The 127360-nt window shown below is 38.5% G+C and overlaps 2 protein-coding genes across 4 annotated transcripts; one reads left to right on the forward strand and one right to left on the reverse strand.

Moving 5' to 3' along the window:
* Positions 1–5020: 5020 nt before the first annotated feature.
* On the forward strand, positions 5021–39422 carry ISM1 (isthmin 1). The gene is given in 8 exon segments (XM_032212565.1): positions 5021–6186; positions 25075–25223; positions 25225–25312; positions 30184–30457; positions 31457–31497; positions 31499–31601; positions 36063–36152; positions 37829–39422. Coding segments are annotated over 8 exon segments (1386 nt in total). The 5' UTR covers positions 5021–6063; the 3' UTR covers positions 38347–39422.
* A 33406-nt stretch (positions 39423–72828) lies between these two features.
* On the reverse strand, positions 72829–119116 carry TASP1 (taspase 1). 3 transcript variants are annotated; one of them, XM_032213569.1, is made up of 14 exons: positions 118834–119116; positions 117294–117500; positions 112988–113055; positions 110724–110792; positions 110404–110524; positions 109313–109397; positions 107355–107434; positions 102563–102669; positions 94867–94986; positions 91744–91822; positions 88569–88679; positions 80744–80854; positions 79949–80022; positions 72829–73755 (listed from the first exon to the last, which is right to left on the reverse strand). In XM_032213569.1, exons 2-14 carry the CDS (start codon positions 117469–117471, stop codon positions 73663–73665), a joined length of 1296 nt encoding a protein of 431 aa, XP_032069460.1. In that variant the 5' UTR covers positions 117472–117500; positions 118834–119116; the 3' UTR covers positions 72829–73662. The 3 variants fall into 3 exon arrangements, with proteins under 3 accessions (XP_032069460.1, XP_032069461.1, XP_032069459.1); XM_032213570.1 differs by lacking the exon at positions 118834–119116 and adding an exon at positions 118535–118709 and having other exon boundaries at positions 79949–80019; XM_032213568.1 differs by lacking the exon at positions 118834–119116 and adding an exon at positions 118535–118709.
* Between the last annotated feature and the right edge of the window lie 8244 nt (positions 119117–127360).

Below are 127360 nucleotides of genomic sequence, written 5' to 3' on the forward strand. Positions count from 1 at the left end.
TCAACACCTTTAAAGGGCTAATGAAGAAAAGCTGTTTTGCCTCCCCAAAAAAACAGGCCTGGCAGACGGTTGTGCACTGACTCGGTCTGGTTTTTATTTATCTCTTCTTTCATGAAGAAGAGGCAATAAATATAACCCGAGTCTAACAGGGTTCATTTCGGAATCCATTACCCATGGATATTAATCACACGGGGAAAGATCCTCCTACAGGTATTTTCCGTATTATACACAGTAAAGAATTCTGGACTGTACTACTTCAGACTGCAGACAGGAAAGGTGCCAAACTTTCAATGCCGCCATGTAAGAAATTCCATGTATATAGTAAACTAGCAGGCAGAGGGGAAAGGACACCATGTAAACATGTCTATTCACACATCATAAAGTAGTAGAATCTGGATGAAACAACTACACCATTTAGGACTTTCTACCACGAAAGCTCCCTTGTTCAGGATACTGCGTGTACAACTCAGTCAAAGGCATGTTTACTTAGAAGACTAAAATCCTGGCCACTCCCTTCTAATGATGCTGCAGCTGCACCCACTGCAGATTTCTGAGATTTAAAAATCCATTGGGTTGGCTGTGGGCTGGGAAAGGATCACTCAACCTCTGTCACAGAGGGCCACTGGGAACATCTGGTGAAATGAAAATTGGACTCGGTAGTAAGGCTTTCCACACCCCACTCCTTAAACTGGGTATTCACAACAAATCCATTTTAATCTATTCCCCCATTTTAAACTGGAGTGCGGACAGGTTGCAGCCACAAAGAATCAGCTAAGTTGAAGCTGAGACTTTAACCAGTTCTCTTTGCTTTGCCTGTTTGTTTTTGCAAAGAAAGGGGCACAGCTCTCTGAAACAATGCTCTCTGATCCACTGCTTTGTGTCAATGAACTCATCTTGTGTGCTGCTTTTGATTCCAAGTCAAAAGTCACCCTGTGTGGGCTTCCCCGTAGACAACAGAGCAAGACTGTACAGTTTATTCTGTCTCCTGTCCTTTTCCATTTCTACTCAATCACCCTTGCAATGCCACTGGCACTGAATCTAGACAAGAGAAGGGGTTTTTTTGTAAAGCAATGTCAGCTCAGGCATTTTTCCTATAATAAAAGAATGTTGTTTCTAACTGCCAATATTAGTGTTTTACAGCCCTTTACTATAATTGCACAACATCTTGACACATAAAAGTTAATAGTGTATCCGGAAATGCATGCCAAATAAAAGCTTGATTTAGATGGATTAAATATGTTTTTTGATTCATAGGATCTAGTGAATTTACATTACCCAGAAACCAGCTGCAGATCTTATGTGCAAGAAATTCTTTTCACCACACTGTCCCTTAATCTGGTATATATTATGATATTTCCATCATCCTAGCCATCAATTTGTAGCCTTTAAATAAATCGTAACATACCCAAAATTTCTCCAAAACTTCACATGTACTTCCATCCAGAGATCATAGATCAGACTTGAATGTTCCAGAAAAGGGATTCACCAAAATTTTCTTCTTGGGGATCATCTGCACATCCCACCACACACACTGGGGCCTCATTTTATTTTAAGGACGTACCACTATTGCACATGTTTGGTCTCATCCATAAATCATAGCTGAGGCCACCTATGCATATTTAATAGACTGATTAAAATGGTGTTTCCCATCTTTTCTCAACACAAGTCTTGCTCTAAACACAGTATGTCCTATTTTGTTATGGAGATGGCAGAACAGGGATTGGGGTCTACCCAGCTCCTTTTAGCTTCAGAGCACACCCCTTCTTCTCCAATCCCTGGTGAATTCCTTCCATGGCCATTTCAGCTTAGCAACAGGAACACCAGCAACTGGATACAAAATGCTGGTAAGATATTTCATGGCCTCTCATTAACCCAGGTAGATCAAACTGCCTGATAAAGGAACTTGCCAAGTAGAGTAGGAGAATTTGCCCATCAGGGACTCCCAACATCCCTGACAAAAAGCAAGAGATCAAAAAGTGATGCAGTCAGCAAAAGAGAAAAAGAAAAACAAGACAGAAAGAGCACTGAGTGTATGAAACAGATGAACAGGAGAGGTGAGAGCCTTGGAGAGATGAAGCAGGCAACAGAGTAAAAAGGCAATTGAGTAGGTAATGGAGCCATGGGGGCTGATGGAGAAAGGGATGATGTGAGAGACATTTTTTCTGGCTTAATGGAGAGGAAGAAAGCATATTAAATCTAATGTCTATGATATGAGCATTTTAAGGATAAAGGATACTGTTTGATTGGTACCTGAGTGGGACATGATGAGGGCCACCTAGAGCTACAGCTTTGACCAGGTAAGCAAGCAAAACTCCGATGGCAATAGCAAATTTTCCATGCTGTTGTTAGTTGTTTTGATAGATGTACTGTCAACAACCCTGTAAGGTATGTTGGGCTAAGAAAGGGAGTGATTGGTCCAAAGTCATCCTAGAAACTCTGAGGGTAAGGAAGGTCTTGACCCTCTGTCTTCTTAGGATCCGCCCAAACCCTTAGCCAAGAAAACTTGATCTCACCAGGAGATCAGCTGAATTCAAGAGAGATTGAATTAGTTACTGTGCTCCTTCACAAAATTGGTTGGTGCTTTATGACAAGGATAATCACAGCTCAATTTATTACATAATTGTTTTTATCTGTAAGGCACATACAGCATCCAGTACCTTACATATATTTTGGATTACAACTCCCATGAACCTCAGCCAGAATTGCCAATAGATTTTCTTTAAGGAATTGTGCATTAATGAAATGCTTGTCCATCATTTCTGGAATGAGCAGATTGCTTCTCCTTAAGACTTATAACCAATAGGGATGATTCTACTAGGAGAAGAAATGTTGCTGACAAATTGGGAATTCTCCGGAGTATAAGTATTTGCATATATTGGAATTCACCTCTTACGTCTGGACCATTGCTCCCTTAATGGAAAATGACTTTTAATTGCAATGCCATTTTTTTCAGTTTGTCCCTGACATTTTAATTATTGCTTGCTGTCCTTAAAAGTGGCTTTAAAATATTTTATGTTAAAAATTAAGTAAAATTTGACAACCATAAATTTGGATAGCTCATAAATGCACTCAGAATATAAGTCTGACTTCTTACACAAATATTTCTTGGAGAAGCTGAGGGTTGACTGATTTCCCAGAAACAAAAACAGAAGGAATATCTTGTAACTTTCCAGGGAGCATGGAAATATTTCATCTGATTCAGTTATAAAATGTACCCAGTTCTGCTTGACTGTAGTTCACTGTCAACAAGGTTCACTATTGCTAGTTCACAAATGCACATCTGTGGTGTCACATTACATATTAGCCATGAAATAGATTTTTAAAAATTATCAAAGCTCTCAAAAGTATTTGTATACGCTGTGATCAGCATGATTTATAGTTTTTAAGCAGAATGGCACATTGTGTTTTACTGCTGGGTTAGGAATCTTGTTCATATTTGCTCAGAATTAAAATCTGCTGATTTAAACGGTGTTTGTTTTCAGATAGGTAGGCTGCCCCCATATCTCAGTGGTACAGCAGAGAAAAAAGGCATGGGACATTCTGCAGGAAGATAAACCAGGCAATACTGTAAAAAAATATTGGACTCCTTTTTTGTTTTTATATAAAGGAAAACAACAGGCAGGCAATTAGCACACCCTGCCTATTGCACCTAAGGCTGCTGTTTGGAAATGCAAATAATAGGAGGGCTCTAGTTCATGCATACTTCAGGTTCCAAAAATGATATTCATTATCTAGTTTAGGAGTGGCCAACTATGGCCCATTTACAACGGGTGGATTTCAACTTCCAGAATTCCTGAACCAGCATAGTGGGCTTGGGAATTCTGGGAGTTGACTTCCACTGGTCAAAAGGGGGCTGTAGTTGCCAACCCCTGATCTACTGTCTTTAGCTAAAGGTATGGGAGAAGATCTAGGGAATCAATCCAAGTACCAGTTTTACTTAGTAAAGTAACTTTACCATCTTTGTAATCTGCCCATTCCCCCAAATCTTGTACTATGAAATGAACAGGAACTATAAAGAGCTAAATCAGATGAAAGGCCTATTTAGTTCAATCCTTCTGTTTTCACCACAACCATTCAGGTGGTAATTAGAAATCTACAGGCAGATTATGGACCCCTGGTTCTTTCACAGAACCTATATACATTGTGTACCTCCTGATCCATATTTTAAACAAATCTGAAATGGACTTTCTGCTGATATATATATAAAATGGAAACAATATGGGATTAGGAGCCTGTCTTAAGAGCAAAGTGGAAAACACAACTAAAGAATTAACCTGGGGAAGAAATTGTCTTCCTTTGTAGTGCGAAGAATGTCCTTCCCTTGAGGAGGAAAAAAAAATATGTTGAGTGTCTAATGGCCAGAGTTGGCTCCATTGAAGAGGGACTTCAGGGGCCACAAGTGACTATATTAAAAATGCAAGGGAACTAGCAACAGGGTTCCTGATGATCTCCTGGCTTGTAACACTCCAGGTTGGCAGAGAGGGGCAAGCAAGAAGTTAGCCACAGGGAATAAAACGCGAGGGGAGGGGAGAAAAGAGCTGCTGTGATGAGATCAGAAGAAAGAAAACTTTAAAAGGAGGGGAGGGAGAAGGGGGGACAACAGCTCAGCGGAGAAGGGGAAAGAGCCCCGTATAAAAGCATGAGACACACGCAAGGAGAAAGCCAGGCTGGACGGAGAAGCCCGCCTTTCAGCGCTGGCACCAGCTCTGCTCCCTCTCTTCGTCCTCCCAGCACCAGCGGGCCAGGCAACTGGCAGGGTTCGAGTTCCCGTCCACCACCACCACCTCCACCACCAGGCTCTCAGCCAAAGACTTCGACCGTCCCTTCAGACTGGATTTCCCTCTCGGCGGCGGATCAGACCCGCGGGGACTAAGAGGCTGAGAGAAGGCGCGGCAGTTCTGCCTGGGAAATAGCCTCGGACCGGCCGCGGCCGTAAGAAGAAGCAGAGAAGGGAAGACCGGGGAGACCCGAGGGGGGGTGAAAGTTGGTCTAGGAGGGGGGGGAAAAGGAGGATCAGGACTAGCCCTCGAACGGAGCCGAGGCAAGGCGGGAAAACTTCGCGCGGGGGCTCCCAACTGACACACCAGCCGAGCCTGAAACTGACAGCCAGCCTCTCTCAGGGTTTAAATGGGCTGAGCCTGAGGAGAAAAGCGCCCCGAGTTCACTGAAAGCGCACCCGCGGCGCAAAGGCTTCCGAAGGCTGCTGTGGGGAGGGGGGTTGCTCCCTGAAGGACCCGAGTGGCGGGTCTGGTTCGCCTGAGGGGGGATTCATCCCGCAGGCGAAGAAGGGAAGAGCAGAAATTTGCCCTTCTGGGGCGGACAGCGCGCGCCAGGCGACAGACTTCGCGGGAGGGGGACCGACTCTTCCAAGTGGGGCTCTCCCGCTCGCCGCCAGCAGGGGCGGACGCCGCCCACCCCCTTTCCCGGTGCCTCTGCAGACAGGCCGGGCATCTACACCACCAGCGCCTGATTTCTCCCCAGGCGCCAGCCTAGCGGTTCTCTCTCTCTCTCCTGTGTATCTCTTCTCCCCCCCCCTCCCCAACAACAACCCGAGGGCTGCCCGGCCACATCTCTTGGGGCGCGTCCGGCGCGCTCGGAGGTGGGAGGGGGTCGAGAAGTCCGCGGCAGCCCCCGCGGGCGTGCGGCCGCTTTTCGCAAGGCGGGCGAAGACCCCATGCGAGCGCCGGGCTGCGAGCGCAGCAGCAGCGACCCCTGCAGCCCGCCCCGTCGCCGTCGGACGAGCGTCCTCCTCAGTCGTCCTTCTCCGCCGCCTCGGAAACCTCCTCCCATCCCGAAGTGGCTCCGCCGTGGTGGTGGCGGTGGCGCGGCGGCGGCGGCGGCGCTGCCTGCGACGACGCTTCCTCTCCTGCTGGCCCGGACGATCCCGAGAGCGGCGCTGCTGGCGCGGGAACTCCTGCTCTCGGCTCCTTAGCGGCCGGGCAGGCGGCGGTGGCTGCTGCTGCTGCTACTATTCCTTCTTCTCCTCCTCCTGCTGCTGCTGCTCAGTTGCCGCCGCCGCCACCGCCGGAGCCGCGGAGCCCTAAAGCCGTCCTCTGCAGGAGGATGGTGCGTCTAGCGGCCGAGCTGCTGCTGCTGCTGGGGCTCCTCCTGCTTACCTTGCACATCACGGTGCTGCGAAGCAGCGATCCCGAAGCGCCGCCGGGCAACCACAGCCAGCGTCAGCAGGTGAGAGCGCGGAACGAGGCTGGGCTGCACGTAAAAGCCAAAAGGTTCTTGAGCGCCCCCCCCCCCCGCCCTTCCACCGGCCACCCCACCATAGGCAGAAAACTCTGGGAATCCAGCTGGCGAAAAAGCATTCGTAAAGCGCGCCTTCTGAGGGAAGCCGCCTTCGACCCACTTCGCTGCAGTTCCTCCTGCGAGCACGCCCTGGAGCGACTGACTCGCTTCGGGAATAGCCTTTCCCAGCTTGGGCACTCCAGAATTCCCAGCCATCCAGGGCTGTGAAGGGTTGGGAAATTTGGAAGCTTAGACCCAACTCTCTCTTAAGACCCCCCTCCCCATTCCCTCTTATGACTCTGTTGAATTGGGATTGTTAAGAATTGAAGGCAAGTCCTACCCCCCCCCCCCCTTCCAATGTTCGTGCAGGTTAGAAAGAATTGAGGTTGAAGTCTAGCTGGCAAGATTCCTCTAGAACAGTGGTTCCTAACCTTTCTTTGGCCATGCTCCAACTAAGCATCTTTAAATTTCTCTTTTCTTACATTAGTTTGTCATGTATATTTCAATTGGTTCACCCTGGCATTGAATGCTCATTGTTTCTTGGTCCTGTATCTGACCTCCCACATGCTCATTCCAAAGTCAGGATATGGACCTTTCTTGGGGTAGAGAATTGGCACTTCTGACATGCTGTTGGCCCATATAGAATGGGCAAAAGAGAGGCGCTGGGACTTTTGGTCTGGCAACAAAACCATCATTTTCCAGTCACTGTTCTCGTTACTGCTGCATGTTTAGGCTGTCTATGTATGTATGTTCTTGCCTCCTTCAAATTTTCATGATTTTAAAACCTATTTGCCTGAGATTTGTTTCACCCACTGAAGGTTCCGTTCACAACTTTCCTAGTCTTCTTGAAGTAAATTCTTTCCCTGTCCTGCTGCCTCATAACCACCATCCTTTCTACCATCAGAGGAGGAAACCAGCCAGGCAAAACTTTGCTTGATGCACAAATATGATTTATTATGGATAGCTATGCTACTATTAATGTATCAAGAATATTCCCTGGTTTGAAGCTGTAATTGGGGGTTGTTTGGGCACATAAGAAACTATAAATTTAGATGTCCTATCATGCCATGTCATTCTTGTCTGCTTACTTGCTTCCTTGTTTATATTAGTGTCCTCAAAGCTTCCAGGTTGTTGGGGGTCAAAGGTCACAGAATTCCCATGGAGACCTGTTTTGACCCTTCGAGTTGGGAATTCTGGCAATTGTAGTTCCAGTCAACTATTCTTTTTAATTTTATTTTGTTATGATTGTAAACCACCCAGAGTTATCTTGAGGTGAGACTGGTGGCCAACACAATCAATCAATCAATCAATAAACAAACAAACCATGCATGCATGCATACATACATACTTAAACAAACAAACAAACAAATCTTGGGGGCATCTGACTGGGCAAAAGTGGGTCTGCAATTTGATTTAATAACAGAGAAGGCATGTCATGTGTGACTGATGCTAATAAATACACAAGGCTAAAAACCCCAAGGTTTTTTTTATTCTATGCCTTTACTCCCCAACCCAAATATCCTCTGCTGTCTTCTGCACTTAGAAACATTTGAAGAAATGTTAGCTAAGAAGAATACATTTTTCCTGCAAAAATATTTATTCTGAAAGGAATTAACTTCAGATTAGGACTCTGAAGGGAATTAGCTTCAGATAATGATCTGGGTTAGGAATCACTTCATCTCAAAGATACATTCCCTGGACAAATGACTTTCTATATTTTTTCATATACTTTTACCTTGTTATCTCTGGTAAGCACAGAGCAGGTGGATAGTTGGTATCAGTCTTTGTTCTAGTTATAGCACATTCAAAAATCACACATTTAATCTGGTGACATTATAAATATATTTGAGAGGAGAAAAAGTTCTTTTCCAGATTTTAGATTGCAGTAGTTCTATGTTTTTGACTTATGGCCAAGAAATAAACCCAGGAGACAGTGCCCAAGTTCAGCTATAATATAAAATTAAGAAAAGGAAAAGTGCTAGAAATGCTCCATTGTGCAGTGAACATGAGATCCTTCTTAGCTGTTCGGTGTCTCTTAGAGCTGTGCAGCACTTTGGATTTAAAGTCCAATAGCTACTTCAGAGCATGCAGGAATTCAGAGGGCAGCTACACAATCAAGGGAAAAAATATACCTCTTGAAAGAGTTGCAAATATGTCAGAATGTCAGGCACTCTGGAACATCTTTGTGCCTCTGACGGTAAAGGGCAGCATTGCTAGAACATCCGTGGATGATGGATAGGCAACAAGCAGTGGCATCTGTGGGTGGGACAAAGTCGAGGGTGTCAAAAAGTCATGGCCATTAAATGCTTGATCTAGAGCCCTGTAGATGTATGTGGTGGTGGTGGTGGTGGTGGTGGTGGTGGTGGTGGTGGTGGTGATGATGATGATGATGATGATGCATGTACAAAATGGATGAGGGATTGGTCATATGTAGGTGGGACCACTACATTGATATTTTAAAACCTGTTCCCCGATGGATGCATAGGGCACTGATCACCTATGGAGATGACATCTCCTCAACCTTTCTACATTCATTAGGACATCCATTGAATGCTCTTATGAACATGTTACCAAATCACTTCTTCCCTTGACATGCATTACTTTTTCATTAAGTACTGAATAATTCAACAAGTATCGTCTTTTGTAAATGCAAATAACTCTTATACCAATCCAGTTTAAGTTGCATTCTGCATCAAGTTCTCTGGATAGCTGATATTATTAGTGGATAAAATGTATGAGAGGCCCATGAGAGTGACTGAAATATTGGGGAGCTGAGCTTCCCAACCAATCCTTAGCAAATCCCTACGTTATTATTGCCCACCATAATTCAAGCCATGAAAGAAAGCTTGCTGACCTCCAAGGAGGTTTCAATTTTTATGATGTAAATGGAATATATGGATGCCTTTTCTGTGCATCAGTACAGCAAACCTTCTCTCCTCCTGAGTAAACTATGTAGCCAGAAAATGTTATATGCACATTTAAGACAGATCTTTGGCCATTGACATACAGAGACAAATTTAGCTTCCATAATTTTAAACCACTGACCGTGGTTTGACACAAAAAACCAAGTTTGAAGAACACTTTTTCAAAACTCTTGGTATAGAAGATGATGAGCAGAGGAAAGGGAATCTACCAATCAGGAGCCTTCATAGAAGGCAAAGAAACCTGTAAAAACCCCAACAAATTGTTTAGGTAGAATGAAAATATGTCTCTGGTGATTCTCAATCATCCAGTTCAATCATTCAAATCCTAAAGATGCTTTTTCAAGAGGCAACTGGACTTTTTTGTTTTTCTTTGGAGATGTTTCGCTTCTCATCCAAGCAGCTTCTTCAGCTCTGGATAAGAAGTGAAACGTCTTTAAAGAAAAACCAGAAAGTCCAGTTGCCTCTTGAAAAAGCACCTTTAGGACAGACTGAAGAAAGCAGCTAGAAGGTTTTTAATTATTAAACATATTTATATGCACCCCAATCAAAAACATCTCTCAGTGACTCACTTTGAAAAATACATTATAAAACAAACCCCATACAAAATAAAAAATATTCTTATTTTTGATTGATTTAAGGGAAATTCTTAATACATACATTCACACACACACACACACACACACACACAAATAAATAAATAAATAAATAAATAAATAAATAAATAAATAAATTTCTGCAATTTTCTTTATGGAGACTAGGCTATTGAACAAAGTTTGACATATTTTTAACAGACCAAGCATTTGATTCCTATATTATATAAAGAAAGGGCATTTATGGAGAAAATCTGAGAAACACCTGCTTTATTTGGAGTGACTTTATCAGATTTACTTCTTGCAAAATCTGGAACTGCTCCATTATGCATGATCTTCTAATTCAGAAATAGAGTTTTCTGTCCTCTTAATAGACTAGAACATTTACGTTACCCCATGATTGAATTTTAAGATGTGTTTACTTCAGGGATAGGAGTATTGAGCAACTACCATTTGAAGGACTTCTTGCCATTGTGTAGCACTTTGATAATTTTCTATCCTGTGATGCTTAGCATTTATTTATTATATTTATGAATGTCTATAAAAGAGTGACTTAAAGATAATTGTGCGTTTCTGTTTTAATAAGGCATTTGGGATATTTCTGAAAGAATATTTCTTTCTTAATGGAGAGAAACAGCTGCTAATTAAAAGTCCAAATGAAGTTACTTCTTGAAAGAATTGCTTATCAGTATCAACAAGAGAAGTTTAGAAAAACTGATTATCTAGTTCTAAAGCAGATTCTGTTTAACACAAGGATGTATTCACAGATTTCTGACTTCATGAAATCACTCCACTTTCTCATAACAGTTTTCTATTAAATTGACCTCCTGCCCTTAAACAGCTTTGAACATCTGATCCAACGTATATATTTCATATATTCTGCCATGTGTAGCAATTCAGAGTTACAGGCTTCCTAACTTAATTGATTTTACAGCTCTGAATTTTGGAAAAGCTGAAACATTTAGGGCAAAAAATAAACTGGATGTCACAATAAGTTGTTAAACAGCAGTTAAACAGGTGAAAGTTTAAAATATTCAATCTATATTTTATAACACAAAACAAATTAATGAAATTTTGGAAACTTTTGTTAGTTTAGTTGTTCAGATATTGCCCTAATGGGTTTTACACTTTCTTAAATCTTTCCTTTTACCTTGTTATTCCATGCCACAACAGTATGCTCATCTGGAATGTTTCTTTAAAAATGTCTGTAGAAAGAAACATTTTTGATCTTGCAGACAGTAAATCAAATGAGTAATGGTTTTAGCTGGCTGGCAAATGTTCTCCACCTGAGATGGTACTCAATTTGATTTACATAGTATTGGGAAATGCGTGTCTCTTGCAGCCCTTTTGAAGGGTTACTCAACATGGAACAAGTGCTTGGAAAAACGGCAGACTTTTCTCTCCCTTCCTTTTTTGGGTAGATGCATCTGAATGAAGCAGTTTGGGCTTTAATAAACCTTAAAATAAAATTAAAAGATTGTCTAATTCTTATTATGTATAATTAAAAGAGAAGTTCCATGGATAAATTCTAATATCTTCCTGCAGGAATGAGCAAACTTCAAAGTTTGTACAGTGACCATTGGCAGTTCAATTGGTAATTAATCAATTACAGTTGAGACTATAAATTTCAACTATATGCTCGCCATTCTAGGTGATTATTTCATTATTGTGTTCAAGTAATAATAGGTTTTAAATTCGGAGTTCTAGAATGGCTAAATGCTAAAAAGACAGCACTCATTTAATTCAGGAGACAGTAATTATGTTAATATCTATTATTTCCTTCAGACCTTCCTATAATGGATATCATGGTGTATGTTGCTTTATGTCTAATAAAATATGAATGCAGTGTGTGTGTGTGTGTTTGTGTGTGTGTGTGTGTGGATAGATAGATAGATAGATAGATAGATAGATAGATAGATAGATAGATAGATAGATTTTGGTGTGTGATTAAGGTACCATACAAACACAAAAGGCCATGAGTTCCAGTCTAGCCTGAATCACAAAGCCAGTTGTCTAACCTTGGACCAGTCACTCTCCCTTAGCCCTCAGAGGGAGGTAATGGCAAGCCACTTCTGAAAAAGCTTGCCAAGAAAAATGCAGATACTTGTCTAGGCGGTTGCCAGGATTCAATACTGATTGAAAAGTACAGAAAAAAATGGAAACACAAAACTAGCATTCTTCAAGTATTCAAGATACTGTGAAGTTTCTGCCTCTAAGATACTTCATGTTTTATTACAGAAGAGGAATTCATTTACTAAATTGCCATCACTTTTTCATCACCCTAGTTATCTGAGAATACCTATGCCAACATTCCTATTATTAACCATCTTTGCTAAACACTTGGGAGTTATAATCTGGAAGACACAAGTTCCTGCAAGTGCTGTATATTCCTTCTAATTTTTGCACAATCACTATTCAACTGCTTTTATTAACAGGTTCACAATAGTCTGAGATTTCTGCTTCCCTAAGTCAGTTACATACATCTTTTCCTCAGACGGTACTGAGGTTTAAGTGTTAGATTTCTCCAGTTCTTATGCATTATGAGGAACGTGGTGCTAGAATTACCCATGGGAAATATACTGTATTTAAATGGTATTTTTGAACAAGTTGCATTTCTTGGTTCTAAAACTAGATTCTGACCCTTAGTAATAAACTAGGGTAGTGAATATCAATTTTGACCTAGTTCAGGTATCATCTGAAATTTTCACAGTTGCACCAATAGCCAACAATTTTGAGTATCTCATCCCATTAGCAATAATTAAGGAAGAGTCACTGAGAGTGAGTGAGTGGCCATAAAAAAATTCTTAAATAAATAAATAAATAATTTTTTTAAAAAAAGGAACACTTGGTAGACTTAATTTGCATTGGCATAAATTTTAGTGAATTGAGTGTACAGTATGCATGCATACACAAACATCCTTATTTTGGAATTCTGAAAAAAATGCATTCTGCTATAAATAGCAGGTAAATATTCTCTTTAGAATTTCTTTTTTAAAAACCCTAAAGCCTATATTTTAATCATAGAGGAATTAGGTAGTATGGAACCTTTCTATTTTTCTTCTTTTTAAAAAAATCATTTCACAAGTATAGAGATACAGTAGAAAAATACCAAGTCAAGAATGAACTTTTTCATCTCAATAGAATTCTGTTGACATCAATATTTATTTAGATATCTAACTGCTTTAGCTTTCCTGACAGTAAATATATTATAATAACAGGTCTCTGAGCTTGGTTGTTTTTGTGTATGTGTGTGTATGCCTATATACATATACATATACATATACATATACATATACATATACATATACATATACATATACATATACATATACATATACATATACATATACATATTCATACATATGTAGATTTTCATGGGGGTAGGTATGCTGGTCTTGTTGTATTCAGGTATTTTCCCATGTAAGATTGAGATTGCCTTGGCAACGTTTCGGCGAGGTCTCACTCACCATCTTCAGGCTGGGTTTTGGGCTCCAACCACGCTTTAAGCCCCAAACCCAGCCTGAAGATGGTGAGTGAGACCTCGCCGAAACGTTGCCAAGGCAATCTCAATCTTACATGGGAAAAGACCCGAATACAACAAGACCAGCATATATAAGACCAACACACACACACACACACACACACACACACACAAAACTAACTCACATCAATAAAGGGGATAATGATAAGAATTATATCTGTAATCTGTTTGTACAGACCTGACCATATTAACAAGTAATTAATATAAACCAAACTATAGTCGGGCTATGTGGTTCTTGGCACTCTCTACATTTGGTTTGTGTTCCGCATGTACATGCGTGCATGCACGCGCACACACACACTAATATATCACTGAAACAAAGTAATTCCCAGCAGTTTACAATGTGATACAATTGAGGCCAGAATATACATTGTTAAGTGATATAATTATTAAGTGAGTCACACCTGATTTTATGCCACAGTTGTTAAGCGAATAGTGCAGTAAAAGTTATGAAGCGAATCCAGCTTCCCCCATTGACTTGGCTTGTATAAAGCCCACTGGGGAGGTCACAAATGAATATTCCAAACATTGTATATGCTCACCGACTGCAAAGCATCAGATTTTTATCATGTGGCCATGAGAATGTTGTAAATGCCAAGGCCAGTCATAATTTATTTTTTTCAGTACAGTACTGTTGCAACTTTGAACAGTTGCTAAATAAACGATTGTACACTGAGGACTACCTGTAGTCTTAAAACAGTCACAATTATAAAGCCAAAACCAAACTCGCAATAGAAACATTAAACCAGAAAATAAATAAAGCAAGCTTTAACACCTACCCATTTAAACAAGTTTGAAGAAGAGAATAATGTTATAGAGATTTATATATAAAGATGCTAAAAATGAAGCAGACCTCATTCATATAAAACAGTCTTTTGAATGATGGTTGGGAATCCTTGAAATTGTAATCCCAACACACCTGAAGGATACCAGACCTGAGAAGGTTTTTACATACAAGTAACTTCTTGCTCACTTTTTTTTACTTATGAAGCCCAGATTCAAATAAGTCAACATTCCCAATTCTGTTGTTGTTCTCCATCATTAATTTGGACTTCTGTCTTTGGATTATAAATGGAATTTGAGTATATCTAATTCCCTTCCCTTACTTTGCTTGCTGCTCTTATGTTGAAAAAATAAGCATATTTATGCATGCATTACCTTGTTTTCCCCCAAATAAGACCTCCTCGAATAATAAGCCCAATCAGGCTTTTGAACGCATGCGCTAAAATAAGCCCTCCCCTGAAAATAAGCCCTCCCCCAAAATATTACGAAACAGCAGCAGTCATGAGGTGACCACGCTTGTTGCACCTCAAAAATAATAAGACCTCCCCGAAAATGAGGCCAAGCACTTATTTCAGGGGTCAAAAGAAAATAAGACCTTGTCTTATTTTTGGGGAAACACGGTATATAAATGTATAAATGACACTCTTGTCACATGATCATACGGTATTACCATGACATATGGCTTAGGGATATGTTCATACTGTTGCAGAATTCATGCCACAGTACCACACCTAATTGCTGCTTCTTCCAAAGCTGCTGTTTGTATCACCTAACCTAAGAAAGAGTACTGGAAAGCATGCACACTTTTTGGTAACATTTTTGTTGGTTCAGGTGAAGATAATTCCCAACAATGAATTTGGATTTTGTTTTCAGACCAGTAATGCTACCTATGTTATGTTTCTTGTGTGTGTTTGGGAAAGGAAAGGGTCACAAGATTTTCCTGCCTCTGCGAAGAATATCATTTTTCCTATGTGGTAATATGTATATAAAATGTTTTAGGACCACAAGGGAAGCCTAAAGCCTTATTAAAAATATGGTGTTAAATATAGAATAAATACAAATGTAGAAGTTGTTATAATGCATTATGGTTGGTACTGAGAAGTCCATAATGTGGGAAAGTTGAAGGAAAGAGAAAAAGAATATCCAGCAACAAGACGACAAGAGGCTCCAGTGCTTGATTCTACAGGCACCTGAGATATCTAAGCAATGTTCTCTTACTCCTCCAGCCTCTTCCCTTTTCTTGCTCTGTCAATGACATATTGGACCAAAATTATCAGTTAATTTTTTAAAACAGAACTCAGCTCTTTTCTGATCCAACCCAGTGGGCAGTACTTTACCAAAAGGCACTGACCTTTAATTAGAGCTGAAACATTGAAATCATGTCAGTTTTCATGACAACATTGAACTTCCTTAAAATAAGGTACTACACACATTTAGAGAGGGTACATTGCAGTGGTGGGTTCCTACTGGTTCGGCTGAACTGGTAGTGGTTTGGCAGCCTGGGTCACTGGAACCGGCAGCGACCAAGGCCTGCCATACCCCCAAACTGGTTCTCCAGAGGGCGCCATAGGTGCCACCATCTTGTTTTTGAGTTCTGCCGGTAAATTGATATGACATAATGACCAATTATATGTGCTCCGGTTTACTTTCTTTCAGGTATTTAGAGTAGGAGTTAACATTAGGGTCTAGATATTAAATATGTATGAGATATTCCAAGCACCCAGGTATTATGCAAGAATTAAAAAAAGAAAAAGTCATCATCGCCACAGATATATTGTCTAATTCCATTTTACAGTTATCATACATGGATAATTTCAGAAGGTGGTGCTTCTGAAGTATGGCACAATAACCATTGGCACACTATGGTGCCCTTTTGAATTTTACAAAGCTCCTGGTAGCATTCATCATGCTTATGAAATTGCTGCAGGCACTGCTGGGTTCAGTGGCACCAATATTTTGAGAGGAAAGCTCTTCCTTTCACCTCAGTCCCATGGGAGCTAATCAAGCCATAAACAGGTGTAGTTAGGGACTGGAGTAAAGCATGGAAAGCTGAATTTATGCAAGGAAGACAACAGAAAATTGAATTCATATCATTGGAAACCACAGATCAGATAATAGGAACGCTCCCTTTGTTGAAATGCGCATAAACTTTTAGAATAGGCAGTTTTGCAGGATCAGCATCAGCCTGAATTTGAAATTGAGAATAGTTGCACAGAGAAGTATAATGGCCAAAATAATCCACATATGCCTAGGAAAGGGTGATATCTCTGTAGCAACCTTTGCCTTAACTACCGTATTTTTCAGAACATAAGACACTCCAAAGCATAAAACACACCCAGCTTTTGGGGAGGAAAACAAGAAAAAAAATCTGTCTCCCAGCAGTTTGCCTCCTTGCAGCAAACAGCAAACAGCCCATTTCAGTTTCAGCACAGCCTGATTAGAACAAGCAGCTGATTGTCCAGACTCTTAATGATCAGCTGTTTCAGGCTGCTATAGCCTGTTGCCTCCGCATGCCCCATTTTTGGCCTCCGTGCACCCCATTTTCTGGCATTCTGGGCAGCAGGGATAGAAATGGGTGGAAAATGGGGCATGCCGAGGCCAAAAACCGGGTGCACAGAGGCAAAAAATGGGTTGTGGAGGCCAGAAATGGGGTGCACAGAGGTGGTAATAGACAATGGCAATCCCTGCAGCCTGAGACAGCTGGTTGTCGGGAGACCGATCCTTCTGATGATTAGCTGCTTGTGCTAATCAGGCTGTGCTGAAGCTGAAACTGAAACAGGATGTTCGCTGTTTGCTGCAAGGAGGCAAATTGCTGGGAGGCAGAGGCCAAAGGGTGGGAGTTGGTGGGTGGGCAGGGCTACATTTGGTGTATAAGATGCACCCAAATTTTCGCCCTCTTTTAGGGGGGGAAGTGAGTCTTATACTCTGAAAAATATGGTATATCCCATTTTGACTGCTATAACAGTCTTGTATGCAGGTCTCTTTCAAAACTGTTTGGAATCTTCAATTAGTTCAAAATGGTATGGCCAGACTATTTACCAGGTTGGTAATTATGAACTATGTGACTCACTTGTATAACAACTGCACTGCTTCCAATGTTTTTGGTTCTAATGCAAATTGTTCATTATAAAATCCAAGATCCCATGGGAATGGTGGAAGAGAGTGTGTGTGTGTGCTTGCACGTGCATAAGCACATGCAGTTTCCATCTTGGGGTCCAATGGTATATAAGGCAGCTGAGCATCTTCGGTTTCTTAACTTCTGCCCTTGAACTTTCTTACTATATTTTATTATAATATTGTGCTGGGGAAATATAAACAGAATGTGCCCATCAGGTTGAAAAAAAACAAAGGATAGTGAAATAGTGTGCCACATATAACATTATGGGATAAGTGTTTTAAGATCAGTGTACAACATCAGGAAATGTTTGAAGCCGAGTATTTGAGACAATAGAGATAAGCCACCTGGAAGTTCACATAAAGAATCCTGGTATAGGGAGTAAAAAGGCTTCTTGTATCGTTTCAAGAATTAAGCCATCTAGGTCAGAAAATTCATGCTACGATTTGTTCCTATTAGGACTTCTTAAGATTGCAACATCTGATTTTTTTTTAAAAAAAATAAATTTTTGTTGCTACAATATTATCTTTATTCAGCATCTTCCTAGAAATACTAATTATTTTGGAACAACTGTCCCAAAAATCTACTCTTGTGTTGCAGTAGCAGCTCTCTTGAAAGCTGGCACATCTGAAGCACACTTAGTTGGGGAGGCTTGTTCTAAGGATACATTCAGCAGCTGCTGAAACACTCTGCTTCGTTTTGCATCATATGTATCTTTTCCTTGCTCTATCCATTCTACAATGGAACTAATCAGCACTCTAGCAGGGCACAAAAAATGTTAATACTTCCATTTTCCCTGTCCCACATTTGTTCTGTCCTTCAAATTAAGGGGAATAGAAAAATAAAATAACAATCATTTCCTATTTTGTGTTGGGAGAGGCAAAGCTGTCTTCTGATAAATAATGTTGCACTGTAACACAACTTTTGGGTTACAGGAAAAAAACAAGAAATTGCAGGACACTATGGGAATTCCTGCCAATGAGAAGCCTACTTACAAATCCAGAGGAAAGGTTGCAAAAAAAAAAAGCATTTTCTCTGGGGAACAGAAACTGAGTCAGGTGCTCTGGTTGAAGTACCAGGCAAGATTCATATTATTAATGGGGACATAGGGACAAGGTATGGAAAAGATTCCAGGTGTTTTCTAGCTCCTTGCAAAGTTAATTAAAGTCATGCCATAGGGAAAAGAGAGAGAGACCGCCTGCTGCCAATTACCTCCCAAAGACCCGTTAGATCTCACAGGGTCGGCCTCCTCCGGGTTCCGTCCACCAGCCAATGCCACCTGGCTACCACCCGGGGGAGGGCCTTCTCTGTAGCAGCTCCGGCCCTTTGGAATGAACTCCCCGTGGAGATCCAGACCCTCACCTCTCTCCAGGCCTTCCGGAAAGCCGTCAAAACCTGGCTGTGCCGGCAGGCCTGGGGTTGATGAGTTCCCCTCCCTTCTCGACTGGTATGGCTGTGTGATTTTCGTGTATTTTAATTATGTGTACTGCGTTTATGTCCCCTTTCCCCCCTGAGTTGTTCGCCGCCCTGAGTCCCTCCTGGAGAAGGGCGGCATACAAATAAACCAAATACAAATACAATACAATACAAAATTTAATTCAGGTTCATCTAAAGAGATATTTGGAAATCTTTTAGTTTTTCTTCACTTTTTCTCTTACTGCAGTCCTCAAATAGTCAGAATACCAGTGCTGTGTGAGACAACTTTTCCTCTGCAAAAAGTTCCTAACTTGAGACCAGCTTATTTCAAAACATATTTATAAGCTTCTAAATATTGCATGGTGAGAAAGTAGTGATGATAAAAGAAACGTCAGCATCATTTTTTGCATTTAAAGCTGTTTATTTCCAAAGCAAGCCGTCTATAACCAAACTATTTCAGATGTATTTTATATGTATTTTAACTCTTTGAATTTTACACTTGTCTTCCCACTTGCATCATATCCATCCAGTGTTCCACAGGTTTTGCTTGACATCCTGAATAAATACCTTCTGGAAAGCCTGAAGATGTTTTCACTATTGATTGATATTTTAATTGATCTTGGACTTAATCAATTGCTTTATTGTGATTTTTAAAAAAGACTGCTTTTGATCAAGAAGATCAAGGCTACTCTGCCCTTTCTGACTCTGGGGGTGTGGTTTTCATTTGTTGTGGCCAGCCAGCAGCCAGCAGAGCTGGCAGCAGATTCGGACAGTGAGGAGGTTGGGGAAGAACATGGGCCAGTCCTGATGAGGGCTCAGTGTTGGAGGCAGAGAGGTGGCCAGAGCCATATGCCAGTTACCAGTTGCCTTCAGAGGCAGACATCAGTGAGGCAGACAAACAGCTGGAGCCTGTTCCCAGTGTGCGCATGCGCAGAGTTGCCAGATGAAAGGAACAGCTAAACAGGGGTCGACTTGGGGGTAAGCCACAGGTGGATGATGAATGGCACCTCCCAGAGGAAATAAAAGAGAAGCAAAAAGGGAGTGCAGTTTGTAGGAGACAATTAGTTCATTTAACTGGTTCATGACTCTCCGAGACTCCTTGCCAAGTTTTGAAAATATCGGCCTGGCAGCTTTCGAAGCCAGATAAGGTCTGTGACTGTAAATCCTCCCTTGAAAGACTTTGCTGGATGTGAATGAGGAGAATTCACAGTAAATTAATAAAATGGGTTTTTGTCAGGGCAAGGAGTTTGCTTCATGCTCTTGGGAAGCCTCGGTCAGAACATTCATCCCTCTGTATTGTGCCTCCTATCTGGAGCTACAGTCCCATTTTTAACATAGCTGTAGCATCTGCAAACATTAAAATAGCTCAGTAACAAGGATGGATTAAGTTTCTTGTAGTGAATGAAAAAGTAGACTCTGGAGGCATTATGTGTAACCGATCTTAAGTTTATTTGGACCAAGTAGTTTTTAAAACATGCACTGCTCAGGTTGGAAACAAAACAGTTTAATAGGGGTACATTTTTTTCCCCACAGCAAAGCTCTTCCTACTTGATAAGTCAGAGATATATGTCATGATTAAAATTATTTAAAGGTAAAACAATGTTGACGAAGGGTTTTTGATTTTTTTTTTTTTTGTGAGTAAATTTATGGAAACGCCTTTGTAAATGATTCTAAGATTTAATTATTCCAAAGTTGTCTGGTGTTTTTAAAAAAAACAACAACCCAAACCCAGTTCAGAATATCAAACATGAGAATGCAACTCAGCTAAATTGTAATTCAGTGGTTTTTTTTTTTTAAAAAAACCAAATAAAATGTTTAAATAACATCATTGATAAGCTTTGAACCATGGATGGAATACACCAAAGATTTTGCAAACTAGTAGCCACAGTGATTTTTTAAAAAAAATTGGAATGTTCACCTCATGGGGAATCTTTAAAGGTGCTTCACGTTGTTTGTGGTTGGGTCGGGTTGTTGGTTTTTCTGGGTTTTGTAAAGTTACAGCTTTGTTTTATTGTACGTGATGTCCTATAAAGATGATCTATGTCTGGGATACCTCCTTTGAAAGAGGACCAGGGTGCTATCCATTTAAAGAGAATGCAGTCAAGCAGTAAATTTAGGGGGCCTTCTTCTCTTTTCATATTGACTGTATCTGAGCCAGCAGTTGGTCTTTGATGTTGTAACAATAGAGCATCGGCAGAGAGGAGGGTTAGGGCTTGAACAATGTTGAAATGAGGCTGCATTCATTAATTTTCATGCCAGGGGCTTCTATGCTTTGTTGCTTGCAGGAAGGAACCGTGTACTGTGGGTATTACAGTTCTTACAGACTTTCATCTGAAGCCTCTGTGTTAAATATTTTTAATTATAAACCAGGTGTTCTGGAAACCCGGACTATCACTTAGAGTCCATTATTAGCTTCAAAAAAAGGCTTCAGGTCTACTGTTTCTCTTCTCAATGGTCCAATAATCTGCTATACATGGCATAGGAGTAATCCAGGTGCGCTTGTAACAAAATTTCAAAGCTACATATATTTGTTTCACTAGCCAGCTACTTTGGGAATTTAAACTAATTGATATCTTATTAAAGATTATACAACCTCAGAAATTAAGCTAAGAGGTCATAAGCATTCATGATGGTTCTTATATTTTACATATTCCAGAAAGCAGGGTAGTTATTATTCTTATGACATTTATTGAATGTAGAGAATTACCCATCTTAATGTATTATGAATTTGTAGCATGAACTCTAGCATTTAGTTTGATGCAGAAAGCTGAAAAGTTAAAAAGAGGTTTAAAAAGTTAAGAGTTAAAAAGAGTTGAAAAGCTTTGACCAGCAAGAGGAGAGACAACTTTATGAAAATCCTGCAACCATATTAAATATTTTACTTGTTTCTTTCATTAGATTTAGACCAACCAAACCAATAAATGAATAAAATACAAAGAAAATTAATTTTAAACAAAGCCAGGATGACATTGTACAATAACAAGCATAACATCTAAACAGTAGAAGGCTACTAGTTCTGTCCCTGTAATTGCCTTCGAGTGTCATCTGGAGTTATGCCTAACTAAGTTATGCCTAGGCAAATCAATAAAAAGAATTGTCCTCTTGTGTTTTTATAGAAGCTTTGGAAGGGAGGGGTCTCTGCCTATCTCTCTATCGTCTGTCTGTCTGTCTGTCTGTCTGTCTGTCTATCTAGCTACCTACCAACCTACCTATCTATCTATCATTTCTGCCTCTACCTTTCTAAATAACTATTTCACTCAACACTGTGATGGGTTGTTATTTTCTCTCTAACGTGGCATTTGGGTCCTAAATATGAAAAGTGGAACATTTTCTCTGGCTTAGATCTTAAGTAGAGGCCTTGGAAACAAACTTATTTCACTTCAACTTGCTTCCAGGCTCAACTATGTCAAACTTTAATGAAGAATACCACCGATGAGACTTCCTTGTCAGGCAAAGTATCTTTTGCTTAAACAGGTTGCTTGTCTCGGGATCCTTCTGTTCCTTTTCTTTCCTCTTTGTAAATGTAGTATTTTTCCATACTGCATACTTAATGTTATTTTTAGCTTCTAAATGCATAGTGAACTCTTCTTGTTTTTTTCTACACCATATAAACAAAATGTTTTTTTTTTACAAAATATTATTTGGCAGATGATAATTCCAGAAATAAATTGGAACAAGATGTTGAATATTTTAAGAGATAGGCAGGAAAACTGATTATAGAACATCTGTCTGCTGGAAACCTGAAACAGCTGTGCGAATCTTTGAAATAGACCACATAGATTAAAGCAACTTGTTAACTTTCATGGCCATCATTAAAAGACCTAACTGAAATCAATATGAGGAAGGACCTTCTAGATCAGGGCTGTCAAACTCCCAGCCCGTGGGCTGGATGTGTCACGTGCTGGCCATGCCCATGCCCAATTTGGTGAAGGGGAAAAAACGTCCCAATATGTCACATGACACCACTGTGATGACGTGAGTTTGACACCCCTGTTTTAGAACTTCCAAAAACTGCCGTTCTCATTAATTAATTATAACTCTCATCCTCCTAGTCAGAGTAGCCAACAAGGGTTGTAATGCTACCTATCTGGAGCAGCAACAGATTGGGAAAGACAGTTCTAGACAGTGACGGTATACTTGAGCAGCAAAAGTAATAGAGGACAAAGAGCCACATTGCTACATGACCAATAACTGCAGGACACAAAGGAATAGCTGGCCTGCCCAATCAGCTGTGGGTGGCTAGCATACTGGCAGCCAATAGAGCTGGCAATGTCGATGAGGCCTGGAGATGTGACAAGCATTCAGTAGCATGTCTTTCAGGGAGGAGGTGGCAGTGAAAAATGAAGTAGCGCAGATCCTCCTGGCAGTAGCAACATTTAGTCTCAGTTTAAAAAAAAACACCCGTAGGCTGCATAAGGCTGCTTGGTGGGTCACAAAGTGAGGACAGGAAACTTTGTGACCTGTAGTTTCTATAGACAAAGGCCGGGAGCTTTAGACCAAAATATATAAGAGATTTAGAGACACTGTATGGCTGAGATTAAATTATACTAGTACATGTGAGATCCAAGTTCAACTCTATTCAATCAAAAAGACCTTTGCAGATCTTGAGCCAGCCAGCCTTTCATTAGACAACTCATTTTATGAGTATCAAGGGGAAATAACTTGTTATTCTGAAACCTCTAGAACAGGGGTTTCCAACCTTGGCAACTTTAAACCTGGGACTTCAACTCCCAGAATTCCCCAGTAGCTTGGCTGGCTGGGGAATTCTGGGAATTGAAGTCCACTAGGCTTAAAGTTGCCAAGGTTGGAGACCCTGTTCTAGAAGTAAGCTAAGATGTAAACATATGAATACACATTTTTATAATGAGCCAAAATGTATCACTAAGACCATGTCCATCATACAACAGATTATATGGATTTTTGTTCATTCCTGTTCATCTGTTGCTCTTTGGAGTCATTAGAAATATCTTTAAAACACAGCACAAACTTGTTATATATAACTTTCCTCCTTCTAGATGTAGGGCCATCTCTGTAATTGTACCGGTCTCCTGAGATTTCTGATTTATGTTTAAAGTCCCAGCTTTTACCCAAACACAGATTTTAGAAGAGGGCAATTGTTCCCAAAGTTGAGCTACTCCTTCAAGGCGCTTTATAGGGCATGGGGAATGTTCCTTTGCCTGCTTTTCAGCTCCAAATTGTGGAGAAAGGGAACAGTGCAACATGTTTATTAGGAATAATGGCACACTCCCCATTGTGATTGTTATATTTGTGCCCATCAACTAAGTTTCACTATTTTCAAAAATGGATATTGACATAGAGTTTGAACTTTTGGATCTTCTTGTTTCCTCTTCTGCACCCCAGTTTAGTTGTGTTCATCACAAATGAGCAACCCATAGCTTCTTATACAAGCACTAACGTTTTTTAATAATGCCTGGCACTCTGTTCTCTTTTCTGCATCTGTCTCAATTTAATTTTCATATTTTCAAGAATGTAGCTCTCATATTAGATAGCAACTGAAAACATCTGGGTCCGGCTGTTAAAATTCCAACTTTTGCACCAGCAACTAGCAAGGGTAAAACTTCCACTGCCACATTCTATTAATTCCTTGCCCTGTCAATGCAAAAGTCATATAGCTGTACTGCCAATTTCTTTCTTGTATTGCTAAACATCAAGTGAAGGGACAGGATTGGGATATACTGAGGGAGTAGCACAGTCTATGTAGTATGGTACACAGGTATCAAATAATATGTTGTGTTGTGATGCCACAACAAGGCAGCAAGCTTGGCACCGTATATATCTGTGAGCACATAATGAATCAACTATAATAGGAGGCTGTTCCATCAACAACATCACAATGCACATTTTATTTCTCCTCTCTTGCCTTTGAATATATGCTGTAAATGTTATGACTTGTTTCTTGATTGTAGACATGCCATTCCAAAGGCCATGAGCTGATTCTTTTCTGCTTGTGTCTTTCATTTCACCGGCACAAAGCTTTGATAGCTTTAATGTAAGCCACTCTGGAAGATGGATCCACTGGTGTCCTTCTTCTTTGATTGAAGGATTCTTTTCATTCAGAAATCTTTGTCCAAATTAACACCAGAATTTTGTATCCTAAAGGTTCAAGGCCCACAAGCATTCCATAGGGCATGAGATACAACATCTCACCATTTTTTGCAGAAATGTACACAATAAAGCACCTCTGCCAGAATCAGTAGGGTGTATAGGAAGCAAGTGATTTCCATATAATGACTTAGATGTCATGATGTCATACAAACGGTACATATTGTGTCATTTGTTTTATAAAGCATCACGCACAAGTTGTCATTTTCCCTTTTGCCTTCCTCTACCCACAGAATTCTGTCCACAACAGAACTACATCTGTTAAACCTAGCTGTATCTAGCCTAATATCTTTCTTGGATCTACAAAAATTGAATTTCTTGCCTTTTTTTTCTTTGTCCTCCTAGGAAATCCTCCACACAGAGAGCCTTTCATCTCTTGAAAGCAGCTTCACATTAGACCCAGAAGATCAACAGAATTACCCTGGTCACCAGGCAGCACACAGGTCATTGGCCAAGCAGCGATTCAGGCAGCAGAATGGGCATACATCCTTGCAAAGATGGACCCAGATCTTTCCTTTTCGATCTTCCAAATTTTCCTGACTTCTCAAAGGCAGATATCAATGGGCAAAACCCTAACATCCAGGTAAAGCTCTTCTGTTTTATTCTTTGAATCTGATTTTAAAGCAATCATGGACTAAACATGTATCTTTTTAAAAAAGCACTTTCACATATCAGGAACAAATGAGATATAATAATTGGGCATTTCATACTATAAAGGAAATAAATAATGTTGCATGAACTCTAGTAAATATTTGTGCACTATGTGAAAAAATATGAAAATGGTAGGTGCAGGAAAAGAATGTTTTGTTACATTCCTGTATTTTTGCTCTTTGGTATAGCTGACATCACTATTGAATTAAATGTTCACCTTATTGATTGATCGATTAATTGACTTGAAATCCCATTAGTCTTGGTGTAATATCAAACAGACTACAGACTTATTTCCTAATGTGAACAGCAGAAAAGGAAAGTGGAAATTAATGTGAGAATGATTGACTTTTCCTTGGATGATTTTTTTTAAATTACTAGCAGGGTCTCACCACAGCATCTGTAGTGATAAAATGTATACAGTTAAAGGCATAGTTTCTTTCAATTTTAATTTAAATTGGCTGACTTCTCCTGAGGATTTTGGACCACAACTAAATCAGAACGAATCTGGAATCTTTTAGACCAATGTTATTTTGGAAACCAGCTTTTGTATCTTTATTCAAGATTATCATAACTGGATTGAAAAAAAATGGGATAACCATTAATTGGCAGCAAACAGATTTCTTTTTCCTTTGCTGCTGTCTCATGGTCATCTGAATTTTTGTAGGCCAGATCAGGGACCTTACATTTAGCATCACCATTAGATCTCAAGCAAATTCTTCTGCAATCATCTTTTAGAATATTTCCAGTATTCTAAAATAGAATGTTTGCCTATGAATAGAACTGAATACTGTTTATCTGTGCAATGTTCTCTTTCATGGTCCAGCACAGGCATTCAAGTAGATACCTGTAAAGTAGTCAATTTCTTCTTCTTTTGTCTTCTCTCTACCCATTTTAGGCTTAATATGAATGAGTATTTATTTATGCCTGCCTTGCCCATTGGCCATTCCAGCTGGGAATTCTGGAAGCTGTCACTCTAAATGCATCTGGAGGCTGGGTGAAGGGCAGCTTCAATATTTCCACTTCAAAGTAGCAATCATCCACTGCTTGGAAAGATTTTCTAGGATTGTATTAACCTAGTGCCAGTGGAAATGAGCACAGTGCCTATCTGTTTACTGATTGTTTGCCTGCATCTGTTTCAGTAACAAAATATTTTATTCAGCTCCTCACAATCATTTGAAAGGGTAACCCGAGCAGCTGTTACTTTTGTGCTACAGCTGCTTTTTAAAATTTGATTGCCAAATCAGCAGCCAAATGCACCACTGCACTCAAGTAAGTGAATTCTCAGGAAGTTCTTGAAAATGAGGTACTTTTAAAGATATTTCCTTGGGGAGCATAGATTTTTTTTCTCTCTCTAAGAACTCTTTTGTTAATGGGCACCGATTTGACACATGCCAACTCATGCAGTCAGGCTGGCATAGCAAAGCTATTCACCAGGCAACAGGTTCACTTTCTTCTCCCTGGAAAGAAAGGGAAGTCATGTGTAAGCAAAAGGACTTGGCTGCCAAGTCATTTTATGTGTGATGTACATTTTTGCTTCTCAAGCCTATTTAAATAGTGCCTTAGTTCTAGGAGGTCCTGAAATTAGGTCCGATATTTCATTTCTTGACCTGAATGTTCCCTTTCTTCCAATAACTATTTCCCATACTTTCATAGAGGGAGCCCTAATAACCATTTGCCACAAAATCAAATATGACCTGTTGCACGTTGAAGGCCAACCAAATCACAGTATGAGGTAGGATTTCATGAATTAAAGTTCCCTTCTTCAATTATGTTTGAGATGTTTCCTCTTTAGGCAGGGATGCATCTCACTGTATGGCATAATTTCTCCATCAAATGTCTGTGTATGTTTAAAAATACTGTACATTTCTTTATTCCATATAAAAACATGCATAGACATACACAGTGTTGCACTGAAATACAGTTGATCTGAAAAAATGGATATGGTATTACTGGAAATTAGGAACGCACTGTTAATACAAACAATGGTACATTGGTGTGCTTGAGGAATTTTACCCAATCTGATGCCTTCTGGATTGGTGAGCCTGCAATTCCCAAACGTTGACCGGACTGGGGAAGAGTCACTTCTAGTACTGATAATGTTGGAGTAAATGGATCAGTAGTTTGACTGTACAGATAAAATTCTGTGTATAATATAGTTTTGTATATTATTTATTTATTTATTAAACTTGTACGCTGTCCATTTTGCCAGAGGCAACTCTAAGTGGCATACAGACATTCAATTAAAATTCACTATAAAACATTAAATCAATAAATAAGGATAAAGTTTAAAATTTAATTTAAGTTTAAATTTCAATTAAAATAAAACTCATGAATGAAGGCTAATATACATGTCCCAGGACAATGTAGCAGGATCCAATCTGGAGCTAGAGAATAGTATCCTGAAGATGGACTCCAGCTGACTTCTGGTGCAGACGGCCAATTAAATGACATGCCCAGGGAAAGATCCCTGGAGATTTTATCTTGGTTGTCACTTTTTCAACTTATCAACAGAAGGAACTGGAATTCTGTTAGTTTATAAGACTCTCCTGGGTTAGGGAGAGTTCTAGAATCATTCCGCAAAATCCACCATACAGCAACCATCTGCAAATACCGTAGTTTTAGGAGTTGTGTTTCAAAGCACCCTGCATGTTGACAGCTGGAGGACAGGGCTGCAATCAGTTCATTATTGAAGAAGCAGCCATTTTGGAATGTATTTTTCAAACAGACAATAGTTGTGCCTTTCATTTCTTAATCATTTTTAAGGACTATTAATCTTTATCAAACTAAGAGAAGCTCTCTTTAGCCACAGCCTGATATTCCTTTTTGAAGATCTGCAGCATTTGGGAGATTTCTTCATTGTTAAACAACAAGAAGGCTGCGAAGGCTGCGAAGGCAAGCTAAAATAAGGAAGTGTGGAGTATTTTTTTTTAATTAATGGAGAAATACAAGGGTAGTAAGTTGTGGTTCTAGTTTATTATTTTTGGTTATTTGTAGCTTGGTCTACTTTGCTATGGGTGGCTAAAACTTTCCGATTTTTATGATTCCTGATTGGCCGGCAATTTTTCTGTGACTTACAAAAAGCTACTCTTTCACTAAAGAGGAAGATAAGATGTTAAAAAAAATACTCCAGAGATGCAAATATATGTAGAAAGTTACAAAGCTACTTCTACATTATCAATGTAGAGGAGTCAATTGCAATTTTGGAATATAAATCTGACATCAATATTATATGATGGTTTAAATATAACCTCCCAACGCAGTTGAAAGAAGAGTTCCAAGAAAACCTGCAACTTTCAAAAGAACAAGTATGGAGCTTTTTCTTCATGGGCACTAACAAAGTTGAGAAATTATTGAGAAAAAGATACGTTTATAACTACTTGATCAACATTCCAGAGAAGAAAAAGATTTTATGAAGATAAGCTGGAAGGAGTGACTTAAACTTAAGGAGTCAATTGGCATTAGGATGGATTTTTATCAGACTGACATTTGTAATTGAAATAAAGTTTTAATGTAAAGTGGGGTCTGAAAATGCATTTTTCCCATTATATATAATGCTTAAGTAATTCTTGAAGTTTGTAAAATATTACAAGATGTATTTGAAAATATTTTAAGAAAAAAGTTAAAGAAAAATATATATTGGCTTAAAGAATAGTTTAGAGTTTTAAAAATGATGTATACAGGAATAAAAAATTTATTTTATGAGGATAATTTGGAGGGAGTGATTTAAATTTAATGAGTTAATTGGAGTTAGTTGGAACTTTATTGGTCTAATTGAAAGTGAACTTTAAAGTATGTAAGTTAAGAGGAAGTTAAAAAAAAAGGTAAGAACTCTTTGATCTTAAAAATGTTTTTAAACAAAAAATAGTGTTTTAAAATAGATGGGGGGGGAGTATTTTTTCCATTAATATTAAGAATTGAATGAATTCAAAGAATTGAATGAATTTTATTAATATAAAAGGTGTTAGTTTTTAAAAAATTAATTGCAAATAGAAATATATATTATTTCCACAATAAGGAAGAAAAAGCAGGAATGATTGAATTGATTGCTTTATTCAAAGTGTGTATGTGTGTACATATATATTATATGTCATCACTGAGGCTGAAATCAGATTCAGAATGTTTTAGGGAGCTTGTATAATACAGTATTTCAAAATAATTTGTCAAAAATTCCAAGGCAGCATTTTAATTCATAATAATATGCACAAATATACACCAATACTAAATAGTCCATTAATACCTTACAGCAGAAATTTTAAAAAAGGAAGTTAAATAATTGTAAAAACAATATATGTTACCTTGTGGTCCAATAATATCTAAATTTTAATAAGATTATAAACGAGTGGCCTATGGAAAAAGAATGTTAATCATGTATTTCCTATTTTCTTTGACATTGGATCCAGCCTTCATTTGTTCATCTCTCCTCTTATTGACCTTGTATGTCCTTGTTCTGTGCCTTCCTCTCCCTAATCCATGCTTCCACTGTGTAAAATGTGGGAATCTCTGAACATACCTACCTGTTATGGTTTTAAGAAAGTTTAAATGACTAACAAATTACAGAGGGGTATTGATAGAAAATATACAACTCTTTCTTCTTATGTAATCACAAACATAAATGTTAATGTGTCCCACTTCACAGCAGCTGTAACTTTTCACCCAATTTGCATTGTCTTTTTTCTCTCCAATGTATTCCTTAGTAGATTGCAGCTGTCTTTTAGGCTTTATATTTATCAATATATAAGAGTTTTTGTTCTGAAGGAAGAGAGCCTTTGAGACCGCAATGCCATTTCCTCTTGAATTCTCCAGGTGACTATAGAGGTTGTTGATGGAACAGAGTCTGAATCGGAGAAAGGTCTTCAAAGAGAAAGTAGCAAAACCAGCTGGCCTGTCCTGTCCCCAAACTGGAGAAACTGGTGGCAAAGATCCGCACCTTCTATCACTCGCATGAGTAGTGGTGACCAGGATTACAAATACGATAGCACGACTGAAGACAGCAACTTCCTAAATCCTTTGAATGGCGGGTGGGAGAGGCATCCATCAAGTCATCGAATGTTTGAATCAAAGGAGCAGCCCGAATATGGTGAGTGAGCAAGAACCTCACTGGCAAATGCGTGGACAAAACAGGAGTCCATAACAAGGGCGGAATGTTTGTGCATGCAGATAGTGAATAGAAGGGGCAGGAACAATCAGGTAGAAATCAGACTCAAAAGGAAGGCAAGGGGATGTGGTCCTATTCACAAACATCAAGGCTTCTGTACTGACAATGAACCTGTTTAGAAGCAGTGGAACTTTACAGAGTCAAAATGGTACCACCCAGGCAGAAAGATATGTTAAGCAGGGTTGTTGGAATTTCTCCAGAAAGGGAAAAAAACAAAACAAATTAAACTCACAAATTTTTAAAAAGGCTTGAAAAACAATACAAAGTGGGCAGGGGTGGGGCTGCTACAGGTTTGCCCGGATTCAGGAGAACCTGTAGCTAACGTTATGGCATGTTCGGAGAACCTCCAAATCCCACCCCTGGCTGTCCTCTCCCACTCCTCCCACCCCAACCATCCCCTCCCAGGAGTCTATATGTGACCCCTTTTGGATATGAGGTAAGTGCAGGGCCTGCACAGTTTTTTTTTTGGGGGGGGGAACAGGCCTCCTGGAAGGCCTCCAGAGCCCAGGGAGGCAGTTTTCACCCTCTCATTGGGTCAAGGAAAGTCTCCAGAGCCTTGTCAAGGTGAACCCCCTCCCCCCGCTTTTGTGTCGTCCCTTCCCCCACGCTTTCATGCAGGAGGACAGCTAGGCCATGCCCACCCAGCAACCGGGCAGAGAACCCATTGCTGAAACTTTGAAGCCCATCCCTGAAAATGGGTAGGAAAGGGCATGACTGACTGGAATACATTTAGTAGAAATCGGCATTGCAATGTTTTGCTGCAGGGCTGACTACTACATGCATAAATCTCCAACCAGCATGCAGATTGGGTCTATTTTCAACAGCCAGGCTTTTCTGGTGTCCACTTCTGTTTTCCTATTTTTGTTTTGTCTCTTCTCTCTTTCCTTCTTTCTTCTCTTCTTTTTCTCGTTTCCCTTTCAGATTACATAGAGGGAGAAGGAGACTGGAGCCTGTGGTCAGTTTTGTAGTACAACCTGTGGAAGTGGCAATCAGAAACGCACCAGGACCTGTGGATATGCCTGCACAGCCACTGAATCAAGGACATGTGACCGACCAAACTGCCCAGGTAGGAAATAGAGAACAGAATTGTTCATAGCCATGAGCCATATACAGGTATCCATCCCCCCCCATGTGTGTGTGTAGATCTAGACCAAATCATTTCTAGTACAAGAAGGAGCTGCTCAGGTATCTGGAACTATTACCTGCTTGCATCTTTATAAAGCACAGAATGACATAAAGGCTTCTCAATCACACTTTTTATTTAAGTACCTTCCATTTTTTGGGTATGGTCTACAGACGGTTGGCAGGAAAAAAAAGTTGCATTTTTTGCAAAATGCACTAGATGTAGTACTGGAATTAAGAATCTCGTGCATCTTCTAATTGTTCCTCCCATTATGTAACATTAAGATAATATGAAATCTTGAAGGTTGTGTAGTTAAATCAGATTTCAGAGCACTAAGAAAAGTTATACTCTGCAGTGCTGCTCAAGGAAGAGTGGCTGAGATCAAGATAGCACATGCCTCCTTTGTCTCAGGCTCCTAATTTTGAAGTAAGTGATGAGTTCAGCCACTGGAGTGCTCCCTTTCTAATACTTTCTCCTCATGCCTCTATCACACTGTTTGAAATGCAATTAGAGAACATCTTCTGTGACTCAGATTGTAACATTTGCTGTACTGAACAATAGCTTCCCAGAAAGTAGCACACACTCATTTAACAAGGGTAATCTTTCAGCAGTTCACAAAGGAGAATGCTGCTTACTTATTATTAATAAGTAAGTAATAAGTCAACTTTTGAAGGTAGGGTGGGGACTCCGGCTCTGGTAGATTTGCTGATCGGCTTCTCTTTCCACCAAGAGAGCAGGACTTTCCCCACTGCATACTTATCTGCAAACCAAATGCACATTTTCAGATGGCCCTTTTAATCATCATTCAGAATTTTGAAATGTCCTAGGTCCATGATGGCGAATCTATGTGCCCCAGGTTGCATGTGGAGCCATATCTGAGGGCATGTGAGGCGTTGCCCTATGTTAGCTCCAGCATGTGCATCAGCTGACTTTTGGCCTTCCGGAGGGCGGGGGAGGCCGTTTCTGCCCTTCCCAGGCTTTCAGGAAAGCCTCCGGAGCCTGTGGATGGTGAAAAACGGACCCAACAGGCCTATCGGAAGTTTGTTTTCTGAACTTCCGGAAACAAACTTCCGGTTTGCCCATTGGGCCATTTTTTGCCCTTCCCAGGCTTTCCTGAAGGGTTGTGCGCACATATGCGCGGGGGGGGGGAGGACATTGCATTATGGATGTGGGCACGCGGGCACACACTATTATGCACGTGCACGCCCTTTTGGCACCCGAGCAGAAAAATGTTTGCTGTCACTGTCCTAGGTAAACACGGTTATGGCTATTTTATGATTTAATGCAAGCAGGAGTTACATTCTAATCTTTTGTTGGGCAGAAAGTACAATATTCACACCTGTAAAAATGCAGGTTGCATATATTATTTATAATTTGGCTGCTCTAAAAAGCTTCAAATAATAGACTTGCATCAGGCAAACTCAAGAAGAATATAGAAAATGTATTTCTGTAAATGATAAATCATTTTGCTTTTTCTTCAAATTTCTCAATGCAGTGTGAAGGATCTAAACTGCAGAAAGCTGAGTAGGGGCAGGGTTTAACTGCCTTAAAAGTTACATATTTCTTATTGGGAGTACTGGGACTTTAATCCCTGTTCCTTGGGGATGGGATTTGAGCGAACTCAGGGATTCATGGCTTTCATGTTATCCATGGGCCTGTCCCAGAAGTCTCAAGCCTGATAAATGCATTGGACTTGGTCTTTACTTCAGAGCAGATTCAAAATAATCTGAAAATGCAAGACATCGTCATCTGTACTTGTAATTTGTAGTCAGATCCTGTTCTGATGTATGCACCCATTGTTAGCATACTGGGACCATTGCAAAGGTGAGGGACCAATCAAGATGGTCTGCTCCATGCAACTGATAGACCCACCGCGTTTCCTGAGGCACTTGGAGAATTACCCAACTATCTTGTAGGCAGTTCTGACATGCATCTTGCTCACTTTTGAAATTGAAAGGAGCAAAGGCCTTGTCACTGGAGAAGATTGCTTCCCTTCATGAATCCTGAGGGTTTTCAGGGAGATCCTATGGGAGATGAAGGAGGTGAAAAGACACCTAGAGCAATGGTGGAAAAAAGCAAAGAGTGAATGTATAACCAAACAAGGTAGCATTCCCATGTTTGAGAAAATATCATAAGAATTGTGAAGTGTGCACATTTCTCCATTGTTACTGTCTTTTGCAGCTATATATCCAGCACCTCTGTTTAAGATTATATTCCTTTCTGGAGAGGGACAAGTGTGAAAATATTCCTGCAGGCCAGTGGTGGGATTCCAATTTTTTTACTACTTGGCTCTTGGGCATGGCTTTGTGGGCGTGACAGGGGAGGGATACTGCAAAATCCCCACTCCCTCCCCATCCCACTAACCTGCTTTCCAGCTCCGTTCTCCTGTTCAGGGCAACAAAAGAAGATCGGCTGGGAGGCAGTGTGGGTGGGGCCAGCCTGTCAGAACTGGCTGAATACCACCTTTGCTGCAGGCCCACGTGATATGTTAACAAAGTTGTTTGCAAATAAAATGATTCTCATTTAATTAGAGATGGGTACAATAGCGCACTGACAAAGGATAGTGAGGTGAACTTTGATAGTGATTTTTGAGCTTTGAAAGCAGATACGGATATGTACTCTGTTACTTGTAAGGATTCATGTTCCACCTGTCTTACTCATGTAGTTAGGTGGGACATGTGATTGGATTTGAGAGGTCGTTAACACCTTTTTGAAGAAGAGGGATGCCATCTATCTTTAAGGAAGCAATGCTGAGCCTCCTTCTGAAGGGATCATCTCTCTCAATCCAGCCACTTTAGCCAATGATTAGCCAATCTCCAACCTTCCTTTTTAAGAAAGGTTTTGGAGAAGATATTGGGGCTTTAATTACAGACTAATTATAGACTAAGACCTAACAGAATCCTCTCTGATGCCCATCATGATGAAAAAGTTGAGACACAACAGGAGAAAGATTCCTACTGCTGTGTCTTCCCTAGCATTGCCACAAAGTAGGCCTGAGTCTTATATGGGGTTTGTCTCACTTCCTTGTACCCCTGGAACAAGGAGAAGATAGAGGGGGCATGGGCTGCTGCTATGGTTGCTGACGAGTTGAATAATGACAGCAAAAGTGGAGATAAGATTGCTCCATCTTGACATGCCCTTTGCTTCCTTATATGCTATTTCTCTGCTATATGTGTACTTATTGAGTCTTCCGAGAGTGGGCGGCATACAAGTTAATTAAATAAATAAATAAATAAATTATTTTATTTATTTAATATGCTGGCCCTCTCACTGTCCAAAGTAACTCTAGGTGGCTTGCAACGGGATAAAAACATTTTTTTAAAAAAGTTAAAATAGGAACTAAGCTTCTGCTAGACTTCAACCCAATGGTGGGATTCAAATAATTTAACAACCAGTTCTCTGCCTAATGACCAGCTGGATAGGCGGGGTTCAGTGGTCATGTGACTGGGTGGACCTGGCCAAGTCAACTCTACTCATGCCGATGGGCTTTTGCCTTAGCTGTTACAATGTAATAAGGGTTAACTGAAGAGGCAGCTTCTGTAAGCAGGGCAATAAAGATTAGGCTAGAAGCAACACCAGAATGTTTCCTTCCTGCCTTCCTTACAGGATTAGCCCTGTAAAGTGGAAAAAACCAAAAGGAAATTTCTTTCAACAACCAGTTCTCAGAACTGCTTAGTAAGTTAACAATCAGTTCTCCTGAATAGGTGCGAACTGGCTGAATCCCATCACTGCTTCAACCCTATATGACTAGGATTGTTGTGAAGTCTGGCAGCGAGAGTAGTCTGGATCCTCCATGTGTGTGGATCCCAAAGTGGCCTCCTTCACCGCCTTCTCTATTTGTACATCCTTGGAGGAGAAAATCCCCAATATTTTCCCTGCCAAACATCTCAGTCACATTGTTTTAATAAGCCGTAACATCAAGAGCACATCCTGTTTCTAAATAATGATTTGCTAATAATGCAGTTGGAATGTACAGCGTTCACTTCAAGCATGCAATAATGAAAAGCTTTACTGCTTTGTAGTTTTTGCCTTTATCCAAATTGTTGTAATCTTCAATGATGCCTGAAAATACGAACTTCAAAATACCAAAAATAAGTGTTTCAAAACCCTCTATTCATTTCAAGACAACTCTGAATATCAGAGTATACAAACATTGAGTTTATAACTGATTTATAGTACTCTGGCAAGAAATCATTGTTCATGGGTTTATTACATATGTCTGATTTTTAATATGCTGGCTTTCTTTTGAATTTTTGCGCCCTTCCCAGAGGCTGTAAATAATGTTAAATAAATAATTCTTTTGCAAAATAAAGACATGTTGTGCATCTGCTTTTGTTCTCTCTAAGTGCAATGGGACTATTTGAAACAACCCTGTGTTTTCCTTTTCCCAAATAATTTGTATAGGTCTCGAGGACACATTCAGAACAGCAGCCACAGAAATGAGCTTACTCGCAGGAAGCGAAGAATTCAATGCCACAAAGCTCTTTGAAGTTGGTAAGCAGATAATAGCAAAAAGGGTGGGGTTTCTCTCCTCTTAAATTTAGCCCAGGTGATGTAGGTAGGCCCAAATTCACTCCCTCAGGAATCTTTTGACAGTCATAATCTATACTACCACATATTGGCTGAAGGGGACATCCAGGCAGTGCTACATTTAAGACAGCTGCCTCAGATTGTATGTTAGAGACTCAGTTGTATAGGCCAACAAGAAGTGGCTCTGCATAAAAAGGATCCCTAGTGTGAAGTGCGCTCTCAAATCTCATCGTGCCAACATTTTCTGGTTTTTGAATGGAGCCTCCATCAACCTTTTCCAGGAGATCTGTGATTTCCAATATGGAAATTCTAACAAAAGTGACTGTTTCCAGCTGTATCATGGGCATTCCAAATTAAATAACACAATGAAGACAAAAGGCAAGAGCTGAATAATACAGCTGAATATAATAAGTTCAGGAAGTCTTCTTGAACAATAAATAGCTTTGTAAGATCTATCCATAGTGGTTAGGACATTGTTAAGTCAAAGAATTACATAGGAATGCAAATGAAAGCCAAGGATTTCCCTGAAACTTGCAAAATATTTGGACTTTAGATACATATTCACCACCTCATCACTCATGACCATTCCACTAATGGCACATCCTGACTTGGACAGATTTCTTGCTATCTTACCAAATATTATAAGAGGAATGCAAGTCATTTCTGGCTTCAGTTATAAGAGGCTATTTTAACATCACCAATTAAAAGAGAATAATTAGGATTTAATGCAGCTACTTTTAAAAAAAGAGATAGTATATAGTAGACGAAGACAAATTCAACTTTTATTTTGCACTAATAAGAAAGCACATGAAACTGTATGTTCTGGTATTTGTGCCTTATAATATCCCTGCTTGAATTCCAATACAGCTCAAGAATGTTTTTTTTAAACCAACAACTTCTCTTCTAGTGGTACTGCAGCAGCAACAAAAACTTGAGAATATAAGCATTCAAGGAGAAAGGATAGCAAACATACAAATTGTCACTGACATTGATTCTAAGAAATTTGCTTTCAGGCTCAAGAATGTGTTCTTTGAAAATAATATTGAAAGCATCTGGATTTATATATTACTTTATTGGATTGCTTTTAAATATCTTAAATAGCCTTTGGGGGCCAGGCCTTTACAAGGCAGCTTATCAATCAATCAATAGAATTATTTCTGCAGTGTACTTGTATAAAATAATTTAATTCAGCTTATGACTTTTTAAAAAGCGAAACAGTTAAAGATCAATCAATTAATAAAAAAAATCCTGCCATAACTCTTGACTAAAAGCATTGTTTTATGCTGATTTAAAGCTTGTGGTAAAGGGATAAACATCCAGCCCTTGTAAAGAAATTGGGGGAAATATTACTTTACTAAAAAGTGAAGCAACTTTTTGTTAAAATGTGACAGTGCTAGTCATAATCAAAACCTGCCTTTTGACACTTGAGAGATACAATAAGACAAAGAAGGAGAACCTGTAGTATTCCAGATGTTGTCACATAACCTTAGCACCTCCAGTCACATCCAGTGGGTGCTGGGAGTTGTAGTTTAGTAACATCTAGAGGGTCAGTTTCTAAACCAATCAGTAAATCATGCACTTACGATTTTAATACGGTGTTTGATGTTTTCCTCCCTTCTGTCCTCCTTTCTTTTCTTCAGCTACAGATAGCTGTGAGAGGTGGATGAGTTGCAAGAGTGAATTCTTAAAGAAGTACATGCACAAAGTAGTCAATGATCTTCCTGCTTGTCCTTGCACGTACCCCACTGAAGTAGCTTATAGCACTGCAGAGATCTACGACCGTCTGAAAAGGAAGAACTTTCGCTGGAAAGATGCAAGTGGGCCAAAAGAAAAACTGGATATCTATAAGCCCAGTGCCCGCTACTGCATCCGCTCCATGCTGTCCTTGCAGAGTACCACCTTGGCAGCACAGCACTGCTGCTATGATGACAGCATGCAGCTGATTACCCGAGGGAAAGGGGCTGGCACCCCCAACCTCATCAGCATTGAATTCTCTGCAGAACTTCATTACAAGGTGGATGTTTTGCCTTGGATCATTTGCAAAGGGGACTGGAGTAGGTACAATGAAGCCCGGCCACCTAACAATGGTCAGAAATGTACAGAAAATCCTTCGGAGGAGGACTATTACAAACAATTTCAGGAAGCAAGAGAGTACTGAAGACGAGTGTGGGAGGAGCTGATTTATTTGAAAATTTCAAAAAGATGGGTGGTGGCGAGAAGGACACTCCAGTGAACGAACCTTTGAAAATGGGATTTATCTCCCCACTCACTGTACATAGTTGTACAAAATATACAATTTTTCTAAAATATTTTATTTATGTTTGCATGTAGATACAGCATATAGTCCCCTTTGCCTTTGCACACATGAAAGTGTCTCAACTTTTTCATAGTGATACGCATTCTGCTTCCTTTAAGATGAGCTTACACTCATATATTACCTGTAGTTAAAAGTGAGTATCATTGGATTTCACATGAAAAGAAAATTGCTTCTCAATGTCTCAGCCGTTCAGAATAAATGTTTGCTATTAGAAAGATCTACACATATTAAAATTTCCTTTTAGTATTGAAATGTGGTTTCTAAGAATGCATCTGTGGATAACATTTTGGCTCGCTAAGAAAATAGTGACCAGATTCATTGCAGATGTGATGAAAGTTAACTTCAAATCAAATTGTTCCTTTGCTTTGCATCAAAAGGCTGAACCTTGTGGCTGACTTTCAGAGAAATCCTGGGCTGGAGCATCTTGACATTGGAGGCTTTGACTATTGCAAAATCCTCCCAGCATCAGCATGAGATTAGCAGGACCAAAATATGAAAGGAGTAGCTATTATTGCTACTGGTATTATTATTGTTGTTCCTATCTATTGGAAGCACTAGGAGGAAGACTTCTTTATAGAGCTGTGTAATTTTTCTCACAATTGTATGAGGACCGAAAGCATTGTGGACCCTTTGTATTCTCAGCCCCTACTAGCCTGCTGCCACACACACCCTTATGAGCCTTTTCCCATGTGGTTTTCTGACATCAGAAACAACAGAAAGGTTGGTGGAGTGATGGAAACAAGGTTCCAGTGTCAAACTCTGACATTACAATTCTGTCTCTAAGCCTGGAGGCAAAGAAAAAAGACAAACCCTCCCCACTCTGCTCAGTCCAGTCCAAACAATTGCAGTTTCCCATTACTAGACTAGACTAGAATAGCAGAGTTGGAAGGACCTTGGAGGTCTTCTAGTCCAACCCCCTGCTTAGGTAGGAAAGCCTACACCACTTTAGACAGATGGTTATCCAACATCATCTTAAAAACTTCCAGTGTTGGAGCATTCACTACTTCTGGAGGCAAATTGTTCCACTGATTAATTGTTCTAACTGTTTGTAAATTTCTCCTTAGTTTTAGGTTGCTTCTCTCCTTGATTCGTTTCCACTCACTGCTTCTTGTTCTACCCTCAGGTGCTTTGGAGAATAGCTTCTCTCCCTCTTCTTTGTGGCAACCCCTGAGATATTGGAACACTGCTATCATGTCTCCCCTAGTCCTTCTTTTCATTAAACTAGACATACCCAGTTCCTGCAACCTTTCTTCATGTTTTAGCCTCCAGTCCCCTAATCATCTTTGTTGCTCTTCTCTGTACTCTTTCTAGTAAACCCCTACAGTCTACCTCTGACACATCTTTTATTCTGCCAAAAGCATATGTGTGCCTTCCAGATAGGATTGCTAAATCAAAGCTAAGGAGCAGCAGAAATAAAAAACAAATTATTTAATACAAATGTGTTCATTAAATGATCTCTTTAGAGATAAATATGGATAAATAAATAGAAACACAGGGATATATTTAGACATATTTAAGGAAAGAAGAAAAGGGCAGAAGGTATGGACAATTATTTGAGGAGCAGGGAGATACATTCATGAGCAAAGATTTTAAGGAAGCCCCAGAGCATGAAACAAAATTGTGGTTCACATCCAAAGGATCTGAAATAGCAATACACAGTAAACCTGACTAGCCAATTGGGAAAGCATCAAATGTGTTTCGGCCTCCAAAAGTGAGTTTGCATATTTGATGAAAAGATGATGTGTCATTTTATGACTAATAGGGTTTATTTCCTCTATCCTAACTGCTCATAAATAAGCCATTTCTGTGTTCATCTTCTGGTTTGGGATCTGTGTACATGATACTCATCCTCTCCATTAAAGGTGCTTCGAATTTCTCTTTGCTAGCAGTGCAGAGACGTTTCTCTATGCCACTGCAATGTAATCCAGCAAAGCTGAGTTCAATAGTTACAAATGTACCACTGGCAGTGGAATTTAAATAGCATTCTGATTCATTCATAGATATACAGTGTTAAGAAAAATAAGGCCCCTTCCACTGCAGAACCCCCTTACATATACTGCTTGGGGTTTAGAGAGATTTATTGCAGGGAACAATTTAAAGCAGAATCCTTGTGAGGGTTTAATTGTATTTATAAGCACATCTGAAAGGACATCTTTCTGGAAGAGAATTGATTTTAAGCATCTTGCCCTCCCTCACTTTTCTATTATATTGCAAATACATGCAGTGTTATTTAAAAAAAGAAACCCTCTTATCTTTTTAAAAGATTAATCAGTTCTAGGTGGGGATTTATAGCATATATATTTATTCATCTTTCGTTTTTCAAGAATTTGTAAAGCTAAATTTGAAAGGTTAGAAACTTGTTGGTAACCCAAGATCATTCCATTAGGAAATTACATAACAATCCAAAGCAAACTTACAAATGAAGCAATTCTAAAACATACACTAGTTTGTGTTCTCACTGAGTGCTAAAATGTCTCTTTTAAAATGCTCCACTGAAGAAAGCCAGCAGAACTGGTGAGAATCAGCCCATTGACTATGTCTTAATAGAATAACTTAATGCCCAAAATTTATCTATGCAAGAATAGCTTCATTCTTAATGTTACCCTGGTGTGTGTGTGTGCTTGTGTTTTTAAGCAAACAGCTAAAGAAGGGGAAAATATATTCTGTAACATACTATTAATACTACCTATTGTAACAAGACTCATTAAGGACAAACGGAGGACATTATTTTAATGTATATCTTTCACCTCATTTATTTGAACTCCAAGGGCATTTAACATGCCAAGACAGAAATCCTTTGGCAGTTGTGTTTTCAAAATCATTGCAGCTTTTTCCACACCAGTTCTGGAACATTTTAAAAAGAAAACTATTTCTCCATCTGTGGTCCTTGGTGATTATATTTCAAAATAATATCATAGTTACTGATTTTGCTTGGAAAAAATATTTTAGCTTGCTAGATTTTTATTTTTTTAAGTATCTCATTGACTAATGTAACAGAATATAGTCTGCTTAACTCCAACTTGCAGGGTAAAATTCTTATCCAAAACTCCGGGGGTTTTAGGTAATGAAGTGTGAGCCTGTGTATAAATGTAATGTGATCTTTTGCTACATAAGTGCATCAAAAAACCCATAATATCAAGTAGTATCCAATTCATGGAGATTTACCTGAGTTAATATCCTTCACTCCTCTCTCTGGAAACTGCAGTTATAGTGATGTGCCATCGAGTCAGGTCCAGGCTCTGCCTGGCAAATGTTTGACAATTGCCTTTCAACTTGCTCTGTTCCGATTAATATGGCAATATAGCAATAGAAATAGCAGTTGGACTTATATACCGCTTCATAGGGCTTTCAGCCCTCTCTAAGCGGTTTACAGAGTCACCATATCGTCTGGGTTCTCATTTCACCCACCTCGGAAGGATGGAAGGCTGAGTCAACCTTGAGCCGGTGAGATTAGAACCGCTGAACTGCAGATAACAGTCAGCTGAAGTGGCCTGCAGTACTGCACCCTAACCACTGCGCCACCTCGGCTCTTTTTAGAATATAGAGTTCTTCCAATGGTATTCTTGCAATCTCGCCGAGTCTATCCACTTTCCCTTATGCATCGTCTTCCCCTTTGACTTCGCTCCAACTTTCTATTTTTTTTTCTAGTCCCTCAAGCAAAATACGTGAACCCCTGCTTGCTGTTCACCTGAAAAGCCAACTGTCAGTGTTAACTTCATCTTGGATTCAGAGAGAGCTTGAGGACTTACCTTCAAATCCACAATTCAAAAGCATCTTTCTTCTCAAAATCCATCCTCCATAACTATATATTAACACTAAAAAAAATATCATTCTTTATTTTGGTTGTTTTAAAAGTTATCCTGGTCTTTCATGATTTTGTTTATGACTGTCACTGTATTCCTCCCTTGGATTATCTCCTTTATTTCTCCAGTACATTGTCTAACTTTATTCTTGAGCGCCAAAAAGAAAGAAAAAAAATAGATATATCCACACACACCCTTCTGCTCTACTGTCAAATTGTAAGTTTCCATATTTGTCATTAACTCAAAATTTTCATGTGCCATTTTTATGCTCAGAATAAATTCTTCTGTCTGTTTAATTGCCTATGCCATGATTGAGTTTATATACAACTATTTTAAACCAACTGTGGATTTCCTTTATAAACATTCTGCAACGAAAGGCATACATCTGCTATGTGCATTTTCCCACTTGTCATAAATATCTGCCTTTCAGTGTATCAATCTTCCAGTCACCGTCATGGCAAGCAGAAAGGTCAAGATGCGCGCAGGAATTTGAACGGTCCATTACCAAAACAGGCAATGATACAGCAAGAGGAAAAGGGAGGAAGAGTTGAAGTTTGGAGAAAAACAAGGAGAGTTCCAGCATTACTTAGCATGTAAACTATATACTAGATTGGGCAGCTGACAGTCCTAAAGCTATATACAACCCTTGGACTGATTCCAACAGTTCTCCACAAGCAATCTGCTTCAAACACTGGCAAGCCCAAGCTCAGAGAAGAGGAGGCCTAAAAAGGAATGTCAGAAAGAGGGAAGCAGGAAAGGAAAGAGAGATAAATTACCTGCTTTCATGCCTGCCAACCTCCCACCCCAGCCCATCCCCACAGGTCAGACCAGTGGATTAGGCTGTTATAAGTTTCTTAGATCAATTGGTTAGATCCAGATGTAGGTATATGTAAAAGTTATAGCAAAATGTCTCCCCTCTTACTCCTTTTTCTGAAACAACAACTCAGAACGTTCTAGATTAAAGAGATCCTGCTATATATAGAATGAGCCACGTGCCAGGGAAATCTGACTGAAATCTGACAGGGCCTTCAGATTATTAGTGTGGGGCAGGGGTTAGGGCGATTCCCTTAACCCAGTTGGGGAAATTAGGCTGCAGCCTAATGAGATTATTTGTTTGAGGGATGGCCAAAAACAAAACAAAACAACCAATACTGAGAAAACCAAATTGGAGACATAAATCACTGCAGAGCAAATAACCTTAGACAAGCTCTGCTGCCTTAATACCGAAGATAAAAGTAGGATAAGGAAGGCCTGATTAAATGACCCTCTAACTGGCCAAAGACATAAGCAGAAGATATTTTTCAACACGGAGGAAAAATGGTATACTCACTCCCCATCTCCAAAAGAGGAGCAGGAGGAGAAATAAGGTGGTTTATTTAAGTGAATTTGTATCTGGTTATAATTCTTGTTTTTTTTCCCCCCAGTGGAAAGTTGCTGAGGCAGTTTCCATTCTACTATTCCCACACAGTACAAGGAAAATTAAGGGGCTGACATAGTAATTACTTGTCCATGTCTGTGCCTACACATTTGTAAATAAAGACAGGAACTCTTTCAGTCATTCACTCTTCAGTTCTTTCACAGACATCAGTACTGTTAGCAGCACTTGGAGAATCCACAAGGTAGCCACAACTACAACTTTTTAAAAAATTCTTCATCGCTTCTTGGCCTTTCAGCTAAGATCAAGCGTAGTACCTTATTCTCCAAGGAATAACAGTGCCACACTTTTGACAAAACTGCTTGAATGTTAGGCTAACATGGAAATGAGAAGACTGCATGAAGAAATCTCCCTTTGAATCTGAAGGTTGATTTAAAAATTCATATATTTTAGAAGTCAGACCAGCTTTTTAGCCCATCACAGGAGGATGGAAAGAAGGTATTGTTGATTGCTGTGAATGGGGTAACTTGAGCAAACATACCAAACAATGCTACTGACATTGGTTTCGCATCTTCAAAAGAGAACTAATGGCTTGCTTTTGAAATCCCCAAGATTTCAAGGGAAGGGTCTTTAAAGTCTGTCCATCCTTCTCGGCACATATTTATGATTAAGCTGAATGGGACTTAACCAAATAAAGATCTGTATTCCTAGTCAAATGATCCTCTATATTCCAAACAGTCTCGGTTTGATGTGTCATCTTGAAAGTCTTTACTAGAATAAAACAAATACACTGCGCTGTAGCTCGACTGTAATTTAGGTCAAAGCAAAGCTCTTGGTGATGCCAAAAAATCTTCCTTAAGGGGATTAAATTTTAAAATTTTCTTTGATCATGCTTGAAATTAATATGCTTGAGCTGGAAAATGCTGTAAAAATGTCTAGGAGGCTAAACAGATCACAGCTCTCTATAGTAGACAGCCTTTTAGCAAAAAAGTACAGAGACACCATTCCCACCACTTTGTATAGTTCACAACTATTTTCATGAGGCAAGACACTTGTTTTTGTTCCTTTGTTTCCCTGAACTGAACTTCTTGTCCCTGAAAATAATTTACAAGCACTAGGACAAGAAAGGGGAAACAATGGAAAATGGTTACTCCTTTCTTTCTTTTTTTAACCCGCCAGTTCTTTTGCAAATGATTTGGACTTAGGCTTCCATTTCCTAAGCATGGGAGGCATTGATTGAGGAGGAGGACTGTTCTCTTACCATCCTGATCAAAGCCATGTTTCCTGGATCAAAGTATTAATAGATGCCATCTGCTGCTATATATAAATTGTATTGGTCCTATGCCTTATTTCCATTTACGAGTAATGTTGTTGCCAAATATATGAAAACACAATAACAATCGCTCCCAAAGGCTGTATAGACAAGGGTTGTGTCCTACACTTCAGGGTGTTTTTATAATAACTATAAAAGGAAGGAGAGAAAGGGGATGGAAAGGATGAATGGATGAGTGAACAGAATTGATGAAATTTGAATTGCACTGGACAAGTTTAACCGAACTCATGGGAACCCTAGCCAGACTAGAAAACTGAAATCCATTCTCTTGCATTTACTTTCTTGGTAAAAATCTTCTTAACAGCTCAGGGTTTCCACAGCCCAACACTGGTGCACTCTCCTGCTATGGTCCACGAGGTCTAATCTTGATAGAGGGTTTGAACCCCATAAAAGAAGTTCTAGCTATGTACTATCTATGACAAATCCCAATAAGGATAAAACCAATCCCTTTCTGATCAATATTCTTCCTTGAAGATACTGTATGTGGGTTTTACTGATAAGAATTTTTGCAGGAGACCCCCTCTGACGACTCCTCTCATTTGGCTACCTTTCTATCTGGTACATTCCCCCCCCCCCAAAAAAAAAAAACCTCCTACAATTTTGTTTCTTCCTGTTGCTTGGGCTGCAAGTGAAAACTGGAAAACCTTTGGCCAATTTCATGCAATTAAAAATAAATCCACCATTTTGCTGGCCCAAATGGTGGATTGGGCCAGCAAAGTGTGGGAGGGAAGTCTAATGATTCACCAGTTTCTCTGATCAGCTACTGGTTGGCTGATGAACCTGAAGCTTTAGATCAAGGGTGTCAAACTGGATTTCATTGCAGGGCTGTATCAGGGTTGTGTTTGACCTTGGGGGGGGACCAGGGTGGGCATGACCAGCTTGATGTCACTCATGTTGGGGGTGCCTGTGGTGGCCTGAGGGCTCGGCCAGTGAAAATGGGCTCCCAAGCTCTGTTTTGGCTGCAATGGCCTCTTGCAACCCTATGACAGTGAAAATGAAGCTCGGGAGGACTGCACGCAGCCCTCCTCAGCTCCATTTTCACTGGCAGAGGCACTGTAGACTAGTCCTTCACTGTTTCCAGGGTGGCCCTACAGGCCAGATCTAAGCATCCCGTGGGCCAGATCTGACTCCCGGGCCTTGAGTTTGACATCCCTGCTTTAGATCATCACTTCTCAGAGTTATAGAAGGAGTCCGTAATGCCTGAGAGTTGCCTTACAATGCCCGGGTGGGATTCATGTTGACTTGTTTTCCTGAAATTCTTATAATGGCCATGGAGAGCTGCAATCAGAGAGAAGGGGACATGCCAGCAGCCCTGATTGATGATTCCTGGGAGTGCAGATGTCCTCCAGACTGAATTAAGGCACAGACAAAAAAAAGTGCAGAGCCAGGTTTGTGCCAATGCAAGTCAGAAAACCTTTGAAGCAGAGCAGGAAAGCAGGATTGTAAACTGTTGACGATGTTATCTATAGAAGTCCACCTGCGTTTATGGGGTTAAATGGAAGAGCGCTGCATTGTTTAGCCTTGTGGCTATATTCAGTGCTCCTTTCTTGCCCTAGTGGTTGTGTTTCATTTTGTTGTATTTGTAGCAAATGCTTGGTGTATATGAAGTTTAGTTCCAATCAAGCAGGTTGTCCTGGCTAGGATTGATGGGAGTACGGTTCTGAGACATCTGGAAGGCCACAGGTACATCATCCTTTTTCTAAGCAAACAAGCCCAAGAATTTATTACCCAACATTTTCTGGATCTCCTGAAATTTCATCCGATTCCCTTCATTAGCAAGTAAGAAGATTCTCATTTATCCATGAACTTAATTATTCCTTTCAAAGGTTTGTACATGCTACACCTACAATTTTCCTAACCCCACACTCCCAAAATCTGAAAAAGAAAGTTCACTAAACTGAACTTCTTGTTTGAAAAAAAAAATATTCTCAGGATTAAGCAAAACAGTTTGGGTTAAGTTTTTCTTTCAATTGTAACTTTGAAAGTGTTAAGATCGTTGTTGTTGTTGTTAGAGAATAAACAGCATGACAACCATTCTAGTATTTATTCCCAGTAAGTGTTATAAAATTCACGTGGTTTTCTTTGATAACATTTGAGGCCCATTAAGTTGCAGAAATATCTGAGTATTTATGACAACGATCTGGCCCTGTATTTATTTGCTTGAAGAAAGCCTATTTCACAAGAGACATGAAAGGCTTTAGAGTGGCTGGAAAGTCACTTCTGATGAAATCATTCCTGGAACCCAGGGCTACATTCTTTAAAATTTGGCATTCTGAGGATCAGTATCTTCTGATGACTTTTTGGCAAGCTTACACTAATGTGCAGAAACCCATCTGGAACAAAAGAGTGGAATATATACACAAGAACGTGAGGAGAACAAAGCTGGCACAGCTACTGGATGGAACCTCTTTTAAAGGAAAGAAAATAACTACTCCATTCATAGTCCTGGCTGAAATGCTAGTAATAACATTGAAGCTGCGCTTCCAAACGAAAAGTTGCACACTTGCGAAACTTTCCAGACAACATAACATCAGAAGCAAAAGCCCTATGTGCTAATGCCCTGCATAGTTCTTTCCCAAAAGGCACTGCTTGGGGCTACTTTTCAACGCACAGATTCCAGCGATGTCCATACAAAATAGCCATATATGAAGCTAATACTGAACTGCTGAAAAGAATCAGGGAGGGATTGGGTATTAAGTGTTCAGTGATGATACAAGAGGGAAAAAAAAACTGTCCCCATATCTAATGCAATGCCCTATAGCAGCAACCCAAAGAGAGGAGGTGAAACAGTTTGTGTCCAGGATGTGAGATATTTGGGTCTGTAGCAGGGGTGGTATACACTTACCTTCCCTACTGGTTTGCAAATATAAGTGCACGCAAGTGCACACGCTTTGCTCGCAATGCACTTTTGGCAAAAAAGGGGACTAAATGGGATGCCATGGAGCCGGGAACAGGTGGGCGGAGCGACCTGTGATTTCCGCTACCGGTTCGGGCAATCTGATCTGAACCAGTAGAATACCGCCTCTGATCTGATGTTTTCTCAGCCCTTCCTTCTGACCTGCACAATATACAGGTCTTCTATGCAAGGAAGGCTGGTTGCAATTGTTTTTTCTGCAGGAAAAATATGATACAGGAAGCAGAAGAGTGTAGAGAAAATTTGCCAATGACCCCACTCCCTACTATTTTCCCAATCTTCTTTCTAACTTGGAATCTTTGGAATAATCATAGCATGTTTAGTAATAATGTTCCTGAAAGACATAAATCCTATATCAGAAATGGTCCCTTCCAACTCTGTTGATCTGTATCTTAATCCTATTTTATACATGAGATTTATACATGAGATTTATTTCAATGCATTCTGTGCGAACAAAAGAATGGAGGCTTGAAAAAACACCTTTATAATGGTATATGATCAGAGTGCTGACACTTCCTCTTCTGCTACATACTCATAATTTACTTACTTGCTTCATGCAGTCTCTGATTCTATTCAATTCCATTGTCATGATTATACATGACTTTACTTGTAATTATCTGCTCTGCCCTTCTTTCTATCGCTCCCAGTGGAGTGTACCAGCCATCATTGCCAATTTAGAGGCATTAAAGTATTTTTTCTTCAACACATTAAGTTGAAAGGGCATCTCCTAACGCTATACAGGTTTCTATCTATGCAGGAAAGAGACATTCCTGTACTTGCACTGTGAGTAGGGTTTTCTGATAGAAGCATATAAAAAACATGGCAGGGAGAGAGATTAATAATCTAGTCATTAAAATCCTCTGGGGGAAAATCATCTTGATTTCCTTTCTGAAGTCAAAGGAGGCTTGGGGAAAATGTTACAAAACAGGTTCTACAGCTTGAAAATTACTTGTGTTAGTAACAATTCTAATACCATTATATTGGAATATCCATAACACAGAAATGTACAGGAACTAAAATTACAAGGGGGAAGATTAAACTGGCAGCACTGACTGACTAGCTAACTAAATAACACCAGGAGAAAAATTGGTGATGTGTCATAGATGGATTCAGATGTCTCAGTTACTGGACTAAAACTCTACTACAGATTGATCCTAGGTGCTTACAATGTTTCTCTTCTTTGTTTCTAGGCATGTGCCAATATTGCTGTGACCCTTCAAGCAGAGCTGTCCTTCTAGGCTACTCATCAATTAATCATTAAAGAGCACAGCACCATTTCAATGCCAGAGCCTATTGTGTTTCTCTCATTCTAAGTTCTGACAACCCCAAAAGGTACATCATGCATCAGAAAGGGCTTGGGGAGCAGAATCATCAGTAGAGCTCAAGACACTGGAAAACTCAGTTGAAACCACCACAACACAAGGGGCACTTGTCTGATCAGATGAAGTACATCAGCCCCACTGTTCTAAACCTTTGGAGCTCTGTGTTCACATCTGCACATTCCTCCTCCTTCCCCACCCCATGTAGCAGTGAACACTGCATTCAACACAGATCTAAATAGTAAAACCTGAGGTGTTCCAGTCTTTCCCATGTAAAAACATTCATGGCCCCACAGCCATTACATGAATGAACAAGCAAAGACCATTCGCAGAAACATCAGCCAAAAGAAACTTCAAGGGCCGCACAGAGGCTACTGCTTCATATAGTGTAGGTCATGTTTCCCAAGTGCAAATATTACTCTTGGCACAGACAAGCCTTTACTTCATGAGTTATATGGCATTTCTTGTTTCTCTATTTGAGTGCATGCAAGTAGAGGGGGCGTAAATAGCTTTGGATTTTTTCCTGAGCCAACAGAAAAACCTAGGACACATCCTACGCTAGAAAATTTTCATCTTCTTAGAAACTTCTGAAAATTACCGTTACAGATGTTGAGTCTATAGAAAGAAAGAAAAATCACGCTAGCCGAAGATCAGTCAAGAAATAAACATCCAATTGAAAGTTATAAACCTTAATCCAGACTAAACTGTTTTTTTCTTCTAAATCTGTATCAGAGTTCTGTATAATTATCTCCTCCCAATTTAATTTCATCTCGGCATTCCCTAATCCATTTCTTTCAGATATATTGGGATTATAGATCCCAGATTTATAGGGTGAATTACAGTCCCAACACATTTGGAATAACCCCAGATTGTGGAAGACTGCCCTAATTTGAAATCGACATCAAGTTACGATAAATCATACTACGAGATATACTGATCTTGATCTTTGAGCTACACTGTATTAGTATAGAATCTGAAAGGAAAGAACTCGTGAAGCCACCCTTAGATCATTTTGTAATCTGAGAGGAAATAATGGTAGCGGTGGCGATGTATTTACCCAATAGTGATGTATTCAATGGTGGTGATGTATTCGCCCTTGTCAGATACTAAAGCTGACTGGACCAATTATTGAAATTTAACTGAAATCCACAATGGGATAATATCCTTTCCAGGACATTATACAAGTTTAGAGGAGAATCAGATGTTGTGATGTAATCCTTTTGACACAGCTCCTCAGTAGCTTGCTACTAGGGGGTGTGCATTGATCTAGATTCCAAGAGGAAGACGTGATTCACAGCATGTGTGGGCACACATATTGGCACTTCCTTAAATCAAAGGCATGCCAGGAAAAGACACAACTACTTTAAGGAGTTGCCAAAGGTGTGACACACATGACCACCTACACAGTGATTCACCACTAAACCTTGAAATTTGGATCATTGCATATTTCTTGCGCATTTCCCATCCTCAGACTCTGCCAGCTATTCCACTTTACCTCACAACAGAGTCAGCCATGCAGCTAGTTTACTGGTCACATTCTTACTCTTGATTGCCAAAAGGATTAGCATTATGAACTAAGTAAAGTAATTTGCTTAAATAAACTGACATTTAACCAACAGATCTAATTGAATTTGCTTACCACAGGCAAATACTTGTACTTGATATTAGCCTGCGGGTCAGATATGGTATGTCCCTAAGACTATCATTTGGCTACTTCTTACAAGATAATAGTAGGCTTCTGTGGAAACAAAATTCCATAAATATGGAGTCTCCACTGAATGAATTTAGTTTCCCCAGAATCACACACCTATCATCACACCACATTTCAAGCAAGGGACTGTCAGATGATTGGGGGGGGCAGAGTAATGTAACAATAAAGTGTCTAGTAAGATTAGAACCACCTGAATTAAATTCAGCATGAAACTCACTGGGAGGTATTTGGAGAATAAGATGGGGAAGAAGTATGGAACATGAAATACAATTGTGCTCGGGAGTCTTATTCTTAATGTACCCTGAAAATATTGGCTTTAATATAAAAAGTGTCCAAATTAGATTTGTTTCTACAAGCAGCTGATGTCTGACAGCTTAAATAGCTTTTGAAGTCTTGGCCATTGCACTTTCAGTATGACTTTGGCACAAGCATATATTGTTTCCCCCCAAGAGTCTTACCAATGTTTTTTTTAAAAAAATGAACACTATACTTACGCATTTTCAAGGCAGCACAGTGAATACAAGCAAACGGGGGCCTGAAACAGTAGAATGAGAATGAGACTGTAGAAGTGGGGCAGATTTAAAATTTATTCCCATTAAGAGGTAAAGGCAGGGGAAGTTATTACATATTATGTCATTTAATCATGTACTGAACTCTCCTTCCAAATATATTTCAAGAGAACTAGAACTTTGGATGAGTGCCACTTCATGGGGCTTGCTAGAGATTAACATCTCAATGAACAAAACAAATACAGTCTCTAACTCCATTTACTACAGATGAAATGGACCCAAGATATCCAGTGTTTCCATGCCATGCTTTTGAAAATATGGGGCTCGTGAAATAATTCTGACCAATATACTTTTTAGGACAAGTCTCCACACATTTAAAAGGCGATGTCTGCTATTCCAATGAAATCTTTATGATGAAGTCACCGCTCCAAGCATACAACTGATTTAATCACTGAGCAACCCTACACTCCCTTCTGCCCACAGGAGGAGGATAAGCAATATTTTGCAGAGGTGGAAATGGGTTTCTTAAATACTGGAAGTAGGCAGGTCCAGCTTGGAACACGAAAGAAGGGCCTGAAACTTCTGTTGGAGCCCAAGTGTTTGTTGGGGCTGAGAGGTTTGGGAGGGACACAGATTTGTTACTCTGTAGTGATGTGAAATAGCCAGTTCCTAACAAGGGAGATCACATGAAAGGAATATTAGATTAGGCTCAATGCCAACCACAATTCACAGTACAAATGGAGGAGGAGCACGGTGGCTCACATGGTTAGAATGCTGAGTTGGATGTCAATAAGCCTGCTTTTGAGACCTGAATGTTGCTATGTGGTGAGGTGAGCTCCCATCTTCATCCAGACTTTTGATGGAGACATGAAAAGAGCCCCCACAGCACCCCTTGGACAACAGTAATGTCACTGGGTAATCCTTTCAGTTCGGAAGCGCTTTTACCAGTGCCTCAAACACAAACAGGAATTACATGTGAATAGAAGGAAAGGAAGGACATTGACAAATTTGATCCCTATAGAAGAGAGGTGGGCCATCAAACTGAGCATTAATAGTCAAGTTTCCTAAGTGATACGTATTATATTATTAATAGCTTAGTATAATATCAAGTTGAACTATGGTGCTGGAGAAACTCCCGCGAGTCCCTTGGACTGCAAGGCGATCAAACGGGTCCTAGAGGAGATCAACCCTGACTGCTCTTTAGAAGGCCAGATCCTGAAAATGAAACTCAAATACTTTGGCCACGTAATGAGAAGGAAGGACTCCCTGGAGAAGAGCCTAATGCTGGGAAAGATTGAGGACAAAAGAATAAGGGGACAATAGAGAATGAGAATGCTGGATGGAGTGACCGAAAGAGTAGGCATGAGCTTAAATGGACTCCAGAAAATGGTAGAGGACAGGAAGGCCTGGAGGAAAGTTGTCCATGGGGTCGCGATGGGCCGGACACGACTTTGCAACTAACAACATAATATCAAGAGTTTTAGTTTTTCAGAAATCATATACTTACTATTGACAAGCATCTAGTTACTATTTCTTCAGTTGATAAAGAAAACAAATCTTCGGTAAATAGGGCACCTTGAGTTCATTTAAAACCAAAATGGGAAGGCTGTTTTGTTAGTCTAATTGTTAGCTCCCACAGACCTGTCCTTTTGTACAGCAACATGACAACTGTTTGAAACTGCCCTATGAGAAATAAATCCATCCTGCAGTATTGTTCTCCCATACGATACCCACCACATCTTACCCATTTCCTTGAGTTAAGAGAGAGAGCTGCTACTTATGTCTTAGAGCTTCCAGCTGTTAATCATTTGGGAATGTTTACATTTCCAATAAGAGTGATTTTGTACTAAGAGGCTGGCTTAAAGCCACCATGAACCATTGCCAAATGATCTAAACTGTTCTTTAAAGTCAGTAAACAGAGGTATTAGCATGGGGATTAGCATACAGTATAAAAACAGGCACAGATTGAGATGGGTCAGACTCCAGAAAGATGTTGGTCAATGGAGTGAAGATGAATGGATTCATTCAATGGTATTTTGTCCCACCGGCTGACTTTTGCAGGGAAAGGAGGGGCATCACTTTGTAGTGAAGAAATCCAACATCCTGATCTCAGCATGTGCTGAAAGACTTGGTAAGCATGGCTGCCTGCAAAAGGAGTTTCCGAAGACTGAAAAGGGGACAGGAAGGCTGCCTGCATTTAGGCATCTTGCTTTTGTATAAACACATGAAGCCATAGAGCAGGATTTTTTAAAATCTAGCCTGAAGGATCTGTCAAGCATGACCCTGTTTCCAGCCGGAGATGATTAAGATCATGAGGTGATGGCAGTCATCTGTCCTCCACACATGACTTGCCATGGCTTCAACAAAGATCTTTCCTTGACTGTTCTCTGATCCTGCAAGCTCCAGCCCATGTGGCACAATGAAGGGAGACACCTGGTGTTTAAATCCAAGCTTGCTACAATTCCCCTGCATATCTGAACACAAGTTGTATATAATCAGCCAGACTCTGGTCCTCTCCCACCTAGTCGACTGTGATGCATCATATACAGAAAATGCCTCTGAAAACCATCCCAGAACCTTATTAAGAACATCTTTTAATAGGCTTTCACTGGCTGTCCATTCATTCCCAGGCTCAGCTGAAAATACTGGCTATTACTTTTGAAGCCTTAAACAGGAATGGGGAAAACCTGCAGACTCTAGATACAATAGGACTACAATCTCCGTATCAGATGAACAGCATATATGTGTAATAAATAAAATAAAAATAAATGTGATAAATTAGCAGGGTTAGAAGCCCCCCTAGGATGATGGGTTCTCTTCCTATTTGCTTCTAGTTGGATTTTTCCTTCATTTTAGTTCACTTTTCTGCCTAAATCAGATTTTTTTTAATGGTCCTTTCTTTTGCCCAATTGAAACAAATGCATTGGTAAAACTGTTATTCCATTCATAAATAGGAAATAGCAGCAGATAATTTCCTAAATAAATTTAGGATCAGCTAAACAGCTGTAGTAATTCAGCTAAGTAGCATTTAAACTGAGTATAAAATATTATGTAAAGGAGAAAAAAACCCCTCAAAGCCAAATTTGACACAAATCACTAATGATGGGAAGAATGCATCCTTCCAAGAAGGAATCTAGCCACTTTTTCCCATTAGTTAGGTTAAGATCAGAACATATCAAGAAAACTGGTAGGTTTGTATTGTTTTGCCATCAAATATAATATTGTATAATTCAGACTTTTACATTTTCTTTTACATTTATAGGGTGTGAATATTTCCTCCCTTGAGGTTTACAAGTGGGGGGGGGGCATGGAGCATCCACACACACATTAGAAAAATAAACAATCCCTGCATTTTCAAATTATTTCACCTTTTGTGAAGAATCTATTGCATAACATACAGAAATCCATCCTCATTTTTCCTAAAAAAAAAACCAAATAAATCCCAGTAGGCAAAGATGATTTGAAAAATCATCTACAAAGGCAAACACATTCTTAATGCAGAATTTAAAAGCTCTCTTCCTTTGCCTGCAATTTGCTTGCCTATGGATAGCTGCCACATCTTTCCGATATTTGTTTTTTTCCCCTGCCAAGCATCATCCCGCTTCATTTAAAACAAAGGGGTGTCTTCTAGCAAGAAGTGGCTCCAACCTCAATGCAGAACTTACATTCTAGAACGGCTCCTGAATTCCAGAGGCAAGAAGTTTAGCTTTATTAGCAGAAACTACCTTCACCACCACTCATCCAGATGTTCCTTTGCAGAAGGATAAGCAAAACAAGCCATTGGGCATCACCTTTAGCCCTTGTGCCTTTAGCAATGGTTCAAATGAGCCAAAGTAAGCAAATGAGCCAAAAGCACTCAGCTCAGTGTAATTTGGAAAACACACACGCACACACCACTATCAAAACTGTATAGAACTACTTTCTATCTCCGTCTCTTAACTTCACCTGCTTCCACTTTTGGTCTCTCAGCTAAATGCTGATCCACAATAAGACTTTATTTCAAGACCATGGAATTTCAGGGCAGAGAATGTATGAGAAAATGTTTCAATGGCCAAAAATACAATGTTTACCAGATTCCTGCTAATTACATATTGGCTGATAATGTCAAAAGTATTTAAGTGACTGATGAAAACTTACTAGAGGCTATGGCTGATTTTGCTTGGCCAATTATTATTTAAAGTAAATCAAATCAATTATTGTTAATGTATCCCTGTAACTAATTGCCTTAAAAGACAAAAGGGCCTTCCCCAAAGGAAAAAAAACAAAAAAAATATGTTGTTTTTTTTCTTTGGGGCCCTCCCCGAAGGGGAAAAAAAAACAAAATATGAAGATAAGAATCCAGGTCAACAGCTGGCTTCACCACCCAGCCCACCTAGGATTGTTGATTCCAGTTGAAATCAGTCCAGGAGATCTCCCCTCCACTAAACTATATCATGACCCTGACAACACGCCTACTGGGACTGCCAGCAGCTGTGTTTTCATTCCTATGCAGATTGCAGGGGGCAGCCTTTGAACCAGCCACATGGGACATTTTAAAGGTTGATTTTAATATTTTGAGGGAAAGGACTTTGTTTGCACCAACGAGCTTTGGACAGGGCCAGTATATGTATTTGTTAAAGCTATACTCCAAACAAAAAGTGGGGAAAGCCATGGCCATCTGCCCTTATAGGTTTTTTGTTTTTTTTAAACCAGTAATAATCCACTTTGCCTGTGAAATAAGGTGTGCCTTTTATAAAAATAATTCATCCACCTGTTTCTCAAGTTTGCCAGAATACTGCATGGATATTCTAATTGAGAGGATATAGGAAATAGCATGCTGGCTTGCAAAATAGTTTAACTATATTAGTATACTGACTTTTTTATTTTTAGAAAGATGGTGAGCATATTTAATACCAGTGGTGGATTCCTACCAGTTCGAACTGGTTCGGCTGAACCGGTAGTGGTTTGGTGGCCTGGGTTGCTGGAACTGGCAGCGACCCAGGCATGCCATGCCCCCGAACTGGTTCTCTGGGCGCCATCTTGTTTTTTGCTTCTGCGCAGAACAATTTTTATTGTACTGTGCATGGGAGCGCAGCACGTATCAAGCGTGCATGCGTGTGGCACTGCCATGAGCGAACCGACAATAGTGACTGCCGCAACCCACCCCTACTCTGTCCGCCTCCTGTTTTGCTCACAACAACAACCAGATGAGATGGGCTCAAAGTGACTGGCCCATGGTCATCTATCTGGCTTTCATGGCTAAGGCTAGAACTCACAGTCTCCCAGTTTCTAGCCTTAACCATTAGAACAAAGTAGTACTAGATTCAAGATTCTACTTGTCTAGAATGGCAAAAGTATATTAGGGGTAAAACTGGGCATTGAGCTCGTGGAACTTGTGTCATACTGACTAGTAATGTCTCCTTAACATAGCAAGGATGGTGACCTAGCTCCTGTTCTACTATTGAGTGTTACATTGAGCAAAGCTACAATGGCTAGTGAAATTCAATATTAATGATTGTTGATAACCAATGGCATATTGAAGACTCTGAATATAAGAAATTCATAATAAAAATAAGAATGAATGAATGAAAGGAAAATAAATACACTGTGTGTTTGTGAAATTAAAATAAACAGAGAGAGCATTAGAGAGTGTTAATGCTTTTGAAGTTTGACATTGGAGAAAACTGCTGAGACTTCTATGGAAAAAAAACCAAATCGAATAATTAATTTAACCCAGTTTTCACTCAAGGCACAAATGATCCTGTTTTAGACATAGTATACAAATACCTAGTTTTCCGGAAAAGGCTGTAATGTTCAGAAAGGTGGAAAGAAGTGAAGAGGATGATCAGCAACAAGGTGGATTAACTCAAATACAGGGGTGATGGGTACAATGTTAGAAGAGCTGAAGGACCTGATCATCATGCAGAAAATCTACAGTATATGGTCATTAAGAATTTTTTTCCCACTCTACTTCCCCCCTTCAAATCAACCAAGTGTTGATTCATTAGTTGCAATAGGAATTGACTGGCTTATCGCCCAAGCCTAACGTCATGTGGCTACCCGAAGTCATTAAGCTAGCTTTCATGCCTAATGCAGGACTAGAAAACAGTCTCATTTCTAGCTTAGGGCCTTAACCACTAGACAAAACTGGCCGCCCATGTTGACATCAGCTTAATGGCATATAATTAAATCAGAAAGAAAATTAGTTAAAAGACTAAGGGAAGGCTTTCAAGGCCCTAGCCAGCCTCACAACTCTGTGATCCTCTGGGCTCCCCATACGCAGCCATGCAGTCATGTTTTCACTTCTTTTCAGGAGGCCAGAGGAGTCGGAGTCAGCCTCACCCCTGGGGTAAGAATATTTCACAGGGCAGGGGCAATGGCAGAAAAGGCTCTCTTCCTAAATTCCACCAGTTGAAGTTATTTAACTGTCAGGGTCTGCAACATATCTTCCTTGCCTGACCCAGTGAGATGGGGCAATGTAATGTTATGATGAAAGCTTGAAAGTCATGGATATAATGGTGATGGGAGATTCTCAATGTGGTTCAAAACGGCTTCTACCGTACTGCCTTAAAATGGCTTATACTGTACAGAGCTGTGGAGTTGCCATGCTAACAACTTCATAGTACTCCACAAGGGGGCTCCCTCTGGTAAGGGGAAAAAATCCAACATTAGAAATTGCGGCAATGTTCATGGAAAGAGGGTTGGATTAATAAATACCCGGACAGCGCCTGGTTATCAGCTAGTAGGGAATAAGAACAAATCAGCTTAAGAACTGCATGAAGAGGTAGTACAAATCCTATATGTAAAAGTGGAAAACTACTGAAACAGATTCTCTCACAGAATAAGTAGAAAGTGCACATAAGGAAAGATGACGTGGAAGTAACTTAGAACCCAGCAGAATAAGAGTTGGAAGGGACCTTGGAGGTCTTCTAGTCCAACCCCATACTTAAGCAGTAGATCCTATATACCATTTCAAACAAATGGTTGTCCAATCTCCTTAAAAGCCTCCACTGATGAAGCCACCCACAACCTCTGAAGCAATATCATGATATAAAGGGACATATAAATTTGTGGTTACTAATGAAAAAGGATGTTTGGTGGTGAAATGATTAAGTGAAGAGGATATAAAAACATAAGTGCTGAAAAAAATAGGACAAGAGAAAGCAGTAGTGTAGGTTACATAAAAAAAGGAGTAGTTGCAAATGAAGGCGGTGTGGGGAAAAGAACAGCAAAGATTAAAAGCAAAGAAAATGCAGAATGTCAATGAATGCAGAACGGCTTTAACCAAAATAAAAATATTGTTTTGGAAGTGGATCTATAAAAGTAGCTACCTGCAGAGTTAATGAAAGAATAAAAATGATGAGTAGTATTTTATTAACTTATACATTGCTGGTCAGAAATTTCACAGTGAAAGGTGCCAAGAAAAGCATTAAGTAAAAACAGTGTACTTAAATCCTAGTAAATTAAAAGTAACCAGCCATAAAAATATTAACAATATTCTATAGATAGTCCTTGACAACAACCAAAATAGAGCCTGCAATTTATGACCATAAATTATTGTGGTCACTAAGTTGGTCACCATGTGACCTAACTCAATTTTACAAATGTTTTTACAATGGCCTTTAAACAAGTCACTATGGTTGTTAGCAAACAATATAATCACTAAGCAAACCACATTCTCATTAGTCCAATTCAGCATATCCAATGGGCATTGTTTTGTTGTCTTCTTGTGACCATGGGACAATCAATCTGTCAAGCCCCACTCCATTACATAATTAGGAAAGAAGGCTAAGAGACTCCATGGGTTGGAAATCAAAAGTACTTTTACTAATTATAAATGGTAAGTGAGCAGTAGCAAAGCAAAGTCTGATTAATATGGCGCGAAAGCAATTGATATATAGAATAACCCGTTCCCCCCCCCTTAGGATCAAAGCTCCAGTCCAATCATAAGTCCTTCAAATGTCAGGTGTGAGATAACTTCAAAAAGACAGGCCGGACGATGGAATGTCGAGGCCGTTGATGCAGGCGGGAAACACATACGCATGCGCAATCCCAACGACTGGTACATCCTAGAACATTCCTCCAGCACATCAATTAACCCCTCCCAAATACAAGCCCCCCCCCTTCCCGTTTCGTGGCAGCTGAAGCAACAGCAAGGCAGAAGCTGACATCCGGCCGTCCCCCGGAAAAAAGGCAGTCAGGCCTGGAAGAAAAACAAACAAAACAGACAAACGACAAAACACAAAAAGAAGAGGGAGGGGAGAAAAGTCAAGGCTTGTCGGGATACGAAGCATAAAATTTCTGTAGCAGGCGGGGAGCACGAACGTGGGATTTATCAACCCATTCCGTGTGGGATGGGGGGAAGTGTTTCCAAGCCACCAGATATTGGATGCGATTACGGTGCCTGCGGGAATCAAGAATTTCACGAACTTCAAAATGACGTTCCCCATCAATCAGCAACGGAGCAGGCGGAGGGTCATCCGGGGGCCGTAAGTTGGACACCCGAACCGGCTTGATGAAGTTGATGTGGAACACTGGGTGGATTCGGTTGAGATGTTTGGGCAATTGTAAACGAACAGAAACAGGATTGATGACTTTCACAATAGGGAAAGGGCCAACATACTTGGGTCCCAATTTCTTTGATTTCTGAGTAGTGTGCAAGAATTTTGTGGACAAATACACCAAATCCCCAATGTGGTATTCATAGGGCTGAGAGCGTTTCCTATCGGCTTGCTTCTTATGGGATTTATGGGCAGCGTCCAAAGTGGAAAGAGTCAGAGGCCAAATGCGACTGAGACGCTCACTCCAGTCCGCAACTGAAGGAACCTGAGGCTGGGACGTGGGCAATTCGGGAATAGGAACAAAATCCTGGCCGTAAACGACCCGAAAAGGGGTAAACCCCGTGCTGGAGTGAACCGAGTTGTTATAGGCCACCTCAGCATGTGGTAACAAGTCAACCCAATCGTCCTGTTGATAATTGATGAAACAACGTAAATATTGTTCAAGGACGGAATTAGTACGTTCACAGCCGCCATTAGTCTGAGGATGGTAGGCGGAGCTAAGGCCCTGGGCGGAGCCAATGCGTTTGAGAAACTCCTTCCAAAAAGTAGATGTGAATTGGACCCCACGATCGGAGATAATACGGTCGGGAACCCCATGTAAACGGTAGATGTGGGAAAGGAACAGTTTAGCCAATGCCTTGGCGGAAGGAATTTTGTGACAAGGCACGAAATGAACTTGCTTGGAAAACAAATCAGTGACCACCCAGATGACGGTATGTCCCTGGCTCTCGGGAAGCTCAACAATAAAGTCCATAGAAATCTCCTTCCAAGGGGCAACCGGGCGAGCGACGGACTGGAGAAGCCCCTGCGGTTTCCCCGGCGGTTTTTTGGCGGTAGCGCAAACAGGGCAACTGGCCACATAAAGTTCAATGTCCTTTTTTAAAGAGGGCCACCAGAACTGTCTCTTCACGAGGTGCAAAGTTTTTACGAAACCAAAATGACCCGCCAATCTGGAGTCATGAGCGCGACGAAGGACGACAAGTCGTAGGGAAGCGGGGACGTATAATTTAGCACCAATCCACGGTAGATCGTCCCTCATGGTGCACTCGTCCCGATGGTCCAGAAACCAGTCGTCTTGAGGAAGAGCTTTTTTAAGGTCAGAAAGTAGATCTTGAGGCACTTCCTTCTGAGCGTGGGTCTGTTGACGTGTGAGTACCGGAGCTGCCAGGAGCGGTTGGACGATACTCAGTTTAGAGCAATTATATTGAGGTAATCGGGACAAAGCATCTGCCATGAAGTTCTTTCCACCCGGGATATACTTTAGAGTGAAATTGAAACGGTTGAAATATTGGGCCCATCGCATCTGTTTGGGGGAGAGACGACGAGGCGTTCGCAACGCTTCCAAGTTCTTGTGGTCAGTCCAAACCTCAAATGGGTGTTTAGCGCCTTCCAGGAAATGGCGCCAAGTCGCGAGGGCCCAACGGACCGCAAAAGCCTCCTTCTCCCAAACTGCCCAACGCCGCTCCGTGTCAGTGAGTTTACGGGAAGTGTATGCGCAAGGCTGCAAGTTACCTTGGTCGTTAGCTTGCAACAGAACGGCCCCTACGGCGACATCACTGGCATCAGCCTGGACGACGAAAGGCTGGTCGAGATCAGGGTGCTTAAGAACTGGTTCAGCGGCAAAAAGGCGTTTAAGCTTCTCGAATGCCGCCTGGCATTCCATGTTCCAGTCCAAAGGCTTATTGGGTTTAGGCTTCGGGTCGCCTTTCGTCTTGAGCAAATTAGTAATAGGGAGAGCAATGTTAGCAAAAGAGGGAATGAATTGACGGTAGAAATTGGCGAACCCCAAAAATTTTTGCAATTGCTTACGAGTTCTGGGCGCGTCCCATTCAGTGACCGCCTTCACCTTTTCAGGGTCCATTTCAATGCCATCAGGGGAGATGCGGTAGCCCAGATAGTCAATTTTAGTTTGGTGAAACTCACACTTAGACAATTTGGCATAAAGGTCAGCGGCACGGAGTTTTTTCAAAACAGTGCGTACCAGATTGACGTGGTGGTCGTAACTGCGGGTATAAATGAGGATATTGTCCAGGTATACGATAACGCCCTTGTACAGATGATCGTGCAAGACCTCATTAATAAATTGCATGAACACAGCAGGAGCCCCCTGGAGGCCAAAAGGCATAACCCGAAACTGGAAACAACCAAGAGGGCAGTTGAAAGCAGTCTTCCATTCGTCCCCTTCCTTAATGCGTATCCTATAGTAAGCTTCTCGCAGGTCCAATTTTGTGACGATGCGGCCCTTCCCTAGTTGCGCCAACAAGTCTTTCATCAATGGGAGTGGGTAGAGGTTCTGAGAAGAGACCGCGTTAAGGTTTCTAAAGTCACAGCATAAGCGAAGAGAACCATCTTTCTTTTCACGAAACAGTACAGGGGCAGCCACTTTGGGTCGGGCTGGTTCAATGAAACCACGTTTCAAATTTTTGTCAATGAAAGAACGCATCTCCTCCATTTCCCTGGGCGACATGGAGTAAATCCGGGGTTTAGGGAGCTTAACCCCGGGTAAAATGTCTATGGAGCAATCAGTAGGCCTGTGGGGGGGCAGAATGTCCGAAGATTGTTCGCTGAAGACTTCCTTAAGATCCAGATATTCTTTCGGAATTTTCTCCTCTCCTGCAATCCTCTCCTGCCCTCTAGCGGCTACTTCAGGAACGTCAGTGACGGCAGGTTGGTCCGGAGAGCCCTCCCCCACTGGAGGCACCTTCGAGCGAACGCGTAAGCGGCCTGTCCGCCAATTTATGTGAGGGTTCCACTTTCGAAGCCATGGGATGCCCAAAATGAGTGGCCTGTCCATGCCCGGAGCGACCACAAAAGAGATTAATTCAGTATGGGTACCCATCCTCATTTCCAAAGGCTCCGTAAAAAAATGGGCGCCCCCCCCCGCAATGGAGCCGTCTATTTGGCAAAATACAATTGGGGTTTTCAAAGTGCGCAATTTGAGGCCTAATTTCTCCACCATGGCTGGATTGATCATGGACCGGGAACAGCCTGAATCAAGTAAAGCCAAGAGGGTGGCAGGTATCCCCTCAGGAGGAACTTTTAATTCAATAGGGATTAGCAGGGGTCCCTTGTTTGAACTCACCCAGTGAGGCGATGTGTCGTCATCGGAGTCCTCCGAAGAAGAGGAGTTAGCGTCCGCGTCTCCCTCTAATGGCTGGGCAAACGGAGGGGGGTTGGATTCCCCAGCGAAAGCTGTCTCCTTCTTTTTCTTTTCAGGGCCTCTGGCAGACTTTTCCTCACGTTTGGGAGGGGGTTGGGCAGAGAGGGGTAATTTAGCACGACATTCGGGGGCGATGTGCCCGAGTTTGCCACAGCGAAAGCATGTTACAGGCCTGGAGAAGCCAGAAGGGGTCCCCCTTGCTTCACCTCGTCGTTTGAAGAGCGATTGAGTGGTTGGAGGGGGGAGGGATTTGGCAGCCCTCTCTTTCCGCTTCCTTCTTTCCTCTTTAGCATAACGGAGACGGGTTAAGTCGAGTTCAGCGTCCACTGCATGCTCAAACCAAGTGATTAAACGTCTCGGCAGGTTACGATTGACACATTGCTGATAAATGTCTTCATTCAGTCCTTCAGCAAATCTGTCCAGAAGGGCGTCCTCCCCCCAACCTCTCATGTATTGGGAAAGACACTGAAATTCCTGGATGTATTGGGCGACAGGTTTATCGTCTTGTTCAAAGGTTAAAAACTTCAATTTGTTCCGCTTCTCAGTTAACGGGTCATCAAAACGTTGGCGGAAAGCCTCCATAAAGCGGTTAAAATTCCCCAAGAGGGGAGAGGCAGACATATGCAACGCAGTTGACCATGTAGCCGCCTCACCATCTAAGGACAAAAGAATCATCCTGACTCTCATGGTGTCAGTTTCAAAGTCCCGGCCATAAATCTCCATGTAGTTAAACACCTGCATAAGAAACGAGGGCAGGCTAGCAGAACCACCATTATAACGTACAGGCAAGGGAGGGATTTTAGCCATCCGATGTCTTCGGGGGGGAGGGCCTCCTTGATCAGCAACACCTCTAGCCGCAGGGGGCGAAGCAGGCCGAGGGGGAGGGGGAGATGTCGGGCGTGGGTAACGTTGCCAATTTCTCCAGTCTCTTTCCTCCTCCCCCCTTCTCTCCCCCAAATATGTTTGACCCCAATAATCAGGTAATTCACTCCGCTGGGGTTTTCTCATGGGCCCCTGGTGCTGGTAGCTTCTCCATTCTCCTTCATCGCCCCCCCTTCTTTCCTCAAAGTACCTTTGGCTCCAATAGTCAGGGAACTCACTCGTCTGGGGTTTTCTCACGGCACCCGGCTCCAGCGAAGTTTGTCGGGGTGGTCTTTGGGTGAGTCCAGCATTCCAGCTTGTCTCTGTCTCTCTTTGTCCCACCGAAGTTGACCATCGGGGTGGGGGGGAAGGTTCAGGCTGGCTGGAAATTTGCAGTTGAAATAAATCTTCGTGCAAGGATCGGTCAGGCGGGCTGGGCTCGTGTAAAGAAAGGTCGGGAGGTCCTAGTTCACTGGAATCCGCCCCTCCAACGGCCCCCTCCTCCTCTCTGCTCGGAGAAGACATTATTTCCCTTCTCGGTAGATGTAAATCTCCTGGAAAGGGGTTTTATTTTCAGACTTTGCTTCTTGTCAAGCCCCACTCCATTACATAATTAGGAAAGAAGGCTAAGAGACTCCATGGGTTGGAAATCAAAAGTACTTTTACTAATTATAAATGGTAAGTGAGCAGTAGCAAAGCAAAGTCTGATTAATATGGCGCGAAAGCAATTGATATATAGAATAACCCGTTCCCCCCCCCCCTTAGGATCAAAGCTCCAGTCCAATCATAAGTCCTTCAAATGTCAGGTGTGAGATAACTTCAAAAAGACAGGCCGGACGATGGAATGTCGAGGCCGTTGATGCAGGCGGGAAACACATACGCATGCGCAATCCCAACGACTGGTACATCCTAGAACATTCCTCCAGCACATCAATTAACCCCTCCCAAATACAAGCCCCCCCCTTCCCGTTTCATGGCAGCTGAAGCAACAGCAAGGCAGAAGCTGACACAATCACAATTGTGACTGTTGCCAAGCGCCCCCAAATGTGGTTACATGATCATGGTGGAGTGTAGTAATTGCAATTCTGAGGACAGGTCATAACTGAGTCTTAAAACTTTGGTGATTGAGCAACTGGTCATTAAGCAAAGACTGGCTCTATCTATAGATTTATAGATCTATATAAGTATAATCCTTATTGTCATTGTACTTAATTACTACAAAATTGGTTTTAACCTCACTGGTGCAAAATTATAACAGAAATGAAAAAAGAAAGAAAAAGAAAAAAAATACCTAGTGTGTGCATTGAGTGATTGTGGTTGTGGTTGTATTTAAAAGTCTGACAGCGCAAGGATAGAAACTACCTTTAAACCTCTTTGTTCGGCTGGCTATACTTTGTTGTCTTTTGCCTGATGGTAGAAGTGCAAAGAGACACTGACCAGAGTGTGAGTCATCTCTGAGTATCTTCCTTACTGTGCTAAAGCAGCGAGATCTGGGGATGTCATCCAGTGGTGTCAGAGGGCAACCAATGGTTTCTTGTGCCGAATTGATCACTCGCTGTAGTGCTTTCCTGTCCGCAGCTGTTAAACCAGCATACCATACTGTAATACAATATGTGAAGACACTTTCTATGGTGGACCGATAGAAAGAGGTCATCAGCTGTTGTTCCACCTGATTTTTTCGCAGGACTTTAAGGAAATGAAGTCTCTGTTGGGCCTTTCCAATCACCAGGTGTTGTTTTTCCAGGTGAGATCTTGACTAATAAGCACTCCCAAGAATTTAAAAGAGAAAACCCTCTCCACACAGCCTCCCTCAATATACAATGGGGCAGGTTGCTCTCTGTGCTTCCAGAAATCTAGCACCATCTCCTTTGCCTTACTAGTATTTAGATGTTGTTTCTTGAGCACCAAGCGGATACCTTCTGGACTTCTTCCCTGTATGCTGATTCGTCCCCTCCAGTTATGAGACCCAGCACTCTTGTGTCGTCTGCAAACTTTATTATGATGTTGGATGGATCAGAGGATATGCAGTCATATGTATACAGCAAGTACAGGTATGGACTGAGCACACAGTCCTGAGGGGAGCCTGTGCTGAGCTTCAGCGTGGAAGATGTAAAAGATCCAACCCTTACTGTTTGTGGACGATCCGTCAAGAAGTCTTTGATCCATTCACAAGTGAGGGGAGGGAAATTCAGGTCAATCAACTTTTCAATGAGAATTCCTGGTAAGATGGTGTTAAAAGGCCGAGCTATAGTCTACAAAAAGCATTGACATAATTCCCAGATTTCTCAAGGTGCTAATATGTAGAGCAGTGGTGATGGCTTCCCCCGTCGACCTGCCGCTTCTATAAGCATATAAGGTATACCATATACCGTATACTTCTACACCATATAAGGTAGTTCTGAAATGGTTTGCCATTGTCTCATTCCTAAGATTGAGTGGGTGGGCACCAGGAAGTGCAGGCCAGCTGGTGAGAAGTATGGGTAGATGTGGGGCTGCTTTCTGTGGACATAGTGCTATGGAATACAGATGGGTGGGGATGTTTTGGACAGGTGAACACTATAGAGGGTAGGCGGGGGTGCTATGGGACAGGCACATACTAGAGTACTAGTGAACAAGGGGTATTGCAGAGTAGGAGACCCCCGGGGATCTCATACTCTATAATAGGATTCAATAGAAAAAATGGTAGCAATTTAATGGATCAATTTACTTCCCTGCTCTCTTCCTGCTGATTTTGCTTGTGGAAAACCAACAAGGGAGGTTGTGAACTTTGAACAACAGTGGACTGAGTGGATGTACCTTGAGGATTACCTGTAATAATTTGGGGTGAAAGTAAGAGAGGGAATGCTGGAAGAACTATTCTAGTGACACGTATGGAATCATATTAATATGTCCAAGAGCAGGGCTGAAATAAATATAAATATGATGAAATATATTTCATCAAGATATTGATGAAAAAGACAATACTGTGATTGTATATATAGAGGGAAAAATAAGAGTGAGCACACAAACTTCAGAGAGGATTAATTTATTACATTTGCCCAAGAAAGTGTTTGCAGAAGTCTGGTGGAAAGAATATGAAAAATGAAAATGAATAAAACGTAGGGCGTGCCTTACTGCTTTCTGCAGGCATGAAGTGTGAACCTGGGCTCCCTGAGAAATGTATTAATATGAGAACATTTACTGCATGTCAGTTGATTTAGAAAGAGCATATGATAAAATCAGATGCATTGATTCTATAATGCTTTGTGCAAATTTGCAGCTAAAGACTAGTTGTTGAACCTGGTGATTTGTATACAATGAGATAAAATACATTTGAAGATTAATGACAAGGGTGTCACTCACGTGGCCGCTTCATGACATCTCCCCCTTTGTGGAGCTTGACACCCCTGATTAATGGAATGCTTAGAAAATGTTAACATTAATATAGAACGATGTGTGATATCTCCTTGGCTTTTTTAGGTACTTATGTACACATATGTAAGAAATGGGGATCTTAGAGAGCTGTGTTGATGAAAGACATAAATGTGGATGTACCTTAATATGCAATCAAAGTTATTTCATTGGTGAAGAACCTGTATGATTTGCAGTGGACTGTATCACAAAATGAGGACACTGAAAATAAAGCTACTTGTATCGGAAGTACCCAAGTTGATATAGAAAATAGAGTGAACAATTTGTATGTTATATGTAGATAAAAGAAAAATTAGAACATGTAGATGAATTTATGTATCTCAGTCGATTGCTTGGTAAACATTTGAATAAATTAAACACTCTCCCAGAAACTATTATTTAATTTATTGGAAACCAGCACAGTACAATGGTTAAAGTGCTGCATCAAGGCCAGAGGAAATTCAATGTAAGGATTAATCTAAATTATCATTCCGGATAATTGACACTCCTCTTAAAAAAGGTTAGGAAATAAATCTTCCAATTGTTCATATAATGCTATACCAAGACTTATTTCTAGAAAAATGCCTGAAATGGTGCAATCTGGAGGAAGAATGGAAATGGAATTCTTTGCAGTGTCTGGAGAGGGAATGTTTTTCACATGCTTAGTAGGCTGGTTTGCCAACCCACAAGCGGCAAGTACGTGCTATCTTTAAATAATATTCAATAATGGGTGAAAAATATGCAGGGATCATACTCAACAATGTCCTAGAAAGGGGCAAAGAGGGACTGCTACTAAGTTTAACTTGTTGCAGCTAGCCAAGTCTGATGATAGAGCAAAAAAGAGGCCACATAACAAAGTTTAACTTAAAGAGAGCAATTTACATCCTAAACATGGCTATTTCTAGATGGCATCAACACCAAAACTATATTTAGGATCTATGTGTTTTATGTTGTGCAGACTCAGGAGAATTAGATAGCTTTTATTTAACTTCATTAGAAGTTACGTGTTTGCCTTAAAATTTAGTGACTGCCTGAATCCGCCCACAGAATCAGGATGATTCAGATCTACAATCCTACACAGATTGTTGTAGTTAAATGCAGTTTGAGACTAAATTAATTTTGTCAAACCTAATGCTTTCCAGAATATAAAAGGTAAAGCCAGTATTTCAATTTGGCTAAACTTTGTAAACCACTTTTAATATCTGCACACAGAAGATGCTGTGTAGGAGTTGAAAATGTGTAATTGGCTTATTTTATTATATTAAAGCTGGTGCCTCTGCTTTTATAAAGAAATAATGAGGAAAATGCCTTTCAAATACATCTGACTCCAGATGTGACTTTGAGCATTATGTAAGCATCCCCATTAAGGGAACATGATGTTCCCAAGGGGAAAGTTCAATTGAGGACAGGCAAATGTGTTTTAACAGATTTGTTTCCCCCATTCAATGGAGGAAACTCAATTCCATTAATCTTTATTTTTTAGGATTTAGCCAGACTAGAATCATCTGGTATGTAGTTTCTGTCTCTCTCTCCCCCACCCTCCTTTATTTCTTTTACTTCTAAGCAAAACTGCTTCTAAATGAAAATATGGCTCTCGTTAATACAAAATGAATACTGGAAGGGACCCAAGTTTGAAGAATTTTTCCCCTTAACTAAGAAGTTTTTGCCAAACTGCCCATCCTCGTAGATTTAATGGATTAACATTTGGCCACACTGGCTGGTAATTTTGGAAGTTACAAACCAAGCAGGTCTAGAGATAGCAATTTATCATTGGTGCTAATCAACACAATTGATTACTAATGCATCCACACTCTCATCAATACCTACTCCAGAGATTATAAACCTCCTTGGAATATTACTCTTTTTGACACTTCTAAATTCATGGGCCAACCGCAGAGTCACTCATCAGCCTCTATGCTTTAATTCTTACTTATCATGCACTGAATGCCACAAACTGTACATCAAGACAAGGTGTTATTTTAAAGTGACAAGTATACAACTACTCTCTCTTAGGAGTGCGGCACACAATTTCAAAACATCTTAACATTGAAATATCAAAAACATTTCAGAGGTAATTGTATACTGTCAGAGCTCTTAGGAGCTGTGGATGTCAGGAAGATTATACACTTTTGCTGTCTCTCCAAGGCCTTGTCAAATATTCCAGTTAATTATAATTCTGAGAGAATACCTTTTCTTGAAGAGATACAGTAGTAAATGGTTAGCCTTCATTCAACTGGCTTTCTTCCCTCTGTTTTCAGCAATTGCAGTTGTGGTCATCTTCTTTTCATAGTCATTACACTCTGGTCATAGTGAGCCACCCTCAGGTTGGCTATTGGTTTTCTCAACGGCCATAAAAACTGACATTTTAATCCTTCTGTGTGTTCCTTTGCCAGTTTTATATATATTCCTTCCTCCTCTAGCAGACATTAGAGCCAGTATGGTTTTCTTGATTTCTTCTCTGGCTGGGTATAAGTAAGCAAGCAGATTCTGCCCCCCCCCCTCTTACAATTAGTTTCCTCAGCAAAAATGCAAACTGTTTTTGTCCAGTCAAAAAGTGAGAATGATGTATCTTTTGAACTGGGACAGACTGAGGCCAACTTTTTAGATGAAACATTTGAAAAGATGGTGTGAAAATTAAAATGTAATTTCTCCAACCTCCAGATGTGCTTTCAGCTTCCAGAACTCCCTATGGAAGTTCACCTTCCAGCTCGACAGAATTCACAACAAATGCTAATTCAGCAAATTGCAGCTAACCAAACTGCATTCTAATGGCATACATCAAATCAATAAACGTTATGATCTAATGAAATTTTAAAATTGCATTGATTTACTATGATAATATGTGCTGGATTGGTAATTCTATTGCAGAAGATAGTTGTGATATTAATGGAATTCCAGGCTACAAATTATATGCAGAGGCGAATATAGTATTTTAGAGTAACATGAGATAACTATTTTGCTTTAAAAGTTTACCAGAACAATATAATGATAGTACAGAATAGGTAATATTCAGAACTGGTTTGCTTTGTTATTAACATTCTCTGAGCTAAATTTATGGGTTGCAAATATTTCATTACCATATTAGGTATTTTCATCAGAGTAGGACATTTGGCGTGTGAGATTCATTGGTTGGGAAGATTTATATAATATAATCTCAAAAACATGCAGAAAATAAAACATCTTCTTTCTGTGCATCAACATCTCCAAATTTATACTCACTGTTACAAATATCAAACATATTTTAAAACACTATCATCCATCATTTACATTTTAAAAGCTTTAATATACATTCCATGAGATTTTCCTTAGAATTCCATATTATTTTCTTTCAATGTTCACATACATTTTATAGATGAAATATCATAGATTATATTCTTGTTTTAAAAAAAGCAATAGAACATGACAGCACCAACCTGTCCACTGGTTCTACCAATGTAATTGTTTGATTAACCCAGTTCAACAGTTTACAATGTGTATTTACATGCAACTTCACATATTGTCATTCTTTAGCATTTCAATTTTCATGTATAATCTTTCATTGAATTACATATTTATTTAGAGTAAAAAAATGACATGCTATTAGAGATTATCTAGCTCCCTTCTATTGGAATTCATTCATCTCTGATATTTCTATCTTGTTCTTAAAATTAAAAAACAATCCCTGGGTGTCTATGACAATTCGCCCTGGCTAATTGCCCACAGGACAACTCGCTACAGGACAAGAGTTACTCTAATATCAAAGAAATGGTGCAATAGAATAGAATAGAGAAAGGATGCAAAAGGAGGGGCAGAATGAAATGTGAATAGCATAAACTAAATTTTTTATTTATTTTAAATAATTAAATGGTATTGTTACATTGTCCTGTGGTGAGTTGGCCATGGCAAATTGGCTGTGGCAAGTTGCCCCATTTCCCAATCCCTGCACCCTTTTAACTTAAGAAAACAAAGCTAGCATTTACTAATTTTCTGGTTGAAGCTCTGTGTATCATAGACCAGGCCTATTCTTTAGGCTTACCTTACCTAAATTCACTCTGAAGGAGGGTCTAAAATTACTAGTTGCATTTCTTCATTAACAGAAATTGAACTTTTACAACCTTTATAACGATTTAGCTTTCTTCCCCCCCCCCCAAATGTTTCGAGACCAAATATTTTAGTTCAATGCTGAATAATCTGTTTACTAATGAGCAAAGGGGGATAGGATTCTACCACATAGAGTTGGTAACTTTGTCTGGTATGCATCCATTCATTTTTCATGGATATTTACATACTATAAACACATCAGATTATCTACCTTGAAGTTAATTTAATGACATACATACCAAAGTGCTCAAAACAGATGAATATACCATCCTAGTAGCAACATGTACATTTTCAATATTTTTACAATACTGAATAAACTTTTTTATTTGCTATTATCAGAGCAGAAATATTATCACCAAAGTAAGAGTCTCTGTTTGGATCAGGTTTCCTATGGTGAGTTGTCTTCATATAATGTTATTGGACAAGGGATAAAGTCATGATGCAAGAATTGAGCAAATACAGTATGCATCATAGTTTTTGGTCTGGAGGTAAGGGCTACTATTAGGAAAGTATGTGCATAGTACTTTTAGTAGCATAGCATATAATTCTCTCCCTGTCTGTGATCTACATATTTCTAAGGGTGTGTTAAAGTAGCTACTTTATTTTTGATCAATATTAAAATAAACCCAATAGAAGATCAATCTCCCCCCCTCCCCCCCCAAAAAAACCATGCCTTTTCTCAAACGATAAACTACTTCCTCTGAGGCATGAATGATTGAAAAAATGAGTGGCACAGCTGCAATGTACACTTTCAAATGAGTCTAGTGATAAAATGTTGAATTTATGGACATAGTGTATCTCAGGACAGCTATTTGCAGCCATCTGTGCCTCTGCGGAAATGATTAGAAATCATAGTGAATTGAAACCAGAAATCAACAAATACGATAACTTGACATGAGTTCATCTTTTTCATGAAATTATAAAGTTGTAAACAGTATTTTCTTCTAATTACAATATTAAACTGATCAATGACACGTCAGTTAGAGAAGACAAGTACAGTGTAGATGTTTAAGAATAATTTGCAGGTTGTTGAGCAAGGACTTTAAAGAATGCCTATATCATCTCCTGGTACTATTCAAATAGCTCATTTGCTAGACTTTTTTTTTAAAGGGATTGTCTTACAGCCATTACACCCAAGTACCTATCGAAAGAAACCTGAACAATTGTCAAAAAAAAGTCTAACCATATTTACAACAGTATAAGAAAATATGTACCATTCATAGATTCTGGCTGCATAAAATCATTTAAAAGGCCACTTGTAACACCACTTACATTACATGTAAATTTAATTGCACACATGCAGACCCATTTACTTTAACTTTGGGATTTAAAGAACAGAAGAAAGCTAGAATTGGGTTCCTCTACATCACCACTTTAATACATTTTGCATTGTCCAGTAATAGTTTATTTCTATATTATTCTCTCAAAATATATTTAAACCAAAGAATAGTACTAACTCTTTCAATAAATGTTGTTCTTTTATACATCCCAATATGCAGTTATACACAAAGTAAAGACTTCATGACTGTACGTTATCTTTACAGAGCCTTTCATAATACATAAACGCTTTAAGCTATGTAACATTTAAGCCAAAATAAGTACCACAACTGAATAACTGAACATAAAAAGTCTGGCTGTAACTCTGTCCTAGACTGTTTCACTGTAATCAATTCCTCTTTGCTAGAAAGAAATTATTATATCCCATTAGAAAAATCAGGGTATGCTTAAGCAATCATAGGACCATCCTGAGACTATCAAATAGTATTGAGTACATTCTGACATTTGTTTATTTCAACTCTCTGTATATTCTCAATATAACTTTTGTGATCAGCATACCTTCTATTTTTAAAAACCATTTCTTTCTGGCAATTTCAGGATGTTGTTGTTGTCTTACAGACTGATCAAGTAACTCATAAAATCTTTTCTAAACGTTAAAATATTCCACGCCAAGTGAGAACCGAATTTCTTTTCTCCAGGGAGATGTGTTCCCGTATACATTCAAACAAAATTTTAGAATCTAAAGCTACAGCAGCACTTGTTTCAAGTTAGGGTGCATGTGGTTGCAATAAAAGTATATAAAATAATAGAAATCTCACTCTCTCTTAAAACACAAAGGATCTTATTATACAAATAGCATTTGTGCTGACCCATTACATAGTGGTTCAGTTCACTGGGCTTTCCAGTCGACAAACTCCTCCTTCAATTGCTACCGACTGTCCTGCCACAGCTCCATGTGGAAGCCTTGAAATGTGAGTCTGTAAAGAAATATGTGAGAGTTTGAGAGCTTAAGAAGTAAAGGTGGACCCCAAAAAACCACTGATTAACAAGAATCAAAGAATAAGCCTACATTCTTAAATATGCTACAAATAATTTCCACTATTCAACTCAAAGTGGCTGAGATGAGGCTACCTTACAATTCTAGATGCACCTGAAGGGCAATTGATTATTTGGAGGAATAGGGGACTGGTTCATCTTATGAGTAACTTCTAAATGAATGAATTGGCAAGACCATCGCCGCCTGTTGTAGTAAACGCAAACCAGCTTCTGATATCATGGTGATGGAATGCCTAAAAGGAGATACATAAGAGGCACCCTGATAGTTAAAGGAGAACAGGGTCATTATGGAAGTGCCTCTTGAGTCTGGGGGACGGTGGAAGCATAAGATAAAGAGTCAGCATAACCCTACCTTAATTACACTAGATATAAGTTGTGGAGAATTATTCTGCTATATCTCCCTACTAGCAAAAAAAAGACCTGTCCAGAAAGCCAAATGGTAGTATTTTCTGAGTTTGCCAATCTTTCAGGACTTGACAATTCTTTTGAATTGTGTTCCTTTAAGAATTTTCCAATGGTTTCAGTCTTGATATCAGAAATAGTGTCAAGAAATTGACGTTGGGTGACTATTCTTTAGCAACTAGGTCACTGGCTTACAAAGTTTTATAAAATTCCAAATTGACTCTCCAAATTTTGATGTCGGTGCCATCCAATTCCAGAGAACTATTGAATACCTTTTAACATTGCCTAAATTCATTATATGAGGGAAAATAAGATGAAATTTAATGCAAACAGAATGAAGATTCCTTTGGTCAATAAGAAACTAGGTTAAGATATTGGAATTCAGCTTGTTCTGGATAGGTTGGCATTTTCCCCTGCAAAAAGAGGACCATAGCCAAGGATGCAATTTGATCCCCAGCCCTAACTTGATAGATAGCAAAGGAATTATGACAAGGAGCATAATTGCATCTGGCATAGAAACTATAACTATTCCTGAGCTGGTATGATTGCATAGCAGTTACCCATGGCCAAGCTTCTTTCTGTCTTGAGTGCTGCAATGCATTCTCTATGGGCTATTCCTGAAAAGTATTCAGAACTTGGAATTGGTGAATTTTTTTGTAAATTTGTGTGCAATTATAAATTGCAATCCTTTTAAGGGTTCATTTTAAACATAAAATTAGCAAATAAGTAAGAAATATACATGAAATTACAACTGTAATATTATAGCTGATTGAAAAAAAGCTGAACACAGACACAATACTTTGTTGCAAGCAATATTAAAAAGCAGTATTTGTATAGAATTAAAAATGCAGGTATGAGTTGGATGGAATTTTATACAAAATTTTACTTTAAATGTCTATTTTTCTACATTAAAACAATATGGTTAAAAGAATGCAAACATTATCAAAGTAATCACTGGACAAAAAAGTTACACAATACAGTGCAACATGACAGTTCTGGCGCCATATGGTAGAAATGTAAACCATGTATTCTGCACATTTAAAAAATATGTTTACTACATCATGACAGACAAGTGTTTTGAGTGACTTTAGCAGAAGTACAAGCCATATCCATGTACACCAGTTCCAATGCGTTGCTGAGAGATGAGGCCCTATGTTACCTGAAAACTGGCAGAAAAACAAAGACTTTTGGTGGTTAGCTTTTTAATTGTAGTGTAGTCACAATGGGACATTACCCATATCAGGAAATGAAAGTACTTTAGAACATCTTGCACTTAAGATATTCAAAGAACACTGAGGAAAATATTTTGGATGATTTGATAACACAAATGACCTTCAGTAATAAACTACCAATAATAAATTGTTAACATTAGAGAGTACTAATAAAGCCAATCTCGAGTATAAAATCTCCAGAATTAATGATCTGTGCAATGATGTCATTGAAACATTTCCTTTTTCACAAAGTTCTAGAGTAAGAAGAGACTTTACAAATCATTTATGCTAGCACCCTGCTCACTATATGATCCACCATAGCACGCTTGATGGATCACCATCCAGACTCCGTCTGAAGCCCTATAGTAAAGGGGAACTTAGCACATCATGTGGAATCCTGCTACAATAGCTGACAGTTTATGTGATCAGGACATTTAAGTACAATGACAATAAAGATTATACTTATACTTATTTCTTCAGCTATCTAATTTGAACCTCCCACTCCTCCGCATATTTAACTTTTTCTGATCCTGCTCTTTGAGGCAAAAGCGAAATCAATCCACTCCTATGTGATAGTTTTTCTGATGTTTGAAGACTGCTATTGTACTTCAGTTACCGTTTCTCTTGGCTAACTATAACCAAATCCTTTAACCTTCCTCATAGAGTTTAGTTTCCAAACTTTTTGTTGATTCTAATCAGCCAAAAGTTGATGAATAAATATTACTGGGACCCTAGGTCATAGGGCCCTTAGTGGAGATGGACATTTTGTCCACCTCTAGCTTTGGCACTTACATTATAGTTCTTCTTTTCATGGACATGCCCATGTTCTCACATATTTGGGTGATATTCAATCTTCAGTTCTTTGTAGGGATACACAGCTCTCCACTGCAAACAGTGGCATACAAACTTGTCCTTCATTTGAATTTTTTCAACAGTCTAATATTAAAATTGTTTTGAAGAATGGAAATATATATATACATTTCATGACATAAAACAAGCAAAAACTAGGGACAGATTCAGGATTTGTGGCATTAACTCAAAGAATAAGGAAGACGTTTAAAATTGGTAATTATATTTAGAAGTCCACCAGTTTTAGTAACTAAGCACTCAAAAAATTGATTAGTTTAGAACTTGAAATTCTAGAGAGTATGAATTTTGAAAAACCAAATATAAAAATCCAAGGGGAATATGATGCTCTTAACATGGATTTTATCTCATCTTTGACTAAACAAGAGGTTTACAGTTGAAGCACAAATTATGTTATAAACAATACACATTTAGAAATAGCCACCATTAGAATTAGTAAAGTCATTACTAAATAAATACAGTTAAGACTGAAATGCAAAGAAAGTATTAAATCAGAGATAAAACTGAGTTAGCTCCATTATAATGAGCGATTCTCCTTCTGGCAACCATGTACAGCATTTGAGAGACAAAGAGTGCGTATCCCATAATAATAAGCACTTCCATTCCTACCACCCATACATAAACCCACAATGAAATTATACCACAAATTCTTCCCTCAAGTGCTCACTTAAGTCTCTCTATAATCTCCAAGAAGATCTGAATACAGATTTTTCTACATTACTTTTTCAATATGGTTTCAAAGAAACACACTACTAATTTTAGGAGGCATCACATCGAAAGACAGAAATGGTACAAATGAGTTAAACTGAACTGTGGCCCAAAATAACATTTCTACAAGCAAATGAATTCTTTCCTTCCAACCAGCCATTTCCCATCTTCCTCCTCAAAAGTGTATTTTAAGACTGCCTAAATATGGTTGATGGAAAAGATACAATAGTTACACTTACAAACTCTGTGAATTATTTTTTTAAGCGAAACCATGATTATGAACCATTTATAAATTAAGCAACTCTTGATGTTGTCTTCTCTTACACTTTCTTGGAAAACAGTTATTGTCAAGGGATAAACTGCCAACTATGGTGGTTAGTAAAAGATAAAGAAAGCTGGTACTTGAAAATAAAGTGACAGTATAGTAAGCATTCAAGAAAAAGAAAAATCAATAAACATGTGACGTGCAGTTTGTTAAATGACACATGCAAAAATTACTAGATTTTTCTCCTAAAATTCCCCAGTCAGATCTAGAATGAAATATAAATTCTTTTAAAATATATAGAAGAAAAACAATTTGGCTAATAACTCCCAAGACATTTTAAATATCACTTTAAAAATGAAAATTCCATTTGTTGAATTTTCAGATGTCCAACAAGTACTTGTCTAATAAACTTGAGAGGTGTTAAAAATATAACAGATGTACCATGTATATGGATGGTAGAATCAAATAGGTACCTATTTAAATAGGAAAGTTTATTCAAACATAAATCACGCAAACTCAATATGAAACAGTGAGAAATACAGGTTTGTCATCTCTTTCTTTTTATGTGTTAGTTGCAATGGGAATTAGTGTTCTAAAAACAATGATTGAGCATTATTAGGGCAATCGGCATAGCGCTTCTGTTTTATCTTCACGTACTCACTTCGTGTTTTTGTTCAGGGTTTTTAAAATAGTACAGTGTAAGTTGAACCTTCCTTGTTATTACTAAGTTTTCACATCTTCCAAGATCACAGAATTCTACCTTTTCCAAGAGCATTTTATTTGTTGATCTTCGTAGGGACCTAGCATAGCATTTGTGGTTCAAGAAAACATTTGCAACCATAGGTTCAAAGAAAGAGAAGAGAGAGAGGGATTAACACTGCTGAGGGAAGGTCACAAACATAATTTAAAAGTGAACCAAGAAGAGCAGCTGCATCTTTCAGCCCAATCAACTTGGCCAGCTGGAGAATTTGCCAGCAGTATGAAAACAATGCACACCAGATGTCCAATGAAAGATCTACAAGTAAGAAAATAAAAGATCTCTGGGCATAACCCTGAGCTATTAGTCTTTTTAGCATCTAGGTCACAGTGGGCATCATCAAAACAGATACAAGTATAACACAAACTTTAGGGGGATTGCATTACTTCTAATATGTAATTTAGTTCTGTGCCAGAAAAATATTAGTGCTTTTCTCTCACAGCATACAAAATCCCTAAGATGCTCTGAAATTAATGGTTTTTTTAAAAAAAATATAGATGTTATACCATTAAATACTAAAAGAAATCATAAAGGGGGAGAATGTGAAATGCAAACTTTGTTTTCTGAAAAACAAAGAGTATGAGAAATTATTTTTAAAAACCCAGCTAAGAATAGAAATGGCATGAGCCTACATGAGAAGCTCTATAGAGGTAGTCCTTGATTTATGACAGTTTGTTTAGTGACCACTTAAATTTACAACAGCACCGAAAAAGTGACACACTTAGCATCCCCATGATCATGTGATCAAAATTCAGACCCTTGACAACTGACTTGATTTATGACATCGGCAGTATCCAGAGTCATGTGATCACCTTTTGCGACCTTCTGACAAGCAAAGTCAATGGGGAAGCCAGATTCACCTTAACAACTGCAGTAATTCACTTAACAACTGTGGCAAGAAAGGTTGTAACATGGGGCAAAACTCACTTAACAATTATCTTGCCTACCAATAGAAATTTTTGACTCAATTGAGGTCATAATTTGAGGACTACCTGTATGGTAGTGTAATAGTACAAACAAACAAGACAATTACAAATGACCAGATTGAACAATTTGAAACTGAAATGATCCTAGTTTGCAGCTTTAGTAATTTAAATAACAGCTTGCAAATATAAAATTGGGTTTTAGGCATGCCCACAATCTGATGATGCTGAACTACATCTTCAGCATCCACAGTATTAGTTATGCTGGGAGTTGTGGTTGGCAACATCTGGAAGCCACATAGTATGCACCCATGCTGTAAGGAACCTGGCCACAATGGCCTAATTAATGGGCCATTCAGTGGACAAGTTTATTTTTCTTAGTCATTCTGAAAGCAAGTCTACTTTTTTTCCTCCACCAATCCACTCTTTCGTCCAGCTCATTAAAACTTCATGACCTCAATTTCACCTCAGTTATGCATCTAACTTTTGATAGCATTTCCTCCCTCTTATGCAAAGCATAGTTTGTGGTCAAAGTTCTGGAGCAGCTTGAACTTGAGCAAGTAATAACGGCAAAAAAAAAGTTTTCTGCAGAATCCTTTAGTGTAACCTTTTTAGCTATTCATTTTCCATTTGTTTATTCTAGCTATTTCAATTATGCTATCAAAAACAGGCCAGTTCAAACATCATGGTTTGGCAACTTGGAGCATTCTGTGGGCACAACCATGAAAGAGAGGAGAAACAGCATGAGCCACTTGGCATCTCAGAGATATAAACCATAGTTTGGCCATGTTACCTGAGTTGCACAAGAGTTTCTGTGGCCATGGGAAGCCACATGACAAATTAAACAATGGAATTAACTTTTCTTCAGCTACTTTATTTTTACTTCGGTATAGGAACAACTTAAAACCAGCCTGCTGAATAAAGTAAGGCATTCATTTTTAAGCAGCAACTAGTTTTCACAAGTTACTCTTTGCAGCTTACCTTAGCTTTGCCATCCTGTGCTGACATATATCCCACACACATGCTTTCTGTTGTATGACTCCACAGGAACTCTACTATGAGGAGAGAAAAAAAGTATTTATTTACTAACTGAAGTATCCTGTCTATTTTCCCAACGAAGTGCTGAAAAATAAGAAGCAAGAGCTTTTAAATAAAACTGGATGGTTGTTTGAAAAGTGTTTGAAAGGCATCAAATTTATTAGAGAGAGAAATATGTAAACTGGCCTATTGGCTAAAGAAAACCTCCCTGGGTTCCATGTTCCAGGGCCTGAATGCTAGAAACACCAAAACTATTTTTGTTTCTCTGTGCCATCCAACGCAATTTTTAGACAGCAAGGAAATGTTTCTGCTGTCTACATTAGCAGCTTTTTGGGGGGGAGGGGGGAGCAAGTATTTATTTGCTGGAAGGAAAAGATCTCATGGCTCTTTTTTTTAAAATGAGAAGTTGCTCAAAATCATCATGTTGCCCCTCCTTCTATTTTTACCCTATAAAGAAAGAGGAATGATTTCTATCCTAGAAAAGTGACTTACAATTACAGTCTGCCCCAGACAATTTCATAATTTTAGGTGTACCTCTTCTTTTATCCTATTTCAGAAATCAGGATGTAATTAAAATGTAGTAAAAAAATTTCAGAAAACAAATTCTGGATTGGTAAGTATTTAAATTCTGCACTGTTTTTTATTTTGGTTTTTCAAGTCATAGAGGTATAATCTGATTATTACATTTAATGATAACTGAATAACTTATTTGAAGCTCATGTCTCATACAGTACTTACCTAATAGAGATTGTTTATCCTGTGAAGTGTTGGGCTCTGCAGAACACCTACAAGAGCGGAGAACTATCACTCCTCCCAAAACACCATCTTCATTGGCTAAAAAAGGTGAACCTGTGGAGAAATGGGAGGCAAGGAGAGAATTATGGAAAATTAATCTTTTTTTTAATGGATGCTGGCTGTCTCCCAATAATGCAGAAATATAAGAAATATAACCACCCGCCTTACTCCACCTGCAATGGATCAGACTGAAAGATTCCCTTCCACTCACTGAATATTTTTTTAATATATCAGATAACTGCAAAAATGAAATTATTGCTAACTAACCATATTATTTTAATACAGTAGTTCTAAGGCAGACAAGATACTTCAATATGGCATAAAATTCATCTTGTCATAACAATGTTATGATAAAAATATCATCACAATATTTTGTCTTTTGCTTTCTTCCATGTGTTTAATTTGCCTATTTTAAAGGTACAAATCAAATACTCTCAGGATACTATCAGTATAATTTGACAGTATCGAAAAAAGCAAGCTTCTCCTGTCAAGATGTACTAAAGGATGATGGATCACACAAACACTTAAAGTGAAGAATTTCAACTATTTTCAAGCATTATGATCTTCGGGGGAAGACAATAGCTACTATACCCACAAAAAGGACAATTCATCTAAAATTAAACAATATGCCATAATATATTGGGCCTACAATGCGAACTTTAAAGAAAGCTGTCCAAAGCCACTGCTATTTGTAATACCCAGCCCATTATGCTGAGAAATTCCTTTGAAACACTGGAAAAATGAGGAAAACACAACTGCTTCGCAAATGTTCCTTTCAAATTCGAAACATACTTTTAAAAGGTGCTACATCAGAAATTGTAATTAATTTTAAATTAGCCAACTAAAACTTATGCATACCATTTTTTTATTTTTGGTTCAGTTTCAAATAAATGTCATATATTTTAAAATGTGGAAAGAATTTTATGGTTACGCCACAAGATTAAATGCAAATGTAACAAGTCAGTTAAGGGCAGAGAATCTTTGATCACACATTTGTTAAATATTCATTGCCTACATATCATGCAACAATAGTGGAAGATCATATATATATTCCTCTGAAGACTATATATATTCCACTGATTCCAATGTATGTATGTATGTATGTATGTATGTATGTGTGTGTGTGTGTATGTATGTATGTATGTATGTATGTCCAAATATGGAGGGAGCATACTGCTTCCCTTTTGCCCTTCAGCTCCACTTAGGAGCCTTCCAGGCCAAAACCATTTTGTACTGAATTATTTTTGCTGATAAATAAATAAAGGGAGACTAGTATAGATCTATTTCGAGCTATTATAAAATAGATCATCTCCCTTCATATATTTATCAGCAAAAAAAATTATATAATATAAATATATAAAATCCCACTTTTAAATCACAACCAACTTCAGCTGCATCAACTAATTTTACCTGCAGTGGTTAGATTGAAAGATGTCCTTTCACTCACAGAATGCTTTCTTTCACATCAGATAACTGCAACAATGAAATGATTGCTAACAAACATACATTTTTGTCAGGTTGTACTCATAGTTTTAAGATAGGCAATATATTTCAATATGGTCTAGAATTCATCTTGTGTTGAAATTATTATTTTTTCTTGTGTTTGTTTTTTTACTTGTGTTTAATTTGCTTTAATCTCTGTAATTTACTTTTTTTTTAATACTGGAGTATCAGTGATGTATTTTGTTCTTTGCTACACAAATAAAATCTGTCTGCTATATGTTATTTACTTAAAGCAATAGTAGAAGGATGTGCTAAACATTTGACTTTCATCTTATGTTGTTGAGCAAGAAAATATTTCATTATTTTACAACCGTAAAATATGCATTAGGAGATAGGGAAAAGAGGCTACCAGAAGGCCATGGTGGAACATGAGAAAATGAGGACTAAAACAACACTGATGTTCTATGGAGCTTAGTGAAACCCAGCAGCTATTCAAAAGTATTCTGTTAACCTAGTTTTTCAAATATACTCAGTTTCTAGTAAAAGAAGCATTTAAACATTTCAAAAGTTATAAGATAATTATTTCATCTACATTCGCAAAACGTTCCATAAGTTTTAGAACAACTAGATTTCTGCAAAGGCTTACTAGGCAATTCTTTCTCTACTATCTGTACTTAACTAGCTTATGAACTGAGTACAGTAAGCTATAACTATTACCCCATGATATTTTATTTCTGCTCCTCTGCAGAAATACATATACAGGTAGTCTTCAATTTACAAAGGTAATTGGGGACTGGAGTTTCTATTGTTAAACTATGGGGTTGGCAATGCCACATGATTGCACTGCTTAGTGACAGAAATCCAGAAATCCCCATTGTCGTCATTAACCAATTCCTGCTAGTCGTTAGGCAAGTCCCATCCCAATCCAAGTCATTCATAGTTTGGTGCCCCCTAGCCCCGAACCTCAAAATGTAACAGGCTACCTCCTTTTGAACTCCCAATTGCCTAACTCCCCCGCTCCATCTGTGCTCTTTTGGCCATCCTGTGATCAGTAGGCCATAGTGGTAACGGCAGCGCCAATGATGCTGGAGCTGAAATGGGGTTTGAGGCCTTTAGCAGTCTCAGCCAGCTGTCGCTGCCATCCCCCAGACCTCTAGTTGATGGACGGGGTGCCAAGAACCTGAATTTTGATCACATGATTCCTGGGGTGCTGCAAATGGTCGTAATTTAGAGGGCATTTGTTCAGTGTTGCCATAACTTCAAACAGTCATCAAACTAACTGTTGTTAAGGAATGATAACCTATCATCAATTTTAAAAATAACCAATGAACTGTTTTTGGAAATAATCTCACTCTCCCCTCCCCGACAAACAATAGATGTAGACTCTGATCTAAAGAGGTTATAAAACACTATTTTGAAAGTTTAGCTATTAAACATTTCTGGATTGCACTATAAACTATCACACCCATGAAAAAAGGCACTCAGATTGCCATAGTAATGTTGTAAGGATATTTAGTATTTACATAAATAAATATAAAATCTTTGACAACCAGTTTGGCATAGTGATTAAGGCATCAAGCTAAAAACCAGAAGATGGCAAAGTTTAGTTTTGCATGGCAATCTGCAAGGACTAGTCTAGTAGCCATCAAGAGTCAACAGTCACCTGAAAGATGAATATATATATATATATATATATATATATATATATATATATATATATATATATATATATATATATATATATATATTCTGAATTCTATAGTACTTCCCCTTTTCAAAGCTTCTAGCATATGGAAATATATTAATAAGGAACCTGAAGCATGAACATTTTTTTCATCATGCAAACATTCCACACTCTAATTTATATGCATGAGATTATAAAAAATGTATTTTTGCAAAACAGTGCATGCATTATTAAAAAAAATAGCTGAGGTTTTTAAGAGTTTGAAAATACTTTACATACAGTTCTAAAGAACTACGCATATTTCAATTGTTAGGCTCCCAAATCAGCCTGCAAATAGAATAAACATTTACTGAGAAGCTTGCATTCCACAAACTTGGCTGAATTTGAAAGGAATAGATGAGGTATAAAATCCTCTGTTCTGTCTGAAAGATACTTATGTTTACAGAACACTATTTTCATTCTACATCAGAGTTGTGTATTCCATCTTTTATCTTTATTAAACCAAAGGTAACCTACACAAAAACAATGTAATTCATGTATTCCGCTTCTAATCCAACCATTGCTTAAGTCAAATGTCCTGTTAGCTATAAAAATAAGATGAAGAAAACACAGCTGCAACTAGGGTGGTCTTTCATGCACTTTTTAATAAAATTCTGAATATTCACCCAGGTACTCCCAAGTAAGAAGGAATATTTATTTATATGCCTCTCTGGGAAGTTTTATTTTGTGATAATAAGTAGATAAGAAATAGATAAAACTCTGATGATAAAGAGAACAAAAGTCATAATGTTACAAGCAGCCTACTAGCCTACTTTATTCATGGTTATTTGTCAGAGATGTAAAATTTACACTATAAGTTGCAATTCAAGCAACTACTCTTATCAGTAAAAATTAGAATATGCCCAACATTTTTGCATTACCAGTTAGGTGTACTTTTGCAAAATGTGGTATTGATTTTGAGATCTGACAGTTCTTAACAAACTCCATGCAGTAGATATAGGCTTTTTTGGATCAGATGGCATGTCTTTAAAAACATTGATACTGAATGATGTTATACATAAAACAATCTTTTTTTAGCATTTCAGCAGCTTTAACTGTTTACCATTTCTATAATCCAGGATACGAAAAAGGCACTGTTGTATCCATATATTTTGAATTATGTCTCTTCAATTACTTTTACAGGTAGTTCTTGACTATCCAAAATCTGATCACATGACCACGGGGTCACTGCAGTGATTCTACGTCCCGAGGAGGATTTTTCAGTGCCATCATAACTGAGTGGTAGTTATACAAATGGTGATAAATTGAAGACTACCTCTATTAAAAACATGTTAATACTTTACAATTAGGATAGAGAACAGTTATTTTATCTATAGACCAATAATTTAATTACTATTGATAGTAGATAAAATAGAGATTACAGATAAGAATCGATATTTCATATATTTTGGATTATTAGAACAAAAAAGGGGAACCAAAACCACATTTAAAAAGCATATTTAGATAAAATAATACACACATTCATATTATACCTTTTGATTTTTTCTTAGTTCTTCTGCCTAGAAAACCGTTACCTCTTTTTACAGAATATTTTCTTTTTGCAAACTTTTTACAGAAAATGGAAGCATTTGACAGTAGTAAATTACTGTTACTGTATAAATCTGTATATGAAAATATGAGAAATGTCAAGGCATTTCGCTGTAAGAAAAGTATTATATGTTGTGTAGGCTATCGTGCATAATAAATGTTGGGTGAAAAGTACGAGTATTATGTAGCCCACTTTGTATGGAAATGAGAACTGGACTGGTGTATTAGGAGAAATGTTAAAGTAAGCTGAATGCAATGGGAGTAGGGGATTTAGAGATACTTCATAACAAGAATGAATAGATGTTGTGAACCGAAAACACTTCACAACAATACCAAAAAAAATACTGATTTTGATTTTGTTTATACCAAGAGAATGTAAAATACTCAAACTGCAAAACATACAAGGGAGAGGAAGACTGAGAAAGTCATGGTTATGGTTATAGAGGTAATGAGATTTTCAAAATGAGACAGATTTTTTTTAAAAAAAAACAATGTATGAATTGATATGTCAACTGTGGTAAGAGCAGGGGTAATTTGCAAGGATAGAAAATTATGGAGCAATATATGAATAGTGTTGATGTAAACAAGATTTAATTCCATTTCCTTTTCTTTTATCTATTGCCTTTTGGTTGTTTACTACTTTTTTCTGCACTTTGCATAACCCCATTTATTCTGAAACTGAATAGGATGTTTATGTAGGAATATCTATTGTATTAAAAACGCATTTGAATGTTTAGATTTTCCATCACTCCTATACTAATTTGAATAATTTTCTAAAACTTTGATATAAATAATGTGATACATATAGTTCAATCTGCCAGTCTTCCATTTTCTTCCAACACTGCCCTTAGAATTTCATCCTTTGGTAACATTTATTTAGATTTTATAGTGAAATTTTCATTCAGTTAAACACATCTGGCTGCTACTTGTGTACCAGCCCTGTGAATCTGAGGATGACTGATTTCTCTTCAACAAATGTAAGTTGAGGAATCTGAAGCTTCAATTCTTTATTTCACTATCTTCCAGATAATCTATAGCTATAAGTGCCTTACTGAGGAAAGAATTTGTAGGCAGAGACCCTCTTAGGAATGATGCCTGCCAGGTTTTCATACAAAAGGGGGAATGAATATTATCTTGGATCATGGGTAAGCAACAGAGAAACAATGTGCTAGCCTCCCATTGTAATGAACAAGGATATGCATTCAATTTCGCAGCTGCTACTATTGTTGGACGAGCAGAGACAAAAATAACCAGAGAAATGATTGAAGCCTGGGAAATGAGTCCCTTGTCAATCAATAGGAGTGCTGATTTACCACCAGCCTATTCGGTTCTTAAGAGCTAAGAGTGTGGTGATACAAGGAAAAAACAACTAACAACTTAACAGCCAGCCATAAATATCCTAATTAACAACAACAACAACAACAACAACAACAAAGCTACACGCAACCAGGAACCATATACGTAGAACAGATAAGTGCCCAAATTCTGGAAGGAAAGAAGTTCCTTGATGATGGGCTCCAGCACAAGGTGAAAGCTTAGAAGAATAAATCACTGAGTGTTTTTAAAAATTGAATGAAAATAATTTACCTCAGGGAGGGCCTACCTCTGCCATGCCCACACTTACATTGCTACAAAAGGTATGACTTAATTTGATATTACCATTTATATTGTCTATCAAGCATATGAACGTGAGTATTATAGTCAATGAGTATAATAATAAAACTGAACTGTTTTGGGTGTATAAAGGGAATTGTAAGAAATTTTCTTCATACAGAGCAAGCCATCTTGTGATGTATAGAAATCAATAGCCTATATTTAATTTTTCATGACACTATCAGAGGCAGCAGCCATAGTCCAAAAATGAAAAAAATATAAGTTGACTTCTAAATGAAGGAATGAGTTGTAAAGCAATGGATTACAGTAGGATTTAGGGAAAGGATTTTGAATGTTAAAATAAGGATCAGAAGAAAGGTTTGTCTGAAGCAGTACCGGAATCAGGAAGGATTAAAACATAGGCTCTCTCTTCAAAGGCTTGAAAACATTCCTGCTCAGTTGAGTCAGAACTAACATAGAACAGACCGGCAAAGACACAACATCCATTCACTTTGTGACTGGAGAGCTCCAGCAAACTGTTTCACTTCATTAAAAAGCAAGTTTATCAATCACCACATTCCTTTCTCTCTTTTTGCATTATCTATATATATAGAAAAGCAAAATTAAAAGCCCTTTAAAATGGTGCACATGGAAGAGAATAGATACATGTAATACCAGCTGCTTTGGAAAAAAATCCTCCTCTGCTTTAAGAATTAAAGAATACTTCCGAAGTGATCTATCTGGAATAAGATTCATTTTAATCTAGTGCATAAAGCTTAAATTTACTTATTAAATTTCTATAACAAAAGAACCAGTTTAGAAAACAAAAGGACAGAAATAACTGAATGAAAAATAATGGGTGCTTCAATTCTACAGGTTTCTCTTTCAACAACCTGCTCTTAAAAAAAATATCATCAGAAACCACATTCTACCAATATTTAAGAAAATGGGGAAAAAACCCTCTTTTCTCAAGTTTTTGTTAAATCAATTTATAATAATTTTGAATTTAAGCCTAATTATATTACTGTTGTTTTATGCTTTATTTTATTTTCTAAGCTATCTCAAGTAAAACAACAACAAAGTATTAATGCAGTAATAGAGTAAAGCTTACATTATCAAAAACAGGAGAAGAAACAGTACATTTATGAAATCTCATACAAGTTTTATCAAGTCATTTGTTTCTTAGTACCAAGCATTTCATATATATGATTATTATTCAGGCTGAAGATGGTGCCACATGGCTCTTAAAATCCACAAAGTATTATTCTGCAACAGAATTATATTTTGTGTTAAAAGAAACTGAGTGCACTCTAAAGACCAGCAAAAATATTAAGGAACAATCCTTTCTAGATTCAAAAAATCATGTCCTATCCTACAAAGTAGCACAGAACATTTGTTTTCACTGCATTAACATGGCTAGAAACAATTAGAAGCCAGCTCTCAATTAAATTTTGCACTTACTAATAAACTTGTTTTGCATAGTTTCTAGCAGAGCTTGATGAGCATCTTCATTCTGCAAAGCACAGGAACATTCTCTGGCCAGCAATGTTCGTACAAGATGCTCTCCACAACCTATATAAAGGACATATACATATGAGGATGGTTAATATACATGTGCAAAACAGAAAACTATCTTTATCTTAATAGTTTGTATAGAACTGCTATAGTACTTTTCTCCAAGTATAAATCTCAAAAGATTCCAATGGATTAGAAAGAACTTGAAAAAAAATCAGAATCCATAATTTCAGAGAGTATTAATTCACCATTTAGTCTCCCAAGATGATTTTCAATATAATAAAGATTATTATTTCAAGCATGATCCATTGGTTTTACATTTTAAAAAAGAGTATGTGTATTTAAGATTCAGTTAGCAGCACGTAGGGGCCTTCACAATGTTTTCTCACTCATGCTTATTTAAATGTCAAGCCACTTATATTATAAATCAATAATAAAGAACAATGTTTTGGCATATAAACACCAAAGCCAAACTCATAAACATAGTATATCTTTTTTTAACCTTGACAACTTTAACATGTTCAGTAATTAACAAAACTAAATAGCGTATTCCTGCACTGCATATCTACATAAAAATAGTATTTAAGTTAATACTTTTTTTTTCATTTCTTCCTCTTACAGAAACTTAACTAAAGAGTCAGGACAGACTATAGGTCTAATACTCTGTCACGTCTCTTCAGTGAAGTTTGTTTTGGTGAATATTCTTGAATTTCCAAAAAGTCCTGTCATTTTTTCCCATCACACTTTGGGAAAACTGTGTGATCAACCATAGCGTACTTCTCTACGTTCTTTGAAAGAAAGCACAAATGTTAACTACTATAGACATCATGTCAAGATACTTTACTGTAGAGATTTACACAAAGAACCTACTTTATTATAAACATATGCTAACCCAATGGTATAGTACTTAATAAAGGATCACACTTGCCCCAGCCATCTTTTCAAAGTGCTAAAAGGTCACTCCAGAATATATCTTGTTGAAAACAGACTAGCACCTTTATAGTGACAGTCCCCAACTCCTACACACCAGTTTAAATTTTTCATTCTGGAATAGTTTACAGCACTACTACTACACGCTGCTGACTAAGACCCATAGATACTTCCACTATTTTTGTTCCAATGCTTTTTTAAAACAGGGCAAGGAGACCTTCCATATGAATAGAAACGTGGAGAGCTATATGGCAGTGACTCCTACTGTTTATTAAAGCCCACCCTCAAAGAAAAATGTTTCTCAAACTATATATACAAACAAGGAAAAATCACAGAAATTTAACCAATTCTAAACTTCAAGGTGTCAGGTGAATGTTCTTTGCCTACAGGTTTGTTGGGATGGTTTAGGAGACAGCTGGTCAAAAAAGCTACACTGATTTCACTGGCAGCTCACTGGCTGATGAAAGCATCTTTATGCTGCTTGTTTTCCCTTTTGTCAACCTGTAAAGGGTAAAGGAGCCCCTGTGAATTTTACTTTGCAGTCATTGCCGACTATAAAGGGTGGTGCTCATCTCCATTTCAAGTGCTGTTGAGCCAGCACTGTCTGAAGATATTACCATGGTCATTTGACCAGCATGACATCAGTGAGTGCTGATATATTCTCACTGAAGTGGTACCTATTTATTTACTCGCATTTGCATGCTTCCAAACATCTAGATTGGCAAGACAGGATAGGGCGAGGACAGGAGCTCACCCCATCTCATGTCTCTGAGGTCTCAAACCTCCTGGGCTGTTGGCTTTGCAGCCAACATTTGTACCGTTTTATGTAGAAGCTCAGATGTCTGAACATTTTCCCTTACAAAAAAACTCCATGCACAAACCTAGTATTTTATCCTCATCCATCTCTACCACCATAGTTTATTACACAAGTAGAACTTTTTCAGTTAAGATAATCAAATGGTTTCCTATTTCCCCCACTGGGTTCACCCTCTATCCATGGGCTCCTGAACAATTTTCCTATCAAACTACCTGCCCTGACTGGGAGGAAAGGAAAGGAGAAGGGAGGGATTGAGAAGGGAGGGAGGGAGGGAGGAAGGAAAGTTTCAGCTGTGGATCATCTATATCACATGTCACTGGGGCCCTCCTATTTTCATTGTACTATTATTTCTAAAGTTAAGAAATATTTTTTTAAAGCACCTATGCACATTACAGTAGTACTCCAAGGTTAGGAAGTCTTTTAGGAGGTGCATGATTTTGTGCTGCCATTCTTCCTGGAATGTTAGAATTAAACATGAAAAGCCTGAAAACTTCAAGGGCTACGAGTGTTAACATTCTTATCAGTTTACATGACCTTTGGTTACTACTACATGCAATGTTTTTCATTTCGGCTTATCACAAAGCCAAGCACCTACCCAAATCCCCTTTAAGCAGATTTCTTAAAAAGTTTAAAATAACCACAAAAAGGTCTTTTTTTCTTAAAAAAAAAAAAAAACCTCCAACCACAGTATTGGGCAAAGTAAAACATGACTTATTATTCAAGCCCAGCATCTTAGAGTCATCTACAATGGAACCAAGATGGCATTGCAAAGAACTTCTGTAAAGCGAGGCATTTCGGAGCAGTGTGTCAAAGAAATTGTTTCTGCTTCTTTTGATGAGCTTTCCTTTCAAGTCAGGAAATTAGAAGCAGGTGTGACAGAGGGCATCTGCATTCATACACCACACTGAAAAACACACGTTTTCAATTTTCAGACATGAAAGCAACTCCTATTGAGTGGAGGAGAAATGAAAAGCCAGGCTTCTTTCTTCAAGCCACATGCAAAAAAGAAGGAAGCTAGGCAGCAAGTTACAGCGCATGAACTATTGTTAAATGATCAGCCACAGCAGCAAAGTTGCTGGAGGATGCAGAGAAATTAATCCCTCCATGTTAGAACCATTCTCTACTATACAGCAGTATTTTGAGCTTTTACTCCAAAGTGGCACCCATCAATATTTGGTAGTATTGGTAGTAACTATTTTGAAAAATCAATTCATTCACATATGAGGAAATGACAATTGAGAGTTGGAAGAACTGGATTCAAACAGACAAATGCAGAGGTTTTTGAACAGAAATATTTAGACATTTCAAGATATGCAGCATCAATATATTTCAAGAATTAGCATTCAAACAAATATTTATAAGAATAGTAAATACCTGAGGTACTCACAGCTGTAGAGTAAGGATTCTGAAATCCCATATTTTCAGCCCAGCAACCACATCCATAAAGGGCTGCCTGATAGAATAGTAAGAGGATTTTACGTAAAAAGAAAGTTTAATCAAAGGTTAGAAAATAGGTTTCAATACAAACTCTAGGCTTGTGCATATTATCCGACAAGGTCCCTTATTTCTAAGCAAACTCGTTGTATTCCCCTAAGCAATGAACCCGTGAACACTAGAGCTTCCCTGCAGAAGACAAGCTGAATCTTTTTTTTAAATAGAAAAATCCACAATAAAATAACTCATAAAAAATACTCAACAAATAAAATAATGATACAAAATATTATGAGGTACAATATTGGATAAGAATACATTATAGTGGTGAGAAATTTAAACTTTAGGATCTCTACTAATCAAATTCATAAAAGGATGCTACATATCATAAAAACCTCTTGGTCCTGCATAACTTTTAATATGCTTCTGCATTAAATTTTCCATTGACACCATACAATTTTATTTTATAATGACACATTTTCAATACAATTTGCATCATTTGTATATTATCAGCAGGTAATTAACATCTAACATTATTAAACTGTACTTAGAAAAGATTGTCCGCAAGCATAATTGAAGTATAAGACGCACCTTTTTTCCTCAAAAAAGAGGCTGAAAATCTGGGTGCTTCTTATACATCGAATATAGCATTTTTTTGCCTCCCGAAGCCCCGCCCCCTTCACCAAAATAGCCGTGCATACCCTTATGGAGACTTTCAGAGAGCTCCTGGGGGCTGGGGAGGGCAGAAATGAGCAAAAAATGGAACGTTTTTTGCCCCCTCAGCCCCAGCAGCACTCTATAAGCCTCCATAAGGCTATGCATGCAATATTTTTGATGAAAAATGGCCCGTTGTTTGATCGTTCCCCCCCCCACAGAGCACTCTGCAAGCTCCCCCCAAGGCTATTCATGCCTTTTTTTTAAAAAAAAAAAAACAGCCCCATTTTTGCAAAAACCGCCCCGGTTTTGGGAGGTTTGCAGAGTGCAAAAACTGTTTTTCCCCCCCTTTTGGAAAGCTCTTAAACTGATTGATGAGAATTACATTGATCAACTGGTATGCCAGCAGAAACAAAGTCTTAGGTGCTGCAGATTGTCAGTGATTTCCTTCTTTAGCATGGATAAATACACTTGGAAACATCTCCCTACCTACTTACTCTCTCTCCCTACCTACCTACTGTATTTCTCTCTCTCTCTCTCCCTCTACCTACCTACCTACCTACCTACCTACTCTCTCTCTCTACCTATCTACTGTATTTTGCTCTCTCTCTATTTCTCTCTATCCATCTACCAACCAACCCACCTACTCTCCCTATCTACTGTATTTCTCTCCCTCTCTCTCTATCCCTCTACCTACCAACCTACTCTCTCTCTCTCCCTACCTATCTACTGTATTTCTCTCCCTCTTTATTTCTCTCTATCCCTCTACCTACCAACCTACCTACTCTCTCTCTCTTCCTACCTATCTACTGTATTTCTTTCTCTCTCGCTATCCCTCTACCTACCTACCTATATACACACTCTCTCTCTCTCTCTCCCTAACTACAAACTGTATTTCTCTCTCTCTCTCTCTCTCTCTCTCTCTCTCTCTCTCTCTCCTTCCCTTTATCTACCTACCTACTTTTTTTTAATCTGCCTCTTCAAAACCTTGGTACCTCTGATACTCTTATACTCTGAAAAATATGGTAATTACCCCCCTCCCTCCCCAAAATATGTTTATCTAAGGCATCTCCACCAAAGATCTAAAAGACCTCTTTTTCATTGCCTTTCCAACCATTTTGGGAATATATTCTGCAAATCTATTATGTATATAGCAGTACAATACCATTTATAAATTAACTTCAAAGAAATCTCTCTAACAAATGTAGAAATGATTCAGAAGGATTATTTCTGCCAAATTCTTTCCCTCATTGGTAGATTCATGTTATTTTTTAAGTCTGCCTCCAAAAGTTATTTAAGAAATTGTTTAGGATGGTTACACAATTATTTTAAGAATGGTATAAATTTTAGAGCAAATTTGTTGAAACACTGGCAAGAAAATGGGAAAGCATCCCATTCATTGATTTTTATAGTTACTCTCAATTCAAGATATATGCAGGAAGAGGGCAAATGGCAAAATAATATCACAATCATATATAAAAGGGGCAGAGATTATGTTGCTGCTCCAGGGCTCGCTTCATCATTTTGCAAAATTATCAGTTTTCCCCAACATTTCTTTTAGTTGTTCAGACTGTATCCCAAAACCTTTTTCATAAATCATAAAAATTCAGAAAATTAACAATATCAGTCTGTAGGTTTATTTATTGTATACTTGTAAGTATAATTGTGCATTGTTTCGTATCTTGCCATATCGTCCAGAGCACAAAGTGGCTTACATGGAGATTTTATCTCATTTTATCTCCACAACATTCACCATGTAATCTATGTTGGACTGAGAGAGTGACCATTCCAACATCACCCAGTGAGTTTTCATGGTTGAGATGGAATTGAACCTGAGGTCCCTGGTCCTGCAACTTAGTTATTATGCAACACTGATAGGGGGAAGCCATGAGGTTTCCCTTGGCAAGAATCTGATAAAAAAATCCCTGCCTTGCATAACCTCAAGAGTATTTCAGAAAGTAATGGATTAGTTGTGGATAAAACATCAGGCTAGAACCCAGGAAACCAGGAACCTTAGGGCATCCAGTCTCTCTCACATCACCTTATGGCAACATAGGATGCCCTAGGCAATGGCAGATCACTTTCATAATCTTAGCTAACAAAACTGAAGAAACCAATCTAGACAATTGCCAAAAGTCAACACTGACTAGAAGGTATTTGAAAAACACAGAATAGTTTCCAAGTCAAATTTTAAGAAGCAAGCAGGACCACACAATAACAGATCTTGACATATCCAAGGTCCAAATCTAAAATGTATTTTATTAAGTGCTTAGTAGCTCCTACTGAGAATGGATTATCGTATAAATGTCTAACCCGAACCAGCATAATTTTCATTAAGTTGAAGAATGTGCTCTCTATTTGACAACAAGTTTGGTTCAAAAAAGTGAAGATGCACCATCAAATTAAACCTACCTGACCAACTCTCCCAGGATGTTTCAAAGCTAAGCCTCCACTGGACACCGCAGCAGCAACATTTCCTTCTTGATCAATAACAACTGCTCCAACAGTGTCCAATGTTTCTGACTCATTTTCCTATACAACAGGAAAACAAAGACATTGAAAAGATATTCTTAAGCAGTTGAGATATTTTTGCAGTTGAAGACATATGGGAGCTTAGAACCAAATAACTATCAGGTCAGGACAGGACTGTTTACTTTTCTTGACCGGATTCTACATGCTCTATATGCAATTATTGAGATCACTCGCTAGTTTTTTTCATCTAAGATATGAAGTTTATTTACAAGACAGAAGCTGCCTCACCAACAATAGCTCTAGTCGGGAATTTTTTTTTACCAACTTGTTTTGAATAAAACTTTAATAATGAAACACCTCTAATGATTTTCTTCCTTTGAATAAGCAAAATAAGACAGTGCTTTATTCAAAATGTATATAAGTCCCCAGGTTAAAAATGTCCCAATTTAAGGATATCTTATAGCACAATTGTATGTAGCAAAATTCCAGATAAATACACAATGATTCAAATTAAATTCACAATAGTACGTCTATGTTAGTTTAATACTCTTCCGGCCTACATACAAATTCAACCTAAGGGTTTGGGAATGGAACTTGTTCTTAAACTGGGGGTTACCTGTAGTGTGAAGATAACTTATTCAATACCTTTTATAACATTAACTACATTACAGTGGCATTTCAAGAGTAATGTTTTAAAAACCACAAAAAATGCACAAAAATATCTGCTAGTAGTGACTAGAATTGAAATAACCAAAATTGTTATTCTTTTTCTAATGCCGCCTTTTTTTCTCTTTTGGATACTGTTTGCTGTCTCTTATTTTTTACATACCAGGGTACCAGGGATGAGATAGATAAGAGTGGTTTGGATTAATCATTACCAAAACGCTTTCAGAATCAGGCTCAAGAGCAAATGAAATTAAATCATGGGCTACAAATTACCCAGTCCTGAAATGTTTTTTTAATGAAATGTAAGCTCTATTGGACTCAAATGGAACTTATGGCTCAATGCAGATGCAGATAGGACAACAATGAAAGAGGTGTTTTTTACAATTCATCCCTAAGTATCCTTACTTAGGATTACGTTTTTCTGAATATACATTCACTGATAACTGAACAAGATACCTAGAACTGAAATAAGATACCTAGGGTTGTATCTTATTTTATCCTTGTTTTAAGACTACTCCGAAATCTGATATAATCAAATACATTTGTTTTTAAAGTAATTATTTTTGGAAGCTACAGCTTTTGGCAAAAACAAACACTAGAGTTCCAACCATCATTTTACTAATTATTTATCAGCTGGACTTTCAAGGGATCTTCTGCCAGAACTTCCCATTACAAGCGAGCACTGCACATGAGTTTCCCATCCAAATTAATATAGTGGAAAGAGTTGTATATATGCTTCCTTGTAATGAAGATTAAAGCCCTTAGAACAAAGGCACGCTAAGAAGCAACTGAAGGCCATCATAAATCCTCTTTCATCTGAATTACTTTGGTTCCAAGAAAGAATAAAAGCTGTAAACCTAGTTCACCCCATTTTGCCACGCAGAAGCTCAAATAAGTTATGGAAAACAAAGTGTTTATTATGAAAGCATATGAGAAGCAATGATAGACCATTTTGGACAACCGAAGCCCCTATTGATCTTGTCGCCTTCAAACTCTTGCTTTGCAAGTCTTCTAGCTTTCTCATTAAAATGCCAAATTTCAAAATGCCAAATTTTCCACTCCTAAACTAGCATTATAACCAATCTACCATAATGTCTTTCATTTCAAAGTTTTTTTTTTCAAAAGCATTTTCATCATTGAATTCTAAAAAAAATAAAATTTTCCTATCCCGATATTAAAAATCACCCCATGGACACCAAGTGGAACACCACTTGTACACAAGTGGAAACTAAAAATAAATAGATCTAATACTAAAGAACTAAGCAAAAATAGAGGAGAGGCTTGTATTTCTAATAATCGAACATATCAAAAGGAACCATAGTCTATATATTCCTAAGATTCCCAAATTTCAGGAGCTGAAGCAAGGAGGGCAATAAGAATACTCTAATCCACACACACGAAAAATGTCCACAGCTGTTAAACTGCAACCCTTCAGTAGAACTTCAGCATCCTGAAGACGAGTATCTAATGGCACTGTTTTTAAACCTCCTGCAGCCATTCAATACTGTGCCAAACCTTGGGCTATTATGATTTTTAAAATCATACTGATTTAATGGCCTAATACAATTATTAAATTTAATTTAGGTCAATTATTACATTTAATACTTAAACTTTCCAATTCGTGAATATAGATGTATCAATCCATCAACAGCTCTTACATTCAAAATTCCTGTAAAATTGTCCCCTAATCCTCCAAAGTGTTCAACATTTATTTCCTATCCATTCCAATGACATCACTAACCATGGTTCTTGCCGTTCTCACACCTTGTTCTAACTCTTTTTTTTTAAATGAACACAAAAAAACAAAAACACAAAACACAAAACCATCTTCCATTACAAACTGTAGAAAGTGTGATGGTTAGTTACAAAAACTTCCATGCGTCCCTTCCACAGACATCACCTATAATTCATATCGAATCACATATTTTTAAATCAAGTATGCAGTATTTATATACATTACTTTCATCATACCTCAGCCTTCATTTGACTGTAATTGTTTTTACATCCTTTTATATGAAATATTCCAATTTAAAGCAAAACCACATAATGGCATTCCATTAACTCCTCCCAACATCCTACAATAAAATTGCATCTTTATAACATGTTCTAAATAAAAAATTGATTATGTTTAATTTCTAAACTTTCTTTCATAGTCTCCATTTGCAATTTATATAGAATTTCCTCTTAACAAACCAATACATATATATGTATTATTATTATCATCAATCATTTATTTAACTATAACCATTATCACTTCATTTTATACATAATACTCTAAATTTAACTAAATTTTACTTAATTTTTATTATCAGCTTTCATTACATCAACCTGTATCTTTCCAGTAATAGTGCAATCTTATGTCTCTTGCCTTTTGTAGCATTAGCATTCTGATTAATTTCTTGGTAAGTCTTATATACACTTCTCTTTGCAAGTTATTGTTCATTTCATTTCTTATGTAAACTCGAAATCGTCCATTTGCTTCTTCAATCAGCTTATCTTTAGTTATCACTCGTGCTTCTGATAAAGTTTCTCTCCTTACTTCCATCAATTTTTCTCTTTTCTTCTTCTGTACTTTGAAGTCTGGGATAGAGTTCCAGTCCATCTATCTCCCCTTACAATATTCCACTCTTTTCACTTCCAGCCAGGCTCAGTTTACTATCAATATCAACATTTTTTTTTGTTTCTTTGCTTATTTTTTCCTTCAATTTTTAGAACTCTTGTCCTCCACTTTTTCCATTTGATAAACATCCTCAATTTTTCCATCAAATTTTACTGTGCTGCGTTCTATATTCGCAAATCTCTTCTCAATTTTTTCTGTTACTGCTAAGATCTTTTGAATTCCAAACATAATCATTTGCAATGTTAACGTTTCTTTTTCTTGTTGCGCCATTTTCCAATTTGTAAATACTGCCACTATAACATTCGAAGCTTTTTGTTAGATTTGAAGCGAGTTCATTTATAATCTTTCAGTCAAGGTCTGTCCTCTCTCCACTCTGGCTATTGAAAGAGTTCTCGAAGAGCACCTGTATAAACAATCTGTCCTCTTCCCACTATCACTCACAGTAAACAAGCTGAGAGACCTTGAAGTGTAAAACAAATGATCAAAGGGAAGAAAAAAACCCCCAATATTTCCAACCTCCAGACTCCAAGTGGCAGTGTTACTTCCTTTCCTTCTATTGTTACAGACCTCTTTGTATTTCTTTTAATATCTTCTTTATAATACAAACTTACAGAGAAAAGAAAAAAAACCTTCTTAAATGGAGGAAAAAAACCATCCAGTCCAGCATTGTAAAAATAAAGGAAAAAATTCTTAATCCATTGGTATATAAAAAGAAATAAAAAGTAGTAGAAGAAAAACTAATCCAGTCAGTTTAAAAAATAGGAAATATTTGCAAAAGTTCCATCCATGAAAAAAGATTTTTAAAAACAAGGATAACACACTGTCTAACGCAGCTTAATTTCACCGCTTACTTTCTTTTTTCAAATTTAATTTAACTTTGATATTTTTGGGTAATCTCTTGTCTAATAATAAAATTTCCTCACCAAACGGTACACTTTCTCTTTCCGCTTTCCTCCTGTTCCGGAGCTGTCCCAACTTCAGCAGCTTCAGTGGCTGCGATTCTATCGCCGGCAAGAAGAGGTTCTCCTGGATCAATCAGGGACTTTGTTATGTCCCTGAGATCAGTAGAACGTACTCTTCCCTGTCACCATCTCTGCGGGACGGTTTATGTCCAAAAGAACTGTCCAGCAACAAAAGTATCAACTGCGATCCTGGAGCTCCAAGATTGCACGTTGTGTCATCGCAACGCTAGCTCCTCCTTTTCACCTTGTTCTAACTCTTTATATAAAAATACAATGGATCTCAAGAATAGAAAGTAAAAACCATTCTAAAATTAGCAGTCAGAAATACATTGTCTGCAAAATAACATTTAAAAGATATGTATATTTATACACATGCCCATCATGTATTTTCCATGTCAACATCTAAATAAGGGAGGCCAACCTGATGATTTAGATTTGGAATCCCCATGATTGGAACTCATGGAGATCCTGGCGGGCAGGACACATTCAATAGCAAAAAGTAAATTTTGTTCATTCCTCTCTCGCAGAGCAGCCCTGCAATGACTAAAAAAATGTTCTGGAGGTATTAAAGATTCTAAAATTGGGGGGGAAGTTAAGGAACAGAGGCAAAAGGCATCTTTGGGAGCCACTGCTTCCACTGCCTGAACTAGTCCCTTTGGTTTTTGGAAGTGGTTTCCCATTGGTTGCTTCCTAGGGCTGAGAGAAGTGATGGGTCCAACGTCACACAGGTATTTTGGTGCACAAGGAAGGACCTAAAGTTATGGTCTCCTGATTTCTAGTCTGGTGTTCCAGCCACTATACCAAACCGTCTCTCTCTGGAATCTCATTTCTTTCAACAGTGCAATGCAATTTCCTCAACAGTAGCGGGAACTAAGCTACATTTCCGCAAAGTGAAGCAATTATTCCTTTTACAGAGGAATAATTCTGTTCCTTCCTCATATAAATTAAAGGGGAGGAAGAGGGAAAAATTTGTTGAGCTAAGAAATCACTTGTATTTCAACAGCCATAAAACTTAACCCACTCACTATAAAACTCACTGTACATTACTTGTTATAAACTGCTCAAGTAAAACAATCCAGATTTTCATTTAGTTATGCAGCATAGAGATATGACTAGAGTGTTGTTCTCTATCAACTTCAACATCTGGCATCAAACCACAAAAGAGGTGAAAATGCTATCAAGAACATTTTCTTGGCACAGTTACAGAAGGGGCTTGCATCACTTTCTGGGATGGCTTCTCAACTCTCCGACTCCAGAAATAATGATATTATTATGAAACAAAAAGGTGACATATACAAAGCATAGTTGGAAGTACTTTATAAAGCAGGTGTCTCAAACATCTGACCCTATGTGGGTCACATCTGGATCACTGAGGTCTTTTGGTCTTTTAAGACCAAAACCCATCCAGAATCCATCCTGCCTCATTGTCTTGTCACATGTTCAGGTGCCATACGAGCCCATGATGACTGTGCTGGTGAACAGAACACTCCCTGTGATATCACCATTGGTCTGTGCTAGCTGTCTATAGCTTTGAAAGTAAAGCAACATATAAATGAGATATGGGAAAACAAACAAGTGGGGGTTTGCAACCAGGGCAATGCAGCATTTTACTGTATTGTAAGCAACATAGTTTTGCTTTTAGCAACAATTACTGTCCTTTAGTTTTTCTACTGTTTGTAAAAATACATTTTAATTATTAATAAAAATAATATTTATTGTATTTTGCATATGTTCAAATACTGCCCACTAATTAGCTCATTTTATGCAATATGGTCCCCAGATTCGTTTGAATTTCAAACTCTTGGTATAAGGTATCAGACCAGAATCTTGAGACATGTCAAATATATTGGCATTGCAGCCCTACATAGAACTCAAATTTTATAGCATTTCTCAATTCAGTTGTGAAGGTGGCATTCTCCCATTCAATGTTATAACACTTGAAATCTCAAATAACAGGTTGATAAGCTCATGTTCTGGCATATTGGAAGCATTGACTTGCCCTTTATAATATGAAATTATACCATTATCAACCTTCCTGTAAATACTTTTAAGGATCTTTGTTTTCTTTAAGATATTTTTTTAAAAAACCCAAAACAAATACCTGAATAATATGTAAACTTTTTCTCTGAATCAACTTCCCCACAAAAGGAGATAACAAAGCAATGTGTTTCGCAGATGTTCTCTGCACATCTTTAATTCTTCCTGGCAAAATACGTTCAATATATATTCAAAAGCTATGTTCAGCAACAAGAAAATCAGGCTGCTGAAATTATTCTTAGGAAACAAATGTCAACCTGCCTTTTGACTAGAGGACTATTCTGGATCAGTCAATGCTAATTAAATGCCCAGACATGTTTACCTACCTGATATTTAAGGTTTCAGCCCTTTCCAGATCCACAGAATATGCTTTAAACTGAGAAATTTTCATCAAAATCTTAAACTGGAGAAAATGTCTCAACAGATATTTATCTTTTCATTTTGCATTTGTCATGCACATTCTGAAAAAGTGAAAATAATAAAATATATCATCAAGCTATAATGGTGCAATAGACTTGCTCTCAGATAAAATAGTGGCTTGGATTCAAATGTGTGTGTAATGATAGCTCAGTAAAATCAATGATACTTAAAATTAATCACAATGGCTTTTAAATCATTTATGGTTAAAGTGCATGTTTTTTTTAATGGATCTAATCACACACACGATTTTTTCACTTCTCCATCTCTTACTCAAATTTAGGTATGTGCACACATGCAGGCAAGCACACACACATATATCACAATATTCACTGTCAAGATTAATAGTATTATGCAGAGTGCAAAGGGTTGATAAGAGAAAATATTGTTAAATTTAAATACTGATATAGATTGTCACAGCTGGTATCTTTTGGGCAGCGTTGGACTTCAGAATTTAGTGACCGTGGACTAGACAATAGATTTCATGATGTTTCCTACTGAGTAAAAAGAGTACTGGTCAGTACTGACCTATTTTGGTTAATACGTTACAAGCATAACTAAAGTTCAGTGTAATCCCAAACTAGATATCTAAGGTAGGAACTATTTTGGAAACCAACATATTGTTATCTGTAATTTACCAGTTGTAAACAGGGAACATACTAACACAGGTATAAGAATATAAGGGAGTTCATTCCACATATTACAGAATGTAGACCTGTGTCCAGGTATGCAAGGACTTTTCATAAATCTGACCAATTGTTCCTCAAATAAAAACTCCAAATAAACATTAATCAGAAGACTCAAGTTTATGAAAAAGCCACATACTTAAGAACAAACATGAACACATCACATTGGTTTCAGTTAATTGAGCTGTTAACGTTTGAACTTTGTAAAGTATTAAGAATGACTAACATCTTTTTCCACAGATACTGACCTTTTCACTTGTTTGTCGTCTTTTCTTCAGCTGAAAAAGATTTGTTTCTACTTTTTCAGCCAGCTCTAGTTTCCTCTTGTTCCTTTTAAAAGCCGCTAAGCTAAGCCCTGTAAAATATTTAATAGCGTTTACATTTCTGAAGAACTAAAGCTATTAACTTTAATAAATTCTTCTGTCTTTTACCCAACAAACTCAAGCATATATCCAGCATCTGCCTATTGATCAAAATGTTACTTAACTAGCAATACAATCTTAGACAATTTTAACCGAAAGAGACATCGCCTTCAGACAATCAGAAAAGAAGAAAATGTGATCCTGATATATGTAATTTCATAAAATTAGAACATGAACAGTGCCATAGTTGATACACTTAAGAAAATAGAAGTTAATTAAGCGATAATAACCACAATCTCAAATGCAATGAAAAGAACTGTTTAGCAAGACTCTGAATTCTTCTTCTCCAGCCTTCATAGTTTGAAATAGTAAATGGATGCTCTCAAAGACAATCTCTAATAACTCTTTCAGAACTAGTTATGGACATTTATCTGCATGTTGCAATTTCAATGGGGCACTTAAGAAATTGTTACTTTCACTAGACATAAGGTTTGCCTGTCAATTTTTAAGGATCTGAATTGCTACCTTGCCCGCTTTAGAGAAACCTTTTCCAGTCTAAAATTATCATGTGTACATGCCATGGCAATCTTTTCTCAAGTATTTCTCTCCTATCAAAAACCAAAGAAATTCAGCTAGGAGCCATAAGCAGTCTACCACTTAGACACTGAAGACATGCATCATTAGGGGGTGCCTTGAGATCAGTGGAGACTTTTCAAAGTCTTCTTTATTATTGAATAAGAGTGTTTGATCTTTTCTCTCAACACTTTGTTTTTTTCGTCACAAATATCTAGGTCAGGGGTGTCAAATTCGATTTCATTGAGGGCCGCGTCAGGGTTGTGTTTAACCTGGGGGTTTGGAGAATGGGTGTGGCCAGCTTGACGTCACTCATTGAGGCTCCATTTTCGGCTGGGGCAGCCTCCTACAACCCTCTGCCAGTGTAAAAGGAATCCAGGGAGCTCCGTTTCACTGGCAGAGGCACCGCAGGCTGATCCTTTGCTGTTTCCAGAGTAACCCCGTGGGCCAGGCCTAAGGATCCCGTGAGCCAGATCCAGCTTGCGGGCCTTGAGTTTGACACCCCTAATCTAGGTGGACAATCCTGTGTAGTCTTTTTGAGTCAGCATCTTGTGGTGTTAATAAAATCCTTAAAATGCAATTTCCATGAATTGTGACAAACTTAATATTTTTAATTTATATGAATAGCTGCTCCCTATAACTTATCTATTTTCCCAAGCAATCAAACCACACTGCAGTTTTATGCAACTTTCAGTAACAGTCATCAATCTGTAATATCTATAAACCATGAAACTTAAATGACTTTAAGAACATTCCCTTCCCCATGTCATTCCATCAAAGAATGATTCTCTGGATAAGAGACTTGCTGTTTAAACTCAGGTATTCACTGACAGTTTCATTGATATAAACAAGTCAAACATTTTATTCTATAATAAATAGAACAATTTGGAAAATTGCTTTTTTCTTTGGTGAAAAATAAACACCATCACATAAAATCTTTGTAGTGAGATAAAAACCTACTATTTCACTACAGAATATAGAACTTTATGTCTTGATTAGTTCAACAGAATCATACTGCAATTTTTTTCCAAGATCCTCAAGTCAAATTAACGTCAGCTTCAGTATGCCCTTAGATGATATGTTTTCTTTTAGTTTTTGAATGCTGCAATTTCTGGTGCCAATTCATCCTAATCTATCCTTTTGCACACTATCTGTACTATATAAAGGAAGAGGTGCATTGCTAGCCAATTCTAGTTCTTATATCAGTACCGTAATTGATGAGAAAGGAAATAAGCTCCTGATGTTCTCAACAGAGTTACTAAGTGGTCCTTTAAGAGTAGTGCCTAGGTACATACAGTATATAGATTTGACATCTGGGCCAATTGCAACTTTGAATCTTATGCCTTTTTCCTTGTCATGGAGCTTGCTATACCTAGTGGGAACACATTTTAGCTTGAGGAGTTGTGTAAACAATTACTTTGCCTCAGGAAATTGATCAAGAAATTCTCTGAACAGATTTCCATCTTGTTTCAGCTGCTTTTCTACCAAGGCTGGCTATCTTGTAATATTGCTCCCAGCCTCAGGTGCCAAATACACAGAGCTTAACTCATTTGAAGAGGAGGTGTCATCTTCTCTGCACTCTACTCAACAAAAAATTGGCTATCTGCTAGGGTGCCACTTCTATTTTTCTAGATGCCACTATATTGGGATTTCTCATTATTTACCCACCCAGCTGCCAGACAGACTTTAATACATTGTAGGAAAAAGGTGAGGTGAACCATATCTTCTGTCTTAGCTTTCCTATATAGATCATCACAGTCTACATGGAGAGGGGAAAAAAATGAAAGGTTGGCACAAGCTTTGAGAGGACTAGAATTCAGCACTTTCCTATTTTGGGTTAAAGCGGGCGTGTCAAACTGGCAGCCCACAGGCCAGATGCATCACATGCAGGCCATGCCCACCCCAGCTCTGTGAAGGGGGAAAACGTCATGATAAGGCACATGACGGCAACGTGACACTGCGAGTTTGACACTCATGGCTTGAAGAAAAACAGTGACCTCTAATTTTGTCCCAGATTGAGTTTAAAGGTTCTGCCAATGCAGCCTGCAACTGCTATTTCTTCTATATACTTGATCTTTCTTTCAGTGCTATTTTCCAAAATTCTACTTGAAATAATATATACGTTTCTGTGTTCCTCTACCTTCAATACACTCAACTGAATAAATGTTAAGAAATGCAATTCAGATTTATTTTATCTGCAGTATACTGAAATCTTTGATAACAGAAGAAATTTAATTATAAATTTAACAACGTTAGAAATCGTGAATGATCACCCTGCCTATTTTATTAACAGCATTCAAACAATTATACTTCTAGAGTTGTGGAATATAACCATTTAAAGTATCTTAGAAAATTAAGTGCAACCACAGAAAAGGGGGCATATCTAATCCTCAGTACAGCAGTCCAATTCTGATCAATCATAGAGCACCCCCTGGCAGTCATTTTTGGTGTATGCTGAAAAGGCTCTGAAGATGAAATAATATGAAATTCTTTAAAAGGAAATGGGGAAAATAGAAAACACTATATATGACAATTACTTTACAATTAATGCAATAAAAATATTTTTATCACAACCATAAACTCATAATGTGTCTGTACCAAGACTTAAATACTTTAAGGTAATGTATAATGGTACATTTCAGTAGGTTGGCTCCAAAATGACAAGATTCCAATCTCAAAACTGTTTTGCTGCAGCAAACCAGAAAATGATTCTTGATTCAAGAAATATCTCATTCCATTTAAAGTGAAAAGACAGGGAAGATGCAATCTAATGCAAGAAACATTTTCAAACACACCCTTATTTTTCTCTTCTCTTATACAATTACCATGATGTAAGGAGATAAAGTGAAAAGATCACATAATGACATAAAGTTATGAATAAAGTTATAAGAGAAAATTAAGCTAATATCCATTTATGCCGAAAGCTGTGGGTATAGTTAAATACTTTTGAGATGGGACATTCTACAATTAAAATATTTTTAAATATTTAGAAAATATGCAGTTATAAATTAGAAATACATTCTATATCAATTTAAAAATAGTTATATATATGGTTTAAATAAATTATACAAATTATATACAAATAAATCATCATTATTATTGTTGTTGAAAGTTAGAATTTCCCAAACATAAATAGCAATTGCACTTTTAATAATATCAAACAAAATATTTATTTTGCAGTAGTTGTAACCTGTCTCATCCCAAAGGGCTCTAAATTGTATATAAGATCAAACAAATTTAATGAAGACAAGTTATTTAATCTTCATACCTGCAGCGTTTTAAAGATCTATAACATACAACTGTAAAGTTTACATGGTTTTTTTTCTTTCTATTCTTGCAAGCCCATTATTTTCAAACACTTTGAAAAGTATGTTCTATATTATCCATAATTTAACTTCAAGCTGAATAAATCACCACTTCTACTCAAATGCCATCAGTGATCATTGTAATAATTGATTACTCATTAAATATATATACCGCCAAAACTCTCAAAGACTCTGGGCAAGTAACCATCATTAAAAACACTAAAAGTAATAAAATAAAAAACAACAAAATGGCGAGATAACAAATCCAAATGGAAACAAAGAGAAAGAAGAAAAGGAGGTTTTGCTCACGCTCACCAAAGCCCGGTGTGAAAAGCCAGAGCTTCAGAACTCTTCAAATTACCAGTTCTGTGGGGCTTTTTGGATCTCAGAGGAATTTCACTCCAGGACACAGGTGCTACTACAAAAGTGGCTTCCAGAGTGCAGAAAAATGGCATTGTTTAATTGAAAGAACCTGGAGCACAAATCAACTCTGCCAGATCAAATTGGCCATACTATCAGGTAGATACTATGGCAGACAAGCAGTCCATCAAATAACCAGTTTCTATGTTATGTAGGCCTTTATAGGTAGCAATCAGCATCTCGAATTTTAATATTCAAAAACTTCCTTATGAATATCACTATAATGGCTTTGAAATAATAGTTATGATGCAATTTCCCTTAAAAAAGAGGCTGGTGTGACTGTCCATTGGTACGAATAGTACCTAAAAAAATCCATTTCACTGGTTTCCAAATGTCCCTTTAATACTTTCAATAGTAATTTCTAATAAAAAAATACTCACTTGTTGCCATGACGCCTGGAGGACAGGCCGATATCCCATGATCCACTGCCCATCTGAAGGCTCCATCAGCAACTAAGAAACTACAAAATAGGAGAGAACAAACAAGTGGCTGGGAGAAGACAATCTGACAGGAAATATTTTCATAACTTTCACTATAATGGAAACTATTTAGTAAAATTATTCTAATTAAGTCAAAGCAGGAAACGACAGGAAGCACAATATTCTTTACAGCGTTAAATGATGCACAATCTCATCCTATACAGGATTATTTGAGAAGTAATCTGATTATCACTGGTATCTATTCTTTTTAATATTTCCACAATCTAAGCCACATTTTTGAATCTGTGAAGAAATACTAAGGTCCAAAATACTTAATTGATATGCAAATTAAATTTTATTAATGTTGAATAGAGCAGCTTTCACATGCCTTGGCTTCCTGCTTTCCAAAAACCTTTAAATAAGATCTTTACTGATGTTCCCAGAAAATCTAGGAACTCAATGCTTACAGTCATTCCCTGTTACTACCAAGGCGTTGATAAAGCAGATGGATTTCAGGTTTTTCACATGCTATAGTAAAATAGCTGGCATTTTTTAAGATTTTCTATAATGCAGCCTCATTCGAATTGGATATTCAGAAAAAAAATCTTCATACTTAGAATACCTCTGTAGAAAATAGACATAGTTATAATTTATGTTCAATTGTTTATGAAAATTAAAACAGTTTAAAAATATTATTTCCAAAATAAAAATTATCATGACCATATCCACTTCAATCTCAAAACCAGCCAATTCTTGAAACGTGTTTTGCTTTGAACTTGGAACATTCAAAGAGCCTTTTCGAGTGTTCCAAGCTCAAAACAACATATACATTCCAAGAGTTTTGTTCCAAGATAAAATATGCTAATTTAAAATGTTTAAATCTGCCAAATTTGTTGCTTGTAAAGGAGTCTATGCTGACTTTCTGCACTAAAATTACAGAGAGAAATGACCAATGAATTGAGTATTTTTTTAAATGTTACGGGAAGGAATACAGAAAATACAATTTCTGTCTGCCCGGATGGCTCTGTTTATCTCCAAGCCAAAATTTGTTACCTAAACAGAAGATGACTGAAATTGTAGCTATTTCACCTTGTTAAAATGTTGAGTAAACACCACAAGTTCTGAAAAGATTCTGGAATATGGATTGATTTTTTTTCCTGAAAGGAATTGTTAATGTTTATTCAATCTCAATTTAAATAAGTTACTTTGATCATGTTTGGGTAACTGTCATCCATTTGGTTTTGGGCCGTAGGGTGTGAAAGGTATAAGTTTGTTCTGGTACCCATTATTTTTGATGTGAATATATGGTGATGTTCAAATTTGGTTTTGTTGGAATACTTGAACCTTCTCGTTATTGTGTCAAAACACAGCCAATAGAGAATGTTCTGTTGAAATGTTTAGCAGGGCTATTTTGTTCTGCATTCAAAATGAAATATATTTTCCATTTGCCTATACCCTTAAATGGAAGCATATGTTAAAATTTTATAAATCTGGAAGCTAGAGGAGATGAAGAAATCTATGTTTTTAAATCAATATTTAGTTTTGACATATGCTGGATTCATATCTTAAACATCAGAATAGAAGCTTTGCAATTGTGTATATATATATTGTGGTTGTATGTATGTATGTATGTATGTATGTATGTATGTACGTACATACATACATACATACATACAACCACAATGAAAGAAATTATAAGTAGAAATATTATCCTTAATTCTCAATTCTATTTACTGCCATAGTGAAAACATAAGATGTTCCAAGACCAATAAACTAATCCTGCCCTCATCTAAATAGCATGTTATTGCTATTTTTTTTCAACAAGCTTCTGACAATAAGAATAATTTTCAAAAATTGCATTACAATGAAGGAGGAGGAAGAAACAATGACAATAAGAAAAAGCAGAATAAAGTAATTACCAAGGCGGAATTCTGCCAGCAGATAGTTTTCCCTTCTGCCCTTCACATAATAATTTATTTGCCACGGAGACAGGATTTTTGATTCCTGAAAAACAGAGTTAATCTAAGAGAACTGCAACATTGTATTACAGACAAATTTGCAGTACATTAAACATATTCCTTAATTACTCCCCCACCCCCCGAGCCAGATTTTGATGTTTGAAAGAAACTGATACTAACTAATAAGAAAAAAGTCAAACAAGTTTTTGAGTGAATCCTACGTGTAAATGATGATCCAAATCATGTCACCCATACTAGGGGCACTTTTCTCAATGCTCAGAAACAAATGTTAAAGGATGGGTTCATTCATCAATACTGAACATCAGAACACACCGTAGTTTTCTTTTGTAAAACAAATTGAACACATAATAACATACATATGAACAAATATCATTTTCTCCAATACTGCAATTTAGAATGTTTACCATATTAACTTACACTATAAGAGAAAGTTTTATATATACAGTATACACAATTAAAGTGATTCATATTCAAGAATTCTATCTATTTTTGCTGTATTTGTTTTCAAAGATATGCAGAAATAAATGTAATATGTTCTTTTACAGTATAGTATTCTCCAAACACAGGTGTATTGAGCCAAAACAAAGAAAAACCAATTGCCATCCTGATTATCTAAATCCACACTTATTTCAATTGGAAACTTTCCACCGACTTAATATTTCTTCTATGTTCTAGATTCAGATTACTATAGTTTTCTGCTTGTCTCTATCATAATAGCATACCTACTTCAGGAAATTTCAAGTACCATGAATTATTGCCAAAAACATTTCAAATGTGTTTATTTGTTTTTTAAAAAATGGCCAACGAACATGAACAGCGTGATTCTAGGCAGTGTACAAAAAATCCCAAATTAAGCAACAACTGGCAATAACAGTAATAATCACTAGTATGTGGCTTGGCTCATATTTCCAGCCTTTATCAATTTACTTATCTTGGCCTCGACGTGAGATTGGTTGTGACATAACTAAATATATAAAGTCAAAAATCATTCTGGTATCAATGTTACATCTTTGAGAGCCTAATCTACATACCACTAAGAGCTCCCACTGCTCCAAAGTTGAGTGATTTTCCATCCATAATACTGGCATCACATTCAATTTCACCTAAGAGGTTTAGATTAGATCCCATTCCTGCATTTGTAAAGGGTGAATCCTATAAAGAAATTTAAAGAAAAGCATATAAACAAACATCTATACTATCACAACAAACAACTTGGGTCAAATTGCTGTTATTGAGCCAATGTGTTGCCAATTCTCAGCCTGCTAGTTTTAGTATATTTAATATAAGACAAGATGAACAGAAAAATACAGCCAAGCTTCCACCAAAAGAACATTTGAATAAATATAAGTACCTCTAGTTCAACTAGTGCTGCAGTCACTGCATCTGTTACAAGAGCCCCAGCCTGTAGCTTTTCAATTGCCTAGAAGACAGAATTTTAGGTATAAAGTATCGCCTTTAAAATATTTTACATACTAATTTTTTTCCTACACAATAAAGCCCAGTGAGTCATTTGGTCCCAAAAGAGAATTGTTCAAAGTTTCAAAAAGTGGATAATGACTATTCTTAGGTGAAACAAAGGAGCTACACTTTACTTATATGTGTAGTGTCACTTAATTTAAGGTATCTGACTACATTGGGGACATTCTTGTTTAAAAGAAGAAATGGTGTTAGGATATGAACATCAAATTGAATTTAATGAATTTGATTTAACTGAAATTTATGGAACTGGATAAGATAGCAACTACCTTGATCAAAGGAAAGTCTTTGTCTAACTTTTCTCCATAGTTTTTTTTAATGTGGCAACCAGTTTTGGACTTTTTGCTCAAAATTGTAAGAAATATTAATTTTGGTATCTGATTTGAATGATTAGAATTGTTTATGATTACAATAATACTGCATATTATTGAATGTTAGATCGAAAGGGTATTTTCATTTGTAGCTATATTGAAGAATGTTATGTTTTTTCTTATTTTTTCTTTCTTTATTCCCTTAACACTTTCCATATTTTCTTTAATTCCTTTTTGAATATATTTTACCCTTTGTAGAAATTTAATAAACTATATTTTCAAAAAGGATATGAATAATGATCATATCTTGTAATTCCACTATGAAATAGGAAGCAAAGCAGAAAATTACTCATTAATTAATTACAGATGTTTTTAAAGTAAATTTCTGTTTACAAACTGGTTTACCAAACTCACTGCATTAACCTAGCACCACATTCAGCAGGAGTCTTCTTCAGTTTGACATTTGTTTGTTTTATCTTCTAAGCAGGCAACTATGTTGTATTCCATGAATAGAAGATGAAAATTATCAAGACAGTTAATAGAACAGAGACAGAGATATTCCTGGGAATATTTTACTTGAACCTCTGGGTATGGAAGATGCAACTGAAGATACTACTTCTAGCCTAAAATGTTGATAATGATTTGAAATTCAAATTCTATTCCATAACCAGCTGGATTTCTACAGGTCCGTTAAGTGTAGCCCCCTAATTATATAATCAAGCAGCACATTTTCAAATGCTACTTATTATTTTGGGACTTCTTTCATTCGGTATGCTTGGCATGCAACAGAAGCAATACAAGCTTGTTACTTATTAAAGAAAGCTTAATAAACTAAGTCAAAGTTATTTCTAAGTCAAGAATAAGTAACCACAAGCCAGAATTTGTTAGACTAAATAGTTCTTTCCAGATTACAAGATCTTCTGTCCATCACAATCTGGAAGACCATAGTTTTTAGACGCCATCCTAAATACATACTGTATATTGAGATGAAATCATCGTGGCAGAGAATCTTACAAAATCTAATAGTTAAAGTTACATACTGATAAAACTGAAGCTCACCATTTAAGGAAAGCTGGTTATAATTAATAATATATCACTACTTATGACATATATTACACCAAATTCATGGTGAAAAACATTAACTAAAACTATTAATAATACACATCTCTTTATAGTCTTATACCTGGGTATAAGTCTCATAATATTCAGCAGGACTTGTACTCAGATAAATGCATATAAGATTGTAGGACTAATAAAGTGTGTTTTCACATTTAAAAGGATATTAAACTTGTATATTGGAAAAATAAAACATCTGAAAGATCAAGGCATTGTTAGATGTTCCAACAGTTTAACAAACAAACCTAACTCCATAATCTATAATAAGAATAGGTACTTTAGTGCCCTCCAAATGTCTGCATTGAACTTTCACAGACCCAAACAAATATGGTCAATGGCAAGAGAGTGGGAGGAGGTTCCAATATAAAGCAGCTGGAGGACATTAGTTTGCCCAATCATGATCTAAATTTTCAACACAACAAAGACTGCATTAATAAAAGTATTTCTTCCATAAGTGTTGTGTCTCTTGAACTCTACAAGAAAGTGTTGATTAACAAGTTCAAACTTGCAATTGGGCTGTTTTATGCTATACAGATACAAATAAATAATTTTTCTTATCTACAATTTGTTAAATAATTCAATTTCTGTATTTTATTAATATGTATGGCCTAATTCTTTTTTTAAAAACAGTGTAATTAGGAATGTTTAAGAATTACTGAGAAGTAGGAGTAAAGAAATAACATTTCTAACAATTACCTTCTAGCAATCTTACCTTCCGACATGCTCTTTTGCACACATGTTTATATTCTTTGGCTTTGGATTCAGAATGATAACCTGCACCTGTTAGCAAGGAATATATAAGAGAAAGGGGGTAAAAGTGATCAAGTACTGGAAGCAGAATAATTTTGTTTTAAAAATTTTCTAAAATAAAACCTTTCCATGTCAAAAATATATCTACCTTGTAAGAGGACTACAAACCAGCATGTATCCCCTTCAAGGGCATTTTCAACAAATAGGGGGGATTTGTCTTTCCAAACAGTAATCTTGGAATATTGGATATTGGAATCTGATTGTGAATCATGCAACCCTATGATCATCAGTTCATTAAGGGAATGTCAACCAATACTTCACTGCACATTAGACATCTACATAGCAAGCATCATTGGTTCAAATATCAAATATCTGACCGAGGAACTGCACATGTAAATGGTATCTGAAGTAGCATGAAACAAAGAAAACAATGCTGTCCCTTTCTGTATGCAGGCCTACATCTTTGTCATTAACACTTCAATTATGATCTCCCTTATTAAAAGTAGAGATAAAGGTTCCCCTTGCATATATGTGTTAAGTCGTTCCCGACTCTAGGGGGCAGTGCTCATCTCCGTTTCAAAGCTGAAGAGCCAGCGCTCTCCGAAGACATCTCCGTGGTCATGTGGCTGGCATGACTAAACACTGAAGGCACATGGAACACTGTTACCTTCCCACCAAAGGTGGCTCCTATTTTTCTACTTGCATTTTTACATGCTTTCAAACTGCTAAGTTGGCAGAAGCTGGGACAAGTAACAGGAGGTCACTCCATTACGTGGCACTAGGGATTTGAACCACCGACCTCTCTGATTGACAAGCTCAGACTCTTAGCCACTGAACTACCACATCCCTCTTCTCCCTTTACAACCCTATAATCACTTAATTCAAGGTAGAGTTGGGGTGACTGGATGAAGCTGAGAGTTTACTAGCTACCCTTCCTGATGCCACATGGCGTTCGCAGCAGACATTTTTTCTTTGCACCCTAATAGAGAAACATCTGCCACTACCTAGGATTGAACTCTCAACCTTTCAAGTTGGGAGGTGAGCATCCCCAAAGCAGGAGGTGAGCATCACTAAACCACCATGCCATTCATTATCATATCTATAACAATAAAACATCAAAATATAGAGAGAAATGTATGTATATTAACCACAGATGTATGAAGTTGATTTTTACGTGATATAATATTATCCTTTTAAATTCTATTATCATTTGAGAAAAGTTAAAAGAATCAAGACATATTAGCAGGCCCACAGCATAAAAATACAAGTGTTTTCTCTTCTGTAAAGCATTTTGCCTTCTAAGTGGTGCCATTTATACCTACATGAGTCCTTGATTACAAGGCAAATTATTTGATAAAATTCAGCCTCAATTCATAGACAGCTCAAGTGTGTATGTATGTGTGTATGTATTACAAATTTGGCCACATGGGAAAGAAAAAACTGGACAACTTCCTCACACACCTCAACAGCCTACACCCCAAAATACAATTCACTATGGAAATAGAAGTTAACAACCAACTTCGCTTTCTGGACACATCATCTACCAGAAAAAAAACACACACCAACCACTACCTAAATGCACAATCCCATCACCACTCTGCACAGATCAACTCTGTAGCCAAGACCCTCATTTCCAGAACCAAATGCCTAGCCGACAAAGACCACCTGAAAACTGAATTACACACTGTCACAAACGTATTAATCTCCAACCGATTCCAAAGAAACACAATTACCAACCTAATCCAAAGGGAGACTCCCCCCAAAAACCGAGACACAGAACAGGACAATGGCATCACCCTCCTCCCTTACATCAAAGGCACCACGGATAAAATCAGCAAAATTCTCCACAAACACAATATCAAGACAGCCTTCAACACTGACCAAAAAATAGCCAACATCTTAAGAAACCCCAAAGACAAAATCCAGCTAGAATACCATGCAAAATCTGCCCTGCAACATACATAGGACAAACGAACAGGAGAATAAATGCACGCATCGCAGAACACAAGAACGCAGTAAGAAAAAAAGAAAAAACTTCCTCCCTTTTCCAGCACCTTAAAGCTACAGGACATGAAATTGATTTTGAAGGAACCAAATTAATCTCCAAAACTGAATACTTCAACAAGAGAATAATTATGGAAGCTATCAAAATAGAGAAACACCCCCACAACATGAATAAACGTGACGATACCTCCCGCCTACCAGACATCTGGAAACCAGCCCTAGTCAACAAACGAGCCCCACCCACCACTCAGGCCATTACAACACAAAACAACGGACACACAGCCAGCATCAATCAGCACCAATCTACCAATCACGATACAACTACACAGCCAATCAATCCACTTACTGAAACAAAGCCAGCACTCCACACCCCCCCAAGAATTATAGAAAGATGGCAGCTCTGACCACGCCTTACTCACACAAACACAAAGCCGAAAACACCAGCTGGTGTTTGGGCTTAAAGCGTGGTCGGAGCTGCCGTATTTCTATAAATCTTGGGGGGGGGGGGGGGGAGTGCTGGAGTTGTTTCAGTAAGTGGAATGATTGACAACAATGGACTCACAACCAGCACCAATCAGCACCAATCTACCAATCATGATACAACCACACAACCAATCATTCCACTTACTAAAACAACGCCAGCACTCCACACACCCCCACCAAGATTTATAGAAAGACGGCATCTCCGACCACGCTTTAAGCCCAAAACCCAGCCTGAAGATGGCAAGTGAGACCTATTCACATATCCATTGCTAAGAAGAGTCTCAATTAAGTGGTATTATTATTTCTCCATGCCTAACAGTGGAATTACATCATTTGCACATGATGGACTGCTTCACTGGACTATGGCTTTAGGGAGCATGCCAGAAAATTTACTACTAATATCACCCAAGTATGCTGTTATGTTAAAAATAATATCTTCCATAACTAAGAGTTATTACAGACCTTTTTCTTAGTGGCTAAGTTCTCTACTTCTTGTACCAGTGCTTTATAATAATATTCAGCTATAATGAACATGCCCCTAACAGTGCAAAACATTTAGTATACTTTATGGCATAATACATGCCCAAAATATTAAACAAGTCCTGCTTAACTCTCTAGCAAAAGTGTTAACTAAGAGTTAATAACAAAATTTTGCCAAACCAAGTGGTAGGACTGGAATTCATTGGGAGATTTCCAGTAAATATGAGCACAAAATATTAGGCTAGGAAGTGAAAAAATACCTCAGTAAAGAGAATGTAAATCACATCCAAACTATTCCAAAGAAAATGATACTGACATGCCTATGGAATCACCTGGAGTCAACCTTATGTCAAAAACAAGATTTTCCTAAAAAAAAACACTGCCAAATCAAAGATGATAGATGTAAAATATTTAAAAAAATTGCTTATGAATTCATTACTATAACAGGAACCATACAAGGTATTATTGTATGACAGAATCTCTATCATAGTAACATATATTACTGCATTCTTTGATTGGTAGAAAATATTGCCTTTTCCAAAAAAGATCACATTAAATACTGGATTTTTAAAAAGACTATGACCTTACTTCTGTGCTATCAAGTTTGACATTAAAATAAGAAAGACACTAACAATTATATCGATGAAAATTTGGTAACTATGACTTACAGTTCAGCAAAGGTAATAGTTTAATAAAACATTAATAGATAAACCATGGTAAGATTTAAAATGTTTTGCCCTTTGTTCAAAAAAACCTCAGCAAACCATAAACTGGTAAGTTCTGAGCAATGGCAAAAGCAATAAGCCAATGCTGCTCAGGCAAAAGGGGGAGGAAGAAAATATTAAAGATTGGCCCTGTCAATAACACACCCTCTTCAGAGAGCAGCCCCTCTGTTTTCTATTGAAGGGATTATAGCTTTCAATTTAAATGCCTGGTAAGTCTTTTTTCTAAAAGCATGTTTTTGTGCATCATGCTATAATGATCAAAAAAGGCAAATTTAAAAAGGAGGCAGTCTTCTGATTAACTGTTTTCTGTCAAATGAGAGCAAGCATAGACACTGTACTCCCTAATTTAAATTTTAAAGAAAACTACTGGATTACCATACCTGAAAAGAAATGAGCAGATTAGAGTTCAGTCACAACTGGCCTAAGAAACATGTCACGAAATATAAACATATATTCACCATTCTTTCCCCAATTTGCCCGTGCTTCACATGTTTCCCACATCTCCCAAAGTACCATATATGGTATTAAAACATTAACAACACAGGTCATCTACTGTTGTGATATTCTGACATGTACCTGCATGTACAAGTACAAATCCCACTCGTCTCACTTTTTGAGCTGGTTTGGCTTCATGTTCTTTTACCATCATCCTTACTGCAGTTGCATGAGCTGACATAGGAGGAACTTCTACTGAGCTTATTCCCTTTTCCATGATCAAGGCTATCGTTTCCTGTGGAACAGAGCATGCTTCCATCCAAGGGAAAACATGGGAAAAGAGTCTTCCTGAAAATAAATCAAGCAAAACTATCTCATTATTTTATTTACTTTTGACCAAGGAGAATTTCATTCAAGAAACACATTCTGTTCAGAGCTGCATTGGAACTAAACACTACTCAGGTGCAAGATTTTTTTTTTCATATCCATCACTATCAGTAACACCCTGGCAAAAGTCCATATATTCAGCAAAATTATACAATGCAGGCATGTATTAATTTGCTACTTATTGAACTGTATATACCATTTTTAACTTTAAAATGAACTAGTGATAATGTTTTTATATAAATTTTTTATATAAAATATAAAAATATATTTTTATAAGCGTCCACAGATTTATTAGGAGTCTTTCATACTGGCAGAGAAAAGTCGGTTTAACAATTAAAATAAGGCTATCCCAAAAATGTCTCCACCCACCCCCCTACTCTCTCTCAACTTCTACTATTCTTTCACAAGATTTTAATAATAGTTGCTATACTGCCGGTAGTATTATTGGAGTCTCAAGTATAAGCAATCTTTTAGAAGCTGAAGTAGGGAAACTCAAGCAGACTATTATTCCATAGTTGCACTGAAATCAATCCTAACATTGGGGATTTCAATCCTATGCCCTTAATAAGAAAGAAACCTATGTAAGTGTCTGCTGAGACAGTGTTAAAAGTGTGTCTCAAAAACTGGTTCTGGAGCCACAGAATATGGCCATGTGAAAGTTCCTGCCCAAGAGACCTTAAACACAATCTGTTGTTTCTCTACTGGATCCCATCAAGCATCTTACTCCAGAATCAAACAGGGTGAAGCTCCCTTCACCACACCAGAAAATGGTGGATGTTTTGCGTTCCTTCCACCATGAAGCTTTTTTTAGGGAGAAGCAAAGGACTCGTTCCCCAATATTGTCATAGCAACCGGAAACATGGATGACCCAGAGCTGCAAAATCCCCCGTTTGGGTTTGGAAATTTAATAGCTGAACAAAAAGAATGCATGCAAGCTAAGAAGAAAGGCTCCTTATCTCCCGCTTTAGATGGAAAGCTTTGGCCATCAGCTCTACCTCCATTTCCGTGAGGCTTCGCTCACAGCTAGGTTGGACCCTCGACTAGGCAGGTAAGTCCCCCGAGACGAGGCACACCCTTCGGCTTCCTCCCACAACCCTCATGCTTTGCCTCCACCCCACATGGCTGCAGGCTCAGGCATCCTGCAGAAGAGTCCCGCTCCGCCCCCCTGCCCCCCCCCTCTCCAACCGGGCAAAGGGCAGGAGTCGCACACTGATCACATCACCAACGCGCCCCTTGCCTCGGATCGTGACGTCATCGCCCCCCCCCCGCCCGCCCAAGGAGAGTGGGAAAATACCCTGTTGCGTTGCCGGTGGGAGACGCTCCTTCGTTCACCAGTTCCAGCCAGGTGTCGTTACAAGGCTCGTCTCATCCTGGATGCGGGCGGGCGCGCACACCCACGCATTTATCATCAGCCTTTCAGCGACTTTTTGTATCGGTGAGGGAGGGGGGGTAAACCCAACCAATATTTTCCGATCACTTCCGGTTCCGAATTGAATGTTTTGCATCATGCGCGAGGGCTAGAGTGGCGGAAGCCGAAACAATCTCAGCCCGATTTTTTCCTTGATAAGAAAAGGCGGGGAATTTAAAATAATGTATTAAAATAAACCCCACCTCTTTTCCAAAGGAGAAGAAAAGGGAGGGGGAGAGTAATTTTTCATCTCTAGCGTTCTTGTTCTCTGCAGGACTGTTGGAGAAGTTTGGGTTTTATTTTATTTTTTAAGGAAAGCATTTGGTAGATAGATCAATACTTGCTTTTCGGGTCATAAGCCCATGTGGACTTTCTGTTGAACATGCCTTTGAGTTGCCTAAATTTAGTGTCAGCATGCTGGGTAGATTTGCTGACAACTGAAGAAACTCACAGGTAGACATTTTTTTCCCCAGCCCTTTTGCCAAAGGGGCTTTGGAAGTAGTTGGCTCAGGCTTGCAACCTTAACTACCTATATTTGGCAAGAAATAAAAGGGAGGAAAGGGGTTTCACATAATACACTACTAAAATGGATATTTAGTTTGTGGTTCAGTGTGCTCAAAACCCAGACAAATTGATTCAGTAAACCATAGTTCCCTAAATCTAAATATTAATTGTGTAGACCAGGGGTGTTAAACTCATGGCAGTGTCATCTGATGTATTGGGACTTCCCCCCCCCCTTCACTAAACCAGGCATGGGCGTGGCCAGCACATGACGCATCAAGCCCGCAGGTCAGGAGTTTGACAGCCTTGGCATAGATTATGCCCATGGTGTCTGCTTAAGAAAGAGTGATTAGAATGCTTTATACTAACTGAAAGTATCTACAAACCAGTGGCGGGTTTCAAAAATTGTTTGAACCTACTCCGTGGGTGTGGCCTCCTTTGTGGGAGTGGCTTGCCGCCCATGTGACCGGATGGGAGTGGCTTGCCGCCCATGTGACCGGATATGAAGATGCCGACGACACTTGTCAGAACCACCTTAAATTACCTCGCACACAGCAGTGGCGTGCATAAGAATATGATGTAAACTTGTTTTTTAAAAGGCATCTTTGGTTTGCGTTAAAACAACTTCAACACACGCAATGTTCTGATTGCACCACAAACGCAGTAGTCATCCTTACCTTTCACAGAGGCACTGAGTTTTATGAATATGAGCATGATAGTGTAGAATAATCATATCCAAGGACCAGTGGTGGATTTCAAAAAAATTTGGAACCTCTTCTGTAGATGTGGCCTGCTTTCTGGGTCCACTGGTGGAACCTCTTCTAACTGGTTCGGTAGATTTGACCAACCGGTTCTACCGAATAGGTGCGAACTGGTAGGAACCCACCTCTGCTACAAACCCTTCACATTCTGGACATAAACTTTTTCAACTTCTACCCTCAAGACTGTAGGGCATGGGTCCTCAAACTACTGCCAACGGACTGCATGTGGCCCATCAAAGCCATTAATCCGGCCCGTGCAGGACCATGAGGCTGCCCCGCCTACATTGCCCGGCCCACCCTTCGGGTGTGCGCAGGACTTACTTTTGCGAGCCCCATGAGCTTGAACTGAAAGGTAAGGCCAACAATTTTGGCCTGCAGAGACATTCTGTGGGTGTAGGAGGTGAAAAAGGGGATTCACAGACACCCCAGGAGGCCAAAAAGTGGGTGAAAACAGTCCATTTTTGGCCACAAAATGAGCCGTTTTTGCCTATTTTTGGCCTGCAGAATGCTTCTGGAGGGGGGAATGTTGAAAAACAGGGTGCACAGACGTCCCAGGAGGCCAAAAAACCTGGCAAAAATGGCCTGTTTTTCACCTCTCCCGCCTCCGAAAGATAGCTAAAGAGAGAGAGAGATACATACAGAGGGAGGGAGAGAGAGAGAGAAAGAGACAGAGAGAGATTTCTCAAGCTCCTTGGGGCTGAGAAGAATTGCTGCAAAACTGAGTTTCCTGAAGTGGACCACGACTCCTAAACAATTGAGAAAACAATCTAGTAAAAAGAAAAGGCAGCCAAAAGAGCAACATGCAAACAAAAGCAAATAAAACACCCCCAGGAGCAAAACAAATTAAAGTTTAATTTGTGTGCATTGTTCAATGGACTCTTAAATTGGCCATGACCACCCAGTCACATGACCACCTAGCCACGCTTACCCAGCTGGTCCAGCCTCCCCCCCCCCAAATAGTCTGAGGGACTGTGAATTGGCCCCGTTTAAAAAGTTTGTGGACCCCTGCTGTAGGGCATTCCACGCTAGCAAAAGTAGACACAAGGACAGTTTTTCTCCCATGCCATCACTCTGCTAAATAACTAATTCCCACAACACTGTCAAAGTAAGGCTGTATTACTATTATTCTCACATTTCCTATTACCTATCTCCTTATCTTCCTACAACTATAACTTTTTGCTTGTATCCTATTTATATTGTTTTATTTTGTATCTTAATATGATTTATGTTAATTGCTTATTTAGTATCCTATGACTCTCATTAAGTGTTGTATCTTATGATTGATGATGAATGTATTTTTATGATGATTATCTTAATGATTTAGCACTTTTTGCTTTATATACACTGAGAGCTTATGCACCGGAGACAAATTCCTTGTGTGTCCAATCACACTTGACCAATAAAGAATTCTAATCCACTCCTGTTCTAGAGGATTACACACACACACACACACACACACACACACCCATTTCAAGAGACTACAGTCATTCTTAAATGAAAAAAATATTTTTATTGAGACTGCATAAAGAGTTTGCCACAAAAGAAGAAAAACCTAAACAGAGTAATGCTACAATTCTATGCAAAATTACCTGAAAGGAAACCTCCAGAGAACAAGGTAAGTGATGTACTGTATATATGTACTTACAAGCAGTTTCCTCCCTTGCAACGTGTTGCATTGAAATACTAGTCGCTGAAATGCTAGTCTTGTTTTCTTTTGACAAACCTCTGCTGGGAATCCAACTATTTCCTACTTTCAGTCTAATAGGTTAATACTCCAAAAGTAACTGCAGCATTTCAGCCTGCAGCAATATTGTTATCAATTTTAATTATTTGGTATCCTATTTTCACATTGTGGAGTCCCTGGTACTCTCCGAGCTTGGTTTTTTTGCTTGTAGATGTTTGGTCACCAAACCAGGTAACATCTTCAGTGCTAGAAGGAAGTGGAGTTTGCACCTTGTTTATATGTGGTACATTTTTCTGGCAAGATTGGTCAAATGTTGTTTTCTCCTTGGTAGTTCCTTGATTAGCGTACTATTTACTGCTTGATTGGCTGTTGATCCTGGGCCTAATCCCAATTCATCTGGGTGTTGATTGCTGGTGAGGAGGTATCTGATCTTTTTGTTTCCCTTTTAATTCTTTTATTGTTTCTTTTGAAAGAGATGTAAGCATTGCTTATGTGCCTATTGATGGCTGATCTGTCCGAATGCCAAGCTTCTAGGAATCCCCTAGTGTTTTTGGATTTAGCTAGTCAAGGATACTCACAATTCTCAGTAGAAATTATGGTTATATCTGTTCATGTGAAATTAAGGTGTTTTCATGGTATCTTCTGACTGCTAGTTGGTGTTCATGGTCTTTGGCCTGTCTGTCCTACATAGTGTTTGTTACAGTCTTTCTACTGTATGCTGTAAATGACTCCATTTTTTTTCTTCTTAGGCAATTGAATCTTTTAATTTATTTAAGATGTTTTGGCTAGTTGGTTTGTGTATCATGGTGATGCCATGTAGTTATAATAGTCTGTTGGTTGTTTCTGAGATATTTTTGATATATGGCAATGGTACCCTTTTCATAGCTTGTGCTAGTTGTTCTTTGTAGGTTAAGTGAGTGAGCACTTTTTGATGGGTATGTATTTTGTTTGAACCAGGAGTGAAATCCACTTACCTTTGCTACCAGTTTGGTAGCAATGTGAGCACGCGATTGAGAAGCAAAAGGACCTTCCGCGCTTGCGCAGAGCATCAAAATGACGTCCGGATGGGTGGGCAGAGCAGGAAATCCTGCTTTCTAGCTAATATAAATTGCGCGGCACACCTGATCATCGGAAAAACTGGTTCGTCCAAACCGGTAGCATTTTTTTTACTACCGGTTCAGACGAACCACTGGCATTTTCACTACAGGTTCGGGTGAATTTGGCTGAACCGGTAGCATTTTACCCCTGGTTGGAAGGTGTTGTATAGGCAGTTTGTTTTCCTTTTTCTGGTACCCTGGCTTGCTTCATGAGTTTGTGCTTTTTTGAATAATATTTGCATATGTTGTATATATTGTTAGCATGGATATTGGGGTGGTTTCGATAGACTTGTGTTTCTAATTTGCCATCATTTCCTCTACTGATGAAAATATCTAGAAAAGATAGTATTTTGATTGATTTTATTCCTTTGAAAATGTTGTTATTTCATTAATTTTCTCTAGCTGTTCCTTTTTTATTATAACAAAGGTGTCATCTATAAACTGGATCGAGGCAAAGAAAATTGCCATAAAATATAGCATGTGTGGCTATGCAGATTCTCAGTCATCCAGGTGATGGTTGTCCCAAAGGTGTTTTTTTCAAAAGGCAACTGGATTTTGTTTTTCCTTGAAGATGTTTCACTTCTCATCCAAGAAACCGCTTCAGTTTTCTTCTGAGAAGCGAAACATCTTCATGGAAAGACAAACATGCCTTTTGAAAAAGCACCTTTGGGTTAGTATGTGTGGCTGCCTTCTACTGGGCCAGCCATAAGTTTTGAATAATTGTAATTTAATGTAGTACATATTTTTAGTTTTGCCTGTGTGAAATAGTTGCACAGCTTTAAAGGAGAGAGCTCACCTGGGATGTACAAAATGACAAGAGGAACACACAAAAGCAGCAACTGTGAGTGAGGCGAGGGGGAAAGGTGGCTCCCACTTGTTGCCAAAAATCAAAAGTGAACCTTTCCAGTGACTTGAAAAAACCTGGAGGGCACGTCTGTTTGTAGTTCATGCTCTACTACATGAAAGGGCCTTTTTTCCTGATATTCTGCCAACACAAATGCTTTCTTCAGCTAATCACCTTCTTGACATGACCAAAAAAACTAAGATTTCTCTGGATCAACCAAAATAGCATTCTTTCTTAATCTTGGGTTTTCTAACACTGGCTCACTATTCTTTTCAGTGGCATGGCAGTGAATTTCTGAGTAATATGTGGCCTTCTTTATTCTGTTTGCTCAATTTTAACTTTATGAGAGCCAAACCCCAAAAGATTATAAAGGCCAAAGCTGGAATTCTCTATTTTTGTCCACTAACCTTAGCAAAAGCAGCTGTATGCCTTAACCTCTAACCACGAAAAGCTCAACATGTAATGCTCAGCTTTCATGCTACTATTTTTGTTCACAACAATGCTCCTGGAGGATATTTTTATTGCTAATGCAGTAGACAAAATGAAGGAAGAACTTCTGTTAATACTCATTCAAAGTAGCTAAGCATTAAGCAGCTTGGTGACACAAATTCCAACTCACTCTGGCAAATGAAAAGACTTATGAAAGTTGAGTCTAGAAGGGTAGATATTGCTCTGGCCCCCAAATCAAGCTGCTTTCAGATTTGTGAGATCCCAAGTCTTCCCTTCGGTATGCCTTGGGAATGATTTGCTGGACTAAAAATGAAAATGGCAGTCTGTGAATTAGCATAACCACTCTGGCCAGGCAAGCAACATATGAAATGGAAGAAACCAGGAAGCCACTCACAGTTGCCCTATTGGGAAGATGGGCAGCATATACATTTAATAAATAAATAAGAAACCAGAAAGAAAAAGAAAGAAAGATATACATCACTGTAGCTTTCATGCTATCCTGATTTGGCGTTGCATGAATATTCATTCTACACTCCTGGCTTCGTCAAACCATTCATGCAAAAATTCTCTGATAATTGACTACCCTTTGGAAAATCCATCCCTGTGTTCTTCCTTTTCTTGATCTTCTATTTTAGCCAGTGACGTAAGCTTCATGGCCGGTGAGGCAAGCGCGAAAAGCCCCGCCAAAGACCCGGCGCTGCGTCCGCCATAGAGCAGGACCGGGACCCGCTCTATGGCAGACGCAGCGCCGGGACTTTAAAGCCCTGCCACCGGGGCCCTGCCGCCACTTTAAAGCCCTGCCACCCGGACACCAACACTAAAGGAGTTAGCAGAAACTGAAGTATAAACTAAGTATATCTGCAGTTTGAAAAATTATCAAGTTCTTTAAATATCATTTTTGTGGCTTCAGTTGATTGCCATGATTGCAATCATTTATATACTTAGCATTCAGTGTTTACTGTAGTTATTTAAAAATGAAGTGTGAACATTTAACATCAACATGCAACACCATTTTAGTCATCTCAAATAAAACGTTTAAGCAAAAAAGGCAGATTGCAAGGCCTGTAACATTTTTAGCACTTTATATTTTACGTTTCATTCTTTAGTACCATTATTTACTTGAACTGTGTGTCGGTGTGGCTTAGTCATGTTGTTTTTGGAATATGAAAGGGAATAAAAACCAACTGTTGCAGTTGATTGGAAATAATACATTTAATTCTGGAGGGCAGAAATAATAAAAAGCATGTGGGCCTATTTATCTCTTCTTGTCTGATCTTTTTCTTTATATTATTACTAAATAAATCAAAACTTCTTGTGGTTCCAACCGTAACATAACATCTGTAAGCATCTGATTTACATATTTAGTCATTACTATTATGACTGCCAACTTTGAAAGGAAATGACTGGATGCTAAATCACATTTGAAATGCATAAGCATGCACATTTTCACAGTTATTTTTCACTGAGTTTTTAACATTGATTAGCTAGCCTTTTTCTCTATTTCCTCAATTTAGAAAACAATCTGCTTTATGGCTGCTGCAGCAACAGGGAAACAGAAGCACAACATTCCTGCTAAACAAAATGTTGCCTTTATTTGCCAAATAGCACAATTCAGCTAAAGCAGGACTAATGAGGTTTTGAAGAACTGGGTTATAAACAAGATTCTGTGAGAGGGTTTGAAAAACAGGACAGCTCCCAAACATGAAAGACAAGCTGCAAATAGCATAAAGTTCCTTTTCACCTCATCATTATTCTGCTTTCCTTGGGGACAAGCAAGATTTGGCATTCTCTGGTTCTCTGAACTCTCCTTTAAAGGACTATTGGCGAATCAATATTATTGTAATATTGTAAGAAATATTTTCACCTTTCTTGTAAGAAAATTTCATTGAAATGATTAGTGGGTCCAAGGTCAGTATAAAGGTGACAGAACCTTGGATGGATGGATGGATGGATGGATGGATGGATGGATGGATGGATGGATGGATGGATGGATGGATGGATGGATGGATGAAGGCCTCATTGGTGATTAGGGATCTGAAGTTGCCAGTCAAATGACTAATTCCCTCTAACCCCATCACTGCTCCAGGGCCTGATGTCTTCACTACTGCTCCAGGGCCTGATGTCTTCACCGCTGCTCCATGCCTCAGGCACCTCCTGGTGACCAACCAACCTCTCTGGTCCCTGCTCGGAGTCTGAACCCTGTCCAGGGTCCTCCACATCTTCCAGAGCCGACTCATAGGGCCCCTCACTATCGGAGTCTGTTTGCAGCTCCAACGGCTCCTGCTGGGCCACAACACTACCAATATGTTAGATTGTGCCCAGAAGCTAACTGGTAATTAGTGCAGCTTACACAGAAGGGTTGTTACATGGATAAAGTGAGACTTGCCCATCACTGCTTGTGCTGCGTTTTGGATCAGCGGAGACTTCCAAATGATCTTCAAGAGCACCTGATGCAGAGCCAAATGCAGTAGTCCAACTGTGAGCTAAATGACTAGTGAGAGACCAGAAAGATGCCTGGATTACACTTCAAATCTGAGTGAAGCAATGCCACCCCACTCAGGACTAAAAGTGGAAGATTCCCAGCATCAGACAAGCAAAACATTAACAAGCCATTCAGTCTTGCTACATCAGTGGTGGGTTTCAACCGGTTCGCGGTGGTCCCCGCGAACCGGTTGGTCGGCAAACCCGGAAGTAACTAACTTCCGGGAACGGCGAAGGGCCCACCCGTCCGCCCGCGCTCCTTACCGGTCTTTGAAGGCTTCTGCACTTTCACGCAGGCGCATGGCACATACAGCGCCTGCGCGAGGCTCCGCGAGCAGCTGGATGGCACATACAGCGCCTGCGCGAGGCTCCGCGAGCAGCTGGAGCATCGCGCAGGCGCTAAGACGCATGCGCGAACTGCGCACGTGCACGAGGACACCGCCGGCCCCGTTCCAACCGAACTGGTTGGAACGGGATTAGCAACCCACCCCTGTGCTACATCCCGACTCTTACAGCCCCCAAACACTGGGACAAGACCTAGAAAATATTGCTTATTTAATCAAGATTCAAGAGATACAGAATGACCTGACCATTT

Source organism: Thamnophis elegans, chromosome 3, assembly GCF_009769535.1.
Source record: "Thamnophis elegans isolate rThaEle1 chromosome 3, rThaEle1.pri, whole genome shotgun sequence".
Lineage (NCBI taxonomy): Eukaryota > Metazoa > Chordata > Lepidosauria > Squamata > Colubridae > Thamnophis > Thamnophis elegans.

Excerpts from the sequence above, each read along its gene's own strand:
- TASP1 (XM_032213569.1), bottom strand. The coding sequence starts at position 117,471 with ATGGAAGCATGCTCTGTTCCACAGGAAACGATAGCCTTGATCATGGAA. Across the intron at positions 80,023-80,743 it reads GGATAAACAATCTCTATTAG|TAGAGTTCCTGTGGAGTCAT; the intron begins GTAAGTACTGTA and ends CTCTCCTCATAG. Across the intron at positions 73,756-79,948 it reads CACAGGATGGCAAAGCTAAG|ACTCACATTTCAAGGCTTCC; the intron begins GTAAGCTGCAAA and ends ATTTCTTTACAG.